The sequence below is a fragment of the Gopherus flavomarginatus genome, chromosome 7 (assembly GCF_025201925.1).
Source record: "Gopherus flavomarginatus isolate rGopFla2 chromosome 7, rGopFla2.mat.asm, whole genome shotgun sequence".
NCBI lineage: Eukaryota > Metazoa > Chordata > Testudines > Testudinidae > Gopherus > Gopherus flavomarginatus.
The window spans coordinates 102,825,272-102,969,450 of NC_066623.1; the positions used below are offsets into that span (position 1 = coordinate 102,825,272).

At 42.7% G+C, this 144,179-nt stretch overlaps 1 protein-coding gene across 1 annotated transcript; it reads left to right on the forward strand.

The window, feature by feature from the left end:
- The first annotated feature begins 358 nt into the window (after positions 1-358).
- On the forward strand, positions 359-73,067 carry PLPP3 (phospholipid phosphatase 3). Its single transcript, XM_050962062.1, has 6 exons — positions 359-977; positions 37,677-37,834; positions 48,627-48,907; positions 49,852-49,909; positions 63,112-63,288; positions 71,260-73,067. Exons 1-6 carry the CDS (start codon positions 710-712, stop codon positions 71,383-71,385), a joined length of 1,068 nt encoding a protein of 355 aa, XP_050818019.1. The 5' UTR covers positions 359-709; the 3' UTR covers positions 71,386-73,067.
- Positions 73,068-144,179: the final 71,112 nt, after the last annotated feature.

Here is a 144,179-nt window from a genome sequence, read left to right on the forward strand (position 1 = left end):
CCTGTAGAGCGGATCAGAAGAAAAACCCACTGGAGAGATTTAAAGAGGCAGTTGCCACCGCGTACCCCACCCCCAATGTGGAAATCCTCCAGTCTGAAAACATTTTCTTTTCCTTTTACACGTGGACTGTGAACACTAGGGGCTCCCTTCTGCTTGGAGAGAAGCTTTTCATGACTTTTATTTATTTTTTTTTGTTGCTTTTCTTCCCTCTACCAAAAAAAAAAATGTGGAGTTAATTATCATATGTATATGTCAGCATCAGGAAGGGGCTGTACTTGGATAGCCCATCAGCGCCAGAGTGACTTCGGGTTTCTTTTCTTTGTGTGTGTGTGTGTGCGTGTGGTGTTAAAGGGGTGGAAAGGACCTGGTGAAATAAAAGTCCAGACACCAGCCCCTGCCAGCAGTAGAAGCTGCAGCCCCCAATCAAAAGCAGAGCTTTGTGTTAAACCGGCTGGGGAAGTTGCTTTGCAAGATCCCAAGTTCCATTCATTGAGCCAGCATCCACAGCTGGCTGCGGTGCCGTTACTACGACACCCCCCCTTCCAGGACCTGGTGATTTTCAAACTTGGCCAACTTTTTCTCGGTCGCATTTTCCCCCCCTTGTATTTTTCTCCCCCCTCGCCCGGACATTGATCGATTTGAGACGAACACAAACGTCCTCTCGCCTCCCTCTGTCCCTCCCCTGCTTTCCCCCGCCGGGAAGAAGTTTATGCAGCAGCCTAAACAAAGTCTGTCCACCAGCGAGCGCCTCCCGCGAGCCCAGCCCGGGCAGCGCGCCCCTGCCGCTCCAGCGCCTGGATTGCCGCTTGGGGACCGGGTTTGCTTCCCCCCCCAGACCATGCAGAACTACAAGTACGACAAAGCGATCGCCCCGGAGAGCAAGAACGGCGGCAGCCCTGCCCTGAACAACAACCCGGCCAAGAGCAGCAGCAAGAACGGGCTGCTCGTCTGCCTGGATCTCCTCTGCCTTTTCATGGGTGAGCGTCGCCGACCCGCAGCTTTCTTCTCTCTCTGGTGCTTCATGTACTTTCTTGGGCAGCTCCGCGGCTCTTTCTCTGCTCTCCCCCCCGCCCTACCCCCCTTGCAGCTCAACTCTCTGCTGAAACCGAAAAGGAAAAGCTTTGGGGGTTGCATTTTTTTTTTTTTTTTTTGCTTTTTGCAAATGCATCTTACTTGCTGACTTCTTCCCCCCCTCCCCCTCGCATTTTCCAGTTTTGCTGCTTTTGCAAGAGCTTTTTGTCCTCTCTCTTTTTCTCCTGTGCAGACAGCTGTATAGTCCCAATCTGCCCGCCCTGTTTAAAAAATTATGCAAAAAAAAAAAAAAAAAAACCACTGCAGAGATTTGCTAGAGTGGCAGTTTACACTGACTGTGACCAAACCAAAGCCCCATCCCGAGGGGTTTGTTTCCAAAGTAGGGACAAAGTTGCGAAGATGTTGCTAAAGGCCACTGGGGCAACGAACGTGGCTTGAGTTGGCTTTCGAAAGCCTCCCCCCCCCGTGAAAGCCACAGCGATGTATTGAAAACACAAAGTAGTCCTGGTGTCAATCCAAATAAAATGGATGTCCCAGCAGTGAGCGGAGCTTCTGTCTGTCCTCAGTATGTAAACACAGCATCTCCCACCCTTGCTAGCTTTAGGAGCAGCCTGGGGAACAGGCATGGTTTTCATTTTGCTTCTGTCTAAACAATAGTTTGAAAGGTGCCATCCCAGATTTAGTCTGTTGGGAACATGTAGTATGTGTCCCTCTGCAGAGTACAAGAACCGAGGGGGGAGGGGAAGCAGTGGTTACAGTTTGGGAGATAATGTGTGATTTGTCCTTCCAGATTGTTGTCTTCAGGGTTTTAGGTTTTTTCAGGCTACAGAGCGGGTATATCTCCGTAACTAAGCAAAAAAGGGGGAAATATATTGGTCTTATGGGTGGACTTGGTACTATACAGCTCAGTGTAAGAGGCTGAAAAGAGTGAGATAAAGTAGTTGATATGCCCCACTGCTGACAAACACTCATCTCCCACAGTAGCAATAGGTCTCATTAAGCAAGAAACAGGCCTGCCTCAAGTTTAGAAAACTCATTGAAAGAGATCGGGGGCGGGGGGGGGTACGCAAGATTAAGTCAGGAAACTGATGAAATCACAGTTTTTACTTGTAATAGGTTTAGCTACCAAGCCTTGTTTTGATATGGTGATAGGCGTTTCATAGAGAGATTACACCGATAAAGAAACCACGCCCTGCTTCCTCTTGAATCAGGCCAGGTTGTGGCATTAAAAGACCCCTAGTTGGTGTAAACTGGCACCAATCCACTGAATGCATTGGAGGTTCACCAGTTTACACCAGTTGAGCTCTGACCATGTGCTGAGTAATTTGTATTGATACTGCCCAGTGCCCTGACCTGAGGCATGTATATAATGTGTTAAAAGCACCTTCACAATCATAATAGTACCTCCCCAGTGTAAATTAATGCAAGGACAAGACATAATAAGTCACTCTTGTGAAAACAAACTCATCCCCTTCCCCTCAGGCACCGTATAGTTTGCAAATGCTGACTGAGATGCTGTGTCAAGCTGCTGGGCTCAGAGACATTATTTCAGGAGGTGAAAGCCCTCTCTCATTACTCTATTATGTGTCATATGATGATTAACACTTAAACGCAAAGGATTCAGAACAAGCCTCTCAATCTCAGAATGCCTATGTCAGATGCTCATTTTCCCTTACTGGCTGTGTGGAACCAGATAAGAATGTGTTAACTATTTGCAGTAACCCATCCCTGACTCATAAGGCAAACTCAAGAAAAGTATGGGCACGTGTGTTTTGGTGGCTGTGAGGGGTTGGCAAAGGTGATTTCTTTTCCTTAAGCAAATAGAGACCAGATCCTACTGTGCTCCCAGTGAGAGTTTTGCTTCAGTGGAGTAGGATCAGGCCCCCTGCTTCTCTTCATACTTTCTTAGATGCAACTTTGTGATGCTGGAAAGTAGCAGCACTAACTTTTCTGGCAGCTGTAATTGACAGGAAACAGAACCAATGGGGTAGGCTTTTAGGTTGATTTTTCCAAGCAACGATTCCCTTCTCCCCACATAGGGGAAAAACTGTGCATAGAAATATATAAAATCCATGTGCCAAACTGGAGAAAACACTTGGGGTTTATTACAGCTCTCCCTCACCCCCTTCAAAATGATGTATCACACAACACACTGTGCTGGCAACAAAAGAAAAAAGGATATGGCTCTAAACAGTATCCAGGGGGCACTGTGGTCTAGTGGATCACATGTACGACTAGAAATCCCAGACCTGGGTTCCAATCCTGTTTCCAGTGCAGACTTGTTGTGTATCCTTGGGGAAATCAACTTCCTGTGCTTTAGTTATCCCCTCTGAATAGCCATACTTACTCACCTTTTGTAAGCTTCAAAGACAGCTACAGATGGAGATGGGTGCTGTGTAACAAACAACTAAGCACATCATAACAAATGTCTAAGCACATTTCATGACGTTTAGAAACAGCTGAGAAGGAAAGGATGGGCATTGTAGGTTACTTTTGGTTGTTGGGATACATCATTTGCTCTAGTCCAGTCTTCCCTTTCCCCTTCGAAGTACAGACATCTCATATGTATTTATAGAATAAAAAATAACTATTTCCGTGAAGTATTGTGTGTGCACTGAAGAAAGTGATTTAAGACATCTCATAGTAATATATCTAGAAATCTGTTGATTTGCTTTGCTAGAGAAACTCTGCTTTGGCATTTAAAGAAAAGTATGGCATTGTCAACAGTTTCTTTCAAAATATCTTGCATGCTGAAACATCTAGCATTTGAAGATAGTTTTGTATAAGGCTGACTATTTATTTGACGCATGCAGGAAAAGTCGACTGGCTTCCAACAAATAAATTAATAACAGAAGCATGTGATTTTAATATTCTAGACACCACAGTCTTTAAAACAATTGTTTCTGCTTAGAGCACATTTTTCTGAAGACTGTCAGTTTGATTTAATTTTTACGTAGTTTATTGATCATCTGGTCTCCATTACTAGGCACTAATATATTAAGAAGAGAGACATGGTTTTCTCTTTATATTCCCACAGGAATACAGACTAGTGCAGAAAGCTTAATCTTCTTGTATCTGGAAAAAATAAAATATTTGATATGCTCTATATAAAACTGATATAAGTAGAAAGATATAAACTAGCTTGACTTACCTCATTCTTCTAAACAGAAGGTTAAATTCTTGGTGAAATGATTCCTACAGGTCAAATCCTCCAACTCTGCTCATGTGAGTTCTGTTGACTCTAACAGCACTCCTTGCACAAGCAAGTACTACTTGAATGAGTAAAGTTTTGCAGGCTGGAGTCCTGAACCCTACAGGAATTATCTGACATATGTTACCAAAGCACCAATTTACAACCGATGTTAGAGGTGGATAATGTATGCAGTGTAACTATTCCTTGATGTCTTTTTGATGCTGATTATTTCAGGTGGGAGCAGAAAGGGAATGGTGAATATTCTAGTATATCTAAGTAACATTTGAAAGTAAGAGCATAATTTGAACAGCTGAAGGAAGGAGTCTGAGTCTTCCTTAATCATGTGCAGATGCAGAGAGCCGGTAAAACGTAGTAAGACAATTATATAACCTGTAACCATGATGCACTTGTGTGGAAGGTCTTTACACATATACTCAAATTAATAATAATTTCAGGATTGCTGGGGGATTATTCTGTGACACAACTACCATGTGCGAATACACTAACAAAGATTAGAAGTTATTACTTTCAAGGGAAGGAACTTATCTGCTGACCAGCTGGCAGAAGAAGAGTAATTACCCTCTTAATATAATCTCATCCAGGGAAGAGAATCCAGTAAAATTTTGCAGTGTTCATGAGCTCTTGATTCCCATCTAATCTTCATTTTATACCTTTGAGCTCCTTAGAAAAAGGCTTGTTTTAGTTCAGTGTGTCTTGCTTTCATTTGATTTGTGATGCAAAGAAGGTATTTCAGTGAAAGGAAATGTGATCTATCGGGCAAAGATGGGACAAATATAAGAAGATGAATATTCAGTTGTTTAGTAAAATGAAGAGTAGTGACTCCTGTTTAGAACTGTAATGAAAAAAGTGATCTATTTTATTGTGGTGGGAGGCAGTAGTAAAGACACTGAACCAGATTCTCAGCTGGTGCAAATTATTGGATTCAGTGGACCTGTGCTGATTTATACCAGCTGAGAACCTGGCCCATAACATACAGAGTGACAAGGGGACAAGTCCTTAGGCTCTTCTGATTTGGAGGTAATTCATAAAAATTAGTAAAACTTTCCTTTTTTTGCAGTAGAATAGAATATCAGGGTTGGAAGGGACCTCAGGAGATCATCTAGTCCAACCCCCTGCTCAAAGCAGGGCAAATTCCCAGACTTTTTCTTTTTTTAAAACCCTGTGATGCCATATTTACTTCTCCCAGTGTGAATAAATACGGGGGGAGGTGGGAGAATATAAAATATTCTTGAAATTTCCATTAAAAACATGCTTTCTCCACTATTAACTTTCCAGGATTTAGTTCTGTATAGACTCCCTTGTTTAAATACATAATCAACCTCCTTCTGAGAGCAAATTACCAATGAGAAGGAGATTACCTAGACTTTTTTTAATTTTTTTTTTTGCCTAGATGTGAAACATTTATTCTGAGACAGCCAGATGGAAATAAGAACAGTAGCCTGTCTCAGGTGCTTCCTTTAACTTTAATGTAAGTGTGAATAGTTATGGGAACCTAACCCACCTTTCCACCCATCACTAAATAAAATGTTTATCTTGATGTGGGGAGAACGGTAAACACTTAAAAGAAGGAGTCACATCTTTATTACAGAGGGATCATTGGGAATAAACTAATTGAAAAGCTGGCAGAAAAGGGTTCATTTTACTGGCTGTCAATTAATTACAGGTTGAATGATTAGACCTGGATGAAGATCTTTTGAAACAGACCACGTCATGTGTCTTGCTTGTTTACACATTTACCTTTCGTTCCTTGTTATCAGAGTTCTAAAACTTTGTAAGCATGGGACGCTGAGGGCATGTCTACACTACCTGCTGGATCGGTGGGTAGCGACTGATCTATCGGGGATCGATTTATTGCGTGTAGTATAGATGTGATAAATCAATCCCTGATCGCTCTCCCGTCGTCTGCTGAACTCCAGCAGTGCGAGAGGCAGAAGCAAAGTCGATGGGGGAGCCGTGGCCGTCGATCCAGCGCCGCGAGGACGCAAAGTAAGTAATTTTAATTCGATCTAAGATACAGCGACTTCAGCTACACTATTCTCATAGCTGAAGTTGCGTATCTTAGATTGATTCCCCCCACCTCCCCAGTGTATCTCTACAGTGTTATAGCTACACAACAACTGTGTGATTTAACTCCTTCCTGACAGAACTCTAACCAGACCTGTGGGCATATCGTTTTCTGGTGAAACACAACAAATAACCAAGAGGATGGATGACTAGGGACTCTTGACTGGCTTGCTTGCTGTCCTAACTATTTCAAGGAGTATCCTCTTATTGTCTAAACAGAGTGATGAGGAAGGAGACAGAGGGGGGGTTTGTTTTTGTTTTTTCAGATGACCTAGTTTAAAGACCAGCTAAGTAAGGTGCTTATTTCTGTTAATGAATAAAACTCTGACGTAAAATCTGTGGACATTGCTCAGTGCCAAAAATAAAGGTTAAAATCATCCACGTTACTCATAGACTTCAAGATCAGAAGGGACCATCATGATCAGCTAGTCTGGCTTCTAGCTCACTGTAGAAAAGATTTATAGCAGAGGAGGGAGGTCCCTCCTCTTGATAGGAGTGTCTAGCTCCACCTGTATATTAAGCGCTGCCCAATTATATATTCCTTTATCTTTGCCAACAGTCTTTGACACTTCTCCCCCATGAACAGAGCAGCATTTGGCAGCAGTAATGCATAGCAAAAGGAAAGAGTGTCTGCTACCTGAAGCCCAGATGCAGAAGCCAGCCAAAAATTCTGTGTAGGCAAACTGCCATTAGTTATGGCAGGAAGGATTACAGTATAACATAGTACCGGGAGGGCTGTAGACTAGAGCATGTGCACTCAGGATAGGGTGCAAAAGCAACCAATACACACACAGCCGTCCCTGGAGAGCAGACACAGGATATTCTCCAGCTCATGTTAATATCATGATGACTTTCAGAGTGGAGGCCTCACTGCAGCAGTACAACTGACAGGAGCATGACAGTACAACTGAGCGGCAGTGTTTTCCTGGAGAGTGGGAAACATAGATTGAGGCAAACTAGTGCAGGAGGATCCATGTCTGGCTATTATACAGACTGAATTGATCCTTCATGAGGGAATGTCCTTGGCCAGGTCAGTTTGTAGATAGCCTGTTACTCCATCTATAGACTTGTGGACAAACTGGACCAACAGTTGCCTGGTGCATTGATTGCATGCAGGTGGTTGAGTAATGGGCCAGACAGACCTGCCTTTCCATTTTGCCTCCTGCACAGCAAAGGCCCTTTCCCCTATATCCTATAGTTGGGCTGTGTTGGAAGATGCTCAGACCATTGATGAATGCAGGGTGCTCTGCATAAAACAGCCTTTTTTGCTTGGCAGGGGACTACGTCAGGAAAGCTCTAGCCACCTAAACTTTGTCAACCGGCTCTCAGTCAAGCATTGTTTCTATGAAAGCAGGGAGAACTCTGCCAGCAAGGATGATGGGGCAGATTAGGAACTTTTCTATAGCTCACACAGGTGCAGTGACTTTCCAGAAGTCCTACTGGTGCCACGTGACAGACAGATTTCATTTAGCCTACGTGGCTGTTGGAATCCTGGAAGTCAAATGATAGACTCTCTTGAGTCTTGCGCCTTATGTAGATTGCTTTTTGCACCGGACAGCTGTAAGCCACTGTTTTCTTTTATACTCAACTCACTACACTTCTCATTCCTCTGTCTGAATGTAGCTTTAGTTTTCTCCTTTACTGTCATCAGTCCAGGGCAATCATTACCACAGACAATTGCTGCACTGGGGAAATCTGGAAGCGACTGAGTGGCAGCCCACTAAGCATTTAAAAATCTCTTCATTTTCCTCAAAGGACTCCATGACTTTCTTTTATATATATACATAGAGATTTAGTCCTGGTGTGACCCTAAACCTCACTTTAAAAAATAAACCTAAATATTATATTAGCAAAAATTTCAAATGTATATGTGAGCAGAGGATGTAGTCTAGCAATTTGGGAACTAGTTATCTAGTAACTTTCTCTATGATGAAAAATGTATGTACAAAATTGTGTCACCTTCCTGCTTCTCAGGAGCAAAAATCCACCTGGAACCTGATCAAGGTCCTGTACAAATCAATGGGAGCAGTATGTGGATCATGATTTAATTTTAAGGACAGAGGCTAGTTAAAGATGAGAGGTGTTGCAAAACTAAGACATGTTGGACTAAGCAGCATTAATGATGATGTTTTGAAAGAAGATTCTGAGTGTGCAGTGTCTGTTTAGCTTTAGACGGCATCGCTCGATTCACTCCTAAAAAAAAACAGTGGTGACTTAACCGGTTTGTTACTTTATTCAAGAGATAAATCTATCTGAAAACACTAAGCACCAAAGACTCCACAGCTTACTGGCATCATCTTCCCCTCTAAGATGGCTATGAGGTTCCTCATTAGAAGAATTAGTCCATACCACATAATATAAGTCACTTGGAGGGTGAGTGTTTACCTCACTGTTAGAACTGCAGCATCAGGCATAGCTGTGAACTTTTTCTGACACTGAAAATTTTAATATCTATTGGATCTGTTATGGTGACTCACCTTGATAACATTTTCATGGAGCTTTCTTTGCCCACTCTTCATTAGGAGAAAAGTTAAATACAAGCTGGACAGATCTGGCTTTGTGGAGATACCATGAGGCCCAAGACCCTTTCACATAAGCATTACCTAGGAGTTGTCGGGCATCTTGCGGATGTTGGAACTGATGTAAGAAAAAGGTTTCCTGAAGTGATATCTTGACATTGGACTACATTCATCTGGCTGGTTACTTTCAACCTTGTTTTTGGAACAGTGGTTCCTTTGGTATTTGGTGGGTTTCTAGTTAGTTCAGAAATTAGCATCCATGTGGCGATGGACTACTGAAAATAAATTAATCAGTGATGGGTTAAAGTGTGGGGAAACCTTTGAAATGGTTTCTTTTATAATTCACGCAGGCTTTAAAAGTATGTACAGTGAGCAGGATATTACTAACTGTTGTAGAAGTTAGTTATCAATTAACTTAAGTTATATACCTCCTGGGCCAGACCCTCAGCTGGCTTACAAGTTTTGAGCTCTACTCCTATTAATGGAGCTACACTGACCACTCTGGGTCAAAGGAAATGTAACCACTTAATTGTAATAAGAAATATGCTCAGATTCCTATTTACCTGTTGTGGCAGCACATAATATACATATTACATTTATGCCAGAAGAGCTCTTTTAATTGTCTGTGTTTACAGAGGGCACAGAAGTTAATGTAAAGCATCAAGTTTAACCTGATTAATTTTAGACTTTTTAAATCTCATGTTATCACACATGACTCTGTAGGCAATTCAGATTTGATTTGGGTTGCCTTGATATATGCCATTGTCTCAGTGTATGCCAGCCTCACTATGTAGCTGATCATTTCATTTGTTTGAATTGTTTAGAATGACAATGACCTAGGCCGGTTTCAGTGTGAAGGTTGCTGAGAAGTATGGCAGAAGCTTGCTGTCAGGTTGGTGCAGTAAGATGTTGTCCAAAACACTTCGGGCATATTGTTCATAATCTTGGTATCCCATTTTGTGCCTGCAAGATAAGTAGTTAGACATGTACATGCCCTCATCTATGCCTGAAATGAATTGTGTCTGATTATGTGTGGCTGCTAAAAGGAAAGTTGAGTTAAGGTTCCTTTAAAAATTAGGCACTATGGTGTTGCATTTGGCAAGCTCAGTCCTCCATACTTTTACTCACACGATGCACCTGTTGATGCCAGTGGAGTCAAAACCAACAGCCTTCCCACCCTTTGGGTAGACTAGCTTTATGTAAGTACAATATAATTCCAGTTACCTGAATTCCCTGTATCTGAAAATCCTACTTATCCAAATCCATAGTGTGTCCCCCAGGTAGCCCTACATTAGTTAATAGCACTTCCATTTATCCAAACATCCGGTTATCTGAAAGCTTTGGATGTCCCCCAGGCATTTGGATAACCGGGAGTGTACTGTGCAGCCATAGCTGAGAACTGAGTGCAGCATGCTGTGCAACTGTCATTAGGGTTAAGTAAACCTTGTGTACATAAATATATAGCTGCATGGTCTAGTGATAAGAGAACGGGGAAAGGCGGGGAACAGGGAATCTCCCATTCCCAAATAAAGCTTTCTCCCTTCACACAGAAGGGTATTAGTGCAATGTTGCCAAGTGTCATGATTTTATTTTGTGTCTGATGACTTTTCTTAAAGCTCCACTTCCTGAATTTCTGTTACTGTGGGAGAATCTCGGTTTTTGTCTTCTCAAAATAGTAGTCTGCATCTGAGGAAGTGGGTATTCACCCACGAAAGCTCATGCTCCAAAACGTCTGTTAGTCTATAAGGTGCCACAGGATTCTTTGCTGCTTTTTCAAAATAGTAGATTTCTAGTCCTTGTGGTTGTGGGGTGACACTTGAAAACATGGCGCAGGTGAACGCTAAAGACTCGGAAAACAGGTGGTAAATTAAGAGAGTCAGTGAGGGGCTCATTGAGTACTCTTTGTCTCACCCATTCGGAGGCTGCAGGAAGCCATATCTTTCACCTCTTCCTTGTGCACCTGAAACCTGCTTGCTTGCAGATTTTGGGCCTGATCCTGTCACTGCCCCAGGAATGGAATTGCCATTGAAGTCAGTGGGAATCCCATTTGTGGGGCATCTTCACAGCTTGGACACAGGTAATACAAATAATAATAATAATAAATGATAGCTTTTTCCTATAAGAGCTCTAACCTATCAGGAAAACTCATTTCTATCACTTTTAAACATGCCTTATATTTCTTTAATTCCATTCTCTTTTTATCTGCTGTCTCTCCTGCACCTTCCAGCATGCTGGAGTGCTTACGTGTCATTTTTCACATTTCATTGTATGTGATGTCCTAATTACAGCTGTGTGGTTTAATCAATAGAAGGAGCTTCTGAACTCCTGTGAAGTTTCCTTCATGATGAATAGGCAGACAGATGCTGAAAAGAAGAATTGAAGCATCTTTAAATAGCTTTTGATGGAAGGCTCACTTGCAGTAAGATAGTTCCCAAAGGAGTATATTTTAAAACTATGGAAATTGTGTTCATCCCAAAGAAATTAGGTGTATCAGAGATTTCCACAAACTTCAGCTCTGTCAAATTTTGTTCTTTATTTCACTGACAGCAATGTCTTATTCTTTATTTTGTTGGGTATTTTGGATGTTAGTTCTAACTAAATCCAAAATACTGGGAGACAGGGCAATTATTTGACTCCCCAAGTCAATATTAACTATTAAACAACATTGTTTTGGCATATTTAATGTATTGAACTCCAGGTCCTGTGTGGAGTTTAGTTCTCAAGATGGTTATAATATTTATGCCTTTTGTATTTGTATCACTGTGTTAAAATTGATCTAAATAATGTGTGTGTATGAGGAAGTGGTTAATAAACTAGGAAGGAAACTTCCCCAGTGGTGAAAGAACAAACGCATGTGTTTTGTCTCAGGTAAAATTAACAGCTCAAATAACCGAGGATCCAATTCTACAGTCCACACTCTGGCTAAGCTCTCATTGATTTCAGCCATGCAAAGTACATCTTGACTGCAGAGTAACGAGGGCCGTTACTCGGGTGTTGTCCCTAACCCCCCTCCTCCCCATGCACAAAATCTTCTCACCTGGGTTTAGTGGCACATTCAGCCTGAGATGGCTGGGCTGTCTGAGGCTGTAATAAAGCCCAAGTGAGGCTGCCATGCAGGCTGGTAAACCTAAACCACCTGCTTTGCAGTGAAGATGCAGGCTAACTCCTTTGAGTGCTGATAATCCTCTAATGCCTTCCCACAATTCACTGGGAAAGAATCATAGAGTGGCTCAGCTTACTGTAGCACAGAAATTCATGGGATCTGTCAGTAGATGCCTTAGCAACACACACAAAGGTGAATGCATCCAGGGCACAATAACTGTAGTTGGGCTTTGCACTGTGGCTATTCACACCAGTGCTAGGCTAAGCTATGTGCTGATAATCCAAGTTAACTGCAGTGAAGACTTGCCCTTACTGAGGCCATGATCCGGCAAACACTAATGAATGCCTGTGGGTAAACATGAGTGGGTCCACTGAAATTTAATGGAACTGTGCTTACAGTTAAATGCATATATATAAGTGTTTGCAGGGTCAGGGCAGTAAAGACTGCAGGATCAGGAGTCACTTTTGTTTTATCAGTAACAGCAGCCAAAAAGGCTGCCCGTTCTTCCTTTCACTTGATGAAACAGGAAGACTGAGATTCGCTAGTTAGCAGCTGTGGGCGTTCCTCTCTTTCATGCAGCAAATGACAGGTTTTCTGACAGCTTGCTGCTTCGAAGGGGGGTAGTTATTGATGCTTGCAACCACAAAAAGGAAGTGACAAAATGGTATCACACCTATATGTAACTAACCACAAAATGGTTTTATTGTAAACCTGTCAAAGTTACAGCTGTTTTGGAAAGTTTTTACAGCATTGCCCTAGGGTCTGATCATGCCTGCGCTGAAGCTGGGACCACAGAGTGCATATGAATTCCATCTCCGCTGTTTTCATGATACACTTCTTCAGAGCTTAGACATAATTGCATGACTTGCCCAAACATTTAATTATAAAGAGAAAAAAAAAGACAGTGAATGTGGTGGAAGCATTTTCTTCTTCCCCAGTCTTTCTGGTATTTTCAAAGTAATTACAACTTGGCATTTTGGATGTTATGCCACATTCCTTAAACTCTCTTGCAAGGGTTAGTTCATGCTATACAGAACTAATACAGAAGACGGCTCCAGTTATCTTTCCCACTGATGTTTACAGGCAAGTCTTCCCTATAGTCATTGTACAAGTGCAGTGTCCATAGCAACTATCCAAGAACCCCAAACACTTCTTAGCAGCAGCGACTCAAATGCCATGGCTTTTCATAAAGCCCTAGCAAAAATATATCGCCCTGCTCCTTGTTTTTAAACTGAGATTTTCATAAGGGAAACACTAGTTAAAAATATCTCATTACGACATTGTCTTTACTGATCCCCTGTTGAGTTCCTTTTAGTGGATCTCCCTGTGCATTTGTTTTCTAAATGATGTTCTGCAGCTGGTCTAATAATTTGGGGCAGATTCTCAGCTGCTGTAAATCAGTGTCACTCCGTGGAAGTCAGTAGGAATGGGACAGTTGACACCAGCTGTGGGTCATGCACTTTGTGTTAAACCAGAAGTTGATCCTATGATTACTTAAACCATCGGGGCTTTTTTCCCTCCTCGTGATGCATTATTTATTATTATTTTTGTATCACAGAAGCACATAGAGTCTGCAATTGAAATCAGAGCCCCATTGGGCCAGGGGCTGTCCAGAGGCATAGTAAGAAACAGCCCCTGTCCCAAGGAGTTTACAGTCTAAATAGACAAGGCAGACCAAGGATGTGGAAAAAAGAAAAGATTTTTATCCCCAGTTTTCAGGTGGGAAACTGAGGCACAGAGAGATTAGAGGCCACATTTTTAAAGATATTTAGGTACCTAAAGATACAGAGAGGCACCTAGTGGGATTTTCAAAAGTGCCTAGGCACCTAAATCACATGGGAACTAGGTGCTTAGGTGCTTTTGAAAATCCGACTGAGTGCCTAATACCTTGCCCAAAGTCACACAGGAAGTCTTGTGGCAGAAGAGGGAATTAGACCCAAATCTCCCAAGTCACAGTTCATTGCCTTAAACATCATCTCAAAGGAGGAATGTGTATAACTCCTGTTAATATTAATGGGAGTTCTGTGCATCTATCAGTAAGACACTAGATTGCTAAGACTTTCAAAATTAATGTTTGATTAACTGAACCTATTAATGTTACAAGTTTAAGTGACCACAGTTTCATGTGTACTTCTCAAATAAGGGGAAATGGGTGTTGTGCCATCTGGCTACCTTTTGCATTTGGAACTGGCTTGTCCAAACCCGGAACAGAAGAGTTGTGGTGTACCTTGATAAAAACATACATGAGACATCTGTTAAACAATAACACATAGTATAAATGGTTAATCCTAAAGATAGATGATTTACCAAAGTTTTATCCTACTTGTAATTGCCAGGCTAACAAAAATCTTCTCGATTTTACTAGCCACAGAAGACTGTGCTTTTATTTTAGGGCCTAATCCTTACTTATATGAGTGTTTGCAGGATGAGGTTCTATATTCCATTCAAATATGTTAAGTAGGATAATAAAATGGGTGTTTCCCAAGAAATCGTTGTCACTTTCATATCCCCACAGAAGGAGTGCAGCTTTAGCACGCAGCTGTCATTCTGGTGCAGTTTCCACAAAGCAGTTAAAAACCAAGGTAACAGCAACATTTTGAGTGAAGGGGCATGAAATGTGGAATGGGTTCAGTGTATTTCTATGCCATTGTTGGAGTCCTATTCAATCTGAAGCTGAATAGTAGAGTGATTAGCATGTGGGCAAGTTTCTAAAGCATTGGTGTGTACGTTTTTTTTTCTTAAATGACAAGTTTTGTGGCATTTATTTTTCTGACTGAGTTGGCATGAATCTTTGACAAATACAAACCCATGAAAAGTCAGATGGGGTTTTGGAGAAGGCCCATTTTGATAAAATCTGCACATTCAAGGTTACAAAGAAGCTTTCTAAAGACTGGGCTGTAAGCGCTGTTACAGAATGTATTCTGGACACAAAGTTTTTTTTAATGAGTAGATGGCTACAAATAGGATATGATATTGTCAACCATAGGCCCCGGTTGAGTTCCCTGCATGGATATAATTATGCCTTTAGAGACTCTCATAATGCTTCCGTTGAAGTCACTTGCAAAACTGCAGATTCTCTATCATTGGCAGGATAAAAAATGTGAGGTTGATAAGGAGTCAAATGCAGTTGAGAGCAAACTGTCTGCTTACAGAGAGGTTGATTAAAGCTGCAGGGCCTCAGTCTGATTTCAGACAGGCTTATAAGTTCTTTGGTTTCAATGCAGTTACTCTCATTTGACAGCTATGTGAAATCTTCAGATCAAGACAGGATACCTTACTGGACCATATGCTTTAGTCAGATACAAGCTATTAGCTCAATATAGGGGTGTCTGGATGAAATTTCATGGCCTGTGTGTTATATAGGGGGTCAGACTTGAGGATGTAAGTCTTTGAATGAAATCAGAGTCGAACCACTCATATCAGTGGAGCTGCGCCAGTGCCTCATAAGGGCCAGTTCTCAGTCAAGTGGTTTGAAAGTGTTCCCATTATAGCCCATTGTTTTAAGGGAGTTATAACATGCCTTTGAAACTCTGCTGGGCTGAAAGGTAGATGACATATAATCAGGGGCATTTTTTCCCCTGCAGTGTACATTTAAAATAGTCTAGTGGGTTGAATTTACAGCACAATAAATGAAAAGCAAAAATTAACCAGCTTTGAATATTTTTGAATATCGTGACTGTCATTGAAAAGCATTTCATACCCCATTATTCCATACTATGCGCTGTGGCCTTCGATTGCCATCAAAAAAGGTATGTTAGGCTAGCCTATGAATTTTGTTTAAAGGCATGAGCTAAATCCATAAAGGCCAGGGATATTCTCAGTACGGGTTTGGAACCCAGTGCTGTTGCTTTGCAGTCAATGGCAAGAATCCCATTGACTTGGGTACTCTGTTCTGCCCTGCCTTTTAGAGTCACTTAACCTGCAACTGGGTGCAGTCGGGGCAGAAAATGCCAGCAGACCAGAACGGTGGCATTTCTACTCGGAGATAAATGCTTTCACAAGGGGCGAGGCAGGGGAAATGAGGCTCTCAGTTCCTTATCTCACTTTGGGCTGCTCAGGTAGGGCTTTATCCAAAGCCTACTGAAGTCAAGAGAAAGAACCCTCCCCCATTGGCTTGAATGGGCTTTGGATCAGACCTGTATCAAGAGGGGGTCTCGAACAACTGGCTGGGTTCTGGTGTAGGGCTGTTGCAAAATCTAGGCACTATGTAGCAAGTCACAACCTTCATTCATGCTGTGATGTTCAGGTTAGTCACTTAAAGGCATTTGTGTGATGTAACAGCAAGTGGGATTCTAAACTGCATCTCTGATGCTAGTAGAAAGAGAGAGTAGAGAGAGATGCTAGTAAAGAAAGAGTAGTGGGTTCAGAAGTCAGCACAGGACAGAAACCAAGATATATTGGGTTTGATTTTTTTAGGTAGATCAGATTTAAACATTTGGGTCTGAAACATTGAGCTCAGCATCATATGGCAGGCTTATTATCCTCATTTTTTCAGATGGGGCATAGAAGGTTTTAGTGATTTCTCTCAGGTGGTGCATGAAGTCTGTGGCAGACCTGGGAATTGAACCTAAAACCTCCCTACTCCCCGTCCCATGAGTCCGCACGTCCCCTCACAAAATGTGGTGCCCATGACTGTGCTTTCAGATGAGGAAGGTACACTTTTTTTTCCTTTTCCCTTTAAAATATTCCTGCTTTAGAGAACAAACTGCATTTCAAGCTTTCTGGTGTGTCTTACCCTATATCATTTAAACTTGGGGAGAGGTGAGGGAAGGAATTTAGTTCTTCTGGTAGCAATTAATGATTAAAGAGTTGTTGGAAGTAATTTTGTAATACATTCTTTTTTCTCTCTTTTAACTTGAAACGAGTGCCTTAGCAATGTACGTGCCCCAGCACTGAGGTTTTGAAAGCTATTACAGGACCACAAACCTGCTAGCGGATCTTTCTGCTGCCAAGGCATCTGAGCTTTAAAAAAAGCATTGGGGGTTCAATCTGAGGATATGCTGATTTGGAAAGAGAATACAAACAAAGAGGCTTTTCAGTGGAGAGACTGAGGCTTGGCTTCTAAACGAGAGCAGTTTAGGGTTGGTGAAGCATCTGCAGGACTAGAACGATGTGAGGTCGACGCAGGAAAGTATAGGACTTCTCAACACAGCATGGTTTTGTTTTCCAGGCGAGGGGATAAGCTGTAGGTGCTTGTCTCCTCTACTGGCAGAGGATTCGCCAAAGGGGTGTGAATATAGTTTTGCATTTTTGTAATGGAGCAGGGAAAGATTCTCTTCCCACAAAGATAGGTGGATTTCTCTCCCTAGCATCTCTGGCTCCAAGAGTCTTGCTTGTGTCTCTGTCTGACTGCCCCTCAGTGCCGTAGGGTGACCAGAGTCCTGATTTTATAGGGACAGTCCCGATATTTGGAGCTTTTGCTTATATAGCTCCTATTATCCCCTACCCCCTGTCCTGATTTTTCACACATACTATCTGCTCACCTGCAGTACTGCCGCCATCCCAGCACTCCAAAATGAGCTGGTCAGGAAGGGCCATTTACTTCTGAAATCACAATCCCATCGCTGGTTGGCTAAGGAGACAGACATGAGGGAGAGTTGAGGAGGTAGTTACCGAGATATTGTGGTACAAGGCATGATATCAGATAAAGGGGCAGAGTGATCGAAGGAAAAGAATGGAGAGGGAAGAGAAAGCACTGTACCCTGCCCCCGGTAATGAACTCTTACTTGGGCTGTGGGAGAGAGAAAAAGGAGAGGAAGAGAGATGGAGGGACAAGGGTCTGTGTCCATGTTTGTCCGTGTTCATAGGGCAACAGCTGAAGGTGGAGAGTTGTGAGCTCTTTGTATGTGTACAGCACCTAGTACAAAATCGTCTCAGCCCCCAACAGGGGCCTCTGAGTGCCACCACAATACAAACAAATAATACTCATATAAAAGGAGGGTGCTGCCTGTAAAGTCCCAGTCCAGCCAACTGGATATTTGGTTGTAATAGAGGAAAGCTGAAATATTTATGACCTCTCTCACATATTGTTTGTTGTTTTTGTATTTGTGGCCTGGATAAAACCATGCCCCATAACCTGCCAGTGAATGACAGAACGCAATAGTTTGATGCTTCCTCTCTCTCTCTTATTATTGTATTAAGTTTTTCCCCCACTTGATTTTCCCATAAATTATCCAGGCAGCGATAGTTGGCATAAGGACTCAAAGCATTAAAACAATCCAGGGAAAACAAATTAGCTTGGTGAGGGATAGCTCGGTGGTTTGAGCATTGGCTTACTAAACCCAGGGTTGTGAGTTCAATCCTTAAGGGGGCCATTTAGGGAACTGTGGTAAAAATCTGTCTAGGGATTAGTCCTGCTTTAGAGTAGGGGCTTGGACTAGGTGACCTCCTGAGGTCTCTTCCTAGCATGAGAATAAATGGAAGAAAACTGAAGTATCTACATGTCAAGCACAAGGAAGCAATAAAATGTCAGGTCTGTATTTTCACTTCCTGTTTATTAAAAAGCCTCATGATAAACAAAAAAGCTTTCATGGCTGGACAAGACATGTATCCTGTCAAACACATTGAAAGGTTTATTAGACAACAGAATGCAAGGGTTGGGCTAAGCTGCAGGCCTGCTGACATCAGCAAGCCTTGGAGTGTAGGCTGTTCAAACATGGCGAAAGTAATATTGCAATGATGTGAGAAGTGGAGAGGTAGGTTCAGAAAGGACTCTTGGAAGACCATTTCCTCTATGGATAGCAAAGAACACAACGATTTGGAAACGAGGGAAAATGTGGCTTTTTAAAAGCCCTCAAAAAAATAAATATAGTGAAGCAGTTGCTCCTGGAGAGAGATTTAGGTAAAAGCTGAAGAATGAAGACTGAAATCTTTCCTAGTTAATGCTAATGAAGGACCCTTGGTATTTTAAAATATACCTGACAGGCATAATACACTCAAATGCTGCTGCTTCTTCTTTTGACTTAACTGGGAGCAAAGTTAAGCCAATGCTGAGCACTTTGGAAGAATCTCACCCTTCATATATATTTACTATGATTTCTGTCTGAACACTGTAGGCATTTCTGGCAAATACTTAAAAACTCAATAAATCCCAAAAGCAGCAGCAGTTCCATTGCAGACAATGTCAGATAATGAGGCAGCACAAAAATGAACTATATTCCCCATTTCCCTTAAACTTCATCGCCAAGGGATTTGCTTTTTTATCATCTCTCCAGAGAAGATGTGGCTTACAGCCTGTCCTGAATGTCCACAGACATGGGCTGTTTGGGGCCAAAGATCAGGATAAATGTATTCCACATTAAAGGTCACAAGTTTCATTATTCCACATATGTTACGGGTCCAGCGCAGCACTCAGTGACGTCAATGAAAAATCTCTAATGGCCTTTGCTGTGTTTAGGATAAAACCCCAAAAACCAGATTGACTTTTCAGCGATTTTTAAGACCTAATAGCAGAGGTCAAAATGACTCTTTGGGAACTATTACAATGTATTGTGTATACATATTTAGAAGTATACTTCAGTTTCTACTCTCATTATACTTGTGCAACCCAATTGTGATCAATGTGGCTATCCAGCTGCAAATGAGGGAAAAATGTCTATTAAAAAGGTAAATTCGATGAAAGTTAGTTCTGCGGAAAAATTCTAAAACCTTTCTCCATTGGCTATTTTTCATTTCATATTTTTTAAAAAAAGCCCAACACTTTTTTGAAATTTGATTTACAGACCCCACTTCTTGGTTGGCCTCTGTGAAGTAAATATCAAAATAATAATATGGCACCGTCGCTGTGGTGATTCCTGCAAGCAAAGATCTCTATATGCTTTTGAAAATCCTTTTTTAAAAAAAATTGTTTCAACCCAGATCCAATGTTTACAAGTCAGCTAATACACCTTTTAATATAATGGAGGTGTGCTGATTGACTACTGACTCCATAGCAGATGACTTAGGTCAGGGATTGGCAACCTTTGGCATGTGGCCTGTTAGGGAAATCTGCTGACAGGCCGGGATGGTTTGCTTACCTGCAGCATTCTCAGGTTTGGCCAATCGCAGCTGCCACTGGCCATGGTTTGCCGTTCCAGGCCAATGGGGGCTGTGGGAAGTGGTGCAGGCCGAGGGACGCTGCAGGTAAACAAACTGTGCCTCCCCACCAGTGGATTTCCCTGACGGGCTGGGTGCCAAAGGTTGCTGATCCCTGATTTAGACCAAGATTATCAATGGTGACTAGCGATTTTGGGTGACTGACTTGAGATGCCTTAAAGGAGGCAGTGTTTAGATACACTGATGCTTCTACAGGCTAAATATCAGCTTTATTATTATCATTTTGTATTACCATAGTGCCTAAGACCCCTAGTCATAGACCAGGACCCCACTGTGCTAGGGGCTGTACAAACACAACAAAAATAAATAAAGATAGAATCATAGATTATTAGGGTTGGAAGGGACCTCAGGAGACCATCTAGTCCAACTGTGTGCTCAAAGCAAGACCAATCCCCAAATGGCCCCCCCTCAAGAATTGAACTCACAACCCTAAATTTAGTAGGCTAATGCTCAAACCACTGAGCTATCCCTTCCCCCTCCTTTTAGTAATCCTTGACTCATGGAGTTTACAATAGAGTGTAAGACATGATACAAGAGATGGATACAGACAGACCAGGGTGTACAATGAGGCAATATTTATTAGTCAGCATGATAGGCATTGGTCTCAGCACATCAGCGGTCTTATCTGTAAACACCTATGCATTGAAATCAGAGGAATGCCTCGTTTGCTTAAAGTTAAGCACGTGCATAGGAGTCTGCAGTATCAAAACTTTAGTAGACCAAAATCTGGATTGTAAAGTGATAACAGCATTTGGTTTGCAGTATGAACATGCATGGTACAAAAACCACAACAGATATAAACCTGCATTTCCTAACAACAGCTATCTGGAACAAAAGGATTACAAGGGACAGGGTCAACTATCACATTTATGTCAGGTTGTGGTTTTTTTGCGTACTATTTAGGTGTTACAAATAATGCCTAAAATGAGTGCATTTGATGAAAGTTAGTTCTGCGGAAAAATTCTAAAACCTTTCTCCATTGGCTATTTTTCATTTCATATTTTTCAAAAAAACCCACTTTTTTGAAATTTGATTTAAAGACCCCACTTCTTGGTTAGCCTCTGTGAAGTAAATATCAAAATAATAATATGGCACCGTCGCTGTGTGATTCCTGTAAGCAAAGATCTCTATATGCTATATAAAGCTCTATATGATCTCTATATGCTATAACATAAGATTAGAGTAGAAAAATATTTTTCTTTTCTCCCCCCCCCCCCACTTTGTTTACACTGTGTATCCAACTGCACAGGGAGTCTTGTCACTGACTTCAGTGGATCCAGGATTTCTGCATATAGTCAGTTTCACTATTTCCCCTGTGCAGTCCTGCAATCTTACTTCATGTGAGTAGACCCCTTTGCGCCAGTCTTGCAATGCATTACTGGATTGGGGGCATTAGTCAATTTCTCCTCTTGTTTATGAAACACTTTCACACTACAACAGGGAAGAAAAATATTTTTATTAACATAGAACAAAATGTGATGGTAAAACCACAAGAATTAGCAGGGGGTCTCAGTGGGAAGCCTGAAATTACTTTTAAATCATTTCCCTGTATTGTTTTTGAAATCAACTAGATGAAAGCTTCCACTAGTCCTTCAAAATCAAATTAATTGGAGCAGTACACCTGCCATTGTATTACCTTCCTGCCAGAGTGTATTATTATGGAACGGTTGACAGACTATTTAACGTGTATGTTTAATATTAGGCTTAATGTAATAACAAATGTACCTCTGCAGAGCTCTGATTGATCTGCTGAATGGCATCCGAAATAAAAAACTCACTGGGTGCCTGAGGGCATGTCCATAGCAACACTAATCAGTTGTTGGATATGCGTTATCATTTTTCCATTCTTTTGTTTCCTATCTTCCAATGGATTCCCACTATAGGCTTCCAGAAGAGGCTGCCTCTTAGCTATGAGATTGGAACCAAATCCAAGATAGGCATGAAAGCCCCTATGCTTTTTCATGGGTTATGGCAAGCGGAGCAGCCAGGAGGGACAATGGTGGCACAATCTATCAGCACATTGTTCTCAGGACTAAGAGCTTGCGAACAAGATGAGTCATTGGTTTTACGGTGCCTCTGGCCTTGGCTACACTCACACTTTACAGCGCTGCAACTGGGGTGTGAAAAAACACCCCCCTGAGCGCTGCAAGATACAGCGCTGTAAAGCGTTAGTGTAATCAGGGCAGCAGCGCTGGGAGCGCGGCTCCCAGCGCTGCACGCTACACCCGTAAGGGATGTGGTTCATGCAGCGCTGGGAGAGCTCTCTCCCAGCGCTGCTGCTCTGACTACACTCACACTTCAAAGCGCTGCCCCGGCAGCGCTCCCGCAGTGCTGCCGGGGCAGCGCTTTGAAATTCCAAATGTAGCCATACCCAGTTGTTGGCTAGTGCAGGATGCAGATGAAGATTGGCTATCAAAACAATGCATTTGATCCAGGGACTGTAGAAGCGCTATACAAATCATTAGAGAGTGTCAAGGAGGATAAGAAAGAAGAGACCTTGACTCTTAAGTTTCACCTGGCAAACTGATCATTGTGATAAATTGAGGTATCTGGAAATCTGTTATTATTTTTAGCCCGTTCAGATGACTGTGGGTCAAGAGAGCGAACAATCCTTAAATCATAGGTTTTTTTGCACAGAATTGCAGTTCTACGTTTCCTAAAAAATGTATCATTTAGAGGAATTTTTATAACAATGCACATCAAAAAAAAATTTCAAAAAAATTGCCACTTAGCCTATGAGTGAAGAATATCCTTTTAATAAGATCTCTTGAATAGTTGCACTTTTGCTCATTATTTTTTTTCTGGTTTATGATTGAAAGGTTCAAATTCTGCATATACTCACATCATATGTAGAGCCGTACAATCCCATGAAAGTCAAAGACGTCAGTGCAGCCCATTGTTGTACACATGGCCCTTTAGGCTTGATCCACAAAGAATGTGAACCTGTTATAGCTGCCAGCTAGAAGAATTAGTCTTTTATCTCTGGCTACAGAAGCTCATGCTTTAGTTCTGGAGGTCCTGGGTTCAGGGCCATCCTTACCCATACGCAAAGTACACAACTGCGTAGGGCACCTGGTGCCCTGCATAGCTGCGTGCTGCTCCAGCCCCTGTCTCGCCTCTTCCCCATGGCCCCTGCCCCGCCTCTTCCCCATGGCTCCGTCCTCTGCCCCACCTCTTCCCACCCCTACCCAGCTCCACCCCCACTCCCCTGAGCTCTGCAGCAGGGCTGGGGCTGCACTCACCGGTGGCGGGAGTGCAGTGACCAGGCCCCAGCCGTACCACTGTTGAGTGCTGGGGGTAGTTTCCCCCTGCCCCTCCAGCCAGTCCTGCCCCCCACCCCCCACGGAGGCCTGGGGCCTGCTCCTCATCCCCACCCCCACAGATGCCTGGGGCCAGGCCCCCTGCTGCCCCCCGCAAAGGCCTGGGGCCCGCCCCCTGCTCCTCCCCGCAAAGGGAACAGCAGTGACACTAACCAACCATAGATTCATAGATTCTTAGACTCTAGGACTGGAAGGGACCTCGAGAGGTCATCGAGTCCAGTCCCCTGCCCTCATGGCAGGGCCAAATACTGTCTAGACCATCCCTGATAGACATTTATCTAATCTACTCTTAAATATCTCCAGCTTTGAAGGGTGTTAATGCTCAGGAAAAAGTAGGATCCTTTGCTTAAAGATTGTAGTGTGTATAAAATAGATTCACTCCCTGAAAACTCCCAGGCATGACTCAGTTTGTATGCCTGTCCGGTGCCATGGGGAAGCAAAGAGACGTAGCCTAGTGGGTGGGTAATGAGCAGTTTAATTCCAACCATCAAGGTTAAAGATTAATATAAATTTTGTTCAGTTAAATTGGATTGTAGCATGGTGCCTTCCAGTGATGGAAACTCATAATTATTTCTTAATCATTAATTAATTCCTACATAGTTGCGAAATAACTGCCTCCATGCATCATGCTTCACTGAATGTTAGATGGAGAATGCTTCTTTGTTAGTAATAGGAGTAACATGTGCATTCTTGGTAGGGGAGGTGGCACTTTAACATTGGGAAGTGCAGGAAGAAAGCAATTTGGTGCATATGAGTGCGGGAGGAGGGAGGGAGAGATTTTTCCAACTAGTGTGATAGTGAGTGAAAAATGACACCATTTCTCATAGTGTTGAGGGCAACTGGTTGAGCCTTTGCTGGGATTTTAGGTTGCTTTTAGAAAGGTGTTGACAGGGGAAATAATAGTGGGTTTGATATATACAGGAGCCTTTTTGCCTCTGAAGATCTACATTGAAATTCTAATCAAGTCATAAAGAAAATGAGCTGCATTGTCACAACCTGGTTCCCTAGGGAACATTTGCCTACAGAAATAAAAACCCCTTCAAAGTGTGGCACAACTATGCTCATGAAAGAGAGCAACAGTGAAATGACTGGGCTTGTATCAGATTTAGGGCCCTATCCTTCAGTTCTCATTCAGGCAAAACAGCCACTGACTGGGCAAAACATGAATTCTATGGGAGGTTTTGCCTGGGAAAAAATTGCGAGATCAGGCTCATTGATTTGTGTCCTATTAGCAGAAAGCATGAGGAAGCTTGTTCAGTACTCTCCTACCACCTGTCATGGTAATATCTCCTTTCCCGAGCACCACAAAAGTTCACTACTTTAAAAAAATCAACTGAAATCAGCATACGAAGTTTGGTGTGTGGGGTGCATACGTCTTGACATTAACTACCTGTGAATCATCGAGCAGCATGTTAATTGGTACCCCTTAATAGATTAAGATCTGGCATCAAGTCTGCATGTAATTACAAGCCACACACAGAAAAGACCGAGGCAGCTAATGAACTCTTGCCAAACCCGAGCTCAGTTTGCGAAACTTTTGAAGTTTGCTGGCCTTTCAACAGTTTATATAGTAAGCACATTGAAAAGCATCAAATCTTTCCTTTTGACAGGATTTAATAAAGGTTAGTTTGCTGAATAACTAAGACCCTCCAAGGCCCAGTCTGAGGACTAAAGCATCTATTTGCTTATTTTTAAATGAGGCAGTGATTGGAAATAGAAGGCATTCCTAAGAATTCTCAGAGATCCTGTCTCTTAACAGGAGCCAGGAATATTCCTTTTTAAGAAAATAAACTATTTTATTAGAAATCATGAAATAGTTTTAATGGTGTGGAAAAAATGCTTTCATGTAATTAGAATGCTTAAAATACTTGGCTATGAAAAGATATTTAAAATGCATTCTCCCTATCTATACTAGGCTCAATGTTATAAGGTAGATGGTAAAGGAGTTTGAGAATGTTACTCTCTGGGAAGGAAGTATACATTTTAATGAACTCTGGGAGCCGTATTGTGCAATGCTGAATTCAGATGTTATTTGTGCTTTTCTCGTAGTTGCTGTGGCATTTGCTCAGTGCTTTGTTCCTGTGATTAGATTTCAGCCTGAGCGCTTCTCCTCCTCTTTTCATGTCTAATTTTACAAAGGGAGTTGTTGTGGAGGAAAAACAATTTCCATGAAAACCTACGATTTTCAGGCAAACATACCAGGCTGATTTCATGGCAGTACCATGGTGAAGAGGAATAATGTTACTTGGCACTAAGCCCTTCAGAAAAAAATGGAGAGAACAGTGAAGGCTTTGTCAAAATTTATCGCAATAAAGAAAAGGGACTGCCATTCCCTTGGGCTTCTTTAACCTTTTTTCCCCAATTTATTCACACATTGCTTGACAGTGGGGCACTGCATTGTTACAAGAGATCTGAAAAGGGAAGTTGGGAGTTATCCATTTTTGTGTTTAGAAGAACACTACACACATTGTGTCCTGGGAGTACAAGTGAATAGCAGGCTAGCTGCTGCCTGCACCATTAGAGTTAGGAACAAACTTGGGCCTGATTTAAACTGTAATCGATGAAAACTTGTGCATAAACCAGCACATGACCTGCCTGCTTGCAAAACGCAACTGGGCAAAGCATCAGCCCTTTGAATGCATTGCTATTGCCATTACAGCGTCGACTTCAGCTGCATTATGGTAGGAGCTAGTTTGATAAGGGTAGGAAATTGTTCCAGAGTGTAAGCTGAGATGACATAGTAAAGGTCTATTGCTGCTCCTTGCTTACATGGAAGCAAGGGCCTGTATTTTTGAAAGCGGGTAGTATATTTTTAAGTGCCCAACTTGAAATACCTGCAAGGGGCCTTGTTTTCATAGTGTAGTTGCTCAGCAATTTCTAAAAAAACAAACCCATTTAAGGTACCTGCAATTTGGGCACCCAAAAATGGAAGTGCTCAAAATCCCTAGTCGCTTTTGAAAATCTCAACCCAAAGAATGTTGGGAATATAAATAATGTGCAGGCAAATTAGTTGCCTATGAACCTTTCCACAGAGTGGCAGGAACGTCAGGGTGGAGACTTCATCCTCCTCTGGTAATGCCTTGTGAGGGATTTTTCAGTCCTGTAGACAGTGGCTTTCCCTTTCACTGTAGGTTTTCCAGCTACTTCACACTGGAGTAATTGAAACCATGAAAGGTCTATCAGTTCACTGTGATGTGGTTGTGTATGAACCTGTGTGCCCACATAACAAATCCAGGAGACTTAGCACTTCTATATTCCCAGTGAAACCAGGAGATTGAGGAGACTGAAACAGGATTTTCAAAGATTTAAATGTCATTCCTAGTTAAAATGGCTCTAAGGGGACATCTGATTTAGTTCTACTCTCCCTGTTATCCATTTAACAGTTGTCCATATCCTCAAGGCACTATGGTTGCTATGGGTATCTGGTTTGCAGCATCCAGGCAAGCTCCTCACCTGAAGGAGAACATGGGTTGGTATGAGAAAAGAATGGGCAAAGATTGGGGGCAAGGCATTCAGAACAGGGCCCATAATCTCTGTGGGCAACTTGGTTCATCAGTCCTTTCTCAGGAAAGCACCCATGGACCTCAAAAAGGACTGAGTAATGACCTCAGTACTGGCCTTTTGATAAGAAAGTGTTTACTGAGGCCTGGTCTACACACACAATAACTATTTCAGTTATGGATGTGTTTTTTTTAACTGATATCTTTAGATCAATGTGACCTCTAGTGTGGACACTGTTATTGTGGTATAAAGGTGTCTTATGACAATGTATCTTATTCCCCTTCCTCAATGGTAATAAGCAATACTGATATAATCACCTTTATGCTAATATAACTGCATCCACGCTGTGTGTGTGTGTGTGTGTGTACTGCTTTAACTACAACAGCAAAGTTAAACTGGGACATCTTCAGTGTGTAGGCAAAGCTTGTTAGGATCTGATCAAAAGTTCATTAAGGCCAAACTCCTGTTGATGTCAATGGGCTTTTGACTGGTCCCTTAAATACCTGCCCTTTTGTCTTTGTCGTGTGATGAATATTGCTTCATGGACAGGTCTTTGGAAAACGTACCAACCCTTGATTATCTGGCGGGCACGTGGGGTGGGGGGAGGGGAGGCGGAAGTTTCACTTCCACTTAATCGTGGGAGTTGTGTAATACCATTTATTCCTGGGGAACTTCCAAAAAAAGTGTATTATTTATGGCAAATATAGCAAGAGGAAATAAATTATAAATAAAACGTGTGATTAGTGAACTTTTAAGTAGAAGGTCGAAAGGGTTTTTTTGGACTACAGACTTTTTAAGCTTTCAGTACTTGTATTCAGTTACAGAGTTATATCCCTCCATTATTTGTGCAGGTGACTGCTGTTTCAAATCTGAAGAAGGTTTCTGCCTTGACAATAGGTACATTGACAGAGCTGCATCAGAAAGCTCCTCGCTGCAATCTTCAGTGCTACAAGCCTGGGGCTTGTCATATCCTGAGCAGGCTGGAAAGGGAAAGTTGCTCCAAAAACATGTGTAATTACAGCTGAAATGCTTGGACAGGAATCTCAGGGGGAGAGCAAACAAAGTTTGGGAGTAAAACAGATGAAACTGAAAATTTAATTTAAAAAAAGGCCACACATGGACAAGGTGAACTGGTTTCATTTTCATTTCCAAAAGCTTCTGCATTCACCTTTTCATTTTTTTTTCAATGTATATGAAGTTTTGTGAATATCAAAATGTGGATTCATGGAATTGCAGGGATGTTATAATGAATGTTGTATGAAAAGTAGCTAGGGGTTATAGCTTACGCTGTTTTAGGGCAGTGTGCTGAGATATTGAGGCCACTGTGTGTTATTTGCATATATATTAAAGGCAAGCTACATCAGTCCCTATTCACAGGAATAATCCCATTAAATTTCAGCATATGTAACAACTGATGGAATAGACCTAATCCTGCCACCTCTCTTTGCACCCAACTCACATTGATCTCAATAGCAAGATCTGGTCCATAATTACAATAAAAAGTCTCTGAGTACTTGGGTTGTTCATGATTCCTATGTGTGTCAATGGGAGTACTGTTTCTCAAGGAGAAAACAGATTCCATTTACTCTTAAACCAGTTTAAAGAAGAGCGCCCAGGTTTCCTTGAAAGAATATAATTTGGGCTTTGTGGAATTCCTTCTTTCCCACCCCCACCACCTCTGCCCCCCAAATTATGAACTTAATCATGGGTTTTGAATCCAGAGGCCTTATGTGGTCTCAGGCCCTTCCATTGGAATGACAAGTCATAGTAGAGCAATTTATGCACAAACATGAGCAAGTCATGATGAAGCAAAACTCAGTCCAAAATTCCATTGACCAATATAGTAAGCTACATTCACTACATTTATAACTGCAAACATAATCTCCTCAGAATATTTTTCACATGGTGTATTTTCCATGAGTATTGGAGACATTGCAAACCCATTCTAAAATCATTTCCCATTCTAGCTGGGACATCCAAGGTCAGCCATGTCATATCTGTCTATTTCTTCCAAACTTTCAGATTTATAGAGGTGTCTTGTAAGATCTTGACACTCTGGGTTTTTACTGCATATCACATTTTATTTCTTGCTTTAGACCATCTTAAATGATGTCTTTGTTCCCATTCTTGTTGGGCTGCAGTTGGCTCTGATTTAGCATTTATAATAACTTTTGTATTTACCCTGTCCAACACTGGCTGGCCTGCCCATCTGGTCCTGTGTTTTAGCACATGAGCACAGAATTTTATATACACCTGGGTAGTGTGTCTTGGATAAGGACTTTTAATTCTTATTGGTGCATTTTTATCCCTTACAAAAATAAATGCGTACTTTAATATATAAGCCTTTTAAAATATAGAACTGCAGATAGAATTCCCAGGAGGAACAGCTGGCTTTACTGCTTGATATTTTCTTCTTGTGTAATTTTCTTTCTTTCTTTGTATATGTTGTTTACCTCAGTAAATAGATAGCAGACACTTTTAGAGGCCCAGTCTTGCTCCCACTAAAATCAAGGGCAAAACTCCCATTCGTATAATTTAGAACAAGACCTGGCATCTTAAGATTCCAATAGTAGAGTGAAGCCTTTTCTGCTTAGACTTTGAATCAGAAAGAGTTTGATGACGATCCGTCAGTGTGTGAGGATGATTTGCTATTTGTTTTAAATGTGTTTGCTACCAAGATCTTTCTATATAACCAGCCCAGAAAGCCCACACAGGTAATCACTGTCAGGATCTGACCTTTTAACAGTGTTATACTTACAGATGTACCTCAAAATCTTGAAATTGTTCATTGCTGCTTTCCTGAAAAATGCATTTGACCAGTAGGTGGAGACATAAATTCCTGCCTTAGGCCTCAGCACTCCAGTGGGATTCTCTACACCAGTGGTTTTCAACCTGTTTTCATGTGTGGGCCCCTAAAATATTTCGAATGGAGGTGCAGACCCCTTTGGAAATCTTAGACATAGTCTGTGGACCCCCGGGGTCCGCAGTTCACAGGTTGAAAATCACTGCTCTACACCAAATCACAGTCTCATTCACTTCAGAAGGAATACACATGTGCATAAGGGTCATTAGTAGCACATCTCATTGGGGCTATAAACATTACAGGGATGTACATGCAGGAGTTAAATATCCTTTCCTTCCAGGTTATGTGACGCAGACTGCAAGTATCATGTGGGAAAACAGAGAGAGATTAATGTCGCTCAGAAGACATCAATAACGAGCTCATTGCAAATAATTAGACAGCAAGATTCATGTCTTGATCACAGCGTGCACTGCTTTCCCGTTAGCACACCTCTAGGCTCTGTAGCAGACTTGGCGGTTTGTCCATGCTTAAGTTAAATTATGTCTCCACCTATTGGCTTAAATGCAATTAATAATAGTAGTAAAAAAAGGTGAAATGAAATGCCACCCCTCTGGTAAGCAGAAGGGACATCAGACCAAACTAACACAAACAGAAACAAAGCTTAGTGAGTTGTGTAGCAAAATCTGTTGTGAGGAGAAAATAAACTAAAGCCTATATATTTTCATTAAAATCAACATATGGTATCATATTACTTTTTCCATAAACAATCAAATTGAATAGCGAGTGATGACTTTCTATAAGATTTGTAGGATTCTAAAGCAGGCTTCTGGCCCATATTAAATTGAGTGGGGTTTTAGAGTCATTTTTATCTCTATTCATTTCTGTAGGACTTTCCCATAAGAGAAGTGGAACTGCTAATTGATTTGAATGGGGAGTTCTATTTAAATGGGGGTTGATGATAAAATTTGGCCACTTGTTAATGAAGTCAGATCAATTTCCATGTAGACAGGGACAGAGAGAGGTCCACTGGACTGCTGGAAACCAAAGGAATAACAATTAAAAGAAGCAGACATTAAAATACGGAACTAAAGCGATTTCATTTACTTTCAGTAGGACACAAATATTAGTAATTTAGGCTGAGATTTCCATAGGAGTCTAAAGAAGTTAAGTGTCCAGACTCATTGGGAGTTGGGCAGCCTGCTTTCGAAATCGCAGCCTTAGGGCCCAATCCACCACCCGCTGAAGTCAACAGGATCCTTTCTATTGACTTCAGTAGGCATTGGCTCAGGCCCCTCAATAATTTTTACAGTTGATAAAAATCCCGCTGGTTTCATTGCAGTTTAAGCGCCTTGATAAGGCTGGCATGGTAGGATTCCCTGTGCTTGACATGGAGGAGGCACCTTAATGCTCAAGTCTTCTTATAAATATTTATTTTCTAAATGAGCCATACTCAGACTATTTCACATTAGCAGCAGCAGCCAGGGCTAGTGCTTTCCTTGTCTGAAATGGCAATTCTTCTTTAAGAGCTGGGGAAAGTCTCAATAGGGGCCCACCTTAGTCTAATCTGGATTTTATCCAGCCTTCAGAATCTGAAGAAATATTGTAAACCAAATAAGTTTTATACATTCCCAAGCCCAGCCATTAATTACTCTAAAAGGAACCCCTGTCACTTACATGTAACCCAAATATTTATACTCTGTGTCCTGAGTGAGGAATCAGATACACCACGCCGCCCCACCGTAGTATTCAAAGATCTTTTTCAACTATTAGGCTAGCAGCCGAATGCGGTGAAACTTTAAAAACCTCCATGGGGTCTGAGCATTGTAGACTCTAAAGCAAATACAGGGCAGAATACTTGTAGCCATGGCTCGAGCAGCAATTCCTGACATTTAGCTGGGAAGCCTATGATGGGAAATATAATTCTTGATGACTTGTGATGTCTAGGGAGAGCAAAGAGTAAAGATTCTTCCAGGGATTTAAAAAAAAAATAAAAGACTTTGTTTAATTTAGTGCAAAGGTGCAGTTTTGGCTGGGAAGATCAGAGCTTCATGGCTGGGTCACCCCAGTAACACCTCCCACATTACTTTATCAATGGGTGGCCAATGAAAGCTTATCCCGTTTTTTTTTTGTTTTTTTTTTAAATCTGTGCAAGTGCTAGCTTTTCAAAGACTCCAAGTTTCAAAGCATTGAACCCAACACAGAATCCTTTCTTCAGCTTTTGATTTTATGCATGTTGGAAGCTGGTCAGTGAGTGCATGTTTTTTTTTTTTTCCCTATAGGTTGTTAGCATTCCCAGGAGGTATTGAAAATGAATTGATTGTTGGGACAAGGCATTAATAAACAGGGGAAGAGACGTCTCTCCTCGATGCTAGATTTCAAAACCTGATTGGCCTCCAGGAAAATGTGCTTTATTAAGTATAAAGGCAAATACATTTAAATCCTTTACTGAAATATCTTAGTGTAGGACACCAGCAGTGAGAGGTTAGAAAGTCGCTTTGACTTCCTCCCAACAAAAGCAACATAATTTTTCACTGCACAGCACCACGGAGTCCTGCAGTGCCTAACTGAATTCATTAATATCCACACCTGCTTCACGCTGCATTTAGCAGAGGCTCGATCCAGCTTCAAATGAAGTCAATGGCTAAACTCCCATTGGTTTTAATGGTCCGGGATCAGGCCTCAAGAGATTTCTATTATGTTCATGGTTTGGAGCACAGCCTTGTTGGGGAGCAGAGCATATCTAGTTCAGGGTGTGTGGTTGGAATTTCATTGTTATGTTATTACACCCAAAACTCTTTATATGACCTCAGGCTAGAAAGATGGTCCTGCAGTTAAGAGATTGGACTAGGAATCAAAAAAAAACTGGATTCATTTCCCATCTCTGCCAAAACGCCCTGTGTGACCTTGGGCAAATCCTTTAATTGCCCTATGCCTCAGTTTCCCTATAGGTAAAACGGGGATAATAGCACTTCCCTACTTTACAGGGGTCTAGTGAGAGTAAATCTGTGTGTGAATGCCTCAGGGCCAGGCTACACTACAGTGCTACATCTGCACAGCGTCGCTGTAGCGTGTCTAGTGAAGATGCACTGTGCCGATAGGAGGCTGCTCTCTTGTCAGTATAATTACTGCATCTTGGCGAGAAGCGTAAGCCATGTTGGTGAGAGAGCCTCTCCTGCAGATGTAGTGCCAGTGTGGACTGTGCAAAACTTGCATCACTTGGGGGTTGAGGAGAGGCTTTTTCATACCATTGAGCAACATAAGTCAGATCGGCTTAACCGGTAGTGCAGACCTGCCCTTGGGTAGTAGTGAAATGGTACTTTCTTGAAGCATTACAGTAAAGTCTGCCTGCCAATATCTAGGTTTCCAGAAGGGAACTGTCAGTACTAAAGAGGATGTGATCGCTTTGCGCTGTAGCGGTATTAGAGGACAGGTTTATTCATGCCAACCTTTCCCATGGAACTGAGAGCATAGGTCTCACCCCCCTTTACCCCATCTGCTCCCCTCCCATTGGCCAAGGGTAAGGGGGCCGATGCTGGGGCTGCAGCTGGGGAGGGTGTCTGGGGCTGGGAGCGGTGCTGCAGCGAGGGGCTGAGGCAGGAGCTGGGCTGCGGTTTGGGCTGGCACCTGGGCTGGTGGCCAGGTGCAGCTCCGCTCCTGGCTTTGCCCCCAGCCTCGGCCCTGGCCCGGGAACAAAGATGTGGCCAGCATGAGAGGCTGGGGGCTGGTACGAGGCTGGGAGCTGAGCTGAGCCACGCCAAAGCTGGGGACAGTGCCAGGCGCAGGTCTGGGGAGTTGGTTATGTGGCTGGGAGCGGGAGTGGAGTCAGGAGGGGCTGGATGGTACTCCCTCCCAGCCACTGTGGGGGCTGGCATGACCCTGCCCTGGCCATGCTATAACCCCCGTTTGTTCCTCCGTGCCCTTTTGGGGTGGGAGGGGGCACTCCACATTTTGGGGATTGCTGGCATAGATGAACATGAGCCATGGACAGAAGCACCAGGATAAATAGCTACCAGAGATCATTTTAGGATGGAGTGATCATTCCATTGGTGCAATCTATTGCCTACTACATGGATCAACTAATCGCCCTGGTATGGACTTAGCACCTTTCCCCTGCTTTCTAAGGGCTGCCTCTTTGACTGTCATTACTTTCTAAACACTCTGAGGGCTTCTGCCATTGTCTTTTAGTGATATTAAGGGATCATGGAGGATGGTAGCTTTTAAAAGGTGGATGCCTTAAAATGTTGTCCACATCTTGAATTTGGACACACAAATCAGTTCATAAGGGCACAGTATGTACGTTTATGGGAAAGTGTCAATATGAGCATCCAAAATGAAAAATGTGGATGTCTTATTAAGATACCACAGTGGAAAATTGGACTTTTTATTTTCCTTATGGCACTAGTACAGGAAAAGTGATGTGGCCAAACTTGCTATAACTTGATTGATTTAACTCCATTGTTTCACCCTCCATGACACTTGCCTTCTCTTTCTGATAGACAAGTGCAACCTCTCTAATCTGGAAGTCTTTAACTCTCTGGTGAATATTCCAGTGTAAATGGAAGCAGAATCAGGAACATCTCTGTAAGGAACCCTCAAGGGACCTTTCCTTTGTTCCTTTACTGTGTTCTTTTTCATCCATAGCATCTTCAGTAAAATCCATTCTCCAAATAGCTTCTGGTACTAGTACAGGCTTCCCTATGTTGCAGTCTCAGTGCTAACCAGTGCCAGAAAGCATGTGAAGTGCCTGAAAGTGTGAGTAGTCACTTAGACAATCTGTGCTCAGAGAGATAATCTTTTCAAAGAAGGGCCATCTTTAGCAGAGTGTCTGGCAGCACATTCTTTATTACAAGAGTGGTGCCTTCTGTCACTTGGATAATAACCTTTGAAAGAACAGCCTCTAGCCCACAGTCTAGAGTATATTATGTCTTCTAAGCAATATCCGTTGAGCTATTGAGGGTATGTTTATGCTTCTCTTGTAAAAAAGGAGAAAAGGAGAAAGAAAAGAAAGGAATCTGAGGTTACTGTTTTGCTGGAAAAATGTCAAGACTCTATTGGCAATATCCCACTAAACCACAAGTTTATAGGAGAGAAAACACACCACTGGATTTTTCTGAACTGCGTCTATGTGCATTTTAGGCAAATATACACCATGTATGCCACATATCCTCTTATTATAGCTGTGGCAATCAAACATATGATTGAACACACAGAAACACTACAACCTCATGCTGTTCAATGAATGAAGGGAAAACAAATCTTTATTATTCCTGGGTTCTTATAGTACATAGGAACACTATTGTTCTTTCTTTCTTTCTTTCTTTCTTTCAGATGTGTTTCATTGTCTGTGGGAGCATATGTTTTACAGACCTGTCATGTGAACGCTATTAAAAAGAGGAACTGGAGAAATAACAATAAGCCATGTAACTGTGATATGTCTACTCCCCAAGTTCAACTGTTATGCTGCTGTTTCAGGTGGTGGTGAAACTGGATCGCACCAAAAAGAGTTAGCTTTTCTGGTGGGATTTTTCATCAGGCTACTCTGGATCTTTAAAGAAGGCTGTTAATATCATATTGCCAGCTTAAGAGATACCTTTCAGAGCCAAACTGGCTAGGTTTCAAAACTCTTAGAGAGTGGAATGAAGATGAGCTGGATCCACATGAGATGTCCAATTTTATTTGCAAAGCCTGAGATGAGCTGACAAGAGGAATAGTTCTGAGACATTTATTCACGATTTCATTAGTGAGTTGGAAAACAGACAGCCCATTGCAGGCAGCCTGGATCTCTGTGTGTTTAATATTACCAGCTCCTTGTATTCTTAAAGAAAATCATACACACACTAACCCAGAACACTGTGCCAAATTGTGGTCTTGGCCATGTTTGAGAAACTGAGAACAGAATTCAGCTCTCTCTGTGTGTGTGTGTGTGTGTGTGTGTGGAGAGAGAGAGAGAGAGAGAGAGAGAGAGAATGAGAGACCTTTTTCAGAGTATAGTTATACATTTCACATTGTGAATCATTTATTTAAGGCAATCAGCAAAAAGTAATAACTATGGACTAGAAAAATCTGTTAAAACAGAATGAAGGAACTCCAAAACAGATTACAAAATGTAAGCACCTTAACTTGTTTACACACAAATTGAAACCATTTTTAAAATGAGCCTTTGATTTTACCTTTCTGGACAAAATCCTTCACTAATTACAGAGTAGCTGTTTATGACAGCAGTAAAAATTTGCTCTAGGCAAATCAAGTGAAAACCAGGAAGCAACATTTCTTAATTTAAGAGAAAAAAATCTGATAATTTTAAAGTTGTAGGAGTGTAAACTAGAACTCAGACATTTAACCCAGTTAGTGGTCAATAAATATTCCATGACACTTTTTGCAGCAGTAGAGTGAGCAGTCCTGGTGTTTTAGCCAAATGCCAACTTGGATAATTACATTTTGCTTACCTAAATGCTATCCCCTGTAGTTTCAGTCAAACATTGTTTTTTGTTGCTGTTTGCGTCATGTCCCAAACTGTTAAGTAGTGTTGCTGCATTGTTAAATTGTTTTTTGTTTTACCTCAATGGGGCTATTATTTCAGAGACGGAAGATGATTTTCCTATATGTGTAGTTGTAAATCACTTTGAAAGGGTTACAAAGAGCTTTTGGATCAAATGTACTGATCCTGCTGTTATTGAAATCAACCACAAAACACTTGGTGAAACCGAGGCACAAAGATGTGTTAAGTGGCCTGCTCATACTCATCCAGGATCAGTGACAGAACTATGAAAGATTCTCAATTCTCTACTCTAACTTCTAGACAAGGGATCAGCAATGTTTGGCATGCAGCCCACTAGGGTAAGCCCCGTGGAGGGCCGGGCCAGTTTGTTTACCTGGCGCGTCTGCAGGTTCGGCCGATCGCAGCTCACTCGGCCCAAGCTGCTTCTCACAGCCCCCATTGGCCTGGAGTGGTGAACCGTGGCCAGTGGGAGCTGCGATTGACTGAACCTGCAGACGCAGCAAGTAAACAAACCGACCCGGCCCACCAGGGGGCTTACCCTGGCGGGCCGTGTGCCAAACATTGCCGATCCCTGTTCTCGACAATGCTACGTTCCTCTGAAATAGCATTATTATTGTTATTATTGAATTATACAATTCTAAGTTTTATTAGCTTGTATTAGAACCAGTTTCTATTGGTCTGTGACCATATATTGTACATCTGGTTTGAAGTTCCAGCTTCAGTGTGCAATTAAGGTCTTTAAAACAGCGTTTTACAAAGGTATTTCTCATGGTTGCAGCCAATAGGATCTGATGTAGTTTCACCAGCTATTGTAGATAGTTGGATAGATGCTGTGTTTGACTAGCATTCAAAAAGCCTTCAAAGAGAGGTTGTGCTAATGATGTTTATATCCTTTGTCCACATTGTCCAGGCAAACTGTGTTGGAACCCCTTTAAGACACAGAGGTATATTAACCGTGGAAATGCAGTTTTGTTTTGTTTTTTAAATACTCTATCGAAGCCAGTGTAGATGGGGCTTGGCCTGGTCAATATGGCAGGAAAAGCATGACCTGATATTTGATAATTTGAGTTTGTTTATTCAGCAACTCCTCCTATAGCCCTGCTGAACTCAGCTTCCATCATGTCACGTCAGAGAGACATTTTGGTGCTCTGGTCACAGCACCAGGCTCTGTGGGGAATAGTATCATATTCTTTTCCATGCCTTCTTGCAGTGATGGTGTTGGCATTCAGTCCTGTAAGTTAATATTTGCAGTGCGCAAGGCTTCACTGGGACCATGCAGCATGTACATCTGATAACCATAGCAGAATAGGTACTTTCCCCCAGGAGAAACGCAATAAAACAGTTCCCAACACTATGCACTTTGGAAATAGATTAGGAAAAAAAGAAAAGCATCATTGAAGTTGTGGTACATTGTGTTTTATGGAGTTCTTGGGGAGGGCTCTTTGTTGCTTTTTGTTCGTATGTGTCCATGTTATTGATTTTTTTCTTTTGTGTTGTTCTCTGTTGTTTGTCTTTTCTCTCCCCCAGCTGGTCTGCCCTTTCTGATAATTGAAACGAGCACAATACAGCCGTACCAAAGGGGGTTTTACTGCAACGACGAGAGCATTAAGTACCCTTTTAAAACGGGTGAGACAATTAACGACGCTGTTCTGTGTGCTGCAGGGATTCTCATTGCCATCCTTGCGGTAAGTGGAATCGGTCACACTCTTCTGCCCCTCTCTGACAGGACTGTATGTTTGTGTCGTCTCCTAGGCAGGTAATGCCAACAGGGCCCTATTGACACTCCCAGACAGCTTGCCAATCAACACAAAAAAACTGTTCTAAATTAATTGCTGAGCACAGATTTTCTAAGGATTGGGAGTTAGGACTGTGCCTGGAACAAGTTAAAAAAAATCTTCTCAATAGCAACAAGGACAAGATGATGTTGGTAATAGGATATGAAGCCTTTCACCTCTGGGTCAGTTGTTCAAAATCAGTCCACGTTAGTGACTGAAACTCATTATCAGCCAAACACAGTCTGGTGTCCTGGTGAAATTATGGTGGGTAGTTGAGGGTTGATTTGCTTCATTTGTGGTAGAAGATCTCCCCATTTCAAATACCGTTATACTAATAAGCACTGACCTGTATGCAGACAGTTGAAGCAGAGAAGCTAAAAGGCTTAAGGTCTGCTCTAGCACCTATTGAAACCAGGCAGCTTTTCTGTTGATTTGAAATGGATGGGGACTGATAAGACTAGCCTACTGTCCCAATGCAAGAAGCCCTTTCCATATCAGATTATCAGCATAGGGAAGCATCATCCTATTGATGTGCCTTTACTGAGTATAGGAGGCATAAATTTCCAGTGCTGTTGATCATCTTCCACAATACGCACAACAATCTGCAGTCATAGGCAAATGAAAACTTACAGCAGGAAGAGTAAGATTACTTCTGAAGCAAGTAAACAAGTCTTGCAAACTTTACAATATAAGATAGAGTTCACGTTTCAGGAAGCATGCTCCTTACAAGCTAAAGGATTTAGTGCCAATAAAGATTTGGCATGTTGTGTCCACATTTGAGTGATTGCTGTGGTATTTACATATTCCACATTTCATGCAGTTTTTAAAAAGAGGTTGTGCCTTTGCAGCCAACTGCTGCATGGAAAAGTTTTGGAGGCAGTATTAGGCTTTAATAAATAATAAGCTAGACATCCATTAAAGTGCAGTTCTGCTGCTGTGATCTTACTTGTGTCGCCTTTCTGATTACTTCGATTTTTTTTCCCCTATCAAATTTCCCACTGCTGTGTGGAGGGATTATGTTGTGTGTGAACATATTTGCTTTAAGTTTCAGCAAATGGGCCAAATCCAGCCCTGGAAGAGTCAGCTGAGTTGAGGCTCCTTACAGCAGTACATTTGTCAGCTATTTACTAAAAACACGTTGGGCTAAACATGTAACAGAATGCCTCATTACACTCAAGTCACAGTGCTCTACTAAAATGTGACCGGTGTCTGTAATGCCATCATGAAAAGCTGAAATGAAGCGCAGTTTGGTATTTAAAAACAAAATAACACCTTTGGAGGTGGTAGATCTTTGCCCCTGTTCCAGTCCCTTGGCTCCACTCCTACAGTGCAAAAGGATATCTGGGGATTCCTTTGATGTGGGGACAGCCATTGGTGACACTTACCCAGCTCTGCACCACCTGCTGCACCCCATCCCATCCTGATGGAGAGAGGTGTGGACAGAATTTGCACTCTGCCATTCCCCAGCTGCATAATGGCCCCAGGCAGGTGTTAGTGGCTAGGATAAATTAAAGCAGCCTGCAGTCTGCTCTAATGTATGATGGGTGCCAAACCCAAGCTCCCCATGACTGGGAAAGTGCAAAGGGGGTTTTGACCTACCTTCCTCCCTAGCCCCACAGGTCTAGCACCAAGCATAGCTCATTCACATGCAAGGTTCTGGCCCTTAATTTTTGTTTAAACATTGATACCAAGATACCATTTCCATTCCCCCCACCCCCAGCGTTTCTGTATGAGAAGTACCGAAGTTTCCCTTTATCCTGCTTCGAGCATAATTTAGGTTTTTCCTTAAGGATCACTTTCAGAACAGTCCTTTGCTTAGTTCTGTCTGCTAAAGCAACTGTATTGTGAGTAGGTAGGTTAAGGCAGGGATTCTCAACTTTTTCCTTCTTAATCCCCCCTCTCCCCCCTCACACACACACACTATAAAAACTCCACAGCCCACCAGTGCCACAACAACTGGTTTGCTACATCTAAAAGCAGGGCAGGCGTTGTAGCAAGCAGGGCAATTGCCTGGGGCCCCTCACCACAGGGGCTCCTGCATAGGCACATTGCTCAGGCTTTAGCTTCAGCCCCAGGTGGCGGGCCTTAGGGCCCTTGGTTTCAGCCTCATGTGGTTGAGCTTTGGTTTCTATCCTGGGCCCCAGCAAGTCTAATGCCAGCCCTGCTTGGTGGCCCCCCAGGAGGCCTCAGACCCCTGGTTGAGAACCACTGGGTTAAGGGACAGAAATGGCTTTAAGCTCCTATTTCCCCCTAGCTGTCATTCTTTGGCCTACAAGCACTGTAATGTCCAATATCTTTAGGACGCCAAAGCTTTATACTGTTTGTTCATACACTGGTGGTTCAAATAGTAGATTGCGCACATGAGTTTTCCTTTCCTTTTACTCCATCAGAAGCTTCAGCTGTAAATTAATCAGAATCATGATATTGTCTGTTTGATTAGAAGGTTCATGCACTCGGGGTAGAATTCACTGCACCTGAATAAAGCCAGAGCTGTTGGGCATTGCATGGATGAAGTGCACATGGGGTGTGTGTGTGCGGGGGTTGTTGGGCACAGGAGGTTGTTGGGGGCTGCGGGGAAGAATTGGCAGGGAGAGAGTTGTTTATGTGAAATCCACTTCCCAATGGGAGCAGCATGAGGAACTGATGCACAGGCTCTCAGTAGCTGCTATGCAAACCTGTGGGATACAGTGGCAGTCACAGACTTCTTGTGCCCCTTTCAGGTGAATGTGGATCCTGTGAACCCTCCCTCTGATTTGGCCCAATCACTGCCTTACCCACTAGCCTTTGCAGGGCTATAGGGAGAGAGCTTAGCTTGCATAGTGTATCAGCTCAAGGCTTAAGCTGTGCAGAGGGGTCCTCTGCTGAACCTGTGCACTGGGATGAATTTCGTCCTATGAATTTTTCCCTCTGGGAAATATTTCACATGTATTTCAGTATTACTGTCTGAGCCTTTCAGCAGTGATTAAAGCTACATTATTGTCTGTGCAAAGCTAGGAAGCGACCCCCAGTGGAACTCTCTCTCCCGTCAATGGGAGTAACCTATGTATAGATTGAGGGTAGTATATGACTCATGTTGTGTCTACCAAACAGATGGCTGATTTCTTTTCAAAGTCATCCCTTGGCTTGTTTTTTTTCCCTTTTCCAAGATAATTATCTGTTAGTTTCCCCCCTCCCCCAAGCAGAATTGAAATGAAGCCAGGTTTCAGCTTTCATTGATTGCAGCATTGTTTGCCAGCCAGTTTATTCATAGAGCCATGGGCAAACAGTCCCAATAATTCTCTGTCTCTCATTCCAAAAGTGAAAGTGGAAAAAAAAATCTATAAACAAGGAGAAATTTTTACCCTGCAGGTAAAATTCCATACCCCCAAGTATGGAAAAGCCATAAAATAAAATGAAAAAAAAATCTAATTTTCACATTACTGCCTGACATACCGTCATGTCGGCTCCATACAGAATCTGCTTCTGATCAGTAGTGAGCCAGTGGCAAATACAAGAGTTGGAACTGAAATTGGAAACATAATCAACTGACTATTTAATCCATCAAGTTTCTAACATGAAATGGCAGGTCAATTAAAAAGAAAAAAAGTTTCCCTGAAAGAAATGGATGTTTTCTATGTAGGTTTCACTTTACTCACAACAAAAGTAAATTGGTAAGGAAAATACAAAGCTCAGTTATTTGTTGCTGAGTGGTACAAATGGCTAACAAGTGATTTAAGAAACAGATTTCTTGCTATGGCAGAATATGTGGAAAATTCAAGTCACGCTGACCTCTTTTTCAGATGTAACCCAGATACCAGAATTTTTGTAGCATAATATGAAGTCCTTCCAAATCCACAAAGCCCCAATATCTCTCCTTTCATTTGAAACGTTTGCTCTTCAGAGAGATGACTGTAGGTAGGGCCAATTTAGGACAATAAATAAAACAAAACCATTTCACGTTCCCAACTCCCAGCTTTAAATACTGGCACTGGCAGAATCTTTAGGCCAGAGCGAAAGGTCCAGATTGTATTTTCTGTGTCTTGAAGACTGCCAGAGTAAACTTTAGAGGTGAATACTTCTCCTTCTGTCAGGACATAGGAGGATATGCATTTGTGTTCAGCGCCCACATATTTACTGACTTGGAGACAAAGACTGCCTTTGGCTTTGAGATACTAATTGCCCCTAAGATTTTTGCTCTCAGACCTCTACTAAATGCTCATAGACCCATAGACTTTAAGATCAGAAGGGACCATCATGATCATCGAGTCCAGGGGTTCTCAAACTGTGGGTCGCAATCCCATTTTAAATGGGTCGCCAAGGCTGGCGTTGGCCGTGGGCCCCCGCAAGTCTGAAGCCCAAGCCCCATTGCCCAGGACTGAAGCCCAAGCCCCACTGCCCAGTGCTAAGGTTTCATGCCCCTACCCAGGGCAGAAGCCTTTGGGCTTCAGCTTTGTCCCTCCCGCCCCCCATGCCTGGGATGGTGGGACTTGGGTGGGCTTGGTCTTTGGTTCCCCGCTCCTGGGGTCGTGTCATAATTTTTGTTTTCAGAAGGGGGTCACGGTGCAATGAAGTTTGAGAACCGTTGCTCTAGTCTGACCTCCTGCACATGACAGGCCACTAAACCTCATCTACTCACTCCTGTAATACTCCCCTAACCTCTGTGCTTTTACTTGTGGAAAATATTTGACCCTCATGGAGACTGAAGGCCTCTTTTTATCCATAGACGAGGCTTGGCATAAGCTGTGATAATACAAGATTCTCCACGCTGACCAGCCAGCAAGCATTAAAAGCCAGTTGTGGAGGGACTCCCTGTGTCAGGGAGAGAATTATTGATGTCCATTCAGTTCTTGGCCTCTCTGTTCCTAATGTTAACAAGTGAGGGGCAATTGCTCACTAGGACTGAAATTCAGCCTGTGCGGAGGACAGCACAAGGCTTATGCATCACTGATGTTCTCCAAGAGGGCCGTCTGTGGTGCACAAGCTTTATGGTGGGTTTCTTCTCAGGAATGAATTAAACCCTCTGATCTTGAGTGAGGCCACAAACCTGTTTCACATAGGCCACCGAACAGGTGATAACAACTGGCGATCACTTCCAGCTAGGCTTGCATTTGAAGCCATTTCACAGAGAGGGATAGCTCAGTGGTTTGAGCATTGGCCTGCTAAACCCAGGGTTATAAATTAAATCCTTGAGGGGGACACTTAGGGATCTGGGGCAAAAAAAATCAGTACTTGGTCCTGCCTAGTGAAGGCAGGGGGCTGGACTTGATGACCCTTTAGGGTCCCTCCCAGTTCTATGAGATAGGTATATCTCCATATCCTATTTTATTATTGTCACACCATGCCCTAGAGGTAAAAGGTTCTTTATTCCATTTCCTGAGCCTCCTAATGGCTAATACTGTTGTTTGTACCCAACTCCATGTACTGTCAGATCTTGACAGCTTTAGGAAAAAACCAACAAGTTTTCTAGATCAGCTAATTTATAAGAATACGAATATGGATAGTCAGATACTTTGTATTTCAATGTTAAGTGCTCCCATTTGGCAAGCCACAGAAAAACAATACCTTGGAGACAAAACTGATTAGAAAGACCCTGAAAGTGTAATTACTGGGCAACTGAATAATTGATGATAATTGCATATAAAACTTACACTTGATCAGAAAGACTGTAGAAGATACTAGAGAGAAAAGTTTGATACGTGTTTCTTACTAGTGACTATGTTAAATGTTTCCAGCAATTCACACTGGGAAATTCTCTATATACCACATGCAAATTATTTGCTGGAGACACAAGTCAGAAAAGGAGATTAATACCTTTAAGACTTGTTTGTTCAGGATGAAGTTTCAGTTTGTGCACATCTGTGCTGAATTAGTTTTCTAAGTCCCTCTTTATCAGGGAGAGCGTTGCCAAAAAAACAACTTCGCCCTATTTTAGCTTTTCATTAATGTTCAGCCATGATTTTAACTAAAATAGGGAGGGGTCATGACTACCCAGCAGTGTGTTAGCGGGAGACTGAAGTCTCCAATTTACAATCTGCTACATCTGTGCAATTACCAAGACCACCAGCAGTGAGAAAAAATATTAATCCCTAGACTTTGTTGGTCCCTGTTTAAAATGGTCACATGTCTAAGCTTTAAGGGGATCCATTTGTGAACTCTTGAGAATAATGGTACATCCTGTGGTGTCAAGTATCATCCTTAGTTCAATTTATTTTCCCTCGGCAGTTCTAAGCCTTATAAGATGCGGGCACCTCTTCCCTGCATGACTATATGCACCCAGCTATCAAAGAAAGTTGCAGAAAGCAGTTGGGGTGAGGTATCCTTCTGCGGTGTAGTTGCAGACTGGACACCTTCACTTTGAGAGTGGCAAAATCCACAGGCCATTTCTTTGGGTATGTCGACAGTATGAGTGTCACAGCTGCAGCTATGCCATTGTAGTGCCGTAGTATAGACACTTCCTAAATTGATGGAAGAGCTTTTTCTGTCAGTGTAGGTAACCCAGCCCTCCAAGTGGCGGTAGCTACTCGGTGGTTAGGTTGGCTTAACTACAGCTAGGTCAATCTAAATTTTACGTGTAGACCAGGGCTTTGTGTGTAGTGGAAATAGATTCCTGAGTGCCCACAAAACCCACAGGAGATTCCTAAACCACTCATTTGCAGATAAACGAGCAAACACAGAGAGAAATAGAAATGACAGCGGCAGGGAGAAGAACTGCCTCCAAATGACAATTAGAAAGCATGAATGTCCTTTCCGTGACACAAATGAACTGTTTTCTGCCACAGGAGAAAGGTTCAGGCATTCTTTTTTGGTCCTCATGCAAATATACTTCCTGGCTCACAGCCTGTATTTTAAGATATCCAAAATCTAGATAAACCATCATCTGCAGAGCATTTGGATTCTCAAGAGTTTACAAATGTTTCTGGAACGGGTCAGCTGTAAGACCAGACAACCTCAGTCAAGCCCACAGGGAGCTCGATACTAATATTCTTTTGTAAAATGTGACTGTGGTTTGTAAACCCTCCATGGCAGGTCAATGGCCCCGATGTCTTTCTCCAAGAAGTATGGAAGTATAAGTGCCTGCTTGCAGCATTTTGGGGTTTTTTTTACTTCCCTTTGATAAAGCCTGCATAGCTATTATTTCAGTTACTTTAGGTCAACCTTTGTTTTCCAAGCCCTAGTACTCAGAGTTCAAACCATGATACAGTTTCATCTCTTAGTCTAATTGCAATACTTTTCCAGTTTATTAGTTTCCAAAAGTTGTGCCAAGTTTTTAAAAAGGTAGGTAGGGGAGAATTCTCTTCTGCATGGAGTTGGCTGGCTGCCATGCTGTGAAGAATATTGCGAGCTGTTTCAGAAAGGGATTAGCATGAAGGTATTTTTCCTGACAGTTAAATTTACATATCACAATGCTGCTGACTGGAACAGAAAGGGGAGTGAGGGAGAAAAAAAAACACCTCATTTTATTACTCAGGTATAAAAACATTGAAAGTAATGAATAAAATCCTAAAGCTATAAATCTGGAGTTCAAACACTAGGTGTGTAACGTGACAGAACAATTTAAGCCTTTGCCTCTTTTGGAGAGGTGAGACATTTGGACTTCATTTCATGGCCTGATTTTCATTAAATTGCCTTTTAAGAGTTAGGATTACAAGAAGCCAGGTCCTCAGGTTCATAACTATGATTTATGACAACATTGTCAAATCCACAACACTCCCCCCTACATGGCACAAGAAATACATAATTTGCTGCTTAATAACTACAAGGACCATTGGAATTCCCAGGAAAGTCCTGTGTTTATGGAAGCTTTGTATGATTTAAATTGGGTCTGGCCACTGCAAATTTTGGGCCAGATTCTAAATACTTTGAGGATCTAAGAATCTGATTCTCTGTGTTCATTTTTTTTAAAGCTATGAAAAATAATTTTAAAAAACCCACCTCTGGAATGTTAGATTTTTTTTCTATATGGAATTTAACGTAGTAACCTTGTTCCTCAAGGAACCTTGATTCTTTTGTCTCTCTGATTAGGTTGTAGTTGAATTCTGATCTCAGTTACACTGGTATAAATCTGGGGGAGTTGGAGCATTTGAAGTCAATGCAGTTATTCCGGATTTACACCAATGTATGCGAGAGCAGATTTTGATCCAATGACTAGCTTGGACTTAGAACTTTTCCTTACGTTTAAAAAAAAAGTGTTGGTCTTGATTTCTGGAAAATATAAAGAAAAATGGGAAATTTAGGACGTGTCGGAGAAGAGAATTCCAAACGGTGAGATCCTGCAGCTGGCGGAACACTCTCCCACTTGACATGATGGAAGTCCCATTACTTGAGATATTCAGAACAAGAAAAAGCAAAGCACGGTAAATTATACAAAATATAATTAGGGAACAATTTACACTAGGATGGAGAAGAACAGAACACCTAGCAGGTGTTTTTTGTCTTTGATATCTATGATTCCGGGCTTGTCTACATCAGAAAGTTGCAGCGCTGGTGAGGGAGTTACAGCGCTGCAACTTAGGAGGTGTACACATCTGCAGGGCACCACCAGCGCTGCAACTCCCTGTTTGCAGCGCTGGCCGTACTCCCGTTTTGTCTCGGGTGTAGAGGATCCAGCGCTGGTGATCCAGCGCTGGTAATCAAGTATAGTCACTTACCAGCGCTTTTCTTGACCTCCGTGGAATAAGCAGGTATCCCAGCATACCTGAGGAAGCCTCTGGTAATCAAGCTGGTCTCCTTTCCCGGTTTGCTCTCTCGTTCCCCGAACCCCGAGCAAGCAGGTCTCCTTCCCTGAGGTTTGCTGGGTGGTTCCGGGAAGGCGAGAGCAAACCGGGGAAGGAGACCAGCTTCGCCGCGGTTTGCTCTCGCGTTCCCCGAACCCCGAGCAAGCAGGTCTCCTTCCCTGAGGTTTGCTGGGTGGTTCCGGGAAGGCGAGAGCAAACCGGGGAAGGAGACCAGCTTCGCCGCGGTTTGCTCTCGCGTTCCGCGAACCACCCTGCAAACCGCAGGGAAGGAGACCTGCTTGTTCGGGGAACGCGAGAGCAAACCGCGGCGAAGCTGGTCTCCTTCCCCGGTTTGCTCTCGCGTTCGCCGAACCCCCGAGCAAGCAGGTCTCCTTCCCTGCGGTTTGCAGGGTGGTTCGCGGAACGCGAGAGCAAACCGCGGCGAAGCTGGTCTCCTTCCCCGGTTTGCTCTCGCGTTCGCCGAACCCCCGAGCAAGCAGGTCTCCTTCCCTGCGGTTTGCAGGGTGGTTCGCGGAACGCGAGAGCAAACCGCGGCGAAGCTGGTCTCCTTCCCCGGTTTGCTCTCGCGTTCGCCGAACCCCCGAGCAAGCAGGTCTCCTTCCCTGCGGTTTGCAGGGTGGTTCGGGGAATGCGAGAGCAAACCGCGGCAAAGCTGGTCTCCTTCCCCGGTTTGCTCTCGCGTTCGCCGAACCCCCGAGCAAGCAGGTCTCCTTCCCTGCGGTTTGCAGGGTGGTTCGCGGAACGCGAGAGCAAACCGCGGCGAAGCTGGTCTCCTTCCCCGGTTTGCTCTCGCCTTCCCCAAAACCCCTTGAAGCCGCCCAACAGCGCTGCAGTGTGGCCACATCTAACACCACTTGCAGCGCTGTTTGCTGTAAGTGTGGCCACTCTGCAGCGCTGGCCCTATACAGCTGTACTAATACAGCTGTAACAACCAGCGCTGCAAAATTTTAGATGTAGACATGGCCTCCATGAACATCATCCGGTTACAAAGGTTTCTCTGGAACTTAAGGGATCTCTGGTTTGACCAAGTTCAGCTTCATCCATGTGTGAAGAAAATGAAATGGCTGGACATTTCTGAAAAGGAGTGTATTGATACACTGGTCTTTTATTTACCTTCCTGTTGTGGTTGGGCTACCTGCTTTATGCATCAACAACATAGTGAAAACACAGCAAAGAGGTGAAAATTCTGAAATCCACTGCAGTTTTGTTATATTAAGAACAGTGGCATTCCTAGGGCTCTTTCTCTTTCTTGCTCAGCTGACTAACTCAAGCCAAGTGAGCACTTCTTAGGAAGTATTTGCCTTTTGGAATCATTTGCTGTTGATTTGACTGTTTATCTTGCTACGTCCATGAAGCAAGTGTCCAATTGTCGATATGGTGATGCAAATTTTTTTTAGGTGTGATTGATGGCTTTTGCTGACACAGTAATATGGGATAGCTAGAATCTACAAAAAAAAAAGAGGTTAGACCAGATTCTTCATGTCTCTGGGCATGTCACTGTTACCTACAGAGGGGGGAAAGAGAGAGATTGGTAAGCGCCATTTTACAGTGCTCCCTGCAATAAACAAAAGCATGGTTTTTTAACCCCGTGTTGCATTCTGAGGTAGAATTGTGAGTCTGAGATATAATGGAACCTAATAGTTTTCAGATGGGCAAGTTGTTCTTGGAATTCCGTCAATATTTATTTAACATGAGTCTGCTTCTGAGACAGGATTTGCGGATAAATATGTATCATTCAGAAACATGCTCGCCTTCTGTCTGAAACAAAAATTCTCTCACTAAGAAGTGTTAATATGCACCTGGCCTTAAGCCTACAGTAATTAATGGGGCTCTGAAAGACTTGAATACAGGACCCTGTAGTTTATTTCTTAACAAATGCTCATTTATTCTGAGATCTTATTATCTTATGTGGTTGCACATTTACCTCATGTGACCTCTTAATGCAAAAGGTGTTTTTATTTATAGATTTTTTAAAATTCCTCCCTCAGATCATAACCGGGGAATTCTACCGGATTCACTACTTAAAGGAGAAGTCTCGGTCGTTCATCCAGAACCCATATGTGGCGGTTCTCTACAAACAAGTGGGCTGTTTTGCCTTTGGCTGTGCCATCAGCCAGTCCTTCACAGACATTGCCAAAGTGTCTGTCGGACGCTTGCGACCTCATTTCCTGGATGTTTGTAATCCAGACTTTTCAGTAATCGACTGCTCTAAAGGCTACATTCAAAACTACACCTGCAGGGGAAATGACAGCAGAGTCCAGGAAGCCAGGTGAGAGGCATTTCCTTGACAATATAGGGGGGGAAACTGTTGTTTCTGCCAAAATGGTGTCCCACAAAATACTCGTCAGGTCCCTTCTGCCAGAAATGGATCATTTGGAAACCCTCCTTCTCTGGAAAGACTGTCATTGAGCTACTACTATTGACTGGCAATTTCCCTAAGGAGTTACTGAACTTGGCTGAATAATACTTCTCCTTCCTTCTATTAACTCCCACACCATTGTTTTATGAATGCTTGCTCAATGTGGGAATTTACCATAAGAGCTGACATCACAGTTCAGTGATTTGGATCCACGTGGCAAAGCAGCCCTTCCTTTGTGTAAAGACAGCAAACAGTGTCAGGAACTCTTTTTCAAAGTCTTTTTTGTGTCGTGTTCATTGGATATTTAATTTTGATTTTTTAGGAGATGGAGGGTTATTACAAGTTATAATTAATGTGCCTGAATTGGTGTTTACCTTTATTTCTATAGAAATTCCCAGATATTTGGGGCTAGATTGTAGGTTAACGGTCTGCTGAATATATAACAGTTCATAGCCGTGCTGCCCCAAAAGCAGACCAAGAAGGGAACTGCGATCCCATGATTCTCACCCTATTAATCCAGAGAGGAAATAATTTACTACTGGTCTTCTTGTTGTGTCCCATGCTCAGCTGCATTGGCTGGAATGTCAGGATGGAGGTGGAGCCAATTCTCGATACATACCCTGCTCATCCACTCACTCTCCACCCTGCTGGGTATGGGGGGAGCAGCAGCCCCAGAGAAGTTGCCTCCCCATCCACAATGGCAGGTAGCCCATACTGAAAAAATAAAGGTGTACCTTACATCTCGTAATTCCCCTGTTGTAAGAGGCAGGTCACAGTCCTGCCTCTTCATTATTCATAGGCAGGTTCAATCTAATATTTCAATAGCTGGTTCATATATGTTCTCTGTCTTGCAGGAAATCCTTCTTCTCTGGTCACGCCTCCTTCTCGCTCTATACCATGTTTTATTTGGTGGTGAGTACCCTTAATTTTTTGAGAGCCAAACCTGTTTCCACACTGCAACATCCCCACATGGGATGCTCACCCCCACATGTAGCAATTTGGCAGCTGATTACATTGCTCTGACTACATCAGAAGACTGCAGGGACTGAATAAACAACTGCCATTAAAAACTCAAAAATACTTGAACTTTTTAGCATTGTTTGGTCTTGTGACTCCTGAAATTTCTGTCTGGTTACACAGACCTTGGCTGCACCAGGACTGTTACCAAATCTCCAGATTAATCCTGCATTCCTTGCACAAACTCTCACTGAAGTCAACAAGAGTTTGGGGTGAGCCAAACAAGGAAGCTGCATCACCTAAGATCAATGCACAGGAGCTCTATTTAGGGTTATATTAGGCAGCTTGCTCTGGTCTCTGCACTTGATGAATATATAAGCCTAACTGGCTTCCCCTATAGCTTAAAGTCTGGTTTCCATGTCACATTTGGGGTCAAATCTGAAAGCAAAGCAGGTGAACTGGCCTCCCCACACAGTCTGATCCAAAACTGTGGGCTGGTCTGTTTTATTTGTCAATGAAAAATGGTTCTGCCCTTCCTCTACTCTGCCCTTGAATAGAGCAGTGTGCCGAGGTGCTTCCTGCCTGTAGTTGCTGGAGGCATGCTTGATAGCACTCATGAAACAACCCAGCACAGGTCAATTATGGGTGGAACTACAGTAAACTTTTTTGGAAAGGGGATTTGGACAGTGATTTGTGCAAAAAATAATTAGGAAAAAGGTTTTTGGATACTTTCAAAGATTTGCGGCCCCCATATCTCCTGTAACCTTAGATTGGAAACCAAAGAAACAGCCCTGCACTTATGAAAACCTTAAACATGAACTTTTATTTATCCACGAGCTGCACTTCCCCACCTCCTCTTTACTTTGCCATCTGAAAAGATAAATTACCACTGCTCTCTCCTGGTTTTTTACCACCCTCCCCCAGGCTGGAAGCAGGTTCTGTAATTTAATTACTGGCTTTTTAGACAGTTGGGAGGGTTCCATTCATTGATTTCCTCATTTTCTTTTTTCTTTTCTTGAAAGATTTCAAATTTATTCTGGAAACATTCACACCATTTCCTCTCAGCGACATTAAAACAACGTTGTCAGTGAATGGCTGGGGATATTGATGTGAAAGGAATCGAACATTTCCCACCCCACCCAACCCCCCCTCAAAAAATTGGGTTGAATGTTGTGTTTGTGTGTGTAAGAGAAAGAGAGACCCAGGGCTGTGGTAACAGTTCTGCACGACAAGTTTCTGAATAACTGTTTTGTTTTACCCATCAACAAAAATCACTACTTCAGTTTTCCATGAAATAGTAACTCCCCCCGACCCCAGCATGCTGTCAGCAAGTGATCTCTATTTATATACCCTTAAGTGCAGCAGCTTTAATTAAAGTTAACAGGTTAAAAGTTCCTTTGCTGTGTCAGGAGAGGAGGGGAATCATTCATAGTGCCAAAGCCAACGCAGTGACATTTCACAGAAATCTAAGCCCTTAATGGCTGATTTGCAAAAACTTTCCAAACTGAGCTTGGAGCCATTGCTTGCCATGAGTATTAAATAAGGTTCTGCAAGCAGTCAAGTAGGTCATCTCTAAGAGGGTTTCAGGCTTGACTTCAGGAAACTATGAGGACTGGCGGTTTTAATTAAACAGGTGGCTGGTTCTGTCAGAACAATAAGTGAGGCTGGTGCTGTCTTTCTGTGTTTGATCCCATTGTTTGCTAGATTCTGCCACCACCCTTTCAAGGCCTCTGCTGATCCTGATACCACAAAGGAGTGGCTCATACTCTTAAATCATAATGACTCTGTTCTGCTGCTTCCTTTATTAAAATACATGGGGACAAATGTTGAAGTGCTGACTCAGGCAAATCCCTTCCACCTCTTCCTGAGATGTGCCGGGTGCCTTCAACAACAGTTAGAGATGCAGTTCAGCATCTCTCAGGATTTTTGCCCAACTGGCTTCAATGGAAGTTGACTAAAGACCTCTGAGTTTCTCTGTCCTATTAAAAGCACTGAGTGGGTTGTTTTATTCTCACAAACTTTTCCAGGTTTTTTCTACAAGGCCAGCAGTTATACAGCACATTGGAAACAAAACGGCACACTGGCAGTTCAGATACGCAGGATGGGCCTGACCTATAAATGCTCCATGCACTGGATTCCCTGCAGAGGCCATAGCCAGGCCTGGAGATGGCATCTTGCATGAGATGCTCCCATGGGACGTTAGGAACAATGCTTGTTTTGTCCTGCCATTTTTCACCACTTTGCCCCAGTGCCTCCCATATTTTTTTCTCTGAGCTCCACAGTAGGCTACCATGTGGCTTTTAATGACTGCCTTGTATTTGGGATAGCGCACAGCTGAATAGTTGCGGCCCATGAGCCTTCTGCTAAGCTCCTCCAGAGGGGAAGCACTCTCATCTGAATCTACTGAGAAGTGCATTGTGGGACAGGGCCTCAGTTTCAGCTGTTAGCAGGCAGTGCTGATATATCAGAGAGAGAGAGAGAGAGATTGCGGCCATGGCAAACACCAACAGTAATCCAGCTCTGATTTCTCCTCCCTGTCCCTGCCCTTCCCATCGTCCTCATATGGAAGCACTTTGGCTATCAGCGCTCTGCAGTGTCTGCCTCTCTCCCTCAACCCACTAGAGACTGAAAACAAAACATTGTGGAAACCGGCTTTTGACCGGAACAGCCTATGTCCTGCAAGACTGCCGTCTGGAAGGCACCGACCTCTGCTCCTTGACTGGGATATAGCAGACTGACCTGTGACACTGGATTGGTTCCATTTAGCCCTCTGGATGGAGGATTACTGGTCCAAAATTCCCAGAGGTTTTTAAGGCTTGAAAGACTGAGCTAGGATTGGTAGCAGGCACCGTCAGGCTCTCTGTTCAATTGTGCTCATAGAGCTGGGGCAAAAATTACACTCTTGTGTTTGATGGAAATTGAAGCGGGGGAGAAAAAAGAAACAAACAAAGACATAGTTGTGTATAGTCTATGTCTGACGTCAGCAAGCCAGTCCCTCTCCTTGTCCTGTAGTGGCCTCCTCTTTGTCATTCCACACCTTCCTGCCACTCTATGCGAGAGTCTTCTCCTTTGTGTTTTCTGCCACCAAAATCATAATGAAAATGTACCATCCCAGCACAAAATCCATTGTACTGAAAGCTGATAATGATAGAAAAACTAATGATATTGTATTAGCAGGTGTTAAAAAACCCTCTCTCCTTCCCAGTTGACTGGGTGAGAGAAGCTTTGTGAGACTGGTTTGAAACACAGATAAATCATGGCAGAGCACTATTTTTGCATGCTTCTAACATGTCTGGGTGTCAGTAAGTTTGATGCTTCCAATCAAGGAATCATCTTGATATAAACAAATAGTTTGCTCTCCGATTCCTGAGAAGCTGCTCAGCAAAAGTTTGGCTGCTGCACTGCTGAGGGCTTGTATAATGAAGGGCTTGGCAGGAGCCTGTGGAACAGGGAACTGGCTGCATGTCCTGCAGATTGGAGGTCATTAGTCACCAGGACCTTTTTTAAAGACATGCTTGGACAAATTTATGGGGGCTTAGTGAACAATGCAGGACACTCATTCAGTGGTGAAGCTCACCCTCAGCAAGTATCTCATTCTTAAATGATCAGCCCCAGGAAACCATCGAGATATTGTGTTTGTGAGTGGGTGGGTATCTAAAATAATTCACTGATGTGCAAAATCCTCTGTAAAAATGTCGTTCATGCAAACCTTCCTTTTCAACAGGTCTGTACCATTCATTGGCCAGATCTTTGGCCATGAGAGCCTAGATGGAGACCTCAAACTCACTAGGAAATATGTACTTGTGTGGGGAAACACTACCAAAAACTGTCAGACAGCTTTAGAAAATGTGCACATTTTGTGGTGTCCAAATATGGGGTAGATTTAGCATTCCTGAAGGATCAGAGGGGTAGCCATGTTAGTCTGGATCTGTAAAAGCAGCAAAGAATCCTGTGGCACCTTATAGACTAACAGACATTTTGGAGCATGAGCTTTCGTGGGTGAATACCCACTTCGTCGGATGCACCTGAAGGGTGCCTGACCGATAGCCCAGCCTGTCATTTATCCACAGAAATGATCTAGAGTAGAAATAGCAGTGCAAGATTCCCCCATAGTGCCCAACCCATGTGCTCCAGCTTTGACCTGGAGAGTTTAGCCCTGAGGATGAGAAGATGGGACAGTCCTTGGCTTCCCTCGTGATGCTGTCAACTAGTGTAAATTGTAGTGGCTTTTTTTTTCTTTTTTTTCCCAGTGAGAACATTTATCCACTAGGAACTGGACTGATAAAATATCCAAATGAGGCCAAGAGTTTTGTTACTATTTGCCCTCATTAGTGAAATAGGAATAAATACTAAGTACCAGAGGGGATTCTATATTCCTAATCCTTATGGAAGTGTCTCCAGGAAGACATTTAATACACAGAAAAAGCGCTTGGGGCTCAATTTGAAACACAGATTCAGGGCTACGTTTTGTGTCATTTTCTTGTCATCAGAAACGTGCAATTAGTGTCACGTGCTTTGTATAACAGTTTACAAAGGGAAATGACTCTCTGGTAATCCTGTTTGTACTAATTTTTCTTGCCCTGTTACCAGTTGGCTGAGTAGAACCATAATGCTTATTGTAATTTTTATAGTGGGATGGGTGAAGAGGAGTTATACAATTTGGTTTGGAAATGGCTGAGAAAGTTTGACTGTATTTGTGTGCACACTAAGGGCGTGTCTTTACTAGGGGGAAAAAAGGAGCTGTTCTTCACTCAAGATAAAACCCTACTGAAGACAAGGTGGTTTGTAGTTTTCACAGGAGTTAGCAGGTCAAGTTAAAGACTCCGTGGAAGCTGGGGATTTATTTCAATCCACTAATGTGAAAATTACAAACTGTCTGATCTGCAATAGGATTTTACTTCCTGGTAGTTAACTTGAGTTAAGAACACACCATTTTTTTCTCCTCTGAGTGAAGACAAGGCGGAAGGTCAGATAAGGCCCATAAGGATGTTGAACTACGAGGATGCAGATGGCCTGTACAACAGGACTTTTCAGCCCATGTGGATCATAGAGCTAAGCACAGTGGGGAAGAAGGGGAAAGCCGGTGGATTCTAGGGTGGTCATTAACCTGAAGTAACATCTTTGGATTAGCTACATTGATGCCCTAATGCCCTGAACTGGGCTGAAGGGAGATTTCTATTCCTCAAGCCCTGCAGAAAGTTTCAGCTTTGTGCTGGGAACCAGGCTTTTACTCGGAGTTCTTTTCTCTTCTCTGAAAGCAAGAATAGCAGAGAATTTCCCCCCCACCTGTCAGTGAGCATAATTAAGGAGAAACATCAGTTATTAGCCTGCAATTCAATGCCGCATGGTGACGGAATCTTCATAATAACATCACAACTATCTGAGTTCTTTTGTATTCCAGGGATCCTCATTCCCTCATGAGAACTGAGATGCCAGCAGTTATTACTTAGGTTTGCTGTTATTATGTCACCTTAGATTAACTGACTGATTGCAATCCTTTAGCATTGTTCTTTGCGTGTGGCTTAGTGGGGAGAGCTGGGTCATGAAATACTCTGTCTGGTCCAAGAATGGCGTGCAGATGCAAGCTCAGGGGATGATCTGGAGTCATAGAATCATAGAATATCAGCGTTGGAAGGTGTCATAAACAGATAGCTAAGGGTTAATGTTATTTTACCTGTAAAGGGTTAACAAAGGGAACCAAACACCTGACCAGAGGACCAATCAGGAAACAAGACCTTTTCAAATCTGGGTGGAGGGAAGTTTTGGGTGTGAGATCTTTGTTCTTTGTCTCGGTTTGGTGACCCTCTCGGCTCTGAGAGTGATCTTTCTATCTCCAGGCTTTCTAATCTTCTGTTTCCAAGTTGTAAGTACAAGGATAGTAAGACAATAGGTTTATATTGTTTTTTTTTGTATTTACATGTGTGTAGTTGCTGGAATGTGTTAAATTGTATTCTTTATGGATAAGGCTGTTTATTCATTTTTTCTTTTAAGCAATTGACCCTGTATATTGTCGCCTTGATACAGAGATCATTTTATGTCTTTTCCTTTCTTTTTATATAAAGCTTTCTGTTTAAGACCTGTGGATTTTTTTTTTTTTTAGTGGGGGCTCAAGGGAATTGAGTCTGCAGCTCACCAGGGAATTGGTGGGAGGAAGAAGACAGAGGGGAAGAGAGAATCTCTTTGTGTTAGATTTACTAAGCCTGACTTTGCATACCCTCTGGGTGAGGGGAGAGAGAGATTGATCTCTCGGTACTTGTGTTTCAAGGACTTGAAGCAGGGAATCTTCTTGAGTACCCAGGGCAGGGAAATCTGGGAGGAGGTAAAGAGGGGGAAGGGAAGTGGGTTATTTCCCTTTGTGGTGAGACTCAGGGCATCTGAGTCTTGGGGGTTCCCCAGGGAAGGTTTTGGGGAGACCAGAGTGAGCCAGACACTGGAATTCTGGCTGGTGGCAGCGATATCAGATCCAAGCTGGTAATTAAGTTTGGAGGTTTCATGCTAGCTTCTCATGTTCTGAACTCTAAGGTTCAGATCTGAGTAGGACAGTTATGACGGAAGGGACCGCAGGAGGTCATCTAGTCCAACCCCCTGCTCAAAGCAGGACCAATCCCCAATTAAATCATCCCAGCCAGGGCTTTGTCAAGCCAGGCCTAAAAAACCTCTAAGGATGGAGATTCCACCACCTCCCTAGGTAACCCATTCCAGTGCTTCATCACCCTCCCAATGAAAAAGTTTTTCCTAATATCCAACTTAAACCTCCCCCACTGCAACTTGAGAGCATTACTCCTTGTTCTGTCATCAGGTACCACTGAGAACAGTCTAGATCCATCCTCTGGTCCCTTTGGAACCCCCTTTCAGGTAGCTGAAAGCAGCTATCAAATCCCCTCTCATTCTTCTCTTCTGCAGACTAAACAATCCCAGTTCCCTCTGCCTCTCCTCATAAGTCATGTGCTCCAGTCCCCTAATCATTTTTGTTGCCCTCCGCTGGACTCTTTCCATTTTTTCCACATCCTTCTTGTAGTGTGGAGCCCAAAACTGGACACAGTACTCCAGATGAGGCCTCACCAGTGCCGAATAGAGAGGAATGATCATGTCCCTCGATCTGCTGGCAGTGCTCCTACTTATACAGCCCAAAATGCCATTAGCCTTCTTGGCAACAACACTGTTGACTCATATCCAGCTTCTCGTCCACTGTAACCCCTAGGTCCTTTTCTGCAGAACTGCTGCCTAGACTGTAGCAGTGCATGGGATTCTTCCATCCTCAGTGCAGGACTCTGCACTTGTCCTTGTTGAACCTCATCAGATTTCTTTTAGCCCAATCCTCTAATTTGTCTAGGACCCTCTGTATCCTATCTCTATACTCCAGTGTATCAACCACTCCTCCCAGTTTAGTGTCATCTGCAAACTTGCTAAGGGTGCAGCCATGCCATCCTCCAGATCATTAATGAAGATATTGAACAAAACCAGTCCCAGGACCGATCCTTGGGGCACCCCACTTGATACTGGCTGCCAGCTAGACATGGAGCCGTTGATCACTACCCGTTGAGCCCGACAATCTAGCCAGCTTTCTGTCCACTTTATAGTCCATTCATCCAGCCCGTACTTCTTTAACTTGCTGGCAAGAGTCATTTAAGAAAAATAAGTGTTTGGTTCAAGTCCTACTTGGCTGATAATTTTTGGGTTTTGATGGGATCAGGGCCAAAATGTGACCCCAGGTAACCATCTGCAATTAAATTTCAGATTACGCGGTCGACAAAAGGAAGAAAATGCAAATGTGCTTTTGCTCCTATGAGGTCTTTTGGGCTCCTAATCCTGCAGTTCATCATCAGTCAGCTAACTGCATCCAGTCAGGCTAGTGGACTTTGCCAGGGATGAATTTGGCTTAGAGAGTCTTGCCCAAATAAGCATTCCAGGCTTTGTGCCCTCTTCAAAGGGGAGTGGGGGGGGGGAAGGGTGCATTACATGGAAGATAACGTCAGGTCAAGTGTAAAGAGTTCAGTCAGGGACACATGATAAGGCCCTGCCAATGCTCAGAGCAAAATCTTAGGAAAGAAAATGATAACTTTCCTAGATCTGGCTGAATGCAGCCATGTGATATGGATGGGGTGAGTGGAGAGTTCTATTTGACAGCCAAGTTACTTACTTAGCACCTTCCTCAGTAAACAACTCCAAAGTATAAGGATTAAGTGTATATATTCTTCTCTGCCAGCCTGCTCCTGACTTGTAATCCTGCAGATGGACACAAACTGTTGTCTTGTTCTGTTTGCTTAGCTCACTTGCTGACCACAGTCTGCTCTCCCTGACATCAGTGGAAGTTCCCTGGCAGGAGGAAAGCTATGTATTGCTCCTAAAGCCATCTGTTCAGTGGTAACTGCTCCTCTGCCAGCACTTCCAGCAATGGATAGGCTCTCTAAATAGCTACTACTACATATTATTGCAGATCACTTCATCCTTCCTTCCCTCTTGCGTTTTGTCAGGCCTGCTCCTTTTCATCATTATATGTTACTTTCTTTTAATGCTACACAGTGGGCTGCAGTGGGAATGACATATTTTACATTATTATCTTACCCCCAGCCAGGCTCACCCATAAACTTCTCCTACATGGCAGCATTTACACATTTAGCAGAAGCCATTTGCAAATTGCTTACAGTCTGCTCTGAAAAAGATTAACGGAAAAGCTGCTGGGGGTTTCCTGCCTTACATTATGCCACTGATTTTTCGGTGCCAGGAGATTCTGATGCTTTCTGTTTTTCCTTTAGCTTTCTGATTTGCTTTTCTTTTTTTCTCCTATGATACGTATTTCATACACACACACACTCCAAGGGCTACAGTTTCAATATAGCTTCAGTCCAGCCTCCTAAATTCATGCCTGGAAATGTTATGTTTTAGGTACAATATTCTATGTATTTATCCTCACTACCACCTGTGAGGTAGGGAAGTGCAATTATCCCCATTTCACAGAGGCAGAACTGAGGCACAGAGAGGCTAAGTGACTTGCCCATGGTCACACGAGATGTCTGTGGCAGAGCAAAGAATTGAATCGGGGTCCTCCACGTCCCAGGCTAGTGCTCTGATTTTTGGACTGTCCTCCCTATTGTACTTGCATGTTTTTTGTATGTCCAAAATCAGGTGTATGTGCATAAGGACATAAGACTGGCCATACTGGTCCAATATAGCCCAATATCCTGTCTTCTGATAGTGGCCAATGCCAGGAGCCTCACAGGGAATGAACAGAACAGGGAATCATCAAGTGATCCATCCCGTCATCCACACCCAGTTTTTGGCAAACAGAGGCTAGGAACATTCAGAGCATGGGGTTGTATCATTGATCATCCTGGCTAATAGCCATTGATGGGCCTATTGTCTATGAACTTATCTAGTTCTTCTTTGAACCCTGTTATAGTTTTGGCCTTCACAACATCACCCAGCAACGAGTGCCACAACTCGGGCAACTAGAAGCCTTAATTACCTAATACAGGCATGCATTGCTTTTGTCCCGTATTTACAGAAGGACATGTGCCAGTCTGAACTGTGTGCACGCAGTGCCTGATGTGTGGCACAATTAGGACACAAACAGGTGCACTGGCACGTTTTGAAGACATTTTTTCTCATTTTACCCCCAAATGTCTTGAGTCTGTCACTTTTGAGCTTGTGTTCTATTGAATTTCAATGCTCATTTTTAATTGGCTTTTAAATTAAATTCTTGTTTTTTCTACTCTGATTGAACTCTTTAGTTGAAGCCTTTGGGCTGCATTGAGGAGAGGACAGGGAAGTAATTCAAATCAGTATACAGAAGGAGATAGATGCATTATTGTTGCACATCAAACGTTTGAAACCTCTTTCTTAAGGAACTGGAATGAACCCAGCATGAAGCTTTATGCGTGGCTTGAGTTCTTCTAGCAAAGCTGAGGAGCACTGTGTGTAAAGTGTAATGCTGTATACAGGGTCCATGCTTGTATCTGAATGAGATAGAGGCTGCAATCTTGCATCTGAACATCATTGGCAATGCAAATTTAGCTGACCTCCCTCAGCTGCTTTAAAAACCACCACCCTACCTCCCAAAATGTAGACTTTTAAAGGGACAGCACTGTCTCTGTATAACAACATCAGGAAAGTGCATTTGAATGATAACGGGAGCAGATTGTGAGCCCCTTAAATCCTGTTCCACAGTATCTTATCTCCACAATTAGTTCCCACTGATTGATTTCTTAAGGAGTAAAGGATTATTCAGTATGACCAAGGGTATCAGAATTTGGCCTAGAATGAGCACATAGACATTTGAAAACCATTCAGAAGCCAGTTCACTGTTAGTGAAACACATGGAAGGTGCTGGTTCTGTGAATAAAGAAGTGCCTACTGTTAAATAGTTTTAAATTGCTATGTAGTGTTGCACTGTGCTATTAAACAGCTTCAGTCTTTCACTTCAGAGATGATTGCATTTTAGCAGTAGCTGAAGTGCATGTACTTTGAGCAGTGCTTTTAAATCCTTCTGGATGAAAGATGCAGTGTGTTTATAAAGCATTTTTATGATTAACTAATTCTTTCCCTAGCATATAAATTATTATTAAAAATGGAAGTACAAATGAGTGGGAGTGAATTTACCAGTATATATATTGCTGTATTCCAGAGACTCTGTAATGTGCTTTGGCCAACACTGAGCTGCTTTGGTACTGCTCTATTCAATCCTAATTGGTTATCAATTTGGATAATTTGAAGCATCTGCTAGCTTGGTGCAAATGCCTCTTCAGATCATTTTAACGTTAGTCTGTGTACTTTTTCCAAAAGGGGCAAGTGAAAGGTTTGTGAAACAAACCCAACATATTAAACCATTTAGTACGGCTTTCCAGGTTTGCCTTTGCACAGCGTTACTGTGTTTTTGGGGATGCTATGGAAATATTCCTGGGCCTGTTTCTTATTTACACAAAGGCTACATTACACCATTCTGCCAGCAGAGCGGCTGGCCTAGAAACCTTACTGAATCACCATTTTTTGACATGTGGCTACCGGCTATATTGTCTATTTCATTGGTAAGGATGGCAGAGCTGTGCAGGGTGTTTAGCTGGGCCACAATTCTAGACATTAGCGGGGTATTGTATTCAGTCTTGCAAGTGTTAATGAAGAAGCTGCTGCTTCTGTCCCCTGCCCAGGCATCCACACACCCCAGACAGTGCTATGACTTCCTGACCTACATCCTTTCCACATCTCCCCCCATCCAGTCTTCCCCACCCCCGTCTCCACTTCCTCACTCATGCACAGGAAGGGAGCACTTTCTGGGAGGGCCCTGCTCCTCTTGGCTCTGCCTTGGGGGATGATTGGCCTCAGGCAACTTTGATTTGTGAACGGAAAGTTCCAGTTTTCCTGTCGTCTCTTCCCGTTTGGTTTCCCCAGTTCCCACAGGAACTTGGGAAGTAGGTTGTGCCCACCGTTTGCAACGGAAAAAAGCTCAAGATAACTGTAGGGGGGACAATGCCCATTTGACATCACTTCAACTTCTTCACTTCAGGTCAAGTCCTTTTGTTTCCCCTTGTAAGTAAAAGTAACATTACCCCCCCCCACACACACCCCTCTATATTTTGAGTAACACAAAGGCACTGCAGAATTCTGTATGCTGAAGGATCAGGGCTCAAGCTGGCAGAAAGTCTTTCCTGATGTGAGTAGCCCTAACATAAGGTCTGCTTGTGCGAGTAGTGAGTGAACCCCACGTAACACATCAGTTATTCTGGAACAGGGCTGGCTCTTTGTAGGTCCATTAATAATTATCCTGTTTGCACAGACTGAAGGAGGTGGCTATGGGCAGAGCACCAGCTTTTTCTTGCTGAAGGGTTCCTGCCTTTAAGCAGCTCGTCTCCCTCTCAGATTAGCTTTTTATTGGTAAATGTCGGTAAATGTCAAGTTCACAGTCTCCACACAAACTGACAAAACATATTTCCATTGATGATCATAGAAATTGACAGATGGACAAAGAAAAAAGTGAGAACTTATCAGCGCTTGCTATAAGGGCATTTGTTTTGTATATTTTGACACGTGCTGTTGGCACTTTGTGTTCTACACTGCCCTTAAGTAATTATTGTCTGACACTCCCATGCCCAATTTCCCATGGTTGTGAAATATAAATGGATAATAGAAAAAGATGATTAAATCCATAATTCTGCATAACTGAAAATTTAAATAGATAAAATTGGAAAAAAATGCTTAAAAATAAACATCGATGTGATCTGCTCAAATTATAAAAATAAAATAAAAATTGAATTCTGCCAAGCCTAATTCTCAGTCTGGCTAATAGTGTTAATACGAACTCTCATTGTGCTGCTTGGCAAATGTTAGAGAATTGCTGTTTTTCTCCTTTATCTTCAGCAGGCTTATTAATGCAGAATGAACTGGAATTGAAAACGCTCAGTGGTGTGGACTGCTTTCTCCTAGGGTCCATCTACACCAGGGGTTCTCAGACTGGGGGTTGGGACCCCTCAGGGGGTTGTGAGCTGTCAGCCTCCACCCCAAACCTTGCTTTGCCTCCAGCATTTATACTGGTGTTAAATATATTAAAAAGTGTGTTTAATTCCTAAGGGAGGTTGTGCTCAGAGGCTTGCTATGTGAAAGGCGTCACCAGTACAAAAGTTTGAGAATCACCGCTCTACACAATGAATGGCAGCCCGCAGCAGCTAGTCTCAGTGTCCGAGTCCACAGACTCAGGCTTGTGCTACAGTGCTAAAAACAGCTAGGTAGACATTGCAGCTTGGGCTGGAGCTTAGGCTCTAAAGCCTAGGGGTTGGGGCTGGCTCACAGTCCAAGGTCCAGCCTGAGCCCCCCAGAAAGCCAGCTCCCCTTGCCTCTCACCACTGGATTAGAATCCCATCAGTTGTGCTGCCACAATGACTACCTCAGGCACCCAGGGCAGTTTTTGTTATCGGAAGTAATTCATCTCCTTGAAAGAACCCCCATCCCCTTCCGCCTTAACACGCTAAGGACCAAGTTCTGCCCTTGGATAAATGCATGAAATTCCTGCTGTATCCAGTGCAGCCAGCTGCATGCATCCAAGGGCAGAATGACGTTCCTCCACTCCATTGCTACAGCTAGCTAGAGCATTTGTTCTCTGTTGCTGCGCAGACGGTGATCAAGGTGTAAAATTAATGCTCCCCTTTGTTTTTCTTTTCTCTCCTTAGTTATATCTGCAGGCCAGATTCACATGGAGAGGAGCCCGTCTGCTACGTCCCCTTCTTCAGTTTACCCTGATCATGATGGCATTTTACACAGGATTGTCCCGTGTGTCTGACCACAAGCATCACCCTACGGATGTGCTGGCAGGATTTGCACAAGGAGCCCTGGTGGCTTACTGCATAGTGAGTGGCATCTCTTACTATTGCACTGATGACAGGGCAATCCTGGTAACACTGGAGATGCTGATGGGCATAACCTGTGAGAAAGACTATTTACCATGGTAGGAAATCCAGCCAATTCAGGGCAGGTGGGGCTGTTGAGAGTTAATATTTACATGGTGGATGGCTCTCTCATGTGGGCCGCAGTGTAAACCAAATGCCTCTCTAAAACTCTGTCTTTGCTGGGGGCATGGACGTTGCACAGAGCAGGTCGGGAGTGCTATGAGATGGGAGGCAAAGAGGACTCAATCCTGCATCAGAGAACTGTTGCAATGCTACCTAGTTACTCCTGTGCAGCAACTGCTCTGAGGCTTAAGAGCAGAGAGCCTCATTAGCAGGAGGATGGCTGTTAAGCCCCTGTGTCCTCAGCTGTGCACGTTCTCCACCCCTGAGCCCACGCGGGGCACTTGACAATGCTTTGCAATGAGGACAACCACACGTAGTGCTTCCCCCTACTTTGTGCTAATGAGTAATAACACCAACAATGCAGCAGCCAAGGATTTGCAGGATCAAAACCCATATGTAAAATGTAGAGAGTCTCCTCTAAAACCCTAGTTATGTAAAACCCTCACAGCATCTTAAGTGAAGCAGCTGAGTTCTGCTCTGCCCTATCAGCATTAGGGTCAATATCTTCGCTGATTAGCAAGGATTCAATTATTAGTGGCCCTCTCCAATCCAAGCAAATTACCAGTGCAGCTCAGGGAGGCTAACATGCAAACAGTGGTAGCAGTTTTCCCTCAAAGGCTACACACTCCTTTGTTGATGAAAGCTGTGTTGCTTTTCAAGGCTCTGCAGAGGATCTATACAGAATCAAAGATCCCAGAAGACTGTCTTGGAGGTGGGGAACACATATGTTCCCTTCAGAGTTAAACCAAAAAAATTCCCTGCCTGGGAATGTGGATCTTGGGTTTGTTCTTTTGATTGCAGGTTTTTTGTTTTGTTCTTTATGTGGCAAAAAGGTTTGTGAGAAAATGGTTTACAAAAGCCATGATTGCTTGTCTGTCGCTGCCTGGCTTGTTCTCATGCAATTTGCTTTCCAAAGGATGACCTGATTGCACAGTCCTTTAACTCAAAGTGACACATGTAAACGTTTAATGTAGGCAGAATGGGAGGCGCCGGCTCTGTGTAATGACGTGATTGTTTTCAGTGTAGTTATCTTGTTTAGAAACAAAGGGACGGGGGACTAAAATAATTATGTGGCTTTAGAAGATCCGAAAACCAAGTTTTCAAAAGGTTACACACTTTTTATTTTGCTTGATCTGAAAGTAAAGTAAACCTCGAGGCAAGGAATAAAGTTCCTTAGAGGTTTATTCGCAGGAGTGGAAAATAGGTTGTTTGTGCATTTTCCACTTATTGATAAAATGCCAAACTTGTGCAACCAAAAAAAAAAAAAAATGAAAAAAAATGCTGGAATCTAGCTGTTTAAAAAATGATTAACCCCTTTGAGTGTGAGAGTTGGGTTTTGCCATTGCCAAGTGCCCATGCACCATTATGGCTTAGTGTCAGTAAATCCTAAATACCAGTGCCAAAGGGTTAATTGGTGGAAGTCTTCCACATAGACCACTGCTATGAGTGACTTTCCTTCTTAAATTTGCCTCTTTTATGCATAGCAGGAGCAAAATCATTATGGTTCATATGTATCTTTTGTTCAAATGTCACGGTTTTCCTCAGAGCTTTGGAAACCTTTTAATATTTTTAGCAGCCAGTTAAAGCAACAACACATCACTGTTGAAAGTTCTGGGAGCAAAAAGGTCCTAGGCAAGCTTTGGAACAGTGAAGTAGTTTTTCTCAGTTCACATGCTTCATATCCAGGGCCGATGCAACCATTTAGGCGACGTGGGCAGTCGCCTAGAGCACTAGGATTTGGGGGGGTGCCATTTTCTTCAGCAGTGACTGCTGCGGCCATATCTTCGGCCGCCCTGGTTGCCACTGGCATTTAGGCAGAGGGAGCTGGGGCAGGGGAGTGCGGGGAGGGCTGCCTGCAGCAAGTAAGGGGGGGGGGGAGCGGCACGCAAGGGAACTCCCTGCCCCAGCTCACTCCTCCCCACCTCCTCCCCAAGTACACCAGTACTTCCCTCGGCCCACGCCGCTTCCAGCAGCCCCCATTGGCCTGGAGCAGCGAACCGCGGCCAGTGGGAGCCATGATCGGCAGGACCTGCGGACAGGGCAGGTAAACAAACCGTCCCGGCCCGCCAGAGGCTTTCCCTGCACAAGTGGCGTCCCAAGTTTGGGCAACACTGCTCTGGGCATTAACTGTATATGTAGTCAGACTGTTTTTTTATGTGTGCATTTCCTAATCCTCATAACCTTCTTTTTGTCACTTTTTGAAAGCTTTGTCACAGGTAGAGGGGGGAAGAATATGCACAACATGATAAAAGGATGAAACATGAGATTGATCTAAGTAGTGGCTTCTGAAAGACAATAGGGGTCCAGATGCTAGAGACAGACATTCGTACATTTCCTGCCTAGTGACAAGTTGCATATCTGGTGGTCTCCTCCCTGACCCTTTAACAGATGGCAAATTGTAGTGGGCCAGGAGGAGGGTGAGAATGTTGCTCCCATAGGCTGACTTTCCTGTGACGAAATAAATCAACATAGGAAGCAGCTGCCTGGTTATTTCACAAACAGGCCTGGTCTTTCTCTTCTAGCTCAGGGCACACCCACTCTACTCACTGCTCTTTTGTAGGCCTCCACTGCTAGCCCGGATGTGGAAAGGGCACTGGTCATTCACTGCCCTGATCCTACTGCCTGGAAAAGATACAAGGGGCTTCCAGTGGGATTCAGACCCAAACCCCTGTTGCGTATTTGTCCAGGTGCAAACAGCTAAAATGTTCTTGGAATCCTGAACTCACTTGTTTAAAAAATGAGGACCAGGGTTAGTATTTGCCCAGTATGAGCCTATATTTCTTTTCTTCATTTTGGGGGAATGGTTGGAGGCTCCCTTAACAGTAAGGGCCACGGGCTCTAAAATGCTGCTAGGCTGCTGCCACTGTGAAGCGACTCCAGGGCTCCCTGCAGCTGGAATCAGGGCAGTGGTGCAGGAATGAGCAACCTTCCCACCTCCTGCCAGATTAAATTGTGGGTGTGTCAGAGGAACAGCTCGCATGAGTAAAGGAGCCAGGATCAGGCTCTCTCTAAGTCCGACCTTAGACCTTCTCTTGTAAGCAGTAGGCTTTTGTTTTCATAATAGAATTCACTAGCTTCCAGTTCCATCCTTAGCCTAGGGTCAGACTCACCCCAACTGATAGCCCTAGATCCTACAAATTTGCATGCTCCATCTACCATGATGTCCCAGAACAACTCAGAGATCACAGGGTTGCATCCCTCCCACCACCCTGCACAATTTCCCTGCACTCCCATGCCTAGCTCTTCACTTTCTCTTCCTCCCTGTCTTGCCCAGCTGCTAACTGCTTGTAGACTAGAAGTCTTGAAAGGAACAAATAGTCCTGTAGCACCTTACTTAAAGACTAACAGATGTATTGGAGCATAAGCTTTCGTGGGTGAATGCCCTCTTCGTCAGATGCATAAGCCACAGCGCAGCTGCAGAGCCATTCCGTAGCCACAGCTGAAACCTTGAGGCTGCTGCAGTGTCCAGAGTCCTAATGGATCGCATCACATCCCCTCCTATAAAAGAGGAGTTAGGCCTGGGAGTAGGATGACCAGATGTCCAGATTTTATAGGGACAGTCCTGATATTTGAGGCTTTGTCTTATATAGGCGCCTATTACCCCCCACCCCCATCCCGATTTTTCACAGTTGCTGTCTGGTCACCCTACCTAGGAACTCCCAACTCACTTCCTTTGCTCCCCACCAGATCCTAGCCCCACTCTCACTTTCATATTAACCTAATGACCCCTTCCCCCAGGATTCTGCTACACCTTTGCAAAACACATTTCAGACCAGTTCTGAAAGCTGGAAACTCACTGGAACCAGTGATGCAGGGGCAAGATTTGCCTTGAAATGAATTGCTAGTTAATATCAACCGTTACAAGTTATGCAGTTCTTTGGCTTGCCGTTTCCTTGTTGAGCTAATCAGCTCTTCTCATAGAACAATAAACTCCTTCTTGTCAGGGAAACCTTTCTGGAGACGCACACTGAGTAACTTCCCCTTCACTTGGCTGGGGCTCTCCCTCTGTTACGTTACTAGCTGGTGAAGATGATAAAGCCAGGCTTGACCTTTGATTCACGGGGCATTCAAGGCCTCCTTGCTTAGCCACAGTTTTATCAGTCCCTACTACATTGTGTTAGAGAAGGGTGACTCAAAATGGTTCTGAAGAACAGCCTTCCGCTGTGACTCAAGAACTGTTTCTCAGGCTAAGTGCAGTAGTAATCATGCTGTAATTCTCCGTGGAAGCCAGTTCTGTGTTTCATCTCCAAGAGTTACCAAAGCTAAAAGTTGTAGCAGATGCATTTGTCCTTCTCGGCCTGAAATAACAAATGCAAGACATTTGTGTCAAGCACTTCCAGCTGATGAAACATTTTTACTTGGAGCCAAAGTGAAATATGATGAGAATTTCCGAAAATCAAAATGGCAGGATAAGCAGACTAATACATATCACGTAGTTTACACAAGTGGAAACGTTTAAAGAGACAAGATACCTTTTGGTTTCAACTCTTAAAAGTCATATTAGTTTGTTTTACTGTTGTGTATCTGAGTATGGATTTCTTTAATATGATGAAAAGAAATGGGATTATTAAATGGAAATACAAGATACTGACTTAGTTTGTATAGTTCAATCCCAGTTCTCTGCTGTCAAATTTTCTTTATGGGTGGAGAGCACCTTCTACAGGAAGTGGAATAAATCCAAGTAAAAACTTTGCACATTTTATTACCTTTTTTAGTCTTAAACAGTTCAAGCGTTAGGAGGATTTAACACACTGTTTTGACCCTAAAAGATCATGTTTCAGGATTTCTGTAAGTGTGTACATAGCCTCAAGCCACGCTAGAGAGAAATACAGTTTAAAGGGGAATTAAAACTATTACCAAGTATTTGAATTAAACCCTCAAAAGCAGTGAACTGCAGAGGAAAGGCTAAAAAACAACCAACCACAGGATGATACTCCATCCATAACTGACTCATTTATAAAATAAGGCCACATTCAGTATAATCTCCATCTGCCTCTTGCACGGAGCAACCTCCCACAAATGCTACCTCCTCCCACAAATTGATTTGTCATGGATTTCTTGATGTAGAAGTTGGACACCTTTCTGATTGAATCCAATGGTAGGGGGCAGGCATGTGAGAGAAATGGCAACAGAATTACTCCAAAACAGCTGGTTTATTTTATTTTATTTTATTCTTTGAGCTCTAACAACCAAAAAAAGAAAAATGTTTTACAGCAATGCATTCTCTCGTTGGCACATTCAGAGCATAACTTTTGTTTGTTTTTAAAAGGACTCATCCACCTCTGTTTTTGTGGGTGCAATTTTACTCCCTCAGTTTACTGTAGCACAAATGCTAGCATTTATTTGTCTAATCGGCAGATATGTGGGCACAGTTATTTAGCTAGATATCTGAATGTCCGCATTTTCACTCAAGGAAAAGATTTTTTTTTTAAATGTTGGGCCTCTTATGCTTTTCTGTTCCAGATGAATATTTACGGATAAGTAATAAAATTTGAAAAGTGAAGGATTCAGACTCCCAATTTCTCAGTTTTAGAAGTCATTTCAGATCAGGCCAATTCTCCATCTAACCTTGTTTCCTGTCTCTGATAGTAGCTTAGAAAGATGTTGAGGCGGAAAAGGAATACTCCTGCTGAATAGTGCATCTGGACAGCCATATGATGAGCAAGGGAATGAGAGGGAAATGTCTTCCTGTCTTTACCAATAAGCCACCCTGAGGCATGCGGCTCAATAACCCTTGTATTTGGACTAGCTAGTGTAATTGTGTAGTCTAGTCTTATTCATGTAAGCATCTTATCCCTTTTCCATTTGATTGTGTTAAATCAAGGGCACTTCCAAACACTGCAGTAGGAAGAGATACAAATACATTTATTATTCTAAGGCTGCCATCCTATAAGCTTGATAGGAATGCAGGACTTGCTATACCAGATCAGCTCACCAGTCCATCCAATCCAGTATCCTGTCTCCACCAGATGTTTTAGAAACCCCATAATGGACCATTAAAAAAGGGTAACTCTTCCTTAAGGGAACCTTAACCCCACACCGGCCAATGATTGGCTTATGCTCGGAACTAATAAGCTTCTATGGAAGGTTGTGGAATCCCCATCACTGGAGGTTTTTAAGAACAAGTTGGAGAAACACCTCTCAGGGATGGTCTAGGCATACTTGGTTCTGCTTCAGCAGAGGGGGCTGAACTTGATGACCTCTTGAGGTCCTTCCCAGCCCTGCATTGCTGTGATCCTACAAAGATTAAAATACCAAGTATCATTCTCCCTATCACTTTGGCTGAAGTGAAATGCAGTGCGTTCTCTATGGACAGCTGTCAAATTTCAGTGTCAAAATAAGTTTCAGCTCAGCGGGTAAATTCTGACCCACCGACTCATCAAAAGTGGGGCTGGGATGTAGCCATGGTGCTTGCTGGCATGTGTGTTCAAAAGTCACTAAGTTTGTTTTTGTTTATATCAAAGTTCTGGTGCTAAATAGCAAAGATGAGTCCTCTCTGCGTTTTGTTGTTTACGGAGAGTTACACTGTCTGACTGTTTTCCCTTCTGGCTTCAGGTTTAAGTTTAGTAAGAGAGAAAGTGCAGCAGTCATGCTGGACTGATAAGGGTTAGGCCAAGGCTGCCAAGGAGGAAATGAAGGTTTCCTCCCAGCACTCTGTTTCTTATTGTGTTTCTGCCTCCCTAAATTGTCAAACGCTGGCCTTTTCACATCCGGCAGCGCGGTTACGTCATTGGGTATGCAGGAAAAGGAATTCAAGAATATCTCCTCCTTCTGTTGGACTCTGACTGCTAGACAGTCATCCTGACTAAACTTCAATTTCGTAGCTCATGTGTCGTGAGAAAAGGGGAAAGCAGAGTATATCAGGTGGCCCTGATTCATAGATAATTAGGGTTGAAAGGGACCTCAGGAGGTATCTAGTCCAACCTGCTGCTCAAAGCAGGACCAATCTCCAACTCAATCCCCAAATGGCCCCCTCAGGGATTGAACTCGCAACCCTGGGTTTAGCTATCCCTCCCGCCTGTTACAGGCAGCGTCGTTTGTAGAGTAGTTTTAACTTTAGGGCTTTTAACTGCCCCTCAGAGAGAGTTTTAAGTCAGTGGGGCTATTTGTGTGAGTCAGGCAAGCAGGATTAAAACTTTTTTTTGGGGGAGGGGAGTCTTTGAGCCTAGTATATTGATTGTCATTATTATTATTTTATTATTATTGTTGTATAACTGTAGTGCCTAGGAGGCGTATACCTGGACCAGGACCCTATTGTCCTAGGTGCTGTACAAACAGAACAAAAAGATAGTCCCTGCCCCAAGGAACTCTCTTTATTTCTAGGCTTTCAAGCCTATGCTGTGGAGTTGTGTGTTATCAATCTATTTATAGCAAATAAATGCAATCATTTATTAATGCCCACCACAATTCATACTGAACCATTATCATTTAACCTCCCAACACCTATGTGGCTTGTAGTCAAGTATTGTACATGCCTATGCCACAGCTAGGAAAACAGCCATACACAGGCTAAGGGCTCAGTCTTACAAAATGCTAAGTACTCCCATTGCCCCAGTGGGAGCTGAGGATGCTCAGAACCTTCTGAGACCAGACCCTGAGTCTAAAGACACACGGTGAGGTGGTTTCAAAGCTGGGATTCGGGCTCAGGAATTCCTAGGTCCCAGTCCTGTAGTCAGTCAGACAAACAAACAAACAATTTGGTTGCTGTAAAATAGAACACAAATACTCTCTCATTGTTAATCTATCAAATATTGTTTAAGGAAAACTTCTTCAAATGTCACTCCATTGATTTCTAAATTCTATTTACAGGTGTTTTATGTGTCAGATCTCTTCAAACCCAAGATGAGGACCTCCCTGCCTCCTCCTCCAATCCGGAAAGATATCCTTTCACCTGTGGACATCATTGAACGGAACAATCACCACAATATGGTGTAGACCTTTGCAGCCCTCCTCCCTCCACAATCCTCTCCCCCCCTTCTCCCCCCCTTTTTTTTTTTGCAAAAATGACTGCTGACAGCAACTACCTGCTGCTCTCAAATCTCATCAGACAGTAGAATGTAGGGAGAGACTTTCTTGCCCGACTAATAAGGTCTTACTCTCTGGCCTTTTCACTTGCAACATTTGCATGAAATGGGTATTGTTCAACTAAGTCAAAAGCAACAATGAGAAAAACAAACACACAAACAGTGATGCCGGAATTCTGGACGTGCAATTGGTTGAGTGTTCATGTTGTAGTGAACCCAAATTGTTCATAGCACAATGAACACTAAACGATTATGTAAAGCCGGCCATCTTAGCTTTCACTGGGAAGATTTCCAATGCCTGTAAGAAAAACTCACAAATAAATTATATAGCACTATATACAAGAAACAGCACTGATTCAAGATTTGGGATTGGTTTTTAAGTGTCACCGCTCTTTTCCCCTCCCTCCTTCTTTTTAATATTGCTTTATTTGACTCTGTTCCATACTGTGATGTTGATTCAGAAGAAGCTTGCCCAGTCAAAAATGTCAGAAGAGTGCCTGGTCATACTACATAAACTTAAATAAAAACCCAGCAATCTAAGGTGGTTCCACAACAAATTGTGCATGAATGAATCCGTTATCCACTTAGAAGCCAAATCTCTTCATTTCCACTTTGTACCTGGTGACATTAGTACTGTACGAGGCATCAAGCCTACACAAAATTAACAAGTGGCCTAATTTTAAAAAAGGCTCCCTTCACTACTCCTGGCCCTGATAAATTGCAGAAGGATTTTCTGTGCTGTCGCCGCCACCTTTGGGAGTTCACGTCACTTCAGTTGTTAGTGGAAGATCTTGTGGAAGATATGTTAGCACTATGAATTTGGGATTGAGTCCCAGGGAACAATGATTCTGCAGTTTTAGGACGGACTGCTGGGTGGAACGTCCTAGCCTGGATTTCAAACAGTTTTGAGCATTCCCTCATCTTCTCTGTTTAGGGTCCTGTTTATAAGCCATTCAATAGACATTAGGCCAAATTCTGATCTCAGTTGCATCGGTTGTGTTTCAAGAGTGTGTAAAAGAGAGCAGAATTTGGCCTATTTCTCCTAGCTGTTTGGCTTTCTGATGGAAGTTAAAGACAAATATTGAAGATCTATCTTAAAACTTTGAAAAAAAGCTAAATTGAAAAGGGATCATGCAAACCACGTGGAATGGCCATTTGCACATCTGTATTACACAATCCGTCCTATCATTTCAGCTATAGCAAGCTATGATTTTTATATATAAATATTATATAAATAATGTATAAAACATTAAAAATTAACTATGTAAAATATTATTTCTGAAACAATTTTTTAGATATATCCACTATGATTATAAACTGTGTCTTGACCTGTGTTATTTACATTTTGCTGCTTAAAAAAGCATTGAATTAATTTTTTTTTTGTAGTTGACTAAAATATTGTAGGTCTGTGGTAGTAATATTTTAATGAAAATAACTACAACTAGAGACAATTGTATAAAAAAATCATATTAAATTGTCTGTATTTTTGTAATGTTTCATTTTGTAAAGAGAAGAATATTCAAAGACTTTTGTAGAATACAAAATTGAAGTTTGTATCTGCGAAATTATTGCTGTATAAATGTGCTTTTTAAATAAAAGCTCATAACACAACTAAATATCCTATTTTAACCATGTTCTGCATTTGTGTTGTTCTTAGATTAATCTGAAGAAAATGCATTGGGGTAGTATATCTAGGGCTTTACGCTGCACTGCATTGATGTTGCATACACCTGTTCCAGGCTAAAAACAGTCCTGAACCTGATCTTACTTTAAATGAGAGCTCTGATGTGGGGGTCACCAAGGGCGTGCCCACACTATGGGTGTTACAGAGGCACCATTGCAGAGTGGTAGTATAGATGCTTCCTACATCGATGGAAGGGGTTTTTCCGTCGATATCGGTAATCCATGTCACCAAGTGGCAGTAATTAGGGCGATGGAAGAATTCTTCTGTTGACCTAGCCGCGTCTGCCCCAGGGTTTGGATCAGCTTGACTGCAGCACTCAAGGCGTGAATTTTTCATACCCCTGAGCAACGTCGCTAGGCCTGTCTAAATTTTAAGTGTAGACCAGGACTTTGGCTTATTTCTGTCACAAGGCAGAAGTAACTAAGATGGAAGCCCATAGCTAAACCCCTTTATTTACATAGTAAGGATGAGCTCTCCTCTGGCTACACCTGTTTCTTACCCAGTGCTCTTGTGTATGAAGGAGTGGTGCTCAAGGAGCTTGAAATTGACTTCTACTTATTTATGTTAAGGTAGTCCCCTCTCTGCTAGGCACGATGCAAATGGGAGAGACAGTCCTTGCTCTGGGGGGCGTATAGTCTAAATAGAGAACACTGAAAAGGGAAACAGAAACATAGAAGTCAAGTGACTTGTCCACAGAAGATCAGTGGCAGAGTGAATCATGGAGAAGATCAGGGGCAGGGCGAGAACCAGCTTTCCAGTCCAGCGCTCTATCCGCTAGAGTAGACCACAGTGCTTCTAATTAACATCAAGGGCCGCCAGGCACTTAACCTTGCATGTGCCCATGTGTTATCTCTGTTCGTGTTTGCACTGGAGCACAACAGCCTCACACTGTCTGTTGTGTACAGGCCAAAGACCCACAGGCCACAGTCTGCAGCCCTGCCGCTTTCCACGCTCTACCTTTCAGCATTTGCAAAGAAATCTACTTTGTCCCCGTTCTATTACGCATTTTTCTTCTGAGACCAACAACTCTCCAATGTAATAGGAAACTTTCATCTAGATGGATATGGAAGATCTTTACTGAGTGAAAAAAAATAAAATGAAAAATTCCCACATCTATTTATGTCCGCACACAGGTGGCAGTTAAAAGTCAAGGTATCTCGCTGATAGCTCACTCTGGAGTGAAGCACAGTAGCAGCAAAGATGCATGACAGTTTGTGATAGGATGTGAATTCCACATCAAAGTAAAATAGCAGGGGGGAAATTAAGCAGGCAGAACATGGTAGGAGTTGCTATTACTCATACTAAAACTTGGTTCAGCTGGGTAAATGCTCCTGTTTTAGTGCAAGGGGATTTTTTATATTAACATTCATCGGCAGGACTTATCTGAAAGATGACATCTCTAGCTGCACTGTGTCTGATAATATTTCCAAAACTTTCTCAGAGGGAAGAGTCGCCCCCTGTTGAGTCATCTTCAGCAGCCTGAATTTTCCCTTGTGGGAAACCCTGTCTGGGCTTAGCAACATGCAGCCCACAAACAGATTGTAGTTGAATGCAAAATTCTCTAAGTGCTGTGAAGGTAAACTTAAGGAAGTCTTCACTGTTGGACTAAATGAAGTGCTTGCTTGGATTTTAATGTCAGGTCTTAAACCACACAGGCAGGAGGGCAGGAATACAGATCTACGGGTGGAAGAGTAGAAATTGGAGAAGTGTCAAAGGAAATGGGAAGCAGAATAGGAGATATTAAGAGCAGTGGGAGAGACTGGTGTTTCTGACTGCTTCAGGGAAGTGTTAATAAGCGCAAAATGAGGAATGGCAGAAAGACTGGGTCAGTTAGGCGAGTGGAAGAAGAGGAATGAAGTGGAAGAACATAAGAACGGCTGTACTGGGTCAGCTCAATCGTCCATGTAGCCTGTAGCCTGTCTTCCAACAGTGCCAGTGGCACATAACTTTGAAGGGAATCACCAGAACAGAGCAATTTTGAGTGATCCATTCCCTGTCATCCAGGCTCAGCTTTTCACAGTTGGAGGTTTAAGGACAACCCTGGGGTTGTATCTCTCACCATCTTGGCTAATAATCACTGATGGACCTATCCTCCAGGAACTTTATCCAATACATGTTCTACTGGTCTGACTGGGCCTCAGAAAACCTGGGTTCTATTTCTAGGGCTCTGCCACTGATCTGCTGTGTGACCTGAGGTAAGCATGGCCCCTTCTGGGGCTGTTTCTCCTCCTATCCTTTGTCTGTCTTGGCTATTTACACTGTAAGCTCTTCAGGGCCGGGGCTGTCTCTTACATTCTGTATGTACAGTGCCTAATGCAATGGGACCCTGATATCAGCTCATGCATCTAGGCACTGTGGCAACACAAATACTAATAAGTGAGTGGAAATGGGTCTAAGGGAATATGCAGGAGTGCGCTTGTTTTGGAGGAGTGCCTACAGGGAGGGAATATTAAGGAATGGGGAGGTGCTCGGATGCCACATACAGAAGACAGTTTAATAGAGGAAGATTTAGCAAATGGGGAGGAAAGATATAGATTGCTGGGATATGGGTAGGGTGCATTAGTGAAGAGCCTATAAAAGCTAGTAGAGAGTAGGTTTATGGGAGACAGGCATATAAGAGGAGAATAAATTGATGAAAGTTAACAAATCATGGATTTAAAGTGTATTATGGAAAGGAGCCATGGAGGTTTGTGGCAGTTTCTAGTACCATTTGAGTAATTTTCTGACTTTCACAGAGAAATGAGGTTACAGAGTTAAGAAGAACAGAGGCCTTCAATAGCTGCAGAGGTGTGTGATTTAGCTTGCAACCGTACCACCAGCAAGCAGTAAAAAAGTATTTTAAACATCATGTATGTGTTGGTAATATAGCATAGCTGGATTAAAATAGTGAGGAGGAGATAATGAAAATTAAACAAAAGTTTTTTTTTTAAACTAACCACACCAGAGAAGACAGACAAAAGAAGCTGACAGGCAAGCCAAGGAACTAACATTTGCTTGAGCAGAACAAAAACAAAACAGAGAACAGGCTAGATGAAGAATGGCATCAGAAAAGAGAAAAGGAAAATCTCAGGGGATGCAAGCTAAAGACCAGACAGCAAGTTATAGAAACAGAGTTCACTGCAGAGGGCCTAGTAAAGGTCAGAGATGATTGGGTCCAAAGTAACAGGACTGTCAGGTAGGAGAAAAAGAGTGAAGACTGGATAGTGTGAGTAAAGGTCAGGATAGGTCTAGCATACGCTGTGGCTGCAGCATAGGTCTAGCATACCCTGTGGGTGCAGAGGAGGCTTAATTAAAAAGGTCTAGATTCCAGAAAGGGCAGCAGACACTGCAGATAATAAAGCATTCATCTGGAGAAAAACAGGTAGGTCATGATCAAAGTCTAGTTGGCAGGAGGGAAGTGAATGAGAAGCCAGTGAAATGGAGAACCAGACAAGGAGACAGGAAACCAAGGCAGCAGACTAAAGTCCAATGAGGTAAGTCAAGCCTTTTAGAAGTGGCCAAAAGTCAGAATCTCTCTCCAGTAGATGGTCTTCAATTTACAGCTGTAAATTGAAGCTGTCTAAAGAAGGGCCAAATGCAGCCTGCTTTCATTTGTAGCATATAGATCTTGTCCACTAGGTGAAGTAGAGCAGATATGGAATTTTATTGTTGATGAACTCAATCAGCCAGCTATTTCAGTTACACTGGGAAAGCTATCAGTACCTGGATAGTTGGTGGAGTTGGATTAAAAAATTAAGCACATCTCTACAAATTAGGAACATTGCTCCATCCCCAGGTAAATTGCTGATATAGCTCTTAGTACTGCAAAAAAAATTGGACGTCCTTCTTGGAACTGATAATGTCAGACCCAAGAGAGCATGAAAAATTGCTTTCAGCCATTGAAGCTTTGGCCTTTCTGTGAAAGTGTCAGAGCTATGGGGGAACACCTACCAAAAACCTATAGTTTTGCATGCAAACATATTTAACATATTTGCACATGTGTGGCTTCATGCAAGCACCTGCATTTCATGGAGTAGAGACTTTGGCTCCAAGGTCAGATTTGAAACTTTCTGTGACAGTAAATTGCCATCCCCAAAAGAGGTCCAAGCAATCTTCAGACAGTAAAGGTATTCTGGTACTGTTCAGTAATTTTGGCATGTGTAGCTTTCCATATCAGGAGGAAGATCACCGCATGTTCCACAAGCAGAGGCAATTTAATACTAGAGATCTTTATGTTAGATTTTTAATAGCCCAATGTTTGGGTACAGGGTTTTTCATCGCTCTTTATCAAGATAAAACCAAGAACAAAATTTGGATCCAGATTCAATTAACAAACACTCCTAACATTGAGAGCTGGGGTTTTGGGCCAGACCCAACTCTAAGACTATATGCAACCTGGATCCAAGAAAACTTTGAGACCTTCCAAAAACATTGTCTCCCGCCTCTGACTTCATGATCTCACTCTCGCCACCACACCTGTGACCACCTCTTCCCCTTGACATACTTCCCTCCTTATTCCCTACTCCCAATGAACTGACTTATCTTCCCCTCGTTGCCACCTTTTATAGACTTGTTTATATAGCCTGCCAAATATCTCCAGTGTTTAATGGATACTTGTGAATGGAGATTGACATTTCTATTGAATGAAGCAGAAGTTAGGGAAAGTTTGGGAGTAACAGGAAGGATCAGCTAAACATCACCTTCTAAGACACACACCTCCCAAAAAGTCTTTCAGCCGTGATCTTTGCATCCTACTCCCCAAGCTCATATTGGTTCCAGATCCATTATGTATGTCTGAACTGTGTTATGTCTAGATTGTAAATTCCTCAGAGCACAGACTCTCTCTTTATGTGTTGGTATAGTACTGATCAAACTGTCAGCAATGACTAATTGCCCAATCCCTTGTTTTCACCCTATCCATGGCTGATAAGGGAAATGATCCTGAATTTCTTGTTCACCCACCACTCACAGGGAAGTCACAAGAGAGATCAATTCTCTTATCCACATGTATCATTTGTTTTCATTAGAAAAGTCTATGTCTACAAAGTTTATTCTCTACTTGTGGACTAAGCTCCTATAGAATACACTCTGAGGTGTTATGGTAATACTACTAATAATAATGTCAGCATGTCACTAAGTAATCGTGTACCTTCCTAGTAATCATGGTATTGGTGCTGCCTCAAGTAATAAGGTATCTTTTTATTTAATCTAGAAATAAACTTGAATTCTCTGTAACCAGATAGCTTTCAATGTCATGCTTTGGGACACATCACAATAAGTGAACTCACTGGTAGTAGCTAAAATATCGGCATATGCAGCCTGTAGTGCAATGAAGTTTACAGTTTTTTATCTCACTTTATAGTAAAAGTTCATAACCAGAAGGAACAATGAGCTGTTATTTAAAAAAACACCTTTTAGTGTTGTCATGTCAGCAGAAATTTGTAAATATATATATATTCTTATCCCAACTCTGTCACTATGACCCCTTTGTGCAGAAATTACTTCAGACCACTTCTGATGGGAATCTTTGAAGTAATTAAAATTAGGCAAAAGTCCAAAATATTAAAAGGTATAATTTCCCTCTCCACCCCAAACTAAGAAAAATTCACTTCATTTCTACAGGAACTGGTACTAACAGCTTGGCTTTTCTATCCAAGATTTTTATAAATGTGTATATGTGTGGTTTCAGTTCTGTAGTGTTGGGTGAACTCATGCTGAGGTATAAATTAAGCAAGAGAGCACACACATTACACTATGCTAACTTTTTCCCAAAAGAGACACCAAAAGTAACTATGCTGTTTTAATAAAAGTCTCAGAAATAAAACTGTTTTCCAGATAATGTAAGGGCGTGTACTGCCAGCTAATGGACAAATATTGTGTTCTCATCAATTTATGCTGGAGAATGAACACTTTTTCTTTCAGGAAAATTTGAATATTGGTGGAAGGTGCATGAATAACATCTCTGGAGTTTTAAGGGCTTGTCTATACAATAAAGTTGCACTAGTTTGACTTAAGATGTGAATTTAAACCAATTTAGTTAAGCCAAGGCTGAAAACTGTGTGGATGCTTTTCTTTCATTTTTCACCAAACTTATTGCTGTTTAGTTCAAGTTGGTTAGGAAAAGGATTGAGTTAAACAGAAATAATACAGTTAAAAACAAAATAGGGACTGGCTGGAAGTTTTCCATTGAAACTGTTTTTGTTTGTTTGGTTTTGGTTTTTTTTAATACTGGAAACTAGGTTTTAATTAAACGATTTTTTTTCCCTCTGGAAAATTTCAGTTTTTGATGAAAAAAATGAGATCCTGACAAACTGAAATATTTGAGCCAAACCCCAAAATATTTTGATTCAGCTATCCCTCATGGGAGGGTCTCTCATGATGCAACCACCTCCCCTCACTATGAGAGAAGACCATGATTCACAATGGGAGATGTAGTCCAATCTGGCATTCCAACCTTTAGAAGAAAGCTGCAACTCCCACAAGGCACCACAACAGCATGTCCTAATCAAACTATTTTGGTTTTCAGCCAAAATATTTTGGTGTTTGATTTTTCACTGAAAAGTTGCAATCATCTGCAAAATAAATAAAGCTAATTTTCCAACCTGCTGTTATGAGCACACAGGGGTTTGCACTGATTTAACTAAATAGATTTAAATACTGATTTAAGTTAAACCTGTGCAACTTTCTTTTTGTGTACAAGGCCTAAGTCATTCTCCTTTCCACAGAACAGGTACAGCAGGGGCATTAGTAAAACCAGTGAGGCATAGCTAATCCATGTGGTTAACATAACAGCTCCCCTTTCCTGAATGTCACCCCAAAACTGAATCAAGACCAAGTGAAACCATATTTGAGATTCATGCAACAATTTTGTCCAAATTAGCCAAAGGGATCCATTTTGGTCATGTAGTCTGACCTCATGCATAACACAGGCCAGATTTCACCTACTGATTCTTCATCTACCTTAACAAGTTGCTGCAGAGATAGAGCATATCTTTTAGAAAGGCATCTGATCTTGAGTTAAAGATTCCAAGTGATGGAAAATTTATCACATCCTTTAGCAATCTGTTCCAGTGATCAATGCACTGCTAATTCCTTCCTTATTTTTCATTTTCAGCTGTTTGTTTGCTTCTGTGTGACAAATTACATTGGAAGTGGGAGTGTTGGGAAAATTTCAAAATTGTTTGCTCATATTAGATCTTTGCCCCAATTTTTTAGATAACCATCTATGCTATGATTGCTCATCATATATGGAGATTTGTTCATCACTAATTATTCTAAAATTAGAGTTACACTCAGTCTGTCTTTTGCCCTCTCTGAGACTGTCACATCAGTTGATGTCAAATGTGTTGGTAGTGATATGGCCACTTAGCACCACACTGTGACCATCAACTCATATCATATAAGCCACCAAACAGCCATGAGATAAGAGTAACTTTTAGTCAGAAATCAGATTTCTCCTAGTGTCCCATAAGAAAAAGGCTCCTTATTCCATTTTAAGGCCCCGAGCCTTCCAGTCCCCTGGAGAATGACAATTTTGTAAACTTTTCCCACTGTACTGATGCCATATTCAACCCAGCGTCTCCGGATAATGGAGCCCAGAGTGCATATCAGAGGAGACAACAATGTTTCAAGTGGATTGTTGGTTGATTCATCACTGTAGAGCTGGCATCCAACAGAGATTATACCTCACCAAGCCTTGCCACTTCCGCGGCAGGGTACAAGTCACATCTCTTCATGAAGACCTAATGGATGGTGTGACAGAGTTCTATCTGTAGCACCTTGGTCACTTAGGTAATTGCATAACCAAAAGGTTAACAGGCTTAATTGGAATCAATTAACCATTATGGTGGGGATTGCTGACACTTGGGGACAATGGTTGGGCTAATGAGGTAATTAGCGCAATACTGGGGATCTTGGCTGTGCTAGGGCAGAGGATCTGGATGCAATGGATGGATGAGATGCTGCTCTGGCTATCTGAACAACAAAAAGAGATGCAGGAGGACCCAGTAAGCAGAGACACCAGAACTTTTGGGTTGGCAGGTCAGACAGCAACAAGCCATACAGGAGTCCAGCAAGGAGCAATCCCAGGTACAGCAGCATCTCCAGCAGAGGCTGGTGAATACTAATGAGGGAACAGGACATTAGACAGTAGAACTGGGTTTATGTACAATGGCTTGGGAGGATTATCCTAATGCCTTTTTGATAATGTTTGAGCACTTGGCTAGGAGTGTCAGATGGGACAAAGGGGCATGGGGCTGCAACTAGCCCCTTAACTCACCGTTGAGGCTTAGGTAGCTTAAAGGAACATCACGCCAAGGACTGTGACACACTGAAGGCTGCTGGATAGGGTGGGCATGTCAGTGGAGAAATATCACCAAAAATGTAGGGCAGCCAGATGGAATGATGGGGTACATCCCCAGGCATTCATACAAAAGCTATTGGATTGGGCCAATTGGTGGCTGAGGCCAGAAAGACAGGACACAGGGGTCATAGTGGACTCAATTACTCTGGAACAGTCTACACAGAGCCTCCATGAGACTCTGAAAGGTTAGGTACCAGCCTGAGTAGCTGGATTCCTCTGTGACATTAACACAGGAATATGTGGAGGCAGACTTTCCAAGAAAAGAGCTTTCTCTCCTCTCCCCCCCTCCCCCCAGGAAGAGAGTGGGAGAAAAAGTTTGAGAAGCCGCTGTCACTAAAGCCTGGAAAGGGGATGATGTCAGAGGTGAAGAAGGGTGCCTCTAGTGCCCACCCAGTGGTGTGTTATCAGTGAGTGGGGCAAAGGATAGATAAAGAAAGACTGCTTGTGCATAGACTGTGGGATTCTGTGTTCTGTGGTGGGCAGAGGTAAAGGCTAGTCTGAGGATACGGACAATTCCAATCAAAGTGAGCTGGACAGCCACAATTATGGATTCTGCAGCTGCATGTTCACTGGCGCAGAGCATACCTTGGTCAGGCTGCAGTGGTGACAGAAAAGGGTGCTGATTACAATGAATTGTGCCCATGGGGAAAGGAACACTTAGCCAGTGGCTGTTTTTCCAGTTGAGGTAGAAGTGGCAGAGAGTGGGCATTCTGAAGTTGTTGCCCTATGCAGAAATGATTAGAATGGACTGGTCTCCATTTCTTGTAGAAAAAAAGCAGGAGGACGGAGGAGGCAACCTCTGTGGTAGGGCTTATGTAAAGAACTCTCTGTCATACACCCTCCAGGCAACCATTTAGGACTAGTGTTAAATAATGCTAGACACACGCCAACAAACTCAGAGAGAATCTGAATGCTAGTGGACTTGAGGGTGGGGAGGGAGAAGTACTGAAAGGGGGCACTTTATCTGGGAGTGATGGATCTAGTGGACAAGGATGGCAGAATCTCAGCCAGCTTCCAGGGGGAGCAAGCCATAGGCAAAGCCCGAGATGGAAAAAATACTAATGAGGGAGACGAGGTCCCTAATAATGAGACCCGGGGGGGAGAAGAGAAGGATCTTAGGCAGATAACCTCTAGCCTGAGGCATGGTAAATTGAGGGAAGAGAGAAATCCCTGTAAAGATACAACCCAGGGGCAAAGAAAGCTGGAGGAATGGTCAATGGGACATGAGTGGTGTGGTGACCTAGAGGTCAAGGTGAAACTATGGGACAAACCTTCGATCTCTGAGTTAACTTTGTCCCCTGTCTTCCATTGGTGCCCCATGGACAGCCAGTGTAAAAGGGCACACAGTGATCTGGTAGAACCCCAGCCCTGCAAAGTGAGTAGGGCTCCAATGGGGAGGAAGAGCCCCCTCCCTTCCAGGAGGCAATGAAAGATCTCAAATGACATAAGAAGGGGGAAGGTATGTGATAGCGTGCTAGTGGTAGCACCCTGGTTACTTAGATAGTTGCATAACAGAGAAGATTACAGGCTTAATTGGAATCAATGAACCTGTTATGGTGATAATTGTTGACATTTGGGGGCAATGGTTGGATTAATGAGGTAATTAGCTCAATAAGGGGAAGACGTGTAATTGGCAGGAAAAGTAAGTAAAGGGAGAGAGCTCAGAGTGAGTGGGGTGTGTGGAGAAAGCTGGGTGGAAGACTCCTCCTGACATATGCCTGTGCTATGTTCTGCAGTGCTTAGTATCTAAAGATTAAATGTACACTTGGGGAATAGAAATAGGCTGTGTGTGTGTTGTGAATGAGAGACCACCCAAACAGGCCAGGCAGTGCGGCACACTGGGTAGCTGAGGGAGTGCCCTGAGGCAGATGGGCTGCATTCTCCAAATGCTACTTCAGGTCTGATTATCCTCTTACTTACACTGGTATACATCAAGAGTGATTCCTATCAAGTCAATTGAGTGACCAAGTTGGAAAACCAATACAACACTAGATTTAGGTCTTTGGAGCCTAATTCCTCTCATGAGAAGTGAGGAGGTGAAGTTGGAGAGTTAAGCTCATTGGGAGCAGACTTTGTCTGCTGGTGATGAGCACCTTAAATATTCATGCAGTAGAAGTATTGTGTATAATAATTTCAGCTTTCCAGGGCAATGCAGATACATTGTTACAAAGAAATGGTAGGAAATCCGCACAAGTTCTTGAAATGCAACTATTTGCCTGCAAAGACAAAACAGGCAAATGTAGCATTGGCCTTGATTCGAACAAACAACAGTACATTGTGTCAATAATGGATAACTGCATAGACACTGGCTCATGCGATTTTAAAATAATTCATCAGACTTTTCTTTCCCAGTGGCTGCTCCCTGACCTACTAATCTACAGGGAGAGAGTCAGTGAAAGGTTGCTTTTTTCATTTGTATTTGTTAAGGACAAGATATTCAAAGATCTTGAATGCCTTCTGCGCCCCTGAAAACAGCATTTACAATAGGTATGTAATTGTATTTTCAGGCTCCCACACTGAGATTTGGATATGGAAGGCAAAGTCACGCAGGGTGTTAATCCATGCATGCACTGTCATGCAATACATACAGTAGCTCCCAAAAGCAGATGGAGAATGGGCCTAGCTATAAATTTAACATGTGGATTAACTCTTCAAAGGAAACGCTTGTGCAAAGCAGTATTCCTGTAGAGCAGCTGTATTGTAAGGTTCACATGTCTCTAGGGACAATAATTAGAAAAAGGAATACCCAGGGAGCAAATTGACCCATCAAAATATAGTCCTTGTCTGATTTATCGGGGAACAACTGTTTGTACATATTGGTGTGACATTTGGACAATTTATCATCTCTAATCAGGCTGGAGGGACAAACATGCATGAACTACAACAGTGATGTATAATATATTGAGTATCGTATATAACTAAGCTATCGGTATACCTTGTATACTTTATTAGAAGCAAAATATAAATAGTTATAGTGCAGGACACTTACTGTACTTTGAGTTTGCTTGCCCAGTAATGCTTGGTTAAGAAACCATTTTTGGTTACCTGGTGGGAAAAACAGAATAAATTGCCACAATCAGCTTTCATCTTTTTGTCTGTCAGACTCTACACTGCCCCTTTGCCCCTAGGCCTCCCCAGTACATAGGGAGCAACACAGGATAAGGAAAAAACAGGCCCATGTTCATATATTGGCTGCCATATTTTACCTATACTGTGTGTATGGGGTGGAGGTGGAAGGGAATCACATTATACAGATAAGAGATGTAATAAACAGCATGGAGGGGAAACAAATGTGATTGGAAATGGGGCAAAGTCACCACATGGAGGTTAGTATTACTGCACTATATTCTTTCCCCTTCTCAGCCAATGGAAAGCCATTCACACTGTGCTTTGGGGGCTCAGTGAGAATTCAGGGCAGCTGTAAGTCAACAGAGGAGAAGTGTCCTCAAGGGACTTCTATGCGGCATTTCTACTGGTCAAGACAAGAGTAACTTGTAATTCAGTCTAGTTTGAAAAGACCAAAAGATGTGCAGCTGTGCCTGGCTGGTAGGGGTGGAGAATAGCCAAAAGCAGCAGAGCATGGCAGAACCACCAAACTAGTGCTGCAGGTGGACCTTTGGTCTGCAAGAGCCACACATACTAACCCTGCTCCTGCAAATCTCAGCCTTATAAAAGGAAGGCCAGCCTCAATGTTGGCCTGTCCGTCATTCTGCTGCAGGTCCTTCTTCCAACAGGTGTTGTGGAGCACAGAGGCCACGTCTCTGTCCTTGTTTTCTGGAGCTTTATTATTTATGTTACAATAGCATTTAGAGGTCTTAATCAACATCAGGATCTCATTGTGTTAGGTGCTGTACAAATACATAGTTAGACAATCCTTTCTCTGAAGAGCTCATAATCTATTTAGTAGCCTGAAAAGGGACTGGAAAAAGGAAGCGTTATTATTAATTTACAATGGAAAATTGGGGTATAGACAGATACAGTGATTTCCCTAATGTCACACAAAGTCTGTGGCAGTGACAAGAATTCAGCCCAGACCAGAGTTTCAGTCCCGTGCCTTAACCACAAGACCCTCCTTCTTCCTCTCTTGGGAAGTGGAGGAATCTTGCGAATGGATTCCTGAATACATTTCTCTTTTATAGGATGCTTTCACAAAACCGGCTTATTTTAAACTATATTCCCATGTTGTCTTATCTTTATGTATGATTTTTTTATAATAAGGGGTAATTTTCAACGTTGAGAGTAATTAGCCATTGGAACAATTCATCAAGCATTGTGGTGGATTCTCCATCACTGACAATTTTAAAATCAAGATTGGATGTTTTTTTCTAAAATATCTGCTCTAGGAATTATTTTGGGGACGTTCTGTGGCATGTTTTAGACAGGAGGCCAGACTAGATAATCACAATGGCCCCTTCTGGCATTGGAATCTATGAATTATGCAAAAACCTTGAATTGAGTCTCATAATGATGAATGAGAGGATAGACATGGATTTATTTCCTTTAAGAATGAGTGACAATTGGATTCCAGAAATCATTTTTGGTCAACCATAATACACTATAATTCAAAAGTAATTGTGTAGTCTTGTGTAATGTATTGAAGTTATTTGAAGGCAGTAGATATGCTAGATGTATGTATTTATTTAGGCTTCAGAGTTTCTCCTACACATTTCTGTAATTACTGGAGCTGGTCAAACACTGGAATTTCTACCCCATGAGAAATTTTTATATTTTTATATTTGTTTGTTTCGTTCTGAATCAGGACAAAAAAAGTCAAAATACTAACATTTTTCATTGAATGGAAAGTTCTGAAGAAGTTCTCTTTGGAAATATCAAAATGTTTTGTGTAGGTATTTTTTCATGGAAATGAAATGCTTTGACTTTCCTGAATCAAAATGTGTCATTTGGGGTCTGTCTGACATTGAACTGCATCTATCTGAGCTGCTGAACTGCCTTTGGGTGCCTCATGCCCCATTTTCTCCCCTATGGGCTGGATGATTGGGCCAGACTACCTCTCCCATGATGCACTGTGGCGATAAAACTACCAGGATGCAGCACACTGGTTCCACAGAAGAATAATACTTTCTCTACAGGGGAGTGGGAGTGGAGAGGGGGAGAGGGAAGGGAAAGATTTTGCAGAAAGGAGTTTTCCATCAAAGAACCAGTGACAGAAAATTCCTGACCAGCTCTGTGTGTTGTTATTATTGGTGTTGCAGCTGTGCCTCTAGACCCCAGTTATAGTTCAGAGCCCCTCAGTATTAGGCAGCATACACAGAACAGAAAGTCTGTCCTCGCTGTGATATATTTGTAATTTGGTGGTTGTTTCTATTTGATGTTGTTTTATTTACTCTAGAAAGTACCTCAATATACTCCAAAACAATAGAAGGGATTTCTTAGCTATGCTAAGTGGCAAGACTCATCAATGGCCAAATCTTCAGCTGGTGTAAATGGACATTACTCCATGGAAGTCTATGGGTACATGTATACATGGAAGTCTATGGGTATATGTGGCTGACAGGGGCTTGTGGGGCTTGGACTAAGGGGCTGTTTAACTGTGGTGTTGATGTTCGGGCTTGGGCTGGAGCCCAGGCTCTGGGATCTATGAGGGGGGTGTGGACCAGGCTCCAGTCCGAGCCCAAACGTCTGTACCTCGATTAAACAGCCCCCTAGCCCAAGTCTCATGAGCATGAGTTAGCTGACATGGGTTAGCTGTGGGTGTTTAATTGCATTGTAGACTAAACATATAGGGCTATGCCATTTTCACCAGCTGAGGAAGTGGTCCAATATATTTACTCAGAATGGGCCTTCAGAAATGGATGCTGACTGGAGTTTTGCTATTAACTTCAATAAGCATCGGCTCATATGCCAAGTTTCTCAGGTTTCATTGTACACAGCGCTTACTTGGTTCTTTTCTTTCACTCCCACACACCGTATAGCCATTCTTGGATAATCCCCAATTGAGTCTCAGCATAAGTTAGCCTTGATACCTCCCTCATAACCTCAGAAACCTCCAGAAAGGTGATATGCACATTTTCACCTATTGCAACAATCCACTTACACATTGTTCACAAGAGTGTACGTCCTGGCAATAAACGGGGCCCATTGCACTTGTGCTGATATACTGTCCATGTCCTAAACATCATAACATACAGTACTTAGAGCTGCATAAGCAAATCATAATTAGAAAGCAGGCAAATGAATCATCATTTGTTACATTATGTAAATAACTAAATCTGAGTCAAAATAATTGCCAACAGAGGAAGTGCAGACTTATTTAAGGAAGAATACAGAACTGTTGCTTTCCTTACTGAAAATATACGTTGCCTAGTGATACTCAATGTTTGAACAAAGTCAAAGTGAGAACTAACTACCTGGGCCTGGTGACATATGTTTTATATTAAGAAACTGTTTGAGGGGCCAGTATGGCTTAGTGGATAAATCATCAGGTCTGTCCCCTTGCAACTCAAGAATAGCCTGCGGTCCTAAAGGAAAAGAAACTTGGTCTGAGCTTAGTTCTCACTGGAACAATAGTTTACACCATAGAACTTACACTTCACTAAGAAAAGATTGGCACACCAGAAAAGGTTGTGGACTACACTAACAGGAAACCTGAATCCTATATAAATTACTTGTGTCAGGCCCTGTAATCTGTATTTAAGAGATGACTCTTCAAGACCTGCCATCATGGACCTGTTCTACGGGTTTCCTTTTTTTATCCGTAACCTTGAATGTGAACTTTCTGATTAAATACGGACAAAGGGATGAAAAGGACGATAAGAAAGGCCAAGGATATGGAACACAAATAGCAAAGGAAATAAAGAGAAATGCTAAGATGGTCTTTAAATATCTGAGGAGGAAACCGGCAAGGAGTCAGTAAGGCGACTAGGAGACATGGGCTGGAACTTAATGACAAATGATGCTGATATTATTAGGAAGATGAATGGGTTATATACTGCCACATTCACACAAAAAGCTGAACATCACATCCTAGAGATTGGAGAGGTTTTCCTGGGAGGGGAAGAAATGCTAACGAGCTTTTAATAGCTTCTGTCCAAGCAAGATAGGTAACAAACATGAACATTAGGAGGAAACATGCCTCAATGAGTTACATGCCAGAAATCTGAATGAATGCTTCTTGCCCTTGTTTACTTCATTCATAACTCTGTCCAGGTCCATTTCTAGTATTTCTCATTTCTAATAAAAAGAAAAGGACAAAAATAGGTGAGGAAAAGTTGTTTTTCAGCTGCTAAATGTGAGTTACAAACAAAAGAGTAAAAAAACCTCTCTCTCTCTCTCTCTCTCTCTCACACACACACACACACACACACACACACACACACACACACACACACACACACACACACACACACACACACACACACACACACACACACACACGTATGTACTTGGCTGTATCCTTTTAAGAAAGAAGTAAATATTACATTATCCAGCTAGAGACTTCCATTTCAAACCGCTTCATAATTAATCAGAGTTCAACTCCATTCCAAAAGCCAGCTCCAGGGAAAACATCAACTAGTTTTTTTGACAAGAAACACTGCATCTTGGGTGTGGGGGTGGGATAAAAGCCCTCAGTGCAGTTAAAAGAAAACAAATTTTTGAATAGTTCTCCTAATATTTGAGCAGGGATGGTTTATAATGTGTGAAGTCACTTGTACTGGGTTTTGCAATGTGTTGGGTTCTTGCCTGTAACTGGGTAACCTGTTGTGCAGAAACAAACCAACTTGCAAGGATCACTTGGGTTCTGTGATTCACATTTTGGTGCCAGAGGGTATTTGATATCGAAAAGATGGAAAAAAGTCATGTCCCACAATTTTGGCAGTCTGCATATGTTTTATTCATTATGTAAATCAACTTTAGGAACTTTTACGTAGGTACTGTATTATCTGGGCCTTTTGTACCCACCCTCACTCATATACACAGGAGGAACAGGTACATTTCCTACAAATAAATAGCTTGAGGATTAAGAGCAAGTATAATATATTGGCATTCTAAAGTCCTTAGGAGTACGATAGCTTAAATGTTGCCAGTTTTTGTTCAAACAATCTATTAAATCAGTTTCAGGTAATTCAATTTTAATCCTCAGAGATTGTTTCAGGTTTATTTGATCCCAGCATAGTGAAGGGAGAATTACTAGTGAGTTTCATTAAGCTCTGTGCTTAACAAGGTTTTATAAGAATTCAGGATAACATGGTTTGTTCAACACAGAAGACTTAGGCCAGGTCTGCATTAGCAAGCATACAGTGGCACAGCTTTACTGATGCAGCTGTGCTCCTATAAGATCACTCTTTTAGCTGCTCTATGCCGACAGGAGAGAGCTCTCCTGTCCGCATAATCAAACTACCTCCAATGAGCAGCGATAGCTGTGTCGGCAGCTGAGTGTCTCCCACCAACATAGTGCTGTCCACACCGGTGCTTCTGTTGGAGTAACTTATGTTGCTCAACGAGTTGATTTTTTTCACACCCCTGAGCGACATAAATTATACAGACAAAAGTGCTAGTGTAGACATTGCCTTACTGTGTAACAAACAGTTGCCAGTAGTGTCACAAAATCAAAACGAAACCAGGAAACTCAGTGTCAAAACCCCTTTTTTACTTTTAGGGGCAAAAATAATTCCTGATGTAACTCTTTACACCAGCCACAATTTGAATTTGACCTAAGTTTCAATGAAAGGTTTATGTGAGCATCTAAATTTTGCATGAAACTCATCTGGTTTCATTTCTCATTTTGAACCTGAAATTTACAAAGTTTTGTGTGGCCTCCTGATTTACACAGATCACATGGACTAAAAGGAAACTGAATCAGACATCAGGTGATATCCATTGCCCTGAATGCAGAGATCAGGTATTTAGGTGCTAACGGTCATGATAAATGGATCAGTGATGAAAGAATGATAAGTGCCACTTTTCTGATTATGCAATAGGTTAAGAGGGTGTAACTGTCAACCTTTCATCACAGCTAATGTTAGAGCTGGCAGAAAAGACAGTTCTCAAGTTAATTTGGGAAATGAAATTAATCTCCTGAATAATCAGTCAAAGGGGAAGGGCCGGAGGGAAGACTCAGACTGGGATATTCAAAGTTGCATAAGGGAGTTTCATTAGGGAACTGAGCACTTAATTCCCTCCCAGCTCCAGTGCAAGGAATGTGTAGGACCAAGTTGTGGACATCAAATAAGATTAGCAGATACTTCAGAGTTTCACACAGAGATATAAAATGGAAAAGGAATGAGATTCCTAAAGGCTTGTGAGAGATAAAGTAAAAGCAGCCTGCATAACACCCTTCTAGAATACTGGTAGAATGTCAGGTCCATACAAAAACTAGCAACATTCCAAGCTAGAGAAAAGGTTATTATCAACAGTCTGAGCTGCATTGAAAAGGTGAGCAACTCAAGACACAACTGATAACATCCACAGATACAGTCCTGTCAGTCGAGTGGCACCATAAACACTCCTCAAATTCCAAGGAGATAAAACAGCTCTGAAAACCTTATCCATTCTAAAGACTTTCTAGATAGAAAATTGCATCTAATGAGTAAGCGTTTTATTACTCTTGAATAATCTACCCATTTGCCTCCAGGGTTACATTATCAAAATTTCCTCTGCCTAGCCACAAAATTTGAGCCGGTGACTATTTTTTAATGTTAATATTTTAGGTTAAGCCCTTCAGAGCCTATCTGGTGACTGGTTTCAGAGGGATAGCCATGTTAGTTTGTATCAGTAAAAACAACGAGAGCTTGTGGCACCTTAGAGACTAACACATTTATTTGGGGAATAGGCTTTCATGGGATATACGTTTCTAAGGTGCCACAAGGACTCCTCATTGTTTTTATCTGGTGGCTGAAGACACTTGATGAATCTTTTACAAAATGGTCTGTGCAAACTCAATCAGCTTAGTCTGGCATTTAACCACTGCTCCTAGAATTTAATGGCTGAATCCATGTTCTTCCCATATAGTAAATACTATAATTCTCTGTGACTGTAATGGAATATCTGATAAACGTGCCATTCATATGGGAGCTTATTCAAATAAAAATGAGTAAGATGATGCTATGAATAATCTGGACTGCATTAGGACATTTTAGATTGCTCTACCATCAAACAGTACAAACATGTTTAGCAGCGGTACAGCTTGGCCATGAGATTTATACTTATATTTATATTGTTTTGATCATTGTGTATAATAAGCAAGCACAAAATTGCACACATGAACAGCAGAGAAGGGGAAAGCCACGTAGTAGGCTGGTTTGGTTTTATAGTGAAAAACAAATGGGATTATAACACGACGCTGGAAGTAAGGGAAAACTTCCAAGTGGAGTGAGGGAATAGCCTGTCAGAGTGTGAGAGCAGCACTGAAAAGAATTCTCCAGTTAAGTGAGGTAATGTAAACAAGACGTTTTCTTGGAGCAACCTAGAATGATATAACATGGATCAAAATAAATACTGTGAACATTACGTCCCTAAGCCTGGCCTGGTTGGGGAACCTTTTTTTTTTTTTTGCCACAAAAACAAAGGTTGGAAGTTAGTTTAAAGAGTGTTTTAAAGCTCTCACTGTTCTATCAAGTTCCCCTTTTCTCCATTTATTAAGGGCCAATTCTAACAAGGATGCAACCTTTTGTGAGTCTTCAACTCTTAGGATGGAGACCCCCTATGCTGGCCTCTTTCTATAAGACACTATTTTGTAAAATATACTATCACTGAGATTCTGCAAAGAATTTTGCATGTAATGGGAAACACGTGTTACTTATTTGTGCTCGGAATCTTCTAAGAGCCAGAGAACTCAGTCAGAACTGAACTGGGACCCTTCTCCATGGAGAGAGGGGACTCGCAAAGTTACACAAGAGGTAACGCCTTGGGTGTTTTTGTGTGTTTCAAAAGTGAAAGATCTTGCTTATAAAGGTTATGAGCAAATCCTATTTTCTTTTCGGAAGAGGGCAGGTGAGTGGTAACATTTGGCCATAATGACAATAAAGGAAGGAGGGGAAAAAAAGGAGTGAGAGAAACTGTAGATTAGAAGATGACAAAAACAGAATAATGGGGACATGATTTTCAGCAACCAGATTCCCAACACTTCCAGGAAAGAGCTAAGGGCAGAGGTGGAGACTGCAGAAGATGCAGAAATTTCAGGAAGATGGTCATTTTCTTTTAATTGGTGATTTATCATCCAAAGAGAAAAAAAATAAAGACAGAGATAACTATTCTAAGTTGTTTTCATTCCTGGATTTAGCTATTTGAAACCATAGGCTGTATACCAAGGAGACGCTATACGGCAGTTCACAACACAGTGATACTGGGCCCAATTCTCAGGTTTGCTCCAGCAGTACAAAGCAGCTGTATCCACCTTACCAGCCTCCTGATGGATTTTCTTTCAGTGAGGGAATCCCAGGGGCTGTAGAGCCAATGTAGTTGCTCTATACTAGCCTTTGGGAATTTCCCAGGAGAAAGAGATGTCCAGGGAAACCCTGTGACTCAATGATTCTCAAATACCTGAACACACTTCACGGGAGAATGGATATGTAATTAAGAGCAGCCCTAAGGCTGCTCTAACTTATACCAGGCCCTAGCCAACCACAGGATTGGTGGTGGGGGGGGGCGGAAACAAAAGGTGTCATAAAGTGCCCCCTTCCACTCAGGTAATATATCTCAGCCTCTGTCAGGGTTCTAGATTACTAAGTCTTAATACAAAAGGGAAATATGAGAAATAATAAAGACTAGAGGAGTGACAATAGCAGAAAGAAGTAGAGGGGTGAGTATCTGTACAGATGTGAGAGAGAGGGAGAAAGGGATGTTAGCTCTATTTCCCAGGTTTAGACAAAACTTTACTGTTCAGGGTAGACTAATTAGAAATGAGGGCATGGACCCCATTATCCTGAGTATAAGTTTGGCATAAGTCAGGCTTGGCCTCTAAATGAGCAAGCCAAGCAGGATCCTACATTATCTAATAGAGATGCTTTCTGAGCTTCTGGGAAGCACCCATTTTATACAGCCAAGACAATTTTAAGAAAGAACCTAGCTACATGACTGAGCATATTATTTCCTAACCAGTTCCCTTGGGAAGGCCATTGGTCCCTATTTCACCCTCTTTCCCTGACTGTCTTATTGTAGCAAACATCATTGTAGTTCATCAAGCAGACCACTACACCATCACATTTTCCTGGTTAGCAGCAGCAGTGTAGCTTTACCCCATCAGATCATAAACCCTGACAGGAATGTATGTACTATACATAGTATTGCCACCTTTGGATGCCAAAAAGTTGAACCCTTGGGATGATGCTGAGCCCCTAAAACTGGACAGCTGGCAGTGGGTTCTGAACACCCTTACTGATTTCCCAGGACAGCTACCTCAAAAAGGGATTAGCCTTGGAAAACTTGGATAGGGGCCACTCTAGCAATAGGGTTTGCAGTGTAAGGTTATCTTTTGATGTTGTAGCTAACATAGACTCCCTCATATGTTAGAAAAGCAGACTTCCCATGATAAATTACACAGGATTATACTGGTATAGGGAGTTGCCATCACATCAGGAATAAGCAAAAATGGTCACGGGGCAGAAGAGACTGTAGCTGCAGTGAGGGAAGATCTGTGGGCTGGGGGCCAGGAGGAGTGGTGGAGAAAAGGGGAGTTATCCACTGTGGGGGAGGGGTACATCACGGACCTGGGCTGGGGGGCAGGGTGGGGATATGGAAAACAGTGTGTCACCCAGCTGTGGGGAAGGGGTTACATCCAGGGGACAGTATTTACTGGAGAACTGCACCCTTCTGGCTCCCGTCCTGCAGGGCTGGCTGGATTCAGCCCACTGCTCAGGGCATTGCAACCTCCAGGGTCACGATACCACCTCAGGTTTGGCCCAGCCCCCTTGATATGTGAGTGGCTTTGTGACTTGGTGCATGGGTCGCAGTGCCACTCACTCAAATCAGGCCCAGCCAGCCCCCTGTCATCATCATGGACGGGTGACTGAGACAAAACTTGGCAGTGCTTGACTCCATGGACCAAGTCATAACCCCTGGAGCAGAGAGCTGAGCCCAGCCAGTCCCATGACCCTTTGACACATTCTAGAGACCCAATTTTAGGTGGTGACCCATGGGATGAGAAACCCAGTTCTATACCTCAAATCTTTCTCACAGCTCTTTTCTGAACCCTCTCCAGTCTGTCAGCATCCTTTCTAAACGGTGGGCTCTGGAACTGGACACAGTCCAGTCCTGTTTTCAATAATACTATACACAGTGGTAAGAAGACCACTCTACGTTCACTCTAAATGTAGGCCTTTGTCTTTGTTTTGTTTTGCCATGCTATTATGTTGCCGTAATAAAAATCCAGAGGAATTCTGGGCATCTGTATCCTTTGTTTGACGTTCACCACTGCATCTTCCCAGTACTATAGTAGTATATGATTACATACATGCCATATAAATAATTCTTGATGTCAGTGTTACTTTTCTATTGGAGCTCTTCTTTCAGATCCTCTCTTTTGCATTTCCCATCCACATTCACACGCTTCCATTACTTGTCTAGCCTATATTTTACTCTCTTGGTTCTAGCTTGAGTTTCTTTTAGTAAGGGAAGTCTTGATTATATGTTACAGCCTAGAGACTTAAATCACAGAAAAATGAACACAGAGAAGCATTCCCTTGAGGTCAAAATGTAGTCAGCACTCTCTGATCAGGAGTCAGACTGTTTCCAAGAGAGCTGGCAAGCACAGTGCTGAGGTGCACCTTCTATTTGCTCCAAGTGACCCTATCCATGAACATACGGATTAATGCAGCCACACCACTTCCTTACTGGAAATTGTAAACATTCCAAGTCAGTCCAAGGTAAACTGGGTGTAGGTCAATTTTTAAAAAAAGGCTGCAATCTTCATGTCTGGGAAGATGCCTATATGATTCCAACACTGGGAAAATGTACAAGCAAGGAAGTAATATTTATATAAGTTAAGGAAAACACTGTTTCCTTCTTCAGCAGGAAACAGCAGCTATTCTCAGAGCTTCAGCGATAGGAGGAGAAATTAAATAAAGCATTGGCAACCTACACTTGTTTTATTTCTGTGGTTTTACAGTCTGAGTCAAAATAAACACATTTTTTAATCTCAAGAGAATTATTAGGGTAATAATTGAGAAAATATGTTATTTACAAGTTTCAGTGGAATATTTCAGTAAATCACTTAAACTGAAACAAAAGATTCAATGCAAAAAAAAAAAAAATCTGAGCTCATGCAATCATCCAGCTTAGTTTTAAAAGCATTAGGGCTGTGATCTGGCAATCTCTGCACAGACAAACCTCCAATTGATATCAGTGAGTGTTTTGTCTGAGTAAGGACTGCAAAAATCAATGTTCTTGGGGCCTGAGTTTGGTCTCATTTAAGCCAGTTTACTGCAGTGTAATTCAATTTATTTTAATGGATTTTTGCCCCTTATTTATAATGATGTGGGCTCCAGGCCCACAGTTACCAAAACAACAAGCTTCCATGTCCAGGGATTGATTGGGTCATTATTTAGGTGTTCGTTTATTTTGCCTTAGGATGTACAACGAGGCAGACTTAATGGGAATGATAAATTTACATTTTCATACTCTTATGTGTTTAAAATCTCAATCTTACAATACATTCATGAATAACAGATTTTTGCAAGTAATCTCTTTAGGATGAGGGGGAAGATTTTCTTAATATGAAATTGAAAACAATAGAAAAGTTGGATCACACCTTCAGGTGAATGCACGAGTTGCATCTATTTCCATAATTACACAGTCCCAGGTTCTGTAGCTACACTACTCATGGACCCCAAAGTCTCTGTGAGATTAGTGGAAGTTTGGGTGGGCATGGACTGAGGGATGAAACTCTCAGTGCTTTTATCTGAAAGGTCTCACATCCTCCATGGCATGTTTAGTGTTCCTTCCCCCAACAATTTATTCATTGTCTTGCTTACTGAAGCAGTTCCAGGACTGAAATTCATTTTCTGTGGCCATGCAGAAAAACAAAACTTTGCATGAGCATTTGTACAGACCCCTGTGTGAACAAGAAGGGGTGCATGCAGAACTGAAGCAAGATTTTCTTTAGAAATTACTGAAATGGTCACAGACCACTTTTCTTACTATTTGCCCGGTTGGAATCAGTCTGCCCATGGGGCTGCCCAGCAGTACGTAGTAAAACTGGAAGACAAACCAAGATATGAAGCAAAAACTTCCCTGGGTCTGATCCCATGGTCTTCCTCCACATAGAACTCCCACTGACTTTGATGGGTGCTCTGTATGGTTAAGGCCAGCAGAACCAGGGAAGGCAATTACATTGATGAACTCCTAAGTGTTTTCTAGACTGATTATTCCTACCATGAAATTGGCAATAGCATTTGCAGCTAGAATTTAGGAAAACCAGAGCTTTTAAAATCCTTCATTAGATATTTTAAATACCTTGTGTTGGTGTCTCCAACCATTTACACGTCTTCACTTTTCTGTCAACCAATGTTGTGTGTGATCGCTGAGCTGATAAAGTGCAATTTCCACTGATACCCTAAGATTAGAGCTTCCAGTCCTTGTTTGCTCAACTGAGACAGGCTTAGCCTGAGTCACAGGGCTACTGTAAAATTCAGAACTCCATAGAGCGTTAAATGCAACTGTTTCGAAATGGAATTCCTTTGCATTCCTTTTTATTTATAAAACTCCAAATCCGGGGCCAATGTAAATCAATGGTAATTTTGTCATTCGTTGTATTATTACAGTAACACCCAGAGGCCTCAGGTAGGGCTAGAGCTCCATCTTGTTAAGCATTGTACAAACATATACAGTAATAAGAAACAGTCCATGACTTGAAGATTCTACAATCCATGAGCTCAGTCTAGTAAACCTTTACACAAAGGAGTAACATTACTCACACGATCAGTCCCATTTATTTCAATGAGAGCGTTCCTATGAGTAATGCTGCTTCTGTGTTTATTTTCAGGGTCATTAAGACAGGACACAATCTGATAGCTGCCATTTTAACCAACATCAGAGATTGAACTACAGCTCTCTGAAGCTCAGAGCATGCGACTTCATAGCTTGAGCTAAAAAGCCAGCCTGTCTGAGAGCTGTACTGGACTCACATCCTGTATGGATTGTGCACAGAAGAGGACATGTAGCAAACACTGACCAGTGGGTTACAACAAAAATAGGTTAAAACAAAGAATGAGATGGTCTCAACTAATTAAACATTTGTTTGTTTTGCAGTATAAGAAATATTCAAGGAAAATGAAATGAAATAGATGTCGGTATCTCTTGTTGGCTACCTGTTTAGCTATTATCAGAGGGTAATTTATCATAGGTATCGTGTTAGTCTTGGGGAGTGACTAGAAAGAGGACTGGGAGTGGCTTTATCAACTAGCTCAGTGAGGGAATTTTACACTGAAAGGCCTGTATGGAAGAACGCACACAGGTGTTTGTAGAAGAAATGGTCAAATGGGTAATGCAGACTGGCCTCAGTGATGGAGTGGAGGGGACTAGAGGCTGCAATAAGCTACAAAAGCAGATAAATATGAAGAAACAAAACTCATAAATGTGAGGTCAAGAACATGTATATGGTAGGGAAAGAGGAGACTGTGGATGGACTCCAAAAGGGTGGAGTGGGGTGGAGTGTGTGTGTGTGTGAAACCATCGGAACAACAGGTCCAAAAGATGATCATAACATTGTTTTCAATGGACATGTGAGGATAAAGCTGGGTGTCTGGAAGGGTAGGAAAGAGTAGGTTCTGAGTGGTATATTATCTGAGGACCCATACTGGATCACAAGAACACCTTGCCCATTCAGAACTATTCGCTGACTTAAGACACTGTTTAAAGGCTAGAGGTTAAAAACCCAAGAAAGGGTATAATTTTCATAAATAGGGGTCATATTTCCCATCTGAAAATATATATGGAAAATCATGTATGGATGATGTCTAAGAAATGCACAAGAAGTACAGCTAAGCCTAATTATCTTTGCTTTTGTTCTGCTTTCCTGATGCTTTTTACCGGTATTGACCTGGGCTTTACTGCTTTTTCCACTATAAACTTTTTACAAGGTTGAAGATTCTTTGTTCTCTCTCCCCCACCCCCATCCCTTTGAACTGTTTGTTGTGCTGTTCCTTGCGTGTGCTTTTTCTCTTCCAGGGAGCCAATGGTGAGGCGGAAGAGGCAGAGGATGTGAACTCCCATATACAGTACAAATATAGAGGATGACCATTAAACGTTATGTTGAAATGCTTCCCAAACAAACAGAGAGCTCTCAAAGATGATAAAGAAAGTACACTGATAATACTGGGGATGGGAGATGTAACACTGATGACTATAGTGGCACTAGGAACTCTTGTTACTGATTGGTTAGCAAGAGGGATAGCTCAGTGATTTGAGCATTGGTCTGCTAAACTCAGGGTTGTGAGTTCAATCCTTGAGGGGGCCACTTAGGGATCTGGGACAAAAATCAGTACTTGGTCCTACTAGTGAAGGCAGGGGGCTGGACTCAATGACCTTTCAAGGTCCCTTCCAGCTCTAGGGGATAGGTATGTCTCCAGTTATTATTACATTCTCAATGCTAGAATGCCAACATTTGCAGCACTTTGCTCTAGCTGTGATTCCCTATTTTCTGAGGTGTATATCTGTGATGGAGTCATTTATGTTATTTCCAGATATGAAATGCATGGGATCCCAGGGCTCTTGCTGCATGTATAATGGTTAAAAAAGTAAATACATATTAGTATTACTGGCACATTGGGAAAGGGCCTTTAATGATAACTCAGGGGTGGAATACAATATTTTATAGATAAGTAATTGATCTAGTAGTTAAAGCAAGAGGCAGGGAGCCAGGAATCCTACGTTCTATTTCCTCTCTTCCCAATGATTTACTATGAGATCTTGTTCAAGTCACTTAACTTCAACAATCCTTAGTTTAACAATAAGTGTAACAATACGTTAAGTACTGTGAAGCTTACATAGTTAGGACTGAGTTGTGGCTAACTCCAGGAGGCAATCAGAAAGCTGAGTGCATTGTGTGGTGGTGGGGGCTAACCAGGCTTGCATAGTTCTAGAACCAGTGGGTTCTAGTTCAAAGAGGGCATGAAGGTTGTTGCATGGATGTAACATGAAGTACACAGTACACATAATATAGTGGTGGCAGGAGCGATATGAAATCCTAGAGATGGTGGAGGGCATAGGACCAACAGGGCCCTGCATATCGTACAAGTGCCAAGACTGGGAGAAGTGAGCACCACATATTTTTAAAGATATAGTAAGTCCCACTTCTGAGTGTTGCTCATGAGGAATCTTCAGCTACCCTTGATGAACTACAAACCCACTCACTAGTAAGGCTCTGGCTTCTGAAGTCACAAGAACACAAGAATGGCCAAACTGGGTCAGACCAAAACTCCATCTAGCCAAGAATTCTGTCTTCTGACAGTGGTCAATGCCAGGGGCTTCACAGGGAATGAGCAGAACAGGTAATCATCAAGTGATCCATTCTCTGTCGCCTATTCCCAGCTTCTGGCAAACAGAGGCTAGAGACACCATCCCTGCCCATCCCAGCTAATATATATTGATGGACCTATCCTCCTATTTAGTTTTTTTTTTTTTGAACCCTGTTATAGTCTTGGCCTTCACAACATCCTCTGACAAAGAGTTCCATAGGTTGACAATGCGTTGTGTGAAGAAATACTTCTGTTTGTTTGTTTTAAACTAGTTGCCTATTAATTTCATTTGGTGACCCCTAATTCTTGTGTTATGAGAAGGAATAACTAACACTTATTTACTTTCTCCACACCAGTCATGATTTTCTACATTTCTATCATATCCCTCCTTAGTTGTCTCTATTCCAAAGTCCCAATCTTATTACTCGCTCCTCATATGGAAGCTGCTCCATGCCCCTAATAATTGTATTGCTCTTTTCTGAACTTTTTGCCAATTCCAATATATCTTTTTTTAGATTGGGCAATCACATCTGCAAGCAGTATTCCAGGTGTACCATGGATTTATATAGAGGCAATATGATATTTTCTGTCTTATTATCTATCCCTTTCTTAATGATTCTCAACATTCTATTAGCTTTTTTGACTACCATTGCACATTGAGTGGATGTTTTCAGAGAACTATTGGCAATGACTCCAAGATCTCTTTCTTGAGCGGTAGCAGCTAATTTAGACCCCATTATTTTAAATGTATAGTTGAGACTGTGTTTTCCAATGTGCATTACTTTGCATTTAGCAACATTGAATTTAATCTGCCATTTTGTTGCCCAGCCACCCAATTTAGTGAGATCCCTTTGTAATGCTTCGCAGTCTGCTTTGGACTTAACTATCTTGAATAGTTTTGTATCATTTGCAAATTTTGCCACCTCACTGTTTATCCTCTTTTCCAGATCATTTAGGAATATGTTGAACAGCACTGATTCCAAGACAGATCCCTGGGGGACACCACTATTTAACCTCTCTCTCTTCTAAAAACTGACCATTTATTCCTGCCCTTTGTTTCAGAATTAAGCCCAGATGAAAGAGGCTGTGTAAATGTATTTTGCCTGCATTACCCGGGAGCAGCCATCCTGTAGAATTTGTCCAACCTGATTTAAGATTGGAAGCTCTTTGGGACAAGGACCATCCATGTGCACAGAGCCAAGAACACTGGTGGTCTGGGCCAGCATCTTAGGTGTTTCCACACTACAAATAGTAATAATAATTAAATTCCTGTTTTATTTTGGGCGAAACCTGCTGATCATGTGACCACATACAACCAAATGTAACTTTTCAATCAAAAATAAAGAGGATGCAATGTCTTCACCTCAGCACCAGCTGTTGCAAATACCATCAAGAGTTAAGTATTCAGTTGACAAAGCTAATGTTTTTTACAGTGCACAGACATGTAACATACAATACAGTGCTATATGTTCTATTGGTTTCTTAAAAAAAAAACTTAATGGAGAAACAGGCTGTTAGAATACAGGATAGTTTATAGGTTAGCTCTTCTCCATACTTCATCACCAGCTATTTGGCCAGTTTGTGTTCATCAGATTTGACAGTGTACAAATTCTTGGATACAAGCTCGTCAAGTCAGCTACAGGTTTCTTAAGAGCAGTTTGCCCATTAAAACATTTACATAAAAGCTGCAGCTGTTAATGAAACTTATTCTTGTCACACTGCTTTGTCTACAAAATTGTCACAAATCCTGCATTTCATTTTTCAATCAAGTGAAAACAAAACCACCGTTATTTTGTTCAACAATTGTTCATATTCTTTCTGAAGAATGTAGAATGCACTAAAAACGGAAAGCAGCTGGGTTTTCTTCACATAGAATAGCTTCTTCTGCCTTTGAACATAAGCAACGTCCTTATTTTCCAACAAACAAACGAACAAATAAATAAGTAAATAAATAAATAACCAGCACATTGTTCCAAAATGAAACCCTTGGGGATTTCATTTGCATTCTGGTCACTTGCACAGTTGATTACTGTATTTCTTACAGGATTCAATAGATGGTTTCTTTCCTAACACACCACAGCAAGCTTGGTATCCTACAACAGAAGGGCATTTTTTTTAATATGGGGGGATTTAGTCTGTGGACATTTGTGTATTGTTTTGTTGCTGCTGTTGGCTTGTGATAGTACCATAGGAGAGAAAAAAACTGCCTTGGGAGGAGGTGTGTGCATGGGTGTGTATGGGCTGGGGTGGGAGAAAGAGGTTGACTTGGTAGTGGAAGAAAGACTTTCTAAAATGACACCGAAATGTAATGGAAGGGAACATCCCCGAGTGATCTGTCACTGCTGCAGGGCTACGAATCTGAAATTCCTTGTGGTCTTCTAGAGTTTTACTCTGATATTTTCATGCTTACATTGTGACTTTATTGTATTACCTGACAGTCTCTGTCTGTGGCAACCTAGCAAACAAAAAGTCCTTCCTGGACAGTTAGGGCACATGGTATTAGCACATTAGATCTGGATCAGCTGCACACTAACAAGATGACTTCAGATGTTGGTTCTAAAGGTTTGCCTACACTTATAGCACTGCCCTGGCCACAGCAACATGAGTGCAGCTACCTACACTGATGGGAGAGCTTTTCCTGTTGTGCTCCACCTTCCTAAGAGGCAGTAGGTGTGTTGACAGGAGAAGCCTTCCCATCGACATAGCGCTGTCTAGATGGGGGGTTAGGTTGGTTTAAGTCTGGATTTTCCACACCAATGAGTGACATAGTTATACCGACAGAAGTTGGTAGTGTAGATCAAGCCTCCATAATGCAAACAAAAATGATTTCTGTAAAGGTAACAGTTTTCAGAAGAAATGCCACCATTAAGAATGAAAATGCCTAAGGCCATTGGAAGTCCAAAGAAATGGCACTAGAGAATTTATAAAGGTGGTGTCAAACCAAAACCGTGAATCTGAACGACCCCAAACTTCAGGGGAGTTAGAAACAAATTCCAGAAGAACCATACTTGGTGGCTTGGACCCACTCACAAAAATAATGTAGACTAGGCTAACATTTTTGATGTTCAAAATTGGTTTGGGATTTGTTCATGATGATTCACATTTTTGGACAAAAGGTTAAAAGAGGCTCTTACTGTATCTGAACTGCATTGTCGAGCTCTAATAAGCAGCCTTCCTTGGTGAATATCTCCCACTCATTGCTCAACAGCCAGCACAACAGCAGTTACAAATGGACAAAGATTTGTGAAGTTCTTAGGGAACATGTGCTGTGGTTAATTATTCCGCTGGCTGCTGGAGGAGTAAAAGCAGATGGTGCCATTTTGTTTTTTTCCTGCCTCTACCTTTTATTGGTCATGCTTTGTAATTGAATTTTTGTTTCTTAAACTAAAACATCTGCTATAGTGATGGTTTTAAGGAGGTTAAGGATTTTGTAGCACAATACTGAGAGGGGGCAGCAAACAGTACAGATGGGAGAATGAGCCTTGCAGCAGTTTTAATTCACTAGTTCAAGCCATCGGTTGGCACAGTACACAAGCAGTGCCTAGGGGGTGAGTGGTAATGGCTCCCAAAATGAAAAATATGGCTAGATCATAACGTTGATTTGGCCGCTGACTCGTTGTGGCTATAAAAGTCTCAGCTGGCAACCAGTCATTGCATCACTGTTTTCTGATTAAATCCTTATTAAGTGCAGAAATGGCAAAATGTCCTATGAATGGAATGAGAAATGTTGGAAGGAAAGATCTTCATGGGGGTTTGGGAGAGCTATGAATGGGTAGCCATCACTAAACCAGCAAACAGGGGGAAAATGGCTTTAAGAAAGCCAATGTTCTGCTTTCGCATGCTATGGTTTAATGTAGCAGGAGAAGCCCAAAGACAAGTTTCACATTTCAGCCAAGGCCCTTTTCACCAGTGTGGCAAGTAAAAAGGGCTGCAGAGGTGAAATTAACTCCTCTAAGGCCACGTCCAGACTACCCGCCGTATCGGCGGGTTAAAATCGATTGCTCGGGGATCGATATATCGCGTCTAATCTAGATGCGATATATCGATCCCCGAGTGCGCTTATATCGATTCCGGAACTCCATCAACCCCAACGGAGTTCCGGAATCGACACGGAGAGCCCCGAACATCGATCCTGCGCCGTCTGGACGGGTGAGTAATCCGATCTTAGATATTCGACTTCAGCTACGTTATTCACGTAGCTGAAGTTGCGTATCTAAGATCGATTCCCCCCCCCTAGTCTGGACCAGCCCTAAGTGAGAATAAAGCCCCAGTTCCTATTTCAGCATGGCTCTCACAAGGAATGGGGTGAGCTTAGCAAGTCTCTTATTTGTGTCTGATTTTTGTTCCACTGTTTTGATTTCAACTATCTGAGCCTTTTCCCATTATCCTTCTCCTTCCACACCTGTCTGACAGTCAGGCAAACAAGGCTTGCCAGTGGACAGAAGGACCCAGAGAATACTTCTGCATCACACAGTCCAAATGAACGTGAAGACGGACCAGTTAGAGATTGGTCCATGGAACTAAGTTTGGATCCAGAATGCCTGAAGTCGGGGTATGCGTGCATTCAGAGTTCTTGTTTGAGCTCATCTGTAGCACAAAGAATTATCAACACTCGGCACTAGCAAGACTGGGGGCAGTACTTTAAGCGCTAACTCTTTATTCCAGTTTAGCCTATCATCTCTCTTCATATTATAAGTGTTGAGGGCTTGGTTGTAATCTTTCACCATCCGCTCCAAGTAGAGGCAGCATGTAGCTATGCAGTGTAGATCATCTCTACCTTCCCCTTCATAGAGTTGCTGTCTGATCCCTGCATCCCCCTTTCTTCATGGTGAAAATAAGCTGCACCAGCATATTTCTTGGCACAGCTTACTTTGCTTCCACACTGGCTCAGCTCTGCTGACTGGAGCACCAGGGGGATGGAGCTAAGTCTCAAGTCACTTCCCATTCCTGCCTGCCCACCTGCTTGGGAAGGGCAGTGGCCTGGAAACATTTGCTCTTCTCACACACTGTTAACCTCAGTACAGGTAGGAAAGTCAGGGAAATAGGGGGCTCTTTATCTGCATTGGTACAAAGCAAGGACCAGGATCTGGTCCATAGTAATGCAAAAGATGAGGAGAGGTAGATTTGTCAAATGATTTACTGATGATACATACCAGCAAAATAGCACAAATAACATTGCTTCATACCAGCCTGCCATCTTATTAATTAGCATCAGATGCCAATAACGTGGCACTTCATCAATTGCTTTTATATATTACTGATCAATCATCTATGAAATGTCCCCAGCTCTGACATTACTACCAGGTTAGCCTCTGTGCAGTGCACTACTCTTCTACTGGAAGTGTCACAACTCTAATAGGAAGCTGATGAGCTGTCATGTTGCTGGTGTTGTTAGATCAGTAACAAGATGCAATGTTAGTAACAAAAAGACGAGGCTATATGTTACTTGGTATTCTGATCCCAACAGCTGCCAGAAGAAGAGTGCCTAAACAGATAATGTACTTGTCTGTGGTTTGGCAAATTTCTGCTTTCATTTATAGCTGTTCAGCAAATCTGTACTTATAAAGCAGTATTTTTTAAAAATGCCAACAGATTGAAAGGTAATTTGTATCATCGCTTGGGGCCACTGTCTGTGAATGCTTGGAAAGTCAGAGGAAAGGTTTTGTTGCAAAAAAAAAAAAAAAAAGCAACCCATGCAAATGTTTGAGATGCCAAAACTGACTTTCTTTTGTTTTCCTGTACCCTATTTACAAATCAGACAAGGGAATGGGTTTTCAACATTTGCATTGCAACATTTCCCTTTTCCAAGGAGATCTTACTGATTCCATAGTGTTCCAAAACACATACAAGCTGAGTTAAAGCTGTGAGGATTGAGTAGAGAGACACAATATTTAGTTCAGTGTAAACTCCAGTTGGATTGGATCAGCACTATCAGTATGAATAAGCTACAACTTAATTGTCTGCCATTTTCTAAGATAGTCGTCTTGTTTCTTGTGTTAAGATCATCAAATGGGGGCTGGTCTTTAAGTCCTCTCCCTCCAAAGTGCTCTGTTCAGTGCCAAATCCTTGATCGCGTAACACATGTTAACAGATCTTCCCTTATGACATCCCACTACTTCTTCTTGGGTCAGCCTCTCTGTCTTTTTTCTTCAGTCCTGATCTGTTCAACATGCTCACATATGACCAAACCATCTGAGCCTACACTCTCAAATAAAGCTTTTTCTAAAATAGTCCAACATGTTAATTTTAAATCCTGAAATATTAAGGCTAAAGACTTAATTAAGAACCTCAGAATTTGGTCCAAAGAAAGGAATCCAGAATTCTAGATTCTTCTCCTTCTTGTGGCTTCTTATACGGGTTAGTTTTTTCATGCATAAAATGTCTCCATATTTGGTTAAAAGACTCAATCCCATTTGAGCAGTCAGGCTTCTTCAAATGTTATTTATTTATTTATTTCACTGCTACGCTGTATATTGTTCTATTTGATTGTCTTCTAGCATTTTTATTTATGAAAACCCAGAGGCCCCAACAGGGGATCAGAATCACATTGTTCTAGATACACATCTGGTGTCTGGCTTCTCACAGTACAAACAATGAATTAAATGTTGGAGAAGTGATGGTGCCATGGTATCATGGGGGATTCAGGAGCCTTCATACTGGCATCCTCCATTAACCGTCCAGAATGGGAACCTATCCTGACCACTTGGCCATTTGCACTCTAACAATCTTACAGCTGAACACAAAGGGGATCTCTGCCCCTAAGTGTCATGTTTTTCAGCAGCTAGCCGCTAATATGGTCCTAGATACAGAACACACATAATAAAAAGACAAACCCTGCCCTAAAGAGCCTTGATGCAGCAGCCAGAAAATGATATTGGTTGTCTACTGTTTTCACGGCACACTTCCTCCATCTTTATGCCTAGCAACGAAACTATTGAGTCCCAAAGTCGCTGGGCACTTATCTACAATCTACAAATGGAGGAAGTGGCTACCCTCTGCTCATTTTGCTTGTTTTCCCACTTCTCTCCAAGCCTACATTATATTTTTTTCTTTATTACAGTCATCTTCACGGCCCTGTTTACCCAGTAATAGTGAAACATACGTCTGATCTTACAGCCCACTAGTCACCCCAATCTGTACCAAAAAAGGTATAATGAACTACAATTCAAACATGGGATTTAACAGAGGGAACGTTAGGAAATAATTAATGTTGGACACTACAGCTACGTGGAAAAATTCTGACTTGGGTTCTGTGTATTCCAAACTTGGCCCTAAGGTTTATAGGGCATTCTTCATTTTTCTTTACTTTTTTTGGTGTCATCAATAATAGAAAGCTTATTTTGTGCATTGTGATGAACTGGCTAGTATATGTATCTATGCTGTTGAGTGGAATAAGAATTGCACACCCATGTCACAGACCCTATACCACTAACACTTAAGGGAGAGTCACATTTAGCTCATGTGGTAGGGGTTAGTGCTTTTGTAGGAGGATCAGAGTTCTAATTCAGCTGCGGTTTTGCCTGGCCTTGGTGTGTAGCATAGTGACTACTCTGAAGTCCTCCGTAGGCGTGGAATATTTTTCCTTTTTAAAAAAAACAGTGAATTAAGGTCAAACAATTGTTATCACCAGCCTTTTCTGTTAACTGTTCTAATCCTACATCTGGAGGCAGGAAGGACTGCAGGAGTCAACATGTGATATGAATGCTGGGTAGATCGGTTTTGACTTGTTTAAGGACTAGCACCTTTTATATAACAGCGAGGTGAGAACAGCTGATTTTTGTAAGGGTTCATTCAGAGTTCTATAGTGCTTGTCTAAACAATGTTAGAAAATGCTTGTCTGTACTTTGTCTTACCCATGCTGGAGGCTACTCTCCTCCTTCTGATGTGCCTGCCTAACACCCGCGAAGAGTGTGCACTGAAAAGAGAACATACCCCTTATTTTGTGGAGCTGCCTCAAACTGTCGGAGTTGAGAGCTCTGGTGATCAAGCCCCTTAAAGCTTATGGGCTTTCTGTCTCCTACCCAATAAGCTGCCCATGAATGCATCCTATAGACTCAAAGAGCAAGCCTGAAAAAAAAGAAAGGGAAAAAAACAAAAAAAAAAAGACCACGGGATAATTAACTGAGCTTGTGGGAGATTCAAACTGTGCCAAGTGTGGGAGCCACTGGGTGGGAATGTTCGGAGCAGGATCCTGGCATCATGACTTGTCTTGAAAGTTTATTTCTGACATGTCTTTCTGGCAGTCTGTGTGGCTTGTGCCTCTGGCACTTGGACTGGTGAGTCTCAGTGAGCGAGGAGACAACAGGGGAGCGGGTGTGAGAGCGCAGGTTACATGTTTGTAAAAGAACGAAGCACACAACATAAATACTGGGACATCGGGCACAGTCCTCTGCTGTGATGAGATCATGTATGGTGCAGCTGAAGGGAGGAGCCAAAAGTATCTCTAAGTCACCTTCCTGCCTATTATCAGAGGGTAGCCGTGTTAGTCTGGATCTGTAAAAGCAGCAAAGAATCCTGTGGCACCTTATAGACTAACAGAGGTTTTGGAGCATGAGCTTTCGTGGGTGAATACCCACTTCCTCAGATGCATGTAATGGAAATATCCAGGGGCAGGTATATATATGTGTGCTAGCAAGCAAGCTAGAGATAACGAGGTCAGTTCAATCAGGGAGGATGAGGCCCTGTTCTAGCAGTTGAGGTGTGAAAACCAAGAGAGGAGAAACTGGTTCTGTAATTGGCAAGCCATTCACAGTCTTTGTTCAATCCTGAGCTGATGGTGTCAAATTTGCAGATGAACTGAAGCTCAGCAGTTTCTCTTTGAAGTCTGGTCCTGAAGTTTTTTTGCTGCAGGATGGCCACCTTAAGGTCTGCTATAGTGTGGCCAGGGAGGTTGAAGTGCTCTCCTACAGGTTTTTGTATATTGCCATTCCTAATGTCTGATTTGTGTCCATTTATCCTTTTCCGTAGAGACTGTCCAGTTTGGCCGATGTACATAGCAGAGGGGCATTGCTGGCATATGATGGCGTATATTACATTGGTGGATGTGCAGGTGAATGAACCAGTGATGGTGTGGCTGATCTGGTTAGGTCCTGTGATGGTGTCGCTGGTGTAGATATGTGGGCAGAGCTGGCATCGAGGTTTGTTGCATGGATTGGTTCCTGAGCTAGAGTTATTATGGTGTGGTGTGCAGTTACTGGTGAGAATATGTTTCAGGTTGGCAGGTTGTCTGTGGGCAAGGATTGGCCTGCCACCCAAGGCCTGTGAAAGTGTGGGATCATTGTCCAGGATGGGTTGTAGATCCTTGATGATGCGTTGGAGGGGTTTTAGCTGGGGGCTGTATGTGATGGCCAGTGGAGTCCTGTTGGTTTCTCTCTTGGGTTTGTCTTGCAGTAGGAGGCTTCTGGGTACACGTCTGGCTCTGTTGATCTGTGTCCTTATTTCCTCGTGTGGGTATTGTAGTTTTGAGAATGCTTGGTGGAGATTTTGTAGGTGTTGGTCTCTGTCTGAGGGGTCAGAGCAGATGCGGTTGTACCTCAGTGCTTGGCTGTAGACAATGGATCGTGTGATGTGCCCGGGATGGAAGCTGGAGGCATGAAGGTAGGCATAGCGGTCGGTGGGTTTTCGATATAGGGTGGTGTTAATGTGACCATCACTTATTTGCACCGTGGTGTCAAGAAAGTGGACCTCCCGTGTAGATTGATCCAGGCTGAGGTTGATGGTGGGGTGGAAGCTGTTGAAATCATGGTGGAATTTTTCCAGAGTCTCCTTCCCATGGGTCCAGATGATGAAGATGTCATCAATGTAGCGTAGATAGAGAAGGGGTGTGAGTGGACGAGAGCTGAGGAAGCGTTGTTCCAGGTCGGCCATGAAGATATTGGCATATTGTGGGGCCATGCGGGTGCCCATAGCAGTGCCACTGATCTGGAGATATATATTGTCATCAAATTTGAAATAGTTGTGTGTAAGTATAAAGGCACAGAGCTCAGCAGCCAGTTGTGCTGTGGCATCATCAGGGATAGTGTTCCTGACAGCTTGTATTCCATCTGTGTGTGGGATGTTTGTGTAGAGAGCCTCTACATCCATGGTGGCTAGGATGGTGTTTTCTGGGAGGTCACCAATGCATTGTAGTTTCCTCAGGAAATCAGTGGTGTCGCGGAGATAGCTGGGAGTGCTGGTGGCATAGGGTCTGAGTAGAGAGTCCATATATCCAGACAGTCCTTCAGTGAGAGTGCCAATGCCCGAGATGATGGGGCGTCCAGGATTGCCGGGTTTGTGGATCTTGGGTAGTAGATAGAATAACCCTGGTCGGGGCTCTAGGGGTATGTTGATTTCTTCTGGTGTTAGTGTAGGGAGTGTCCTGAGTAGATGCTGTAGTTTCTTAGTGTATTCCTCAGTGGGATCTGAGGGAAGTGGCCTGTAGAATTTGGTATTGGAGAGTTGTCTGGCTGCCTCCTTTTGATAGTCAGAACGCAATGCCATCCACAGCCTCAGAAACCACCCTGACATTATCATCAAAGAGGCTGATAAAGGAGGTGCCGTTGTCATCATGAACAGGTCTGACTATCAAAAGGAGGCAGCCAGACAACTCTCCAATACCAAATTCTACAGGCCACTTCCCTCAGATCCCACTGAGGAATACACTAAGAAACTACAGCATCTACTCAGGACACTCCCTACACTAACACCAGAAGAAATCAACATACCCCTAGAGCCCCGACCAGGGTTATTCTATCTACTACCCAAGATCCACAAACCCGGCAATCCTGGACGCCCCATCATCTCGGGCATTGGCACTCTCACTGAAGGACTGTCTGGATATATGGACTCTCTACTCAGACCCTATGCCACCAGCACTCCCAGCTATCTCCGCGACACCACTGATTTCCTGAGGAAACTACAATGCATTGGTGACCTCCCAGAAAACACCATCCTAGCCACCATGGATGTAGAGGCTCTCTACACAAACATCCCACACACAGATGGAATACAAGCTGTCAGGAACACTATCCCTGATGATGCCACAGCACAACTGGCTGCTGAGCTCTGTGCCTTTATACTTACACACAACTATTTCAAATTTGATGACAATATATATCTCCAGATCAGTGGCACTGCTATGGGCACCCGCATGGCCCCACAATATGCCAATATCTTCATGGCCGACCTGGAACAACGCTTCCTCAGCTCTCGTCCACTCACACCCCTTCTCTATCTACGCTACATTGATGACATCTTCATCATCTGGACCCATGGGAAGGAGACTCTGGAAAAATTCCACCATGATTTCAACAGCTTCCACCCCACCATCAACCTCAGCCTGGATCAATCTACACGGGAGGTCCACTTTCTTGACACCACGGTGCAAATAAGTGATGGTCACATTAACACCACCCTATATCGAAAACCCACCGACCGCTATGCCTACCTTCATGCCTCCAGCTTCCATCCCGGGCACATCACACGATCCATTGTCTACAGCCAAGCACTGAGGTACAACCGCATCTGCTCTGACCCCTCAGACAGAGACCAACACCTACAAAATCTCCACCAAGCATTCTCAAAACTACAATACCCACACGAGGAAATAAGGACACAGATCAACAGAGCCAGACGTGTACCCAGAAGCCTCCTACTGCAAGACAAACCCAAGAGAGAAACCAACAGGACTCCACTGGCCATCACATACAGCCCCAGCTAAAACCCCTCCAACGCATCATCAAGGATCTACAACCCATCCTGGACAATGATCCCACACTTTCACAGGCCTTGGGTGGCAGGCCAATCCTTGCCCACAGACAACCTGCCAACCTGAAACATATTCTCACCAGTAACTGCACACCACACCATAATAACTCTAGCTCAGGAACCAATCCATGCAACAAACCTCGATGCCAGCTCTGCCCACATATCTACACCAGCGACACCATCACAGGACCTAACCAGATCAGCCACACCATCACTGGTTCATTCACCTGCACATCCACCAATGTAATATACGCCATCATATGCCAGCAATGCCCCTCTGCTATGTACATCGGCCAAACTGGACAGTCTCTACGGAAAAGGATAAATGGACACAAATCAGACATTAGGAATGGCAATATACAAAAACCTGTAGGAGAGCACTTCAACCTCCCTGGCCACACTATAGCAGACCTTAAGGTGGCCATCCTGCAGCAAAAAAACTTCAGGACCAGACTTCAAAGAGAAACTGCTGAGCTTCAGTTCATCTGCAAATTTGACACCATCAGCTCAGGATTGAACAAAGACTGTGAATGGCTTGCCAATTACAGAACCAGTTTCTCCTCTCTTGGTTTTCACACCTCAACTGCTAGAACAGGGCCTCATCCTCCCTGATTGAACTGACCTCGTTATCTCTAGCTTGCTTGCTAGCACACATATATATACCTGCCCCTGGATATTTCCATTACATGCATCTGAGGAAGTGGGTATTCACCCACGAAAGCTCATGCTCCAAAACCTCTGTTAGTCTATAAGGTGCCACAGGATTCTTTGCTGCTTCCTGCCTATCTGATTTTGGGCCAGCTGCAGGCCAAATCAGCCTCCAGGGCAAGTTAGAGCAATGGAGGGCTAGGACAATGTTCTAGGGATTATTCCACCATTCATCAGTCAGAGAAATGAAACACACTTTGGCTCCTCCTCCTCCTCCTCCCCCCAGAATTCCTCCTTCCATGCCCAGCCAGCCCTGCCTTGTCTCTCAGCACAACTCCAGCTCCTTAGCAGGACCAAGGATCTGACCAATCAGCTTTCAGTTTATTCACTGTTTGGCCTTTGACATTTTTTGCCCTTTATTGAGTCAGATCTGATGTAAGCAGCTGATTGAATACAAGAGTTGCACCTGCTTACAACAGCTCTGAATTTTAACTCTTTGCTGGAGCTGGAATATTTCTAAAAAAATGTTTGCAGGTGATTCCACTTCCCTCCATCTGTCCTCAATTCCCAGGTTCTGTTTGTCTGAACAGCGGTCACGCTACATGAAAAGCAGTCTCTGATCTCTGTAAGTATTGATCCATTCAGATTTCTAAACATGGGTCAAATCCAGTGCCCATTGTTCCAATGATCTTATGGCCCTTACTCGTGTTTTTAACTCTTCCCTTCCTTGGATTTAATTCTCACTGCCACCAGAAATGACTGAATAAGGGACTCAGGATTCGGTCCATTAGATTTTGCTATTTATTTGTCTAATTAAGATAATAAATCCCACTGTATTTCAACTTGACTTATCAAAACTAAGTGTAGAATGGGAGAAGTGAAAATGGAAGTCTTGGTGGCTTGAGGTGTTGTTTTTCTAAACATTCTCCATCAGTAAGCAAGCAGTCTCTTAATGTTGCACAGTCCCATAGAGATCTTTAAATAGCATTGCTAGGATTTCGGTAAAATAGGCCCCGAGCTTTTAAACACAAAGAAACTAGGGAACGGTTTATTTTTCACGAGAGCTGAGCAGATCACTGTTTTCTTGGCCTCTCCTCTTTTTTTTATTGGACATCTGCAGGGATCTGTATTTTTTTGGATGAGGCAGGAGTAAAGGGGGTTGGGGTGGGGGTAATCACAACATATTCTGGAAAAAAATCCCGGATGCTATAAATGGAAGCCCCTAACACTTCAGATCATCTAAAGCAAGATGAAAATATCAGGCATCCAAGAAACATATGTGCACATGGCTTATAGCCCAATCTCCTAGCGAGGGCTCTGCATTAAATAAAATGCAGCAGGTCATGTTGCTACAGCTATGACAGATTACTAGGTGCAGTGTGCACTCCTCTATGAAACTGCAGGTTTTTAAACAACTGGAAATATAGATCCTGTTTATGGATAATGCAAATGGCTTCAGTCAGCCACAGCCACATTTTAGGAGGTGAAGTTATGAGGTTTTTTTTGAAGATTTTGGTATTTTGCAACAGAATTTTTCAGAAACCAATCCATGCCAAAGCTGAACTGGAGACCAGTGTCTAAGAGGACTATTGACTATGACCTACATTTTTAAAGGATGATATGAATCAATCCAGAACTTTGGCAAGAGTTCGCAGCTGGGGGGTTGTGCTTTAAGCCAATGTCAATTATGTCATTACTGAGCCTGCAGAAGCTATTACTAATGTTACTTTTACAGTTCACTGCCGACCAGAGAAAAGAGTTTTTCACACTGTTGTCGTTTTGTTGGAGCAAGACTATACGAATCGCAGATGGCTTCCTTGCCAGATGTAGCCTCGCGGGACTGCAGTTTTGAGTTTACAAGAGGTTTAATGAAAACTTGGCACTTTCCCAACCTTTGGCGAATACTCTTGGGCTGTCAACTCACGCAAACAACTCAAGATCCCAAAAACTTCCAATTATTACTTCTCGCTGAACAGGGAAGCGGAAAAAGTATTACCTGAGAAGCAAAACCCAAACAAACAAACAAAAACCAACACCCCACCACCTCCGACTTGAGTCAGTATCCACTGAAGTCAATGGGAAGGCTCTCACTGACTTTTGTAGACACTGGATTAGTTCCAAAGTCTTTGTTGTTGTGGATTACAGCACTAGCATATTTCAGAAGATGAGGTGCATTGAATAGGAGGAGGAAGCTCTAATGTTCAGACATGCCATGGTCCCTGCTTTTGACGTCTGCTGTTCTTTTTAAGTTGTGCCTTTTTTCAGCTCCTTCCTGCATTAAAAGTTCATTTGCTAGCCTGTGTGTTTGCTTTACTTTTCTCAGTGGTACAAGGAATTCAAGGGGATTGGGTTAAAAGGAGTTGTCAAAAATATGCCACAAGAATGATGACTTCTCTTTCTCGCAACCCAGTCCTTGGGAAGGGGGTATTGAACTAACTGATTTCACCAGCATCTCACTGTCACATCTTTTCCACATTATTTTAATTTTAAAGTATATAATTCCCCTCTCCTTCTCCTCCCCCCGAGTCCCAATGTTTATAACTAACACAGCTTATCATGTCTTTAAAAAAAAAAAAAAAAAAAGGGTCACTGGCTTGGCATTCCCAAACAGTATCTCACAATAGCTGTGTGACGGTCACTTGAAGTTGAACAACTGGATGGCTTTAATCACAATAGGAACAGGTGGTAAATCTACCTTCACTATCATAGCAAACCCCATCTTTAGAGATTCTTTGGAATAGAGAGTGCTACCACCAACTGATAAATATGATTCATCTGTACCTATCTACTGCTGGCCTCAAAATATTATCTCAGCTGTGGGATGGGGGTGTTTGGGAAGAAGGAATCAAATAGCTGGATGAAATCTCTCCTAGAAAATGCATCATTATTCCTATAAGTATATGTGAATGAGGAGGGCATTTGAGAGAGTAATTAGAAAAGCCTGCCGTTATTCATAATGGGTAGAAAGGTAAAGCTCCCATCTGATTTGTGGGTCTTTAACAACCATGTCCACTCACCTTGCATTAGCTAGAAAGTGTTCGCATGTATTTAAATCTCTCTGGCTTGACTCTAATATATTTTGGTGTCATTCCCCACCTGAAGATCTTATGACAGAGGGTTTGATTCTCCACTGCCTGGCACACAATAGTGTAATTTGCATCTGGGTAAAGTGGAAGTACCAGAGCAGCAAAATAGTGTCTTAAACCCACTCTGCACAAGCGCAAATGCCTGTGCCCTAAGATGAAAGCCCAGAGGAGTTCCTCTTGTTTCCACAGATCTAGGGTCAGATCCCCAACTGCTGTAAATCAACATTGACATCAAGGGAGCTATGTTGATTTAAATGGTCTGAGGATCCAGCCCTTCATTCTGAAGCGCTGTTATTCTATTGCCTTTCACAAGAACTAAATTCACTGTACAAAACCAAAAACAACTGCAGTAATTTGCACTAGATTCAAAGCACATTGAAGCCAATGGAGATTTTTCATTTGACTAGAGTGGGAGTTGGATCAGGCTGTAGACCACCACAATGGCACATCTCTTGTCATTTGAAATATAAGCCCTTCACTGTGAAGTGATGGACTTCACCAAATGCGATATTCATTAGCCTTAAATTCTGCGACAATGAATACTAGAAACCACACTAAAAGAAATCACTAGTGATATGATTTGACTTTACAATCTATGTCTCTTGCATATTTTACTTATGCCTGAGTCTCTTTAGGCTGTCCTGCCTACCTTTAACTAAGCGCCTTAGATACCTTCACAGCTGCATTTTCTTCCTTGTTTTACACAGCAGGGAGCTTATTGTTCATACTCAAAATATAACACCAATAACAACAATGTGAAACTTCTGTTAGCAAGGAGGATGGTGGTTGTGAAATAATTTTCAACTTGCATCTGGTCAAAGTCTTTTCGACAGCCATTTTTACTTTGGTGATACTTCAGAAGCCTTTATACTAATGATATATAATACTGAAGCTCCCATCCGGAAAAGATTTCTGTGCAGGTGGAGCCCCGACCTTGAGGGGAGTCTCATTGACTGTTGGAGTTCTGCACAAAGGTTTTTGCAGGGTTAGGACCCTAGACTGTTCTCACTTTGTAGAAGAGGAAGGATGGCCCTATGGTTAGGGTGCTAGGGGACTTGGGATATTGGGGTTTAGTTCCTTGCTCTACCACAAACTTCCTGGGTGATCTCAGGCAAGTTACTGACGTTATGTTTATGCTCATGGCAGCAGGGAGTGCAGACACAGTATGCCCAGCTGGCATGGGTATACATAGCAGGGATGACTTAGGTGAACCTCCAGGGTTCATGCCTGAACCTCCAGGGTATATATATCCTACCCAGGCTCCCTACATGCCCAAGCAGTGCCCCCCATGTCTACAATGCTGTTTTTAGCAGTGTAATGTTCCACTGCCTCCCCTTGCCTGAGCCTTTCCTTGCCACACTGCAGTGATGTATGGTCAGAGCCTGCCTTTCATAGTGGTGTGTAGTGCCTGTATTCTACATGCTGCCATATGTAGACATAGTTTTAGTCTCTTGCTAGGCCTCAGTTCCCCCACCTGTGAAATAGGGATATGCACTTCTCTCACTCATAGGAGTGTTATCAGGATAACTACATTAAAGAGTATGAGATGCCACACTAAGTTCCTAGAGATAAACAGCGTGCCTGGCTGATACTGCACAACATTACCCAAGGTAAAAAAAAAATTACAGTATTGTGCACTGAACTCCTTTGGCTTTTATACCTGGTAAACACAAGACAGGAAATCTGGCTCCATGATCCATCGTGTCAGACTCTGAAAAGGAACCCTCTTGGATGAAATTTGAGTCAGCCATTAAAAATGCATTGAAGGTTAAAGCAACATGAACATTTTAGTGAGCTGTGATGTCATCTCTAAAACTTTTAAATGGGGGGTGGGGCTGGGGGAGAAACTGTTTACCAGAGGTACAGGAGAAGAAAAGGAAAAAAACCCACACATAAATTTAAATATTCAAAGTCGCTTCAAGACATTACTTAAATACTGAGGTAATTTCCTAGATGGGTTTAAAATTTGATTCAATTATGAATCAAAAGAAAAAAAATGAAAAAGGATGTGAAATGTCTGCTTAATCATTGCTTCATGATTTGAATGGGAACTTGTTGAGTTATGATATAGGGCAATGACTAGGGAACCAACTAAGACAGCGTATGAATAGTTACTATTAAGGGCAGTGCAATATGAATGGGAAGTGATTACTGTGTGAAATGAATGGAGACTGGGTACAGTATTGTACATGGGAAATGGAAGCAGACCGGAACTTGAAACAATATGAATCGACACTGCTAAGATGCACCTTTGATCTATTTCTGGCTGGCTGGGAACAGTGAGGTGGCAAAATTAAAGAGAGAAAGATCTGATAGATATAGAATATGGCAGGACGTCTAATCAGATAGCTTGAGCAGTATCTGATATGCTCCCTGATTGGTTTCGTTACCAGATAAAGTAACATGCTTTAAGAATTAGCAAATAGCATCATGCTCACTTATGTGTAAATATGCAAAAAGCACCATTCACAATCATGACGATCATAATTCCGAAAGACTAATTGTTTTCTAAGTAGCAGGGTAGGAAATATATTGTCTTAAGGAGAAAAACTGCTGGAGGAATTCAAGTTGAAGCTAGAGCTGTGTGGCAAACTAGATTGGAGGTCCTGGAGAATGGGCTCAACAACTAGGAGCAAGCTAAATAATACAGTCTGTAACTTGGCAGCAGATTATTCCCCCAGGTTTGTGGAGGGCATCCTTCGCCTGTCATTTGCCCTTGCCTGCCTGTTTGTGGAGACACTTCCCTACCCACAGATTTCCCTGACCCAGTGAAGAGTCTGTCATGGATCAATACATGGGAAGAGAGACAAGAGGGACAGGCTGGGGTGAACTATTCACATCTCTCTCTCTTGCTATCCTCACCTTAGACATCAGCAGATACTCTGCTGTAAAACCTGAGTTTTTCCATTGTGTAGAATGCCCATTTGGGCTCTGCCAGAGCCAGAGGAACTACATGGATTACATGCTAGTCATATTGCTTAAGGTTTTCCTGGAAAGGGCTTAGGTGATGAGTGCCGTATAAGGAATACAATAGAATGCTGGGAGTAGATAGGGGAGAGCCGAAGCACAGAGTCTGCTTACAGATAGGTTTTGCCTCCTGGATCTCATCAGATCTATGCGTTTCGGTGCCAAACCCACCACCCATTCTGTGGCTCAGGACCCTGTTCCTTACAAGAATATTCTCAGGTGGAAATTTCATAAAGAGGACCACAGAGGGGAGAAATCTGAAATAAATGGCACCATGCTCGGCAAACAAGTATGGAGTAGGAACCTAAATACCTGGGTGAAGAGTTGGTGCAGAGAGCCGAATCTCGTATTTAAGAGCTACACCCAGAGAGAAGGAGCACCCGTGTAGTAGCTGAGATGGTAGACATAGCTGTGGGGGGATGTTTCAGCTGGTGGATGAGTAAAAAGGGACAGGTAGTTCTCTGGGGTATGTCTATAGCAAAGCAAGCACAGAAGGAGAAAACACACCTAAAATAGGCAGATGAGTACAGAGGGAAGAGAGAGCTATCTCCATTACTGTTGTGTACTAAGACTAGAGGAGACAAATATACAGAATGTTGTGAACGAACATTCAGGAATAGCAGAAAACAATAAACCTGCCAAATGTGTCTATGCTAAAGGCCATCCAGGTGCTTGACTCGGCATACATCAGATAGCCAATACAGCTATGCCAATTTACACCAACCAAGGATCTGGCCCTCGGTACTTACTTCAGATCTATTGACAAATATTAAGAGTGTGGCAAATTAAATAAAGGAAGGACAATAAAGCTACATACACAGATGTGATTTTGCCATTTTTATGTACTTATATGCTAATCGGAATCATGCTAGTAAAGAAGAATGGAAGTGAGGTTTCTTTCTGAGTTAGATTGGCTTTTCAGAGGCAACTGGAGAAAGCAGTGATTAACATTATAGGTCACATTGAAGACAAAAGGGCTATTGACATGAATAAAGCCAGAAAGGTTTGGCTTTGTATAGCAAGATGAAGCTGAAATTAACAGACAACCACCCACTGGAATAGCATTAGTGAAGTTCAAAACAAATCAGCAGTCAGCAATTATTATTTCATAGAATCATAGAAGATTAGGGTTGGAAGAGACCTCAGTCCAACCTGCTGCTCAAAGCAGGACTGACCCCAATTAAATCATCTCAGCCAGGGCTTTGTCAAGCTGGGCCTTAAAAACCTATAAGGAAGAAGATTCCACCACCTCCCTAGGTAACACATTCCAGTGCTCCATTTCCTTTCTAGTGAAATAGTTTTTCCTAATATCCAACCTAGACCTCCCCCACTGCAACTTGAGACCACTACTCCTTGTTCTGTCATCTGCCACCACTGAGAACAGCCAACCTCCATCCTCTTTGGACCCCCTCTTCAGGTAGTTGAAGGCTGTTATCAAATCCTCCCTCACTCTTCTTTTCTGCAAACTAAATAAGCCCAGTTTCCTCAGCCTCTCCGCATAAGTCATGTGCCCCAGCCCTCTAATCATTTTCATTGCCCTCCGCTGGACTCTCTCCAATTTGTCCATATCCTTTCTGTAGTGGGGATGGGAGGCAAAACTGGAAGCAATACTCCAGATTTTGCCCCAGCAGTGCCAAATAGAAGGGAATAATCATTTCCCTTGGTCTGCTGGCAATGCTCCTACTAATGCAACCCAATATGCCGTTAGCCTTCTTGGCAACAAAGGCACACAGGACAGATCCCTGGGCACTCCGCTTGATACCAGCTGCCAAGTATACATCGGGCTGTTGAGCCCGATGACCTAGCCAGCTTTCTATCCATCTAATAGTCCATTCATCCAGCCCATACTTCTTTAACTTGCTGGCAAGAATACTGTGGGAGACCATATCAAAAGCTTTGCTAAAATCAAGGTATATCACATCCACTGCTTTCCCCATATCCACTGAGCCAGTTATCTCATCCTAGAAGGCAATCAGCATGGTCAGGCATGACTTGCCCTTGGTGAATCCATGTTGACTGTTCCTGCTCACCTTCCTCTCCTCCAAGTACTTCAAAATGGATTCCTTGAGGACTTGCCCCATAATTTTTCCAGGGACTGAGGTGAGGCTGACTGGTCTGTAGTTCCTCAGTTTCTTCTTCTTCCCTTTTTTAAAGATGGACACTATATTTACCTTTTTCAAATCATCTGGCAATTGTATTGCTAGTGCCTAGGAGCCCACATCGTAAATCAGGACCACATTGTGTTAGGGACTGTACAAACAGAATGGAATAAAATGGTCCCTATACCAAAGTACTTACAATCTGCATTTCTAATTGTACTGAAGATTTCCACTTTCAAGGGGATTTTTTGCATCCTGGAGGAAGAGATGATAGTCTGAAATGACTGGCTTTCCTGGTTAAAGGCACTTGGTTAGTAAGGTCCATTTTTTTTTTAAATTCTAAACATTTGTTTTGAAGAAAAATGGCTTTGGAGGAGCAATATTTTTTAAGTTTTTCATTAACACCCCTCCATTTTTTTCAGCAAACAAAAACATCCCCAAATTCAGATTTTTAAAATAAAAAAAAAAACAGTTTTTAGAAAATCAGTTTTTGGCAATTGAAAACTGTGGAAAAAAAGCGTCCCCATTTTTTTCGGTTTCCAGGAATCAAAAAACAATTCAATTTTGGGGCAAAAACTGAAACAAATTCAGCTGGTGGACAAAAAACTTTCAGTAAGACTAGAGACAAGCGCATTTTTTAAATTTATTTATTGTTTTTGGCCAAAAACTAGAAACAAAGATGTTTTCCAATGAAAACCACAAAACATCTGTAGAAAAATTGACAAATACAAAAAACTGGTGGGAAAAGATATATTTGTCAAACAGCTTTAGTAACCAAGCACTTTGACATAGTTTCTCTTTTAACAAGATATGTGTATTTCCAAGTTTCATAGATACAAAGGCTGGAGCGTAAAGCGAAAGCTGCCAGGAGAATGGAGGCTGCCTTTCTCCTAATTTTGATAACACTGCTGCAGTACATACACTCCAGAGTGGCTTCCTGGTAACCCCTTCCCCACCATTCTAGCAGTCCCCATGGCAGTATTGTACGAATCCCTTTGCAACACTTTCGTGGTCCACACAGACTCAGTCCCTTTCATCTGCAGAGAGGCCCAACTGGTTGTTGGAGCTCTGTGACTCAGAACCTAACATCCAATTGCTGCCCTAGATCGAGGTTCCTGGGATCAAAACACAATAATTCAGAGCTCAAGAAAACATTGCCAATTCAAGCCATTGGAGTTGGAGATTTTGCCCCACCTAGTAAATTTTACCTGAGCTGCTTAAGTCTTGTAAAACACTGGAGTGTCTAAGAAGAGCTGCCATTATTACATTGGCCTGTAAAAATGACTTTTTTTTTCTTTGTCCCAAATCAGAGATGGGCTTTTGTTTCATTTGTAAAAACTAGTTTGTGAGGAATCTGTCCTTTGCAACAAGGACCCTTGAATTCAAGAGCAGCAGCGCTTACTACTTGAGTCAAAGCAGCGTTGTTACTGGAAGTTGCTAGGAGTAGCAAATATCCTTTCCCAGTCTTTTGCTACGGCAGAGCCCATCAAATGTTGCTGCATACAGTGGCATTTCAATTCACTGGAAATCTGAGAGGTCCCTTGTCAGCAAGACTTTGAATTGAGTAAATCACGGCCACCCGGGCTGGTGTCTAGTGATACAGCCCTTTAGTCGCTCTTTGTCAGCCTAATCATACTCTATCCACAGCCTGTAATGCCATGGAAGTGCTAGGGCTGCTTCTGCACCACTTAGCACAGCACAAATGAGACACCCCATTGTTAAAATACAAAGGAGTCTGTCTGCAGCTCTTTAGCAACCCCTTTGCACCATGGGATACAGTACAGCCAAAGTCTCTTTTGGATGAGAGTAAATTGATAGGGATTTTCTGTTGATCTTCTGATCAAAATGTGCTACAGCTACAGGATGAAGAGATAGCAGAATGTTTTCAAAAGATGTTAGCAGAGGTGATGAGAGATTTCAGTAACTCATACCCATGGAAGCAGGGGCCGAAGTGTTATTCTTTCCTGCAACTGAACAATTCGCTCTTCATTCTCTCTTTCCCTCCTCCCCCCACCCTAGCCATGCTCAACATCTCTGGGACTATGCACAGGCGCGCCAAGGCTGAAGTATCAATAAGCATGTCGTGTTTAAAACTTTAGAGGGAGCAAGGGAAGGGAATTCTGAATCTTAATGTTTGCTTTCTGTTGTGATTATACCTACAATGAAACCTCTATGTGTTTTATCTGGAGCAGTTAAAGGAGCAACGTGGCTATTTTCTAGAGGGGAAGTAAGATGCTATGTAGCAGCTGAAAAGTGATAAGAGATGTCAAGGTAAAGGACATGTAGCACATCTTTCTGCCTAGAAAAAGAAAGTTAGATCTGAATTCTGTACAGCATCATGATAGCCTTGCCAGTTTTGGTTGGATGTATTCCTGGAGGTTTCATCACATGATATAATCTTTAATTCCTGGAGACTCCAAGACAATCCTGGAGGGTTGGCAACCCTATATCATGAGGCTGTTTTCCCTGCAAACCACCGTTGTGAACGGTAGTTCCATTACAGGGAGATTATTCTTGAGTTTCTGCTAGTAGCACAGTTGGAGAAACCACTTGTGGATAAACTGAATAAGCATATTGGGGGACAGGGGGAAGAAGGCCACAAATAGGAAAGGTTTCAGAGGGGTAGCTGTGTTAGTCTGTATCGGCAAAAACAACGAGGAGTCCTTGTGGCACCTTAGAGAAGGACAAAATATAGGACAATAGGACAAAAATATAAGGCACACAGATGATACGATGTGCAGCTGCTGTAGAGGCCATGAGGAGTGCCCTCTCCACAACCACAGAATACCTGACTATGATAAGAAGAGGACATGGGAAGATACGATCAGTGAGATCCTGTAAGCCAGTGCTACTTTGAACCATGAACGGAGGACCTGGGTGAATATTTCAGACGGTATGGAGAAGGAAAGAGCAGACAGGAGAAAGTCCCAGCAGGAAAAGGAGGAGGAGAGGGAGATACACCAGGACATAATGGGGCTTCTCCAGCAGCAAACAGATGCCGTCAACTCTTGTTGACCTAGAGGTCAACAAGCACAAGACTTGCCTTGCTTTGCAGTCAGTTGAGAACTCCATTTCAGCATCTCCCTACACCATCTTCCTCCATTCCACATGACATCAGGACCCAACCCACATCCCTACCCCTACCATTCCATGCCGGGAACAGTAAGAAAAACCACAGTTCCACACACACACATCAATGGCTCTCACAAGTCAGTGTGCAGCCCAAATGAACTGAGATGGATACAAATGTTTTCCCTGTGTTAAGTCATGTTCTGTTAATTTATTTCAGAAGTTTTTTTACAGTATTTGTTCGTTACTTGCATAGGTTGACTAGATGTCCCGTTTTTAAAGGGACAGTCCCGTATTAAGCCCTCCTGCAGATATCCTGACTTTTTCTTAAAGACAGGAAAATTGTCACATATTTTCTGTCTCCTCCCCATCAGTACTGGCAAGTCCTGCTGCTTTCCAGATTCCTGCTCATCAGCCACCTGCCCACCAGCAGTTGGGGGGGCGGGTCCAGTGGCTGACAATGGGGGTAGGTGTGCAAGGTTGGTGGTGGGGCAAAGATGCAGTGCACGGGGCTGGCCACTCCTCCTGCTTGTCTGTCAGCATAGCCCCTGCTGTGTGATGGGTCTTGGCCAGCAAGGCCTGTAGAGGAGTGGACTCACCCCTGTGGCGCCTCCTGCTGGTGACTTCTGGGAATTAGCTCAATTTCCAGCCCCGAGTGCCCTCTGCAGGCCATTGATCCGCCTGTCCTCTGGCCTCCGTGTCCCTCCTGGACCCAGTGCCCTTGTACCTGGGGTGCTGCTCCCTAGCAGTAATCCCCTTAGTCTTAGGGTCTCCCCTCCCAGGGGAACCCCCATCCACTATCCCCACCTCTTCTCAGTATACGGCTACTGCCAGTCATTGTCTAGCCCAGCGTGCCAAGCGCGTGCTTGGGGCGGCATGCTGCGGGGGGTGCTCTGTCAGTTGCTGGGAGGGCGGCAGGAGGCTCCGGTGGACCTCCCACAGGAGTGCCTGTGGAGGGTCCGCTGGTCCTGTGGCTCCGGTGGAGCATCTGCAGGCACGCCTACGGGAGGTCCACCGGAGCCATGGGACCACCGGACCCCCTGCAAGGAAGCCTGCATGAGGTCCACTGCAGCCGCGGGACTGGCGAGTGGCAGAGCACCCCCCGTGGCGTGCCGCTGTGTTTGGGGCAGCGAAATTGCTAGATCCGGCCCTGGTCTAACCCCACGCCCTGGGCAGACTGCAGGATCAGCCTACTCATTACTGGCAAGGAGGGTTTGGACCTTCTGCCTTTGCCTACCCTTGGGCTGACCTTTGCAACCCCCAGCACCTGTTGGCCTTATGTTAGGCCACAGCCTGAGGCTTTCCAGGCAGGAGCTCCCCAGCTCTTCTGCCTTTCCGCAGCCCTGCTCTACTCAGGTACCCAGTCTCTCGCTCCCTGCAGTCAGGCCCTTCTCCCTCTACAGGCAGAGGGAGACTGTTTGGGCTCCTGGCTCACAGCCTTTTTATACAGGCCAGCTGTGGCCTGATTGGGGCATGGCCCAGCTGCAGCCACTTCCCAATCAGCCCAGCTTAGCAGATCCCAGCCACAACCTTCCCCCAGGGCTGTTTCAAGCTCTTCAGGGCAGGAGCAGGGTAACCACCCTACCCCCCTGGTCCCGAGGCCCGCCGGGGATGTTAGTTGGCGGCTCCTTCATGGAGCTGTGAGCACGGGCGTGTACTTGGCGCGGTTTACCCTGTCCCAGACACCTGCCCCTTCTGCAGCGTGAGGGAGATCCTGGCGCACATCTACTTAGAGTGCGCCAGGTTGCAGCCCCTATACCGGCTCCTCACTAATCTTCTGTTGCGTTTCTGGCTGCACTTTTCCCCTCACCTCCTTCTTTACTCACTCCCTATCCATGGCCCCACAAAGTCACGGGATCTCCTGGTCAACCTCCTCCTTGCCGTGGCTAAAATGGCCATCCACACGACCAGGGAGAGGAGGTTGGCTGATGGAGACTCCGGCGACTGTGGGGCTTGTTTCCGATCGATGGTCCGTTCACGTATCCAGGCGGAGTTCCTTTGGGCGGCGTCCACTGGCTCCCTTGACGCCTTCGAGGAGCAGTGGGAGCTGTCCAGGGTTCTCTGCTCGGTGTCCCCGTCCGGTTCCCTTTTTATGACCCTTTGACCGCACTCCTGTCCCTGTTCTTTTATTAGTTGTCCCCTGTAAGCAGTGGGTTCTGTGGTCCTGTGGGTCCTCCCCTTAGGCTGAGGGGGGATCCTTTAGCAGTGCCCACTTCCCAGACACCCAATAGTACAGGGTCCTGCCCCTTTTCCAGCCTGCACTGGCTGTGAGCTGCAGTGGTTGGTGAGTGCAGATAGGCGCCAGGCAGTGGCTGGTTACGTGTCACCTCTTCTGCCCACCCATCAGCCCTTTACGTGCTCCCGCTCTCGCTGTCCTCTCCCTGTTTTGCCCCTTCACTCACCCCAGCCTTTCTGCTCTTCCATATCCCCCCCAATGGGGTGCGTCCTGCTCCCAGCGCTTTGCGGAGAATCAGCCCCTGGTTGGAGGTCTCAGCTCACCAGCAGCCTGGCTGGCAGGCTCCATCCTTCCTTTCCCCATTGCCTCTGGCTGGGCTGGCGCCCCTGGAAAGCTCAAGACCCTCCAGCCCGGGGCACGGGCCAGGAGCCGAGCCCTGTATGTGCCAAAGCCCTGCACAGCGCTGGAACAGGGAACCTTCTTCGCCCCTCAGCTAAGCTCTGGAGTGGGGAGGCAAGCTATTTCCAGCCTGTTCATGCCCTGACCCTGCAGGCTCCACAGCAGCCCCACAAGCAGGGGCTTCTTGCCTGCACTGTAGCTGCGGGACAGGAGGCAGCTGGCTCATGTCAATGGCCAACCCTGACACACATACTTTATATCAGAGAGTGCAACAGGATGGAATAAGAGCTTTTCCTGGCTTTATGTCCACAGAAAACACCCCATGCCTATGGAATCCCCAGCTAGGATTGCCAAGGATAGGGCATGGAGTGGAGCAGAGAATCTGTCCACACTACAAGCACGACAGTGGAATAGTGAACCTGCAGCTACACCGCTGTCATGAAGACAGTTACTACAGCAATAGAAAAGGTTTTTCCCCCTCACTGTAGTTAGGTCGACCTAAGGTTTTTTGGTGTAGACCAGGCTTAGTTTTCAGTAACACAAGACTGAGTGATGTTTATTAGACCAGGGGGGAAAAAACTTCATGAGAGGTAGTACCCAAAGCAGGTTTGAAACCAGATTTTTCATTCCATGGGCAATTCTTACATTTTGATTTTATTTTGTTCCAAGTCAGAAGGAAAAGCTGAAATTTCAAAATTTCACACAGAATGAAAATTTGAAATAATTTCTGCTCAGAACTATCAAAGCTTTTCATTTAGATTATGTTGAATTGATTTGTTTCAATAATGTTGATTCATTTCATTTTGACTTTTACATATTAAAATATGAAACACAAGATATACATATTATTCAAATTAATACTTGTATTAGCATATCAATGTAAAAACAAAATGAATGGGATTGATAAAGTCAAAAAACAAATACTGAGTCATTTTCCAGTCTAGAATTTTGTCTGAATTGACACGTTCCTGTGAAATGTTTTCATTTTGACAAAACTGCTTCTTTTGATGAAAAATGTTTGCCCCAGTAGTAAAAGAAGGGAAGAACAATGATTGTAGCATGGTTCCTTTAACAAAACAGGCAAAACCAAATCATGCTGCTATTATTTTATTGTTTGCATAACGGACCACAACCAAGATCAAGACCTATTGAGCTTATTCTGTAATGGGCCTTTGTGTAGAACTGGGTGGAAAACGGAAGTTCTGATTTGAGGATTTGATTTTCAAATTTGTTTTCGTTCCGATTCATAAATGTCAAAGTTCTCCCTGAAAAAAAATTCAGGGAAAAAAGTTTCAGATCAAATCAAAACCTTTCATTTTGACTCCAGTCAATTTGACTTTTTAAAATTTATGTTATACAACACAACACAAAATTAAAAATTCTAAACAAAAAGTCATTTTGAAGAGAAAAATAGAAATTTTCATTCCATGACTGTCAGAATGGGGGCATTTCAACTTTGTTGGAATTTTTTTATCCTGTTTTTCTCTGAAGTGCAATTTCAGCAGACTCGACATGAGTTCACTAAGCATTTCATTGTTGACAGGGGAGCACAAGGCTACATAGGTACTAGTCTTAGCTTCATAGGTACAGCATACTAGCCGCCTTACCATTATCTAGGTTTTTTGGAGACACCATTGCAAAGGGGAAAGAATGTCAAATTAATAACAACAGTAAGAATCGGACTCTGCAAATCCAAAGGAAAGTGAATATTCCCACTACACTCACAAGGTTTTTCAGCTCGCTTCTTCACTCTAACAGTTCTCTGTAACACAAACTAAAAAAGGTGGTTCATAGATTCATGGATTTTTAAGACCAGGAGGGACCACTATGGTCATGGGATATGAAGTGCTATGATCATAGCTACTTGTTTGACACAGTCCATAGAATTTCACCCAGTGATTTTGGCATCAAACCTATAACTTCTGTTTGAACTGTAGACTAATTTTCATCAAAAAGTTTGGCCTCTTTCACATTTAAAAATGACTTCTATCTCACGTATTGCAATGTGAAGTAAACATAATGAAATCGTACAACAAGGTAGACTTCAGAACTAACCACAAATACAGGCATTGCTGCCAGAAGTCACCATGAAGCTTTGCCAGAATGTTAGCGTTAAAAGCTAAAGATTGCCAGGGAAATCCATTCCCCACCCTCTTGGAATAAAAGCAGTGACTAGAGTTAGGCTACTTTCATTCCAATTACATTTTCATTAAAATTAACAAGGCTCATCCTGTCATTTAAAAGAGAGAAGGCAAAAAAGGGAAATTATCTGCAAGTGTCATCACTAGTTCAAACAACATTGCCATAATCAAAACCTGCTGTATTATCTATCACTGATCTAAGTTGAATGGGGACTTTGTTAGTCAGTTGGGATGGGTCCATAAAGTAGACGTGTCACTGCAGACCAATAGATGCTTGTATGATATTTTCTCCTTTATGCTATGCTTCACCATGTGTCAAGACACCTCTAGTAGAGATGTTATAGTTTTCTGAGACGTAGTTTTCTGTTAAGTGCACAATAAATAAAAGCACTCCACATGTAACACATTACAGGAAATATCTGCTTTACATCCCATGATTTGTCTACATGCAAAGGCAAACAAAATTCATAAAGTGGGCATAGTTCTGAACTGGATTGGCTCAGGGGCCAGAGACCATCAGGCCTTGCCAACCTGGACAAAGACAATGCTTTGTCACATTAACATTTTGAGCTGTGTAAAGTATGCGAGGAAAGGGGCACTTTAAAAATTGTAAGTGCTACACTCTAGGTTGTATTAAGAAACCTATACAGCTCCCACTGACTTCCATGGAAGCAGGAATAGGACACCCAATTGTTATTGTGGACACCCAGTTGTTATCAATATTTTTTCGTACCTGGATTCCTATTTCTCCCCACAAAAGTGAAACAGTTTGCATTGGCCATCCATGTTCTTTTATCCATATCAAGTGACTTTCATAATACAATGTCATCCTCAAAGGCATATGTGATGACTAGATTTATCACAGTCCATGAGAAGCAATTTTAGCAGTCATCTTAAAAAAAGACTTGATTTAAATGCAAAGTAATGCACATTGGAAAACATAATCCCAAATATACATACAAATTGATGAAATCTAAATTTAGTTGTTAACACTCAAGAAAGATCTTGGAGTCACTGTGGATAGTTCTCTGACACATCTGCTCAATGTACAGTGGCTTTCAACAAAACCCCAACAGAATGTTCGGAACCATTAGGAGAGAGACAGATAATAAGACAGTAAATATCGTTATGCCACTACATAAATCCAATGTATGTGCACACCTTGAATATTGCTTGCAGTTCTGGTCGACCCATCTCAAAAAAAATGTTAGAAATGGAAAAGGTACAGAGAAGGGCAACGAAAATAATTCAGGGTATGGAACAGCTTCCACATGAGGAGATTAGAAGGACTGGGACTGTTCAGCCTGGAAAAGAGATGATTAGGGTGGGTGTGATAGAGGTCTATAAAGTCACGAATGGTGTGGAGAAAGTGAATAATAAGTGTTATTTACCCCTTTACATAACACAGGAACTGGGGATACCTGATGAAATTAATGGCGACAGGTTTAAAGCAAACAAAAGGAAGTACTTCTTCACACAATACACAGTCAACCTGTGGAACTCTTTGCTGGGGGATGTGAAGGCCAAAAGTCTAACTAACTGGATAAGTTCATGGAGGATGGGTCCATCAGTGGCTAATAGCAAAGATGGTCAGGGATGCAACTCTGTGCTCTGAGTATCCCTATATCTGAAAGCTAAATGCTTGGGCTGGACGACAGGGGATGAATCATTTGATAATTGCCCTGTTATGTTCATTCTCTTTGAAGCATCTGGCTTTGGCCACTGTCAGAGGACAGGATGCTGGGCTAGATGGATTGCTGGTCTAACCCAGCATGGCCATTCTGATATTCTTAAGACACATGGAAAGGAAGACAATGGTTTACAAGATTAGCTGGAGCTACAGAGCCCACAGACAGGAAATTTCAGGATGGCCAAGTAAGGCCAAAGGGCCAGAGTGAAATGACCTAGATTTCACATACATCGTCTCCCTCTTTGTATCATTTTCTTTCTCTTCCCAAAGATGCACCTGGCACCGCACTCTGACGCTATTTAGGATATGTCTACACTACAGCTAGGAGCAAGCCTCCCAGCCCTGTTAGACAGACTTGTGCTGGCAGGTCTGGAGCGACAGTGCTAAAAATAGCAGAGTGGATGTGGCAGGCAGGTGGCAGCTAAGGGGCTCAAGCCCAGGTCTCTGTCACAGCCTCAATATCTACACAACTATTTTTAGAGTGCTAGTTCGAGCCCTGCTAGCATGAGTCTATCTATCTGGCCTTGGAGGTGCATTTCCAGCTGCAGTGTAGACATACCTTAGAAGTTTGCTTACTTAGCTCTCAGCAGAGATTTTCCAGATGAACTGGTCTAGCAATGTAACCATTTGTTGTTTCAAAGACCTGAACGTGAGCCCTTTATAACTCTGGATTTTCCTTTCTTTCACTTCCCATTTTCCCCTCTGTCAGGGTGACAAGATGAATTCATTAATTCACCTTTCCTAAACCAGCCAATAGCCCATCCACAGCTACTGACATCAGCACTATCTTTTGGCCATACGTCACTGATCACCCTATATCAAAGGCAGCGACCTCAGCTGACAAGCTGGACCAGGTTTATTCTGTACCAGCTGGATCCTCAACCCTGACAATGTTCCAGTATAAATGAGAACTCCCCCACTAGTATGGCTCATGCCCTCATTTGACATTTCTGTCATTAACCTTGTCAAGTTACTTGAGGGATTTATCAGAATGAAGAGGTTTCCTCCATACCGCCCTTTTTTTAATACCCTAAAGCCTGGCTGAGGACATCTGCTTGGATGTATGGTGATTCATCTGTCTGACAAAATATATACTTCCAAAAACCAGCACAATGTGGGCTGGAATCAGATAGTCCTCTAATGATATTATAGGCAGCAGTTTAGTAGGGCCAGAGTAAAACAGATGTCAAGAGTAAATTTAAACAGTAAAAACACTGTGTATCAGATATGAACAAGACCTTGCTACAGTCCTGTACAATGTTATTCAGAGCTGGGTATGATTATATCTGTGGCACCGCAGTCTGCTGCAGTTTGTCTGGAAGGAAAGTCACATAATTCTTTCACTGCTGTAGGTAGGCCCAGGCAGCTGAATCCCCGCCACCCAGAGAAGAGATGCTAAATAACATCTAATGATACTATGGAAACACAGTGATGAAACACGACACTTCCCAGCTAAACAATTTCAGAAATGAAATTTTTGTGTTTTTGAAGGCTGAAGGCAGCAACCTAAATTTCAACCAACTTCTCCAAGTGATTTTGGCTGTCTCCTCAGTTCATTTAGCTATAGTAAATTCTGAATATCGAAGGAGTTTGAATGATAAGTTGTATGCAAAATGGAGATGATCCAGACATAGATTTGTGAATGGATGATTTTTCCAATATATTAAAAACTAGATTTTTTTCCATTTTATTGCATAATGGGCACATTTTATTGACCACAATAACAAACAAACAAAAACAAACAAACAAAAAATAGAAAAGAAAAGAATAAAAACAAGACTTCTTTGGCCCAACATCTTATAAGTCCAGTGGCTTACGTTCAGAGTGGCCATAGGTTTTACATATGACAACAGGAACCCATACTCTATTTCCTTGGTACCCCTCAGTCAGCTGAAGGGGAACAGAGACTGTCCACAAGTCCCTTGAAGGGCTTTCCCTGGCGGGATGTGTGTGTGTCTCATCAGTGGGCAGGCAGCCAGCAGAGCAGGGTCTTCAGCCTCCCCCATCCACATCCCACAAGCCCTGGAACAGGGGACATGGCAGTGGTGGGGAAGAAGAGGAGTGGCTTTGATGAACTCCAGCAATCCCAAACTTGTGGATAGTCCCTTGGGAACTGTAGCCAGCTGTTGTAAGTTACAGCAGTGCCCAGGCTGTTCTAATGTGTGTCCAGGCAGTGAATCTGGAAACTCTAACCAGGCCCTTGTGCCCTGCAGTGCCCAGTGGTAACTGGCTGCAGCCAAGAGCCTAACACAAAATCCTTTCGGTGATCAGTGTCAGGTGTATGAGCCTAACAAGCACTTTCCTAAAGACAATACCTACATTTTATAAAACACAAACAATAAATTTCTCATCATACTACTCCCTCTCCAGAGCATAGTACCACACATACATTTTGCATACACTGAAAACCAAATAAATCCACATTTTGCTGGTTCTTCAGCCTTCTACTGGCAACCTCTATGTACTTTGTCACTGAAGCCCAGAGTGCCTCTTAAAGTGACCATTTTGTCCTGGCAGGACTTGCCCACTCTGTAGCTGTGCTAGAAAATCTGTCTTGGTGCCAAACAAACAAATAAAAGAAGCACCGCTCCTCGATTGCTTTTGGCTCCGCAAAGGACTGCTGACCTGCGGGGATGCTCCATGCCATGGAAAGGAAAAATAAAATATTGCTTGGCAGGGTAAATGAAAAGAGAAGAGGAATATTGTGGAAGTGGATGTTTCTACTCACAGGCATTAGTTACCAAGAACTAAATAGAACTAATAGTCCCTTGGTCCTAATGAATAAAGGCATTCGACTGAAAGGAGGATAGCTCCTCATAACATGTGCCAGAAAAGCACCAGGCCTGAGTTTGCACCCAGGGAATAAAACGGAACTTCCACCTCCTCTTCACTAAGGGGGTAACTTTCAGATACTATAACAAGTTCCCCCAGCCCAACTTTTTTTATTGTGGGTGGGCGCCTCCTTTGCTGTAAGCAGGAATGCTGCACTGGAAAAAACAGAGCTACAAATGGAAAAGAAAGAGACAAGAGTCTGCAGCTCTGCTTACACACACACACACACACACACACACACACACACACACACACACACACACACACACACACACACACACACACAAGACACCCCCCTATCCAGGTGACTTCACGCCCTCAGTGGAAGGTGTTGGTGTAGACCCTAAATGTGTCCTAAAGTGCTGCAATGGGTGCTCAGCATCTCTGAAAATCAGGCCTTCGATGTATTTGAAAATAAAAGGCTAAAATTTTGAAAAATGACTACTGATTTTGCGGCCCCAGTTTTGAGTGGCCAACTCTGAAAGAGTCTGATTTTCAGAGGGCAGATCCTCAGCACTTTCTGAAACTCAGGCCCCTTTCAAGTGGAATTGATTAGACCCTTCCAGTTGGTATGCATACTTCCAACTTTACATGTTCTCTGTATGTATAAATATCTCCTGTCTGTGTGTTCCATTCTATGTATCCGATGAAGTGGGCTGTAGCCCACGAAAACTTATGCTGAAATAAATTTGTTAGTCTCTAAGGTGCCACAAGTACTCCTGTTCTTTTTGCGGATACAGACTAACATGGCTGCTACTCTGAAATCTAACTTTGAGGCACCCAAAATTATAGTCACATTTCAAAATCTTGACCAAAACATTTAAGTTGTGTAAACAAGATGCGACATTGTTTTGTAAGGAGTTCTTTTCCTTCACTAACCACGTGGAGCCCTGCATTTCATTATCCTTCTTTGCAAGATTTCTGGACCTAAACGTTCATTTCCCTCTTATAAGCAAACAGAAGAATGCAGCTGCCACCCAATATTCTTTAAATAGAACCACATGTATGCCACTTAGTCTCCAAATATGAAAGCAAAACATAATGCTGTCATCACTGCACAGCACCGTCAATCAGAGCCACTCTGCATCATATCTTATACCATGTTTAGTATATGGCTCTGTAAAATAATGAAACTGTGTGACAGGTTCTAGGAACCACGGCAAAATGAATGAGGGGTCGGTGAAACTGAAGAAGTTTAGATCTGAATTCTTTTACTGAGCATGAAATTTGGTGAACTCAAACTCATCTGTTACTTGCTCTTGTGGGGAGAGGGGGAGGTTCCCACAGCATATACGGTACTTCTTGAGCTCAGACTCTGCCTGGGCTATCTTATTACCTGATCAAGAGGAACTTCTGCACCTTTTTTATTTGTACCGTCTGCCATCTCTGCTGAAATGTTTCACATGGTGGTTCAGTGAACTGAGTTCTCCTAACAGTAATTAGCACATCATACAGCACTTTCCATTTTCAAAGCATTTTGGAAACAAGCTAATCCTCACAAATGTCACCACTGATTGTATTCATGCATTTGGAGAATACACACTAGACTGTAATGCTTTGCCTGGGAATAGTCATGCAGTGAGACAGGAAAATGAGAAGGCTGTTACTACATATACTCAGCCATGCCTCCGCTGCCACAATCTGTGCTAGCACAGCTACACTGCTATTTATAGTCGTGCTAGCTTGAGTATGTGTACACAAACAGGGGAATCACACTCCTAGCTCATAATGGACTGGGGGGAAGAGGGTGCGAAGAACCATTTCCGTGGTAGCAGGGAGGGACAAGAAACTGAATCTCCCATAAATGCTGTGGAAGGTGAATAGGTAGTGTGCAGGACGTCATGGTCTTCTGGGCATGATCTACTGAGGAAGGGACCTGGCTAAGCTCCTAGCGAGTTACTGCTCATGGTGTTAGCTGCAGCGCATAGATCTAGTGGTGCACACTTATCCCTTTGCATGGAGAAGGAAGCATCCCTCAACATGCTCCCTCACTTGACATGGCTTCATGGACTTCAGCCATCCTGCCTGGCACCTGCAGGATGCTATTGTGCTACTCCCTGTTTCAAGCATGGCTCCTACTTATAAAGTACAGGGTAGTGCTGTCAACATGTAGTTGCCAGGAAGAAATGAAGTTTTTTTGTTGCCTGGCCCCTGCAATCACAGGAAACTGATCACATGGATTATGGCCATCTGATTTTGAGGGACGGTTCTAGCTCACTGCTCCAGAAGATGGCAAAGCACTCCCGTGGTCCCAGCCAATATGCTTTGAGGAAAATTCCTTCAACACCAAAACTAGTGACCACTTAAACCAATGAAAGAACCAGCACGGTGAAATATTATGGGCCAAGCTCTCAACTCCAAAAAATTGCTGTAACTCCCCTGAAGGCAATGGAGCTATTCTGATTTACACGAGAGGTGAACATGTTGAGGGCAAATCCTCATGTGCTGTAAATCATAAGAACACAAGAATGTCCACACTGGGTGAGACAAATGGTCCATTTAGCCCTGTTTCTGGACATCTGACAGTGGCCAGTACCGGCTGCTACAGAAGGCATGAACAGAGCAGGACAATTATTGAGTGATCCATCCCCTGTCATCCGAGCCAGCTTCTGCATAGCTCCATTATTACCAGCTGAGGATCTGGCCCTTGAAATCCAAGTATTTCTCTATTTTTAATGAAAATGTAGAGTTTGGCACAGTTCTATGGGTAGGCAGAGAACCTCATGTTTAGAAGAAATTCCAGAGAAGGTTTGTAGCTAGTGATCTACAGCACTTATGTGCTCCCCATGCCTGTAGTATCTGAGGGCATCTCAATCTTTAATGTATGTCACCCCACAAAAACCCAGTGTGTGGGGAAATACTATTACCCCTACTTTACAGATAGTTTCTCTGTGCCTCAGTTCCCTATGGGCTTGTCTACACAGCGTGGCAGTGCACTCCAAAGGGATGTGATCTATAGAGCATTCTTTCGTGTTGTGCTCAAAGTGGCCCTTGTAGACCCTGCTGGTGCACTCTAAGGTATCTCATGCATGTTGATGTAGTCCTGTTGCAACCGAACTATATTAATGCTCACTAGAAACCTTTTACAGCATGTCAGCTGGGTCTACATGGGGCAGCTAGAGTGCAATGCTTTCAAGTACATTTGCACCCTTCTGGAGCACATTACCACACTGTGTAGACAAGCCCTAAGTGTCTCGCCCATGGTGTCATAGGAAGTCTATGGTGAAGCAGAACACTGAACCCAGGTCTTCTGAGCCCTAGGCCCCTAATACCAGAAAGGCAAAGATGAATGTATTATATCAGACCGAAATAGAACACTGTATTTCTTCCACTGCACTTGAGACCTTGACTCCTTCCCTCTACGGAGAGCTGAGACAGATGTAAAAGAGAAGAAAGGGCCACCAACAGTGTAAAAATATTCAAATAATGTATAGAATTATAAGAAGAGATTGTAATAAATAATAGGGACCTGCTGGTAGCTCCATCATTCATGTTGCTTATAAAAGATCCAAAAAATTGCAGGGAGTAGTTTAATTTTTATAATGTACAGCGTACATTATAAGGTGGACTATAAGGTGGATAGAAAGCTGGCTAGATCATCAGGCTCAGTAGGTAGTGATCTATGGTTCCATGTCTAGATGGCAGCCGGTATCAAGCAGAGTGCCCCAAGGGTCAGTTCTGGGGCCATTTAAAAAAAAATTCTTCATTAATGATCTGGAGAATGGCGTGGGCTCAACCCTCAGCAAGTTTGCAGATGACACTAAACTGGGAGGAGTGGTAGATATGCTGGAGGGTAGGGATAGGATACAGAGGGACCTAGACAAATTAGAGGATTAGGCCAAAAGAAATCTGATGAGGTTCAACAAGGACAAGTGCAGAGTCCTGCACTTAGGACAGAAGAATCCCATCTACTGCTACAGACTAGGGACTGAATGGTTAGGCAGCAGTTCTGGAGAAAAGGACCTAGGGGTTACAGTGGATGAGAAGCTGGAGATGAGTCAACAGTGTGCCCTTGTTGCCAAGGCATTTTGGGCTGTATAAGTAGGAGCATTGCCAGCAGACCGAGGGACATGATCATTCCCCTCTATTTGACATTGGTGAGGCCTCATCTGGAGTACTGTGTCCAGTTTCAGACAAAAAGGATGTGGAAAAATTGGAAAGAATCCAGTGGAGGGCAACAAAAATGATTGGGGAGCACATGACTTATGAGGAGAGGCTGAGGGAACTGGGATTGTTTAGTCTGCGGAAGAGAAGAATGATTTGGGTGAAGGGGGTGGATTTGATAGCTGCTTTTCACTACCTGAAGGGGGATTCCAAAGAGGATGCATCTAGACTGTTTTCAGTGGTACCAGATGACAGAACAAGGAGTAATGGTTTCAAGTTGCTGTGGGGGAGGTTTAAGTTGGATATTAGGAAAAACTTTTTCAATAGGAGAGTGGTGAAGCACTGGAATGGGTTACCTAGGGAGGTGGTGGAATCTCCTTTCTTAGAGGTTTTTAAGGTCAGGCTTGACAAAACCCTGGCTGGGATGATTTAGTTGGGGATTGGTCCTGCTTTGAGCAGGGGGTTGGACTAGATGACCTCCTGAGGTTCCTTACTACCCTAATATTCTATGATTCTGTGTTTATTAATAACCCAGATATGAAAAGGAATTGCTTTAGCTCACTTTGGTACTACACTTTTGCAAGGGTCTAATCCTAAATGAAGCATCAAAGACAAGGTCAACTGAAAGTATAGAAGTGAGGTTAGAGTGTACAGCATCAGAATGAATGGTCAGGGAGAGGAGCCCCTGATGGACTCCAAGAGTGAGCAGAAAAGGGGAAGGAGGTGAGTTACCAGGGGACCAGTTGGTGAGGCAGGAGGAATTAAGGGGCACAGTCCGTGAAGTCCAGAGTGGACTTCCACAGCATTTGGGAGCAAGGTGTGTTAAATGCAGCAGAAGGAACCAGAAAGACGAAGATAGAAGAGGACAAACATTTCAGAGGGATGTTTGTATTAAAATACATCTAACCGTATTGTCGTTTCAAAAAAGGAAACCATGAAAATATTTCTCTTCATCTTTTGTTTGGCTGAGCCCAACCCTGTTGACAGGGTCTCCTTAAGGAAAGAAAAGGGAAACGTACGAAATAAATAAATAGCACTGGAGTCTGGAACTTCTGGGTGGGTGGATTTCTGTGTGGGACGGCAGTTCCATTCCTTTACATGTGCACTGAGTGAAAAAAAAAGTCGGCTGCTTATATGAACCAGCTGGCGTTGGTTTTAAATATTTGTTGTTATTCATATGTATTTAAGTATGAAACAAGGACTATATAATGCTGAGTAAATAAACACACACTCACTAATCTTTCAGTTAGGAGACTTTGTCATTTTATTCACACTTTTTACCATACACTCTAGGGTAACTTTCCAGACTAGGAATCAATGACATCTGGTAGCACTATAACCCAGGGCCTGACTCTACTCTAAGTTACAAATGTTAGCTTTTTGGCTTCCAGCGCCCAACACCACTGTTAGAGAGGAAGATCAGGTCCCAAAATGTCTTAAAAACACCTAATAGTCAAGTGCCTTATTCTGAATTCACTTACTTTCCTTTTACTCCACTGAGGATGGACGGAGGATCAAGCAGTCTGTGTTTTATTTATAGTCACTTGGAATGTTGCGTGACTTGATATTTGTTATATATTTTCTCAGCCTCAATAGGAGCAATTTCAATAAAATAATTGTTTTTTAAAAGCCTACAATAAAGTTCCTATTAAATCTAATATAATTTGTTATGTGAGACATTTAATGAAGTTGGAAGGAAGACTCCAGAATGCAAGCTGTGGCAGTAGGGAAACCACTCATTTCACAAAGCAAATTTGTTCAAGAACCGAGAGATTCCCTTATTGCTTACATCAAGTTAATATCAATGTAATGCCATTGACTTCAGTGGAGTTACTCCTGATTTACACCAGCATGAGAGGAAATCTGGCCTAAGGTGTCACTTTAGATAGGATTCTTGAACCCAATTATTAATGAAATCATTAAGGTGTATATTAAATTAAAGTAAGGCTTGGATCTTCTTCCCTTTGGCTTCAGTGGAAATAGTGACAAAGATTTATGAAGGTGAATGGTTTTGTGTACTAGAGTCAATGATACAAGCTATTTATAACAAATAAAACAGCTCTGGAGCTAAGAGAAAAATGGAAGTTGAGGCTGAAGTGCCATGAATTTGCTACTCATCTAATGAAATCTTACAATATTAATTCAAGTCACCTTGGATATAAAACCAGACACATGGGCTGAAACCTGGGCTCAGAGGCTGAGGTTATGAGTGCCTTCTGTCACTACAGCTCCCAAATGGGTGCATTTTCTATCACCAGGAGCAGTGGCTGAGATTTGTCTAAGGCTGAATCTAGCCCCTCAAAATGTATTGAACAATAACATATCTATGTTCATTTGCAATTTGCAAATCTTACAGAAAAAAAAAAGACAAACAGGTACTGCAGCAGCTGTAGTTCACTGTGACCCTCTTGAATGTTCCTGCAGTGCATAAGGTGAGAAAATAAAAATTGGGTATGTCAGTTAGCCATCCTCCTGCAGAGGTTGTGAGATCTGAGGGTAGGTTGGTTTCCACAGCCGAGGGAAGGCAGCTCACTGGCAAAATACTTCATGCTCTGGGTATGTTCAAAACCCTCTGTGTTATTAATTTTGGAAACCCTTTATTATAACTGTTAAATATTATCTCTGTTAGGAATGTTTTGTATTTCTAAAGGTAAAACTATGGGTATAGTAAAGTTCATGGTGGATTGCCTGATGTGGTATGTTTGGCCTCATCCGATTTCATGGGGTGCACACAATGATAAGGAAGTTTTAGTTTATTTGCTATTGCAAGAGCAACACAATTGTAGATCTTGGTGGCCCGATCCCTGCTGCTGTTGAAATAAATGGGATTTTTGCCATTGATTTGTGTAGGAGTAGGAGTCGCCCAGAGTGTATGGTAGTCATAAAATTAGAACACTGCAGAACAGTATTAATTATGGTATGGTTAGTGTAGAAGTGAATTCCCGGTGGTATGGGAGATTACTTAGTGGTGGAGTGGTGTGGGATCTTGCCTACTATTATGGATCACTACCAACCGGTGGTAGGTCGTGCACTGTGCTCCTAGCTTACTAAATATGCCTTTCTCCATCTGTAATGAGACAATCTGCTAATACTTTGTTGTGGTCTGAGCTGGATGAACACACCAGCTTGGGTAGGGGTTTATCAAACATGACGGGAAGGAAGGCTTGCACATACAAGAGATGCACCTTTGAAGACACCATTCATAGGAACTGTCATACTGGAACAGACCAACAGTCCAGCTATCATCTCCTACTCTACTGTGACCAAATCCAGGTGCATATGAATATGAACCCTCACCAACTACCTGCTGTCATGTACTTGATTGTGCAATGTTATCTCATGGGCATTCTGTCCCTGGCTGTTGTTCAGTTTAGATCGTGCAGCATAAAAACTACTACCCCGTGAATTTTTTGCCTAGCTCCTGTAGCTGCTGATATGACTCTATTTCATAGAACAATATGTAACACCATAAAAGCATTCTATCTTGAAGAATTATAAAGCACATTTTCCATGTAACATAGGCTATTAGCTTAATCTCTGGTTCCCAGCATGCAACAGGGCTTTGGACAAGTACAAGAGGTCTGATTCCACAGGCCACACATATTTGAATAATCCCACTGATTTCAATGGGAGTACTTCCATAAGTACATTTAGTATGTGCTTGCACAACTGGATCTCAAGGCCTTACTCCTACTGACTTCAGAGGGCTTTGGATCAGCCTGCAAGCATTTGGGGACCACAGGGGGTCCATGGTTGGGGTGGTGTCTAGGAGAAATACAAACTGGATGAAGGATGTGTAGACTGTGATGGGAGCAGATTTCACAAGCCTGAACTTTTCCTGTTCATAAATTAGTTGCTGAGAAGAATGTATTTTTAAATACGCACATGGAATTAATTTATTTAATGAAGAATTTTCCTGGAAAGGAACTTTGCTTTTAACATACAAAATGATGGGCTGTGAATTCACTTTTACCAGTCAAGAAAGAGATCTTGGACTCATCATGGATAGTTCTCTGAAAACAACCACTCAATATGTAGCCTCAGTCAAAAAAAAGTTAACTCATTGTTAGGAACCATTAGGAAAGGAATAGATAAATCAGAACATATCATAACATTTCTAGACATTATAAATGACTGCTTCTTGGAGAAGCTACTCTTGAAACCCACAAGAGGAGAGTCAATTCTTGATTTAGTCCTAACTGGAGCACAAGATCTGTACCAAGAGGAGAATATAGCTGAAGCACTCAATGATAGCGATCATAATGTAATTAAAATTAATATCCTTGTTGGGGGAAAATGCCAAAGAAACTCACCTCAGTAGCATACAACTTCAAAAAGGAGAACTACACAAAAATGAAGAAGCTAATTAAAGGGAAATTAAAAGGAACAGTCTTGGGGGTGAAATGCCTGCAAATTGCATGGAAGATTCAAAAACACCATAATAAGGCTTAAATTAAATATATACACCAAATAATAATAATAATAATAATAATAATAAACAAATCAAAAAACCCTAGCAAAAATATGCCACCATGGAAAAACAACAGAGTAAAGAGGCAGTTAGATGCAAAGTGATATCATTTAAATATTAGATGTCAAATCCTAGGCGGAAAATAAAAAGGAGCATAAACTCTGGCAAGTCAAGTGTAAATGTATAACAAAGCAGGCCAAGAAAGAATTTGAAGAGCAACTAGCTAAAGAAATAGAAACGTTTTTTTAAAAAATACATAAGATGACATAAGCCTGCCAAACTATCTGGGGGCCACTGGACTATCGAGGTGCTACAGGAGCACTAAAGGTAGAAAAGGCCATTGTGAGGAAGCAACGAATTCTTTGCATCAGTCTTCATTGCACAGGAAGTAAGGGAGATTATCAAATCTGAGTCATCCTTTTTAGGTGACAAAGCTGAGGAATTGTCCCACCTCAAGGTGTCATTAGAGGAGGTTTTGGAGCAAAAATAAGTCAGTAATAAGTTACCCAGGACCAGATGGTATTCACCCAAGAGTTTTGAAGTAACTCAAATATGAAATTGAACAACTATTAATTGTGGTGTGAAACTTATCACTTAAATTAGCCTATGTACCAGATGACTGGCAGATAGCTAATGTGACACTGATTTTTTTTAAATGATCCAGAGGTGACCCTATCAATTGCAGGCTGGTAAACCTAACTTCAGTACTAGGCAAATTGCTTGAACTTACCAGATACATAGATGAACACAATCTGTTTGGAAAGAGTCAACAAGACTTTTGTAAAGGAAAAACATGCCTCAGCAATCTATTAAAATTCTTTGGGAGTTCAGCAAACATGTGGACAAGGGTGATCCAGTGAATACAGTGTACTTGGACTTTCAGAAAGGCTTTTTCACATGGTCCCTCAAAGGCTCATCAGCAAACTAAGCAGTTATGGGATAAGAGGGAAGGTGCTCTCATCAGTAACTGGTTAAAAGATAGGAAACAAAGGGTAGGAATAAATGGTCAGTTTTCACAGTGAATAGTGGGATCCCAAAAGGATCTGTACTAGGACCAGTGTTGTTCAAAATATGCATAAATGATCTGGAAAAGGATGTGAACAGTGAGATGACAAAATGTGCAGACAATACAAAATTACTAAAAATAGTAAAGTCCAAAGCTAACTGCAAGGGGTTACAAAGAGATCTCACAAAAGTGGGTGACTGAGCAACAAAATAGCAGAGGAAATTCAATGCTGATAAATGCAAAGTAATGCACATTGGAAAAAATAATCCCAATTCTACATAAAAAATAGGCAAAAAGAACAGGAGTACTTGTGGTACCTTAGAGACTAACAAGTGTATTTAGTTCATCTCAATTGATTAGACTTTTCCTGTTGGTATGCATACTTCCACCTTTTCATGTTCTCTGTATGTATAAATATCTCCTGTCTGTGTGTTCCATTCTATACATCTGAAGAAGTGAGCTGTAGCCCATGAAAGCTCATGCTGAAATAAATTTGTTAGCCTCTAAGCCCACGTCCAGACTAGGTATTAAAATCGATTTTAGATACGCAACTTCAGCTACGGGAATAACGTAGCTGAAGTCGAATTTCTAAAATCGAGGTACTCACCCGTCTGGACGGCGCGGCATCGATGTCCGCGGCTCTCCGTGTCGATTCCGGAACTCCGTTCGGGTTGATGGAGTTCCGGAATCGATGTAAGCGCGCTCGGGGATCGATACTTCGCGTCCAGACTAGACGCGATATATCGATCCCCGAGCAATCGATTTTAACCCGCCGATGCCGCGGGTTAGTCTGGACGTGCACTAAGGCACCACAAGTACTCCTGTTCTTTTTGCGGATACAGACTAACATGGCTGCCACTCTGAAACCAATACAAAATAGGAGGTCTAAATCAGCTGTTACCATTCGAGAAAGAGATCTTGGAGTCAGTGTAGAGAGTCCTCTGAAAACATCTACTCAATGTAGAGTGGCAGATGGAATATTAAGAATCGTTAGGAAAAGGATAGCTAATAAGACAGAAAATGTCATAATGCCACTATATAAATCCATTGTACACCCAAACCTTGAATACTGCATGCTCTTTTGGTTTGACACATCTCAAAAATGGAATATTACAATTAGAAAAGATGCAGAGAAGGGCAACAAAAATGATTAGGGGTATAGATTCTATACAAGAAGAGCTTCCATACCAGGAGAGATTAAAAAGACTGGAATTGTTCAGTTTAAATAAAAGACAACTAAGGGGGTATATGATAAAGGTCTAAAAAATCATGAATGGTGTTTAAAAAGTGCTTAAGGAACTGTTATTTATCGTTTCACATAACACAAGAACTAGGGGTCACCCAATAAAATTAACAAGTAGTAGTCAATCTGTGGAACGCATCGTCATGGGATGTTGTGAAGGCCAAAAGTATAACTGCATTCAATAAAGAATTTGACAAGGTCATGGAAGCTTGGTCCATCAATGGTTAATAGCTAAGATGACCAGTTACATAACCTGATACTCTGGGTGTCCCTAAACCTGTGAGTACTAGAAGCTAGGACTGAGCAACAGGGTATGGCTCACTTGATAATTGCCCTGTTGTGTTCATTCTCTCTGCAGCATCTGGCACTGGCCACTGTTAGAAGATAGGATATGAGGCTAGATGGACCATTGGTCTAAGCCAGTACATCCATTCTTGTGTTCTAACTCTGGGATATCATTTCTGAACAAAAGAAAAAAAAATATCAGGGCCCAATTATTTGTTGTCAAGACTGATACTTCCAAAATGTATTATTGCAAGGCAGCAGAAAACATGGATCTCACCCCAGTTCAGCTGAAGGTTCAGTAACGTTCAT

Coding starts and splice junctions, on each gene's coding strand:
- PLPP3 (XM_050962062.1), top strand. CDS start 710: ATGCAGCAGCCTAAACAAAGTCTGTCCACCAGCGAGCGCCTCCCGCGA. Junction 48,908..49,851: donor AGCAGAGTCCAGGAAGCCAG/GTGAGAGGCATT, acceptor TCTGTCTTGCAG/GAAATCCTTCTTCTCTGGTC. Junction 63,289..71,259: donor CCCTGGTGGCTTACTGCATA/GTGAGTGGCATC, acceptor TTCTATTTACAG/GTGTTTTATGTGTCAGATCT.